Below are 137,945 nucleotides of genomic sequence, written 5' to 3'. Positions count from 1 at the left end.
TAAGGTCACTCCTTGTCTTCTTGACATCTGCAAGATTTGGTGAAGAGAAGTAAATCCCACTTCGCTTTTTGAATGTGAACTCACTTCCCATTTGCAACTTCTGAAGGAAATGGGAAAGTTGGCCACTGACTGACTCATTAACAGAGTAGACTGATAGTCATTGTGGTCTGCAGAGGTGTTTTGGGGCGCTTATGTTTAACATAGTCAAGTGGAGACAAACCTGGGAAAAGAGCCTTTCTCCTGGTAAATTGCAGTAGACTAGGAACAAACCAGTTTGAGTTTTCTCCCAGATTTGCCTTCAGAAACAAATGGCTCAGTTTCCTTTTCCTGCTATTTCCATTTTGCTTGTAAGAAACTAAGTATATACCCAGGACCCTAGGGTGGCTCTGGATACTCAGCCTGGATAGAAAGCTGGAAAAAGAAGGAAGTTTTTAAGATCTCAGAGCACTTTAATTTGGGACTTTGAGGGTATTTCCAAGTTCCAAATTATCCTTCCTCCTCCTGTTTCATTTCAGTGATGGATATATTGGAATTGCTTGCTGGAGTAAGATTCCTTCTAAAATAGAAGGAAGCAGGTCTGAAGCAGGTCAAGGGGGGATAAACAATGCAAAGGAGGGCCGAAACACCCCAGCCTTCAGATAAACTTGTTTGATGTGCCAAAAATAGCAGCTTCTAAGAACTTGGGGAAGGGGGGCAGGTTTGGGTGGACATAACATGTGACTGGAGAGCTAATCAATGTGGAAGGGAGAAATCTATTTAAAAAGGGATGACCTCAAGCAGGTAGAGAACAATATATGAAACAAAGGGATGCTGGAGACCTAAGACAGTAATCCCATTGGGTTTATCCAGCATGCATTAGGAGTTGTTTGAGGTAACAGATGGTGCTTTGTTTTCTCCTGGTTTGTAGCTGTGCAGGGATGCGATGTGAAATAACCTGCTGAGACTTCCCTCTTCTTGCAGGAGAGATGGTTTTGAGGGATCTGGCAAGGTAACTGTTAGGATTCCAAGCTAAGAATCCTTCATTCTGCTGTGAAGCAGTAGTCTTAACACTCAGATGGCTTTCTGTGTGTTATGACATGAGTTAAAACCCAAAGGAAAAAGCAAAAATACTGTCTTCAAACTGAAATGGAAGAAGCAGCTGAAGGCAAAAGCGGCACAAGCAGGAAAGGATAGAAAGCTACTTTTTGAATCTGCAAAATTTGAATTAATGCAATTGTTTTTCCCAGAAAGGGAGACTGGATAATGCTGCAGTGAAGATGCATCTTGACTTATTGTTATATAACCCAGTGCATTGTAGAGCAACGCAGACTTAACTAAGTCACTGCAGAGAATCTGTTGGCTTCCCTGGCAGAAAAGCCACATAGATATTTTAGCACTTCCTTTTTCTTGCTGATGTATCCAGGAGCGAGGACTTGAAATAATACTGGTAAGGAGGTGCTTGGAGAGTTCTTGTGCACCTAAAAGCTTTTTTAATCCTACCTGGCTTACAAGTAATGTGCTTGAGGCTTCTCGTGCCGCCTAGTTCCTCTTGGTTTCATGGTCTGTGTTTCTTGTGGCTGTGCTCAGCGTTGCATGTGGTGCCAGCGGTGTTATCCTCAAATCTGGAGCCGGCTACGCAGCCGGGGACAGTGCTTTGAGCAGAATGTGGCTCTGTCAGCTCGAGTATCAACAACTTGCTGCTTCTGGTGGGACTTTTGATGCAGGGAAAACAAGGCAATTGGGTGTAAATTAGTTGATATATTGACAGAGATTAATCCTAATATTTACCTTTTTTTCTTTGTCTGGAACAATTTGCAACCTGTACCCCTCGCCTCAGGGTATCAGACTGCTGCTTCACTCTTCGGTTACTTCTCCCTGAGTGTTGTAAACTTAAACTCTGTCCTGCCTATAGCACTTGCTCTTTCCTGGCAGAGCAGAAGGTTAATGACTGCTCTTATTTGCAGGCTGTGGCAGATTTCACCTGAGCCTGTGAGTGTGTCTCTGGTTACTGGATGAAAAGTTGTTTCTTCATAGGTTAGTGCAACCCCAGGAGAGACTGCTAAACAACTTCTGCTTACTCATGGACAAAATGGCTGTGGAAAATTGGGAAAAGTTGAGTTTCTGGCCTGGGTGAATCAGCACAAAAACTCCATGGCTTGGACTTGTCCTCTTGCTAATAGTGCAGATCACTCAGCCTTCCCTAGGGGTGTCCAAGGATAGTTGTTTGTGTTTTCCTTCTAAATGTCATGGGTGCAAGGCAATTTGGTGTGGGAGGTGGTGTAGGTGTCTTGCATGTTAAACTCTCCTGGAACCTGCCTCTCTGGAGGGATAGGGCTGGCTTAATCTTAGTCTTAATCAAGTAAACCCTCCTCTTGTATTGAAGCAGAGGTACCAGAAGATAGAGTTTGAGAGCTGGAGAGTTTGGAGATGTTAAGACTTGGCAAAGCAGCCAGGTTTTGTGATTTCTGATGTCACTTTAATATCAATGTTAAGGATAATGCCATCCTTGTCACCTTGGAGCCTACTGAAGGAGAAAGGGATAGGAGCCAATAAAATGTTCTAGATGTAGGTGTCTGTGTTCATAAGGGGCTTTCCAAAGGAAAGTGATCCTCCTGGTATACTTGCATAACCTGTCTTAAGATGTGCATGCATGAATAGCATGTTCAGATAACACTAGGTGTAGTTTTATATTAGTTAAGGAATCTACCAGGAAAGTGCTGTCGACAAAAGCAAGGGCTTGCTCTGTGTGCACAGCCGAAGAACTAACCAAGAAGAAAGTCTAAATATGTTCAACTGCTTTAGTTGATAAAATACCTCTTTGCTTTCTGTCTCTTTCTTTGACTTTGCTTACAAATTGCTTCCATCTGTGCATGGTTTTTGTGTCCTCCATGCAGTGTGTTGGGGCTTGTAGTCAAATTAGTGTGTGCAGGTGCCTCTGCTCAGCTAGGTGTGACTGCTGGCTCAGTGTCAGTGACTGCAAGGGCAGGAGGGCAAAGAACAGGGCTCTCATCTGGGGAATAACAGCTGAGCTGGGGACTGCTGCAAAGAGCAATTTCTCTTGATTCATGACATCTGGTCGTGTGTCTTTCATGTGCTTAAGCCTAAGTGGCCTAAAGGAAAGGCAATAGGCATTCCTTATTGCACTGCCCTGCTCCCTTTGCAGTGGAAATCTCCCCAGTGTGCAGTTTAACCTTCTTTTTTTCCCTTTGCAGCTGCGGCAAGCCCCCTTCTGTGGCAGAAGGACTGTGTGAAGGGCCCTGAGGTGTGGTGCCAGAGCCTGCGGACGGCGTCGCAATGCGGAGCTGTGAAGCACTGCCAGCAGACTGTTTGGAGCAAGCCTACTGTAGTAAGCATCAGCTACCCAGGCTCCTTCCCTCCCTGCACCTTGGGGAGCTGCTTTCCATATGCTAATGCCTATTTCCAAGGCTCTTATCGGAGTGGAGTGCTGCCTCTGAGTAAAGCTTGGTGCTGTGTCTTAATTTAGATGCTAAAACTTGCTTTCTACTTTACCTTGTGCAACTTGTCTGCTGACTCTTCCTGTGACTTACTTCACAATCTGAGCTTTACGTGGAATGGAGCTGGTGATTTTCCAGATTCAGTCCTCAAATATTTGTAATTCAGAACCTTTTGATTCTTACACGGAGCCACCCCACACTGATAGACCTATTACAATAAATATATAAGTATCTTCAGTCTTTCCTATGAGTTGATATTTCACAAGATACACTCTGTACTAAATCATGAAGAGTAGTGGCATAATCACTGGATTTAACATGGCTTTTCAGGTCAAATTGTACTAAATGTAAGTTCAATACTGGATGTAGGTGTGGCTTGCTGTATGGTTTCACAGATTCTAGTGAAGTGTATTTGAATAGATGGAATCAACTTTGCATATCTGACTATGGAAAAGTAAGGGTGGGAACTTGTTAGCTAGGCAGAGCTGTATTAAAATACATGAGGCTGAAAAGTTGCTATGCTTAAAGTGCAGGTCAACTTGGATAATGATTTCTGGTGCTTTTAAGGGGGAAGTTGTGGTCAGTCCTCTTGGACTGCAAGTTTGGGTTCTTTGCTGCAAGTTCCACTTTGTGCAAAATACTTAGATTCATAAAACCTCTTTATTACTCCTGTCCCAGGATTTTGGAAAGCTGGTTGCTCAAAGATCAAGGGTAAAACAGGTTCAGAGAAGGTCCTTGGGGCAGAGTGCTTCAGGCTGCATGTGACAAGCTGCTGAACTTGCTCATAGCACAGAATTAAGGGGTAAAAATCAAGTGGTAGCATGCCCGATTTCTCATTTTCAGTTATTTACTGAAGAAACTGGAGGTGGATATGTTTGAAACAGCTTCCCCCCTGCAGCTTCAGCCAGCTATTTCTTTCGTTTTTTTCTTGGGTGATCCTCACCCTCTCCCTTCTTATTTAGATGCTACCTTGCGATGTGCTTAATTTTGCCCAAGAGTAACCCTCTGCTCCTCTCCCTAGAACAGCATCCCCTGTGACTTGTGTAAGGAGCTTGTGACAGTGGCCGGCAAGGTTTTGAAGGACAACGGCACAGAGGTAAGCAGAGCTCCCTTTCTCTGTCCCAACGTGGCTGCCTTGCCTCAAGATCTCAAGAGGGGGTAGAAGAGTAATCTCTATCATGCTAATCCTGTGTGTTTTGGCTGCTTTCAACATTCACTGTTTAGATTAGGTAAAGCTTTTTTAGTCTGGTCTGGACTAGTAAATTCTAGAGTTTTTAGTTTGTAGCACATGGGTGATTGTTTCCTTCAATTGTTTGTGTGCCAATGGAACATTAATCCTAAAAGGTAGAGTACTTCAATCTCTAGAAGCGAGTGGTTATATAACAAAGTGAACTTTTATTTGCATGACTTTTCCCCATGTTCTGTTGTGAGCACAGGGCACTTGTTGTAACCTAATCTGTCCCTCTAGTCCATAATTTCACTTCTTGTGTTTAAATGGTATATGGTAGTGGAGCTGTGTTGGCCAGGCCTTGCTGGAAGTATTTTTTGTTTTGTCTTTGTCAATGTCTCACTGAAGATCGGCACCTAGAGAACCTCATTCTGCTTTTGCTTGCCCGTGGTCTTGACCTACCCAAGTCCTGGGCTTTCTCATACCTTTTGAGAACAGAAAGAGCTCTTCTGGTGTCCTTATGGTTTGATCCCCTTTCTGCTGCAGGATGAGATCCGCTCTTACTTGGAGAAGACATGTGAGTTCCTTCCTGACCAAGGCCTTGTCTCTGAATGCAAAGAAATTGTGGATTCCTACCTGCCAGTCATCATGGATATGATCAAAGAAGAGCTAGTAAGTAGATATTACAGATTCCTGGAAACTGGGCCCCTCTGGATCCCTGAGTTGCCCTGTTGAAGCAATTAAATTTGTCAGGTCCTATAAGCTGCTAGATAAAGACTTGCCTTTATTTAAGCTGGGGCTCTGTCTGTTCCCTTTTTGTTTACAGGCAAGAACAGTTGTTTAAGGTTAACATTAAGTTAATCATAAGTTAACAGGCTTCAGATAAGCCTGTTGAATCACCAAAGAATGCTTCAGATATCTGCAAACTGCTACAGAAAATATTTGGAAATTCTCTTCGTGGAGAAGAACCCTGAGAATTCTGAGGAAAACAGTTTAAACATGAAGAATTTTCTGTGTAATTGGCTTTGTGTCATGTTTTTAAAGCTGAATCACTGTAAATGTCATAAGAATGTTATCAATCTAGAGCTTTTTGCCTCTCTCACCTTGTTCAGGACAAACCTGAAGTCGTATGCAGTGCCCTTTCGTTGTGCCAATCCCTTCAGAAGCACCTTGCAGCGGTGAAGCTTCAGAAGCAGCTCCAGTCCAACAAGATACCAGAGCTGGACTTCTCTGAACTGGCATCTCCCTTCATGGCTAACGTGCCTCTTCTCCTGTACCCTCAGGACAAACCCAAGCAGGAGTCCAAGGCGAAGGTGCTGTAGTGTCAGTGTGTGAGACTTAATGTTTTCCAGAGCTTTAGTATTTCTTTGTGTAAGAGCTTATTGAGGATTATAGGTAATGGGTTACCTTGCTAGACTTGGATTAAGCCACATGTTTCACATGAGTGCCTGTTCTGTGGTGAATATTTTGCTGCTCCTTATAGACTGTTACCTTTTTCCTAGCCTCTGTTCTTAAAGATAATCTCAATAAGATGAAAGCTGCATCCACTATAGGCTGTAGACAAAGACCACAGCTCTTTAGATTAAGACAAGTCTTGTGCTGGGCCTTTCCCACCCCCAACTGTGGTAGTTAAGCAGGTTGTACTGGAAATAACTTCTTTCAAGTGCAACTTTGGCATCGCTTCTCAGAGGAGTCGTCTGCATCCTAATGAACGCTTTGGTTTTGTCCTTCAGAGGAAGCACTGATCTCTGAATCCAGAGATGACAAACTGGATGGGAAAAGAACCAGAAAGCTGCAGGGGGGAAAAAAATGAGACAAGCTGCAAGCATAGGCTGAGTCTTGATGATAAGTTTGAGTCAGGAAGAGGCAGTTGAGTGGGCAGAGTACTGTTGTGGGTAGAGAACGCTGTTGTGCAGAGTTCCTCCTCTGCAAGCAGCAGAGGGATCTGTCCTAAGGGTAGAAACTTCCCTCTGTAGTAAAAATCAAGGAGTTTTGAGGTGATCTGGGGTTTGAGCTGAGCAGGTACCTCATCCCCATCTAGTGGCTGGTGTGCATACGAGCACGTACCAGTGCCTTGGCTTTTCATATTACTTCAGGTTTTAAGGCCTTCTGGGAGGGTTTATCAGAGTGCTTTTATATATAAGCTAAACTAGCTCTTAAATGTAGTCAGAAATGATGCCTACAAATGGGCTGTGTGGTGACTTGCCAATTTGTCCCCTTTCCTCCTTGCCCCAGGGCACTGGCGATGTCTGCAAGGACTGCATTCAGCTCGTCACCGACGTCCAGGAGGCCGTGAGGACAAACTCCTCTTTTGTGAAGTCCTTAGTGGCTCACGCCAAGGATGAGTGCGACCGCTTGGGACCTGGAATGTCTGATATGGTAAGGGCCTTTCCTAAAGAAGAGGGGTGCCCGGGGCCTTTCCTAAAGAGGGGTGCCCATGTAGCAACATTAAGCAGCTTGTGCCAATGCAATTTCTATTAGTAAAACAAAGGAGGACATATAGCATATAGAATGCATTGCACAGTATAATGGCCAGTCAAAAGTGTCAAGGGTAGGTGAGAAAGGTCAGAAAGTGTGGAGAGAAGAAAGCTTGAATTTCTGCTCATCCTTAAGGGCATCTGCAATAAAAAGGCCCTGCCTAGATAATGTGGTAATATCGTTTGGGGCAGTGCCCTGGGGAAGAGAAGGGCTCACGAGATGAGCAGCATTGCATGTGCAGTGCTCGAGTGACATGAAATACCATGTCATATTTGGGGCAAGCCCTAGACAGTTGTTTAGCAGGACGGGTAAATTAATACCTTGAAAAGTGCAAGGAGGATTTTAACTGTACACCTGAAGTGACTTTATTTACAGCGGTTATTTTCTTCCCCCTTCCTGCAGTGCAAGAGTTACATCTCTGAATATTCAGACTTGGCCATCCAGATGATGATGCACATGGTAAGTTCAGCAGAATGTAGTATTTGCTGTTAGTGCACTTCTGCTTTGCGTAGCTAACTTATAAAGAAATAAACAATTTTGCAATAAAACTCCAGAGAATGCTCTTGATCCAAGTCTTTACTATTAACTGTATGAACTTGGCACTTATTGAATAGTAGATTTGGCCTAAGGATGTGTGCTTGAGCACTTTTCTTTCACAGCTATTTAATAGTGCAAAAAACTAGTCCTTTGAGACAGTACAAGTATGTTTTTCTATATTAATTGTCTATCTTGTGCTCAAGTCCCTTTTATCCTCAAAATACTAGCTCAGCATGTTAGGGATGGTCCTTGTCGTAGCTGGCAAACACAGTCCAGTCACGTATCAGAATGTGGCAGTTGGAAGTCATCCTAAACCTCACTTCTGTCTGCTGTTTTTTGGGGCTTTTGATAGGAGCAGTGGAGAGTGATTACCACCAGTTTTGGTCTTGTGCAACAGTAGATTTTTGCCTCTGGCCATTTTTGTAGTGTCTTTTTTTCCTGATGTTTCAAAACTGTTTTAAAAAAGAGCAAACCCTTCCTTGAAGGCTATGGTCCTGAGTTTTCCCAAGTAACGTAGTAAGTTATTGGTGAATTTACATGTGGAGTGCATGGCTGACTAGAGCACTCAGACTGTATATAGAGGTTTTGAATTCCTTCCTGTAGGACTTGGTTGCTCAAATTAGAGCTCGAGGTAACTGCACAGCATCAACCAGCATGATTTAAATGTGGGGAGTCACTCCAGCACTGCCAAAGTTTTCAGTGCTGGGTCTCTGGGGTGGGGACTGCATATTCCCCCTTCATGGAAAGAGTGTATGTACTTCAAATGCTTTTTTCTTAACTTATTTCTAATTTCTCCTATCTTTCTGTCTCCAATCTCCTCTGTCAACAGAAGGATCAGGTAGGTGAGCAATTCCCTGTGGTGACACCTTGCTTTTCTGTTCAAGGGCTTGTAGTTTACTCGCTGTTAGTTGTGTACATGGTGTGATTGTACTCAGTTTTGACAGATACAAGGGATACTTAAGGGATTAAAATAGGGAAAGAACAAGAGACTTCCTTTAGTGAATCGGTGCTGTTTCCAACTCCAGGCACCAACTTGTGATGCTAAGACTTAACCTTGATTATGACTTGGCCAGTGGAGCTGAAATATAATTATTTTTGTGCAAGAAAAGTGGAAAATGTAGCCAGTGGTTCCTCTCACCTTCTGGCTTGAAGTTTGGGGTCAAAAGGACTTTAGTGAAGCTCTTCCTGGCTCTTCTCTTGGGTGACTTTAAAGCTAGGTTGATACAGGTGTTCAGAGTACATGAATTTTTTTTTAAAAAAAAGGATGTAGGAGGCCTTTAGACTCCTGCTTCCTAGAGCTATTCAGGTTTTTGATGAGCACAGTTCTGGGGGACCTTGTGTCTGTCATCTCTCTGTGGGGACGTGTGTATGTGGTGTTGCTGTAGCATTAATATCTGGAAATGCTTTTGGTAATGCATGAAGCAAAGGGCTTGACTTAAAGGTACTGCCTGGAGTAGTGTGAAGCAGTTGCTGTGTTTGAGATCCTGCTTTTGCCTGCGCATGAGGTTATGGCATGATGCATAAACACCAACCTCTGCTTGGTGCCTTGGTGACAGTGAGGTGTGACCTTCTGTCTGTAGAACTGAAATATCACCGAGTTTGACAGCCTTTCTAGGGAGAAACTCCCAAGTTTTATGCATTTCTCTGTAGAGCTTTTCTCACTGTATATGCAGGCATAATGTGGCCTCTTGTGGTATAGCTTGCCTTGTATATTCAGTACTTTCTGTACTTGATAATGTTCTTTTCAAAAACCCTTGAGAAGAACTCAAAGCCCCCCTGAGAGACTTCATTTTGCTGTTTCTTACCTATAAGAAGAACACTCAATGCTGCTTCTGTAGAGCCTTGCAGGGAGGGAATTCCTGCAGGGCTGGGTTTTAACGTGGTTAACATTTCTTATAGACTGTGATGAGTAATTATGCAGGAATGTGTTGCTGATTGTTTAAAGGAACCTTATTACATACTTCAAAGAAGGTAGTTTGTGGATGGGAAGTCTCTTCCAGGCTTTTTTTCCCCCTTGGGTGACCTCTGAAGTCAGGATAACTAGCATCTTCTATAGGGTGACTTGAGGCCTGGGGGGAGTAGCCTCATGGATGGGGTCAGATGTGATAGTGGTGGCCTCTCTGGTGCTGGTAGTTTTTAAGTCAACTCCTTTGTGAGGGACTCCCATACTGTGCTAGCTCATGGTAAGGGGGTTTTTATGGAACCTAACCTCTTCCTAAAGCTGCTTAATGCAACTGGAAGCTGCACCTGGTGGCTGTCCTACCTGTAACCATATCAAATGCTTCCTCAGTACCTCAAATAGAAGTAGTCTTGAAACATAGGTTATGATGGAGCCTCTTAAAGCGATGGTCTCTATTCTTTGCCCTCCTGTAGGCTCCATAAAAAGGGCAAGGAGTCCCCTAGACACTTTTAACTGATGATGCATTTCTTTCCAGCAACCGAAGGACATTTGTGCCATGGTTGGGTTCTGTCCTTCCCTGAAATCTGTTCCTCTTCAGAAGCTAGTGCCAGCTCAAGTGGTTCATGAAGTAAAAATGGAAACTGTGGAGGTAAGGTAGCTGCCTTAGTACTGTTCTCACAGCTCTGTGATCCTCACTGCTTTGCTGTAATAAAGTAGATGAAGCAGAAAAATAGACTTGAGACTCTCTGTAATCCAACCACATAAAAGCTTGGTGTCTTCCTGTTCCTGTGGCTCTTCTGTGAGGTGGAAAAGCTGACTGATTTGTTAGAATAGCAGAGCTATAAGGTATTGCTTCAAGTTACCTTTGAAATAAAACTCTTGGGTTGCTATACTTCAGTGCAATAAACTCTAAATTGGTGGAAAAACCCTTTCTGAACATGGGTTTTGCCTGATGTTTTTAAAGTTATCCTTCAACCCTTTAAAATGAGACAGCAATGCTCATACAGATGAGTGCAGTTAGTCTGAACTCTGGAGCAGGATTTGGACAAAACACCTTAGTTTTTCCCACAGCCTTTGGCTTGAAGTGTGCCAAGTTTTTTCAAAGCCCCCTTTTTGAGGACAGCTTTAACTTCTGATTAACTGACTCCGAATGGAATCTCCAAGTTCCTCTCTCTCGGCTTCTTGTGCTGGCAAAAGGGAGCTCTTGACTCTAAATTGCTCTCAACTAAAAAGAAAAACAAACATGCAAAAAACAAAGCACTTCCCACTTACCAACCGTGCCTAAAGCGAAGGTATCGTTACTTTTTCATGTCTATGGGATTCAGTCCCCTTTCTTAAATGACCAAGGTATCTTAAGGGTACAAAATCCTGCTTGTTCACCAAGGTGCATTGTTACTGAGACCTTTGAGGCTTTTGGCTTTTATGATCTTTTGAATTCAGCTCAGATTTACTAGATAAGCGAGATGTCATGCTTCATTTGAAGTTAAATGCCATTAGAGCCTTAGTCATCTGTGCCAAATGTGGTGAAGTGTTGACCTACAGTTTTATAAATATTATCTTTCTTCTGTGACACTGCAGAAAACAGCAGTTCAAGAGAAGACATTTTCTGTGTGTGAAATATGTGAGACTGTGGTGAAGGAAGTGACTGGCCTGCTGGAGAGCAACAAGACAGAGGTAAAGCTGAGAACAGGGACTCTTTCAAAGCTTTCCCTAGAATGGTGCTGTTGTAGGGGTGGAAGCGGGTTCATTTATTGCTTGTTTTCGTGCAAATGAAACGCGTGCTGTCCTTGGGCACAACAAATAACTAAGCAAATGTACGTAAGCCTGGGGTTTCTGCTGCTTCATTTGCCCTGTTATGCTTCAGGAGGAGATTGTACACGAGATGGAGGTGATCTGCTACCTGTTCCCCATGAGTGTCAAGGACCAGTGCAAAGACTTCATAGATGTCTATGGCCAGGCGGTGATTGACATGCTTCTGGAAGCAACTAATCCTGAGACTGTGTGCGTTATGCTGAAGTGCTGTGCAAGCAACAAGCCTCCTCAGCCAGGTTGGTAATGAGGAAATCAGCATGTTGCAAAATGAGCTAGCTTACCTCTGATTGTATCTCCTTTTAAGGACTCACACCCGTTTAGCTTGATCTTGCCTCCTTTCTTTCATCTCGGGGGGACTCCACGAGTGTCAATTTTATTTTTTTCTCTTCAGTTTTAGTGAAACCCGCGGGTGGCTTCTGTGATGTCTGCAAGATGGTGGTGGCTTATGCAGACAAAGAACTGGAGAAGAATGCCACGACAGCTGAGATAGAGGCTTTGCTGGAGAAAGTCTGTCACTTCCTACCAGAGTCTGTCAGTGACCAGGTAAAGCACCTGTGAGCAAGGCAGGCTAAAAATCAGTGTTAACTCTGGGTCATCAGGAGCTGTCCCTGTGCCATTGGATTTAGGTAGATTCTGCAATGACACTTAAGCCTACCTCACTTTCCCTAGGGAATCTTGGAGCTGAGGGAATCTCTCCTGTTGGAGACTGGCAGGAGTTTGGACCTCTGGGGGTCTCGCATTTGCCTCTTGTTTAGGGCTTGGCACTCCTGAATAGATGGACTTCCAAGGACTTGGCTCAGCTGCCTGAATGTACTGCTTTGCAGTCAGTGATGGTTTTGCCTGGAAATCCTCTGAGAACAGTGTGGGAACTGCTAAAGGGTTTTTTTTCTTAATGCTGATCTTGTTCGGGGGATTAACCAAGTAATTGGAAGCAGGCTGGCATAATTCCAGGGAGATAGCAAAAGGCAATACCTGCTAGGCCATTATCATCAAAAATTACACGGAAGTCTTAGGTGGCTGCTGAGTACCAGCAAGAGGCAACTCCTTAAGTTTAGTAGGCATAAAATATACAGCTATTAAGTGGCTATGAAGCAGCTATCCCTGCTGACTGCTGTGAGGTGGTTTATAGTTGTGGCTCGTTTATTAATCAGTGCCATTAGTCTCTGCTGAGAAAGCTGACAACTTTCTGCACTTGGTTGCTCCTCTCTGCTGGAGGGCTGGTGGTTATTGCTGGGTGGAGATGCTGCTGCTTGGCCTGAAGCAACAGCAATGGTGCTAAAACTGAAGAGGCATTAGCGTTTTGCTGTTTTCTTCAGGATATTTGTCTGCAATTTGTGTGCTTTTAGTTGAGATGTGGTGGTGGTGGATGGCAGAGCATCCAGGACAAGACTTCAGTTGAAACCTGTCCTGCTGGTTCCTCTGCCCCTCTTGAATGTCACATCAGACATTCAGAGCTAAGTGCTCTTGGCCTGGTTAGCGCAGTGCCGAGTCCTCAACCTGCAGAGCTCAAGCCTCCTTCAGGTGTTTTAAGAATAGTGCGTGTGCCTGGTGGCACGAGGCTGTGTCCTGCCTCGGTCTGGTCAGCCTCAGCAGAGGGGTGTCTCAACCTGTGCTTTGTTGCAGTGCGTTCAGTTCGTGGAGCAATACGAGCCCGTGGTGGTGCAACTCCTGGCACAGATGATGGATCCCACTTTCGTCTGCACTGTGAGTATCACGCGGGGTCACCCTAGGCTCTGATTCTGCCTCTTCCATTGCCCAGCATGCAGGTTCTGCCAGAATAAAAATCAGCTGGGGGCAGTCAGGTGTGCAAGGCCTTGGGATGTGGGGAATGGGCAGCTTCATGCATGCATGCTTCATGCATGCAAGGATATGGAGGACAAGAGCTGTTAAGGTTAGCAGCTATTGAAGTTCAGTGGCAAGGTAGAGCATGCCCTGAACTCGATGAGAAGTTAAAATGACACCCATGGAAATAGGTCCCTTCCAGAAACTGTCCATTTTTCAAAACATAATATGCAAAAGCATGAAAAGGGAGCTTTTTATCCCATCTTAACTGTTTGAAATCTGCTTGTTTGGTTGCAATGATTGGGCAGCTGAGCTCCTGAGAATACTGTGGCATTGCCCTTATATTCCCAGGCTTGGGAAGTGACTGCCAGGTGTAAGTTGGGAATTGAGGGGTGCAACTGAAGATACTGACTTTGCTGTTCCCTTTGCAGAAACTTGGAGTCTGTGCAACAGCTAAACAGCCTCTGCTGGGGGATGATGCTTGTGTCTGGGGTCCGGGTTACTGGTGTAAGAACATGGAGACTGCTGCTCAGTGCAATGTAAGTAAAGGAGGATTCCCTTTAAATTCCTTTGGTGCCACCTCTGATTCTCTTAAAACTTCCATTCCTCTTAAAATGGATACATTCCCCTCCAAAAGTGTGGATACGAGCTAGAGGTAATCCTCAAGTTTGACTTCAGCTTTCTTGGAGCAAGAAAGCTGCTTTCTTCCTGTGGCTCCTGCTCCTGTTCCCTGCCCTCTGTCAGCATTTCAGAGTCTTTAACAAATGAGCAAAATGAGCTGGGTGTTCTTGTTCAGCAGCAACTGATGGAATATGCCAGGGCTCTTAAAAATGGGCTCCAGGTATTGCTGTTGGCTGATGCTTTCTTTGCCAAAGTGCAGCCCTTAGTGGTTAAGGGTCATCAGTGTTCTGTCCCTGTCCGGGAACAGAGAAATTATTCACTATAGCTTTCTCTTGAGATGTTTGTTTAACGAAAAAAAGACTTGATCACAAAAATCTTGGCTCAGAATGAGGTGTTGAATAAGTGTACTCTTTGCAAACACAGGCTTTTTTCCCCCTCAGTCATGCTCTGCTCTCTCCCTTTAGGCTGTCGATCACTGCAAACGTCACGTGTGGAACTAAAAGAAGCATTTCCAGTTCTGAAAGTCGCTGTGACGCCTGCAAACACGGGCTGAGGCTGCTGGAGAGCTGCCCTGCAAGTGCCCCTCCGGCCTCACTAACAATTTGACCTTCAAGTTCCTTTATTGTAACTTTTCTGTAGCAGTGCTGCTGTTGAAGGATCAGATCTTCGTTGTTCATCTAAAGATATTTCTGGTTGTACAGTTTAACTCATTATGCTCCTAAAAAATAGTCAGTGTTGTAGATTTTAATTGGTAGACTGAAGTGTTTTTAGGTGCAGAGAAGGTGAAATGAGATGAGGGTATTATCTTTTAATGAAAAAGAAAAGAACAAGACAGTGATAAACTTTCAAGTGTCTTTCTGTGGCTGGAAGATTACAAGCTTTCCATTTTTAACATCTGCCTGGAATATTCATTTTCTGTTAATTGTAAGGGAACCCCAAGAGGTAGTGTGAATCCCTGCCTCCCTCTGGCTGGAATTCTCAAAGCTTCACAAATGAAGGAGGGGACTGTGTGTGTGCCCAGCAACTTTGCCATCCAAACTGGCACTCTTCCTTGTGAACAGCTCCGAGGGCATCTCTTTCCAGAGTTTCCAAGCAGTAACGGGAATGCACCTAAATTGCTGTCAGCAGCCTCAGCTTGCTCATGCGCTGGTGTTACTGGCACACTGGACAAGCCAACCTTGGTGCTTGTGCAGTAGAAAGCAACCCACCCAAATGGCCCTAATTGCTGGTACCTGAGGCACAGATTCTCTAACACCTTGGAGTTGTGGCCCTCCCCACTCGCTGTACAGACCTGTCTGTTGAAGCAGTGGAGAAATGCCCAGGAAATCCAAGGTTTTGCAGGAGTCTGGCAAGAGGCTGTCTCGGGGGACTTGTGCCCGAGGACATTATCATGCCTGTGTGCTGCTGAGTGTGGAACAAGCCCCTGAGGTTGGGGAGGGCAGCAGGCATCGTGTTTTCTGTGGCTCCCCACAGTGGTTTAGTCCCCGGTGCACCAGGAAGCGTGTGATTCTGGACAAGTTAACCCCCAAAATGCACGTCCTGAAGCAACTCTGGAAAGACCTCGGGAAAGGACCCTGAGCGGAGGTGGAGCTTTGACAATTCCAGCCCCATTGGGAAAGGTGCCAGCAACTGCTTTTGTGGTGTCTTGGGGGAGGCTGGGAGCTCTAGGAATAGTGCTTTAGGAACAAGCAAACTAATCTTCATGGAGTTTAACTGAAAACCACTCAGCTGCAGCTTTTTTGTTATTTGTACATACTAATTGCCTGGGCAGCATTGCCAGATATCAAAACTGATTTGTCGTTTCTGATTGTATTTGTACAGGACTCTAAAGGGCTCATTGCTTTGGGGAAAAAAAAAGTCCCCTAAGACTTGGGAGCTGAAGCTTTCTGTCTGGGCAGGTTTGTGCAGTATTCTGCAGTTGTGCAGAATATTCCAGTGCATATTATATTTTGGATAGGCAATGGGCTCTTTAGCCTGTACTAGGGCAACACTGCTGTGTCACATCATGTCATATACTCTTCAGTCCCCTCAGTGGACTGGCTTTCCTCAATGTGGGTTTGTGGGATGAATTGACCCTTGCTCTTGCAGGTTGGTGAAGCTTAGATTTTTTTTTTTTTCTTGGGTTTTAGCATTGAGCATCCTTGAGCAGCCTTTAGGGCAGGAGGAGCTAGGGAAGCCTTATGTCGATGCTGGGGAATCTCCTTATCAAGTTTTCTCACTTCCTGTGGAATGTTGCACCTGACCTGCTTGAGTAATGTGTGCTGGGGGGAGTATGTGGTTGCTTTATAACAGAACATTGTCTTGATTTTTTTTTGCACAAAGGCTTCTTTAATGAACAATAAATTTCTGTAAACCAGTGAGTGCTTCATGTCCTTGGTGTGTGCTGGCTGCTGGAGGAGCCGCTTGGCTGCTCTGTGCCGCAGAGCCAGAAGAGGGCACGTTTCGCTGCTGCCGCTTTCCGCAGGGAGCGGAACAGTGGGGCTCCCTATCCACTCCAGCTGCTCCCACGGCTCCCACGCCGGAGGTTCCGCGGGGAAGGGAGCGGGGCTGGATGTGAGCGATGGCTGAGGTGATGCAAGCGCTGCGTGTCGCAAGGGCCCCGTGCCTGCCCCAGGGCGTTCCCGCTGAGAGGCCTCGCTGCTGACTTTGCGTTTTTGCGGAACTTGGCTTTGCGGTGGCTCTGGGATACCCTTCTTTGCGCTTCCAAGCAAGGGCCCAGGCCCTCCCTGAATGTGACAGCAGAGCGTGTGCTCTAAACCAAACTGCTCTGCACTGCCCTTGCTCCCAAAAATGAAGGAGATGGGGTGCGTGGTGGTGCCTGGATGTTGGCTTCATGCAGGGAACTCACTTGGGCCTGCTGGGCTGGGGGAGCCTCCTGAGGCGGAGGCGGCTCTTTGGGCTGCCCTGGCAGCACCTGTTGGGCTCCCTCCCTGTGCTCGCTCGGTGCGACTCGTAATCAGGGCTTCAGGAGAGGGGTGTGGTGAGCGCTGCGCGTGGGCGTCCGCTCCCACTGCTCCTCCCGGCTGCTCTGCAATTCCTCAGTCTGGGAGAAGCGCCGGAGCGGAGCCAGCTGCTGAGGACTAGCGGAGGAACAGCATGGAGAGCAAATGGAGGGGCTTGGTCTTGATCCTTGCTCTCTGCTTGGGGGCTGACCAAGGTAAGGTCAGGCGTGGGGGTAGGAGAGTGCAAGAAACTGCTCCAAACCCTCCAAGACATTAGAAATTCTTCTTAGATGGATCCATTGCCTCTTGAAAGGTCAGAAATGCTTAAATGGAGTAGCATTGCTTTCTTGCCCCCTCAGGATTTTGAAAGTTGGGCCAGAGGAAAGTTAGGCAAGGCTTGTGCGTTAGAGGTTGTCCAGCTGGAAGGGAGCGTTGCAGTTTCTGCCCTTAAAGGTAATCCTGAGGGTAAATGCTGTTTTGCTTCCTTCTGTCACTGGAGAGCAAGTGTTTGGGCCAGCAATGACTTTCTGTAGGGGATGGGAGAGGGAAGCGGGAATAAACTTATGGGGCATCTCAGTACTGCGGTGTAAGAGGGTTGATGTGTCTGCTTCCCCCCTGTACAGGGACCTAGCCGTATACAGGGGAGCAGGGAGAAATCCTGCTCATCCCTGTGCAAGAGAGGAAGCTAAAGCTGCCCTGTCGGCTCCTTTAGAGGGGGACGAACAGGCCTTGTGCCTGGGTTCCTCAGCACTGGGGAGGGAGAGTTTAACAGCAAATCCTGTCTGACGACTGCTTGTGCCTCACCGCCCCTCCGTATCTCTTCCCATCAGTGCAGCGAAGCTAAACCCGGGCTTATCCTCATCCCCTCCATGGGAAGTGGCTTGAGAGGAGCCTGGTTCAGGCCCCAGGAAATAATGGGGTGGTTCTCCCTGGGGAGAATCCATGCAACCTCACAGTCGAGGGGGAAATAAGGAGAAAGAAGCTCTCTCAAACACCCTTTAAATGGTAAAAGGCCCTTTGCATCCCATGGCCCTAGTGCTGCTGGTTTGGTGGTAGAAGAGTCGTGAGCGAGGGCGTGTTCCCTGGAGAGGAAGAGGGAGGTAGAAGGGCCCAGCCAGCAACAGGAAGATCAGGAACGTTGGCCCATGCTTGGCACGTCCGTCCCGCGGGCCAGCTGGCCCCTCAAGCGCAGGGGTGTCCCTGTTCCCGTGTCTCTGCAGGGCAGCGTGTAGGATGTGTCTGGGCAGGCTTTGACCCAGGATGTGTTCTCCTGCATCAGGTCTAGGCAGTAGCACACCCAGCTGTAGCTGAATCTCTTAAAAGGCACCGGGAAAACGCACTTCACAGCATAAAAAAGCATAGGTAAAGCAAGAATGGGTGCTGGCCACCAGATGCGGTCATTGAGCAACCCAGCGAGGAGCAAAGCTTGCAGTGAGCAGTTGGTGATAGAGATGCCTAGGAGAGAACTGCGCCCTGCAGGAAACCTTCATTTGCCCGCGCAGGTTTTGGGGCATCTCAGCACAAACCGCTCATGTGACAGCTGCGTTTTTTTAAAAAACTTGCTGCAGTTTTTTCTCGGCGCGGAGCTGCTTTGGCCACCTCGAAACCGAGCGGATGGGGCAACGCGGGCTTGCACAAGGCAGGCGGCAGGGCGGGAGCCGCCCGCCCGGCCGGGCGCTCCTGCTGCTCCCTTTGCTCTCCTCGCCACGAGCAAAGCGAGATGCCAAGCGCTGAGCCCCAGTGCCGCCGAGCAGGGTTGAGCCGGGTGAAACGCCCTTCCCTGCCTCCGGGTTTTCCCTCCCTGGATGCTGCCGCTCGCTATTCCAGTTCGTCCTGATGCCGGTGCCACGGCCCCAGTCCCATGGCGAGCGGGGCTGACGGCAGGGCGTGTGGGACGCTGCGCCGTGGGACGCCGTCGTGACTCACGGCCCTGCTGCGGGCACCGAGCCGGCCCCGCTCGCTGGAGCGGGGCCACAGATGCCGGGGCGCATGGGCCGCCACACTCAGCACGATCTGGCACCGCACGTAGGAAGAGCATCATTAAGAGCGGTGGCGAGGCCGGGTCAAGGCATGGGGTGGGTGCGCATCAGCCTTGCTAGGAATGAAACCCCATCCGGCTACTGGAAAGATGATCCCCAAACAGGACAACGATGGTGGCAATGGGACGAGGCCAGGGCCACCGTGCGGCACCCGCTGCGGCGGGAGAAGGGCGTTGCTCAAGCGCCGGGTGACTCAGAGGGTTGGTGTACGCTGCCGAGTCTTGTGCCCACAGCCCGCGCGTGTCGCAAGCCGCCCGGCTCCGGTGGCGCAGGGATTTCTACTGGGAAGGGGCGACTTTTATTATTATTATTATTTTCTTCCTGTTTTTTAAAATTAAAAATAAATCAACCTAGCAGGGTAGATGCGGGCTCTGTGTGACCCTGGTGTGCTCTGCCCGCAGCGTCCGGAAGGCCGGCATGTGGCGAGAGGCCGCAGGATTGGTGCCGGGATGCGCACACAGCGACGAGGTGCGGAGTGCTGGAGCAGTGCTGGCCGGGGGACCCAGCTCTGGTGGTAAACAGCGGGGTGCCCGCGGGGCAGGGGGGTGACATGTCCCCAGCATCATGTGCTGCTGAGGGGATGGCGGGGGTGTACTCGTGCCCCACATGTCCCGCTCTCCCCGCAGAAGGGTGTCCCGTGCCACCTGTGCCAGGTGGTGGTCTCCGTGGTGGGGAAAATCCTGCAGGACAACTGCACTGAGGTGGGTGCTGGCCCTGGGGCTGCACGTGGTGGTCGTGGTGGCACCTGGCCTCGAGCCCACCCTCTCGCCTCGCCTCCTAGGACAAGCTCCGGGCCTTCCTGGAGAAGGGCTGCCAGCGCCTGCCCTTCCAGGACTGGTCCACGCGCTGCAAGAAGATGGTGGACACAGGCATCCTGGTGCTCACGCAGCTGGGCAAGCAAGTGCTGGTGAGCGCCGGGGCAGGTGGTGGGGCCCACATGGGTGCCACGGCGCGGGCTGGCGTCCTCATGGTGCCGCTCGCCCGCCTGCAGTCGAACCCCAAGGTGGTGTGCGGGACCATCAAACTGTGCCAGCCGCGGCAGCACTCCGACGGCGCCCTCATATTTGAGGCGGCGGCGGCGCCGCGGGCGCCCTCTGAGGACTTCGTGTGGCCAACGACCCCGTTCATGGCGAGCGCGGAGGAGCCGGGACAGCTGTGCGGGGCCTGTGCCCGGCTGGTGGCTGCCCTGCAGGCCGAGCTGGATGTAGGCACCGGGGACCTCGCTGCCCACCTGCGCGGCCACTGTGACAGCCTCGGGCCCCTGCTGGCCCCCGAGGTAAGGAGTTGCGGTGGGATGTGACCTGCGCTTCTGTGGGCGACGCGGGTGCTGAGCGTTGTCTCCTCCTGGCAGTGCCGGCGCTACGTGGAGGTGTACGGAGAGGTAGCTATACACCTGCTGCAGCATGTGGTAAGCGGCAGCGCCGCACCTCGCTCCCCTTCTTTCAATATAGCTCTATGAAAAGAGCCCCGAGTGGGTGGTAATGATCCCTCCCGGCAGCAGAGGGAGGTTAGCGAGGCCGGGGCCGCGCTGTGGGCGCTGTTGCGAGCTGGCGGAGCCTCCTAGCCCTGCCTCTCCCTCCCCGCAGGATCCACGGGCGCTGTGTGCGCTGGCGGGTGCCTGCGCCCCACCGCCAACGCTGCCGCCGCTCGCCGAGGCCGTGCTGCGCGTGCTGGGCGCCCGCCAGCGCCACGCGGTAAGCGGGGGGTGGCCCGGTGCCTTCCTGAGCCATCGGGAAGCCCAGGCTGTTCTTGGGCAGACTGTGGCACTGCGTGGTTCCATGTTTGCCCATGGCTTGAACATGGCAGGGGTCAGAGGGCAGCACGCCACTCTGCGAGGTGTGCCAGTTTGCCGTGAAGACAGCCGAGAGCCTCCTGGAGAACAACGTGACTGAGGTGGGTCAGCACGGCCACCAACGGCACCGTGGCCATGCTTGGGTTGTTGGGTGCGTGGCTCATGGGCTGCTTGCTAAAGCCATGGCGTGATGCTGGGGACCCCAGGGTGGCCAGTGGCAAGGCGCTGTCCCCACTTCTACAGGAGCAACTGGTCAACGACATCGAGAAGGTGTGCTACCTGCTGCCCCACAGCGTCATCGGCCAGTGCAAGGACTTCGTGGACTCCTACGGCAAAGCCGTGGTCATCATGCTGCTGGAGGCCACCGACCCGCAGGCCATCTGCACCCTGCTGCGCTGCTGTCCCAAGGCCCCCACAGGTACGGAGGGTCGGGGGATGGCTGAGGCGCTGGAGCGGCTCTCGGCGGGCGCCTTCTGCAACGTGTGCCAGATCGTCATCACCTACTTCGACAACGAGCTGCTCAAGAACGAGACGCTGGCCGAGCTGAGCGACATGCTGGACAAGGGCTGCGAGCTGCTTCCCCCACCGCTCACAGGCAAGGTACGCATGTCCCCAGCCCCAGACCAGCTGTGTCCCTACATGGCACCGCGGCGCTGCTCACGGTGTCCCTGCAGTGCGAGGCGCTCGTCATGCAGTACGAGCCAGAGGCCGTGCGGCTCCTGGTCCAGATGATGGACCCCAACTTCGTCTGCACCGTGAGTGTCCCCGCTTTCCACCTGCCCCCGTCACTTCTAGCCAAGGTTCCGTTTCTGATTCCTCTTGTCTCTCCACCATGACATAGAAACTGCGAGCCTGCGACTCGCCCGAGGAGGAGGAGGATGAGGAGGAAGAGAATGGGGACTCCACCCCCTGCGCCCAGGGCCCTGAATACTGGTGCCAGAGCATTGTCACTGCCGCTGCCTGCAATGTAAGCACCCGGGGGGCCACCGGCCCGTGCATGTAGGTACCCACCCCTGGTCCCCGCTGCTCACACCATCTCTGCCCACACCTCCGCAGGCCCTCGAGCATTGCGAGCAGCACGTGTGGGGCTAGGAGCTGCCCCCAGGAGGCCACCAAGGGCAAGCACAGCGGACCTGCCGTGCCCGCAGCGCTCGCCTTAGCATGACTTTTGCAGCACGCTCACTTTTTTGGGGGGAGAGGGGAGAAAAATGGATGGAGGAGATAAGCTGAGTAAGAGTTAAAAACATATATATGTATATGTGTGTGTGTGTGTGTGTGTGTGTGTGTGTGTGTCTGTATGTATATAAATATATATATTAAAAAAAAGAGGCCATGGTGCCTTCATTCCACTGTCATGTTAGGTGCATTATTGGAGACACAGGCATATATATGCTTAAATAGATAGAGATATATAGGTTTTTTGTTTGATTTTTTTTGAGGGGGCTAATAAAAATAAAAGGAGATTTTTCTTTCTTTTTGCTGTTTAAGAGCCGGACCGGCGCCGACTGCTTAACCTGGCGTAGGGCACACAGGGCATGCACGGTCCCCCCCACCCCAAGGATGACAGAGAGCTTAACCAAAGTCATAGATAGTGTATTTGGGATTCCCGTAACAGCCCGGTCCCGGGGGTCGCCGCGGGGTTTGGGCGGAAGCGAGCCGGCCCCGGGGGCAAGGGATGAGGGGGACAGGGAGATACACACGAACACTTGACGTGGGAAAGCCCAGGTACTGCCAGTCTCTTGCCGCCGTTGCCTTCTTGTCTTGACGTCACGCTATGTTTTGGTAAAGCCAGCAAAATGGAAGAAAAAAAAATGTCCTTTTTTTTGTTTTTTTTTTGGGGGGAGGCTCTCCTTTCGGGAAGGGTGACGACACACAGAAAGGCCAAGCGGAGCCCCCGGGCCCCGGCATGCATCTTGGGGTGGGGGGACCTTGGTGCCACCGGGCTGCTTTGGGCACAGTCGGCCTCTGAACACTTGCCCCTCCTTTGCTTTTTTTTTTTTTCCTTTTTCTTTTTTTTTTTTGGAAAAAAAATCTTTTCTTTTTTCTTCTTTTATAAGAAAAATAAAAAAAATTTAATGGTTCCATGATTTAAACGACACGCGAGTAAATGACACGCAACCCGGTCCTGAGAGCCCTTTCCTAGAGCCGAGCTAACGCCCAGTGGCCGGAGCCGGCAAGATCTCCTGCCCGGTGCCGGGCGGACCTCCGCTCCCGCTGCTGTGCGGGCACCGCCGGTCATAGCTCCGTGATCTCCAGCGGGCTCTCCACGATCACCTCGCGCATCTTGTGCAGCGGGGTGGACTTGGCCGACTCGGTGCGGGCGTTGTGGTCGCTGTAGCCACCACAGTCGGCGGCCAGGGTCTCCAGGGAGCGGCCCAGGCCTTTCTGGTCGTCCTCGGGCAGGCTGTTGAGGTCGGCGGGGAGCAGCGTGCCCGTGCTGCCGTGCACCACGTGAATGCCGTCGGGTCCCTTGAGCTCCACGGGTTGCTTGTGGCGGAAGCGCAGGCTGCCCTGCCCAGAGCTTGGCTCCTCTTCCTCATCCAGCTCCTTCTGGATCAGCTGCAAGAGGATGAGCAAGGATCACCACCGGTGGCAGAGCCGGGAGCCTCCTCTTTGGAAGCAGTCACAAAGTGGCCTAGTTGGCTCAAGAACTGTGAGCATCTCCAGCTGAGTGGAGGACGCACGGGTCCAACCCTGCGCTGAGACGTTTCTGACCATGGATCCCCCACGGGGCCAATGGTGGGAACACCAAGGGTGAGGGAGATGTTCAGAGAGGCCAGGAGGATGCGCTCGGTTGGAGCCTGCAACAGCCAGGAGGAGGCACGGCATCCCAGAGGGCACGGCACACACGTCCCCACGCCCCACACACCCCGTCTACCTCCGTGACCGAGGAGCGGTCCCCCAGACTGGCGGTGGCCTTATGCACCATCCGCTGGGCAAAGAGCTTTTTCAAGCGCATGTAATCATCCAGGACCACCTTCAACAGCGAGCCCTGGGCGAACCGGAAGAGAGGACTGTTACCACAGGAGCACCTTCCGTCCGCCACAGAAGAACCTGGCCCCTTCCTGGCACTTCTTGGAGGAAAGAAGTCACTCTCCGCTGCCCTAGAAGCCCGTGGGAGCTCTGGGCAGCACCCCCGCTGCGACCCCGCTCACCTTGATGGGCCCCTCGCGCATTATCTGCCCCAGCTTGGCGATGTTGTCGTACTCCTGGATGGCGGCCCGGAGGTAGCGGTCGTCCTCGGGCTTGGCCGCGGACGGCTCTCTGCCGAAGGTGCCCTGCGAGACGAGAGGGCACCTGAACACAGCACGGGAGCAGGAGCCTTAGCATGACAGCAGCACCGGGGTCTCTGTCACCTTCCCACCAATCCTTGCCCTAGGTAACCTCAGTTCTCATCGCCACCCCTTGCAGGAGGAGCTCGATCACCCCTCAGCAAGTCCAGAGACTGGCATGTCTGCAATGCTGAACCCAAGCACCATGACAGAGGACAATTCCCACCACCCTGGACTCCACCAGCTGACTGGGAGCTGCGTGGGTTGCTGAGGAGCAGGCCAGTGCCACGTCTCACGTGGGTTCTGGCCGGGCTGTTCCACAGGTCGGTGATTTCACTCAGGTTCTCAGGCAGGTCATCCTCGTGCTCTGCCTGCGCCGCCAGCTCCATGTTCCTGCAGAAGGGGTCCAGCCACACCGGGTTTGCCCTGCCCAGGAGGAAACACAGGCATTAACGCAAGGCAAGGGCCGAAAAAAGCCAGCGGCCCCTGCACATGAGCCCCTGATGTGACCTGACCCTGGGAAGGGGTAGAACTCACCCGTCAAAGGAGTATTTGTTGGTGTTTGGCATATCCATGATGTCCATGAAGCCCCGATTCCCTGCAGAGAGGCAGAGGTAGGGGCTGTGCTTCTGCATGGCTAGGGGCACAGCTGCATGCCCACCCATCACTGAGGCTTCTCCCCAGCACCAGTACCCACGCTCTGGCATGCAGGACCTCCCCAGAGGTGAGCGCATGCTCCAGCTACACCTTGCTCTGCTTTTCAGCGGAAGAACCCCAGTGTGGCTCACCTGTCGAGCCTGCCACTATTGCTTTTAATTTTCTTTTGTGCCTGAAAAATAAAGACACATCAGAGGAGAGAGGCAGAGAGACTTGCACCAGTCGTGCACACCAATGCCTGTTCAGACAGCAGCACAGCAAGGAGAGGTCATACTGTTATGGCAACTCACACTGTTCGGTAGTACCAGTTCATGAGGATGAAGAGCATGGCAGCCAGGAAGAGGAGAACGGCCAGCACGATAATTGCCATCTGGAAGAGACAGAGGGATCGGCAACATCTGGGACTCAACCAGCACCCAACTCCGGGCACATGCATGACATTAGCTGGAAAAAAATCTTCTCCACGTCATGGGGAGGCCTGTTACCTGCAGAGCCGAAAGGTCGTCCGGAGCCCGAGCAGTGATGGCGGGCTGCACATCCAGCACGTTATAGTTCCTGAAGAGGTTCCTCAGCTGCTCCTTGTTCTCATCGATCATCTGGATTACTCTGGGAAGAGGAGGGATACAGCAGCTGACGGGAGACCCCCCCTCACCTTGCTCAGGCATGTCAAGCTTGATGACATTCCCTGGGTACTATACAGGCCTGAGCAGTGGCAAGCCGGATGAAGGGCCGGGCAACGCACCGTTCCACGTCCAGAATCCGATTGGTTTCCCTGTTCACCACGTGGATCAGCAGTTCTGTCTGCGCGAAGTTTACCCGACCTTTCTTGTCAACATGGAACTGAGGAGAGACAACGAGGCCTGCAGCACAGGCTCAGGGCATCTCCTGAGCATGACCCAAGGCAGGCTTGCAGAACAAGAGACCCTCAGGGCTGCGCCCCTTCCATTAAAGACCTCCAGCCGAGGTATCTTCCATCAGGCTACCATGTTTTTGATAAGCTCTTCTGCAACCCGGTTCCCACCCCTCTTCTGGAAGTGGTGACGGTGTAAACTTTCTGCCTGGGTTTCTGTGTCAGGGTATCCCCTTAGGACAGAGTCCCACTGAAGCGGTGGGTGAAGGTGGTTACCTGCACATCATCCGTGTTGACGATGGCACCTGTGATGTTGGAGAGCAGGCTGATAAACTCCTCCTCAAACTGCCTGACCTTGTCGGGAATCTCATTGATGATAATCTTGACCCGCTGATCGTCTCGCAGGATATAAATCCCCACGATGGCCGTGTCATTGTGGCCCACAAGGTCAGAAGCCATGATGTCCACCACAAAGTACCCGGGATTGTAGGCTGTGAACAGATCAAAGGTCCGCAGGATTCCATCAAGGGTGCCTGGGGGAAGGAGGAGAACAAGCCAGGATTACATAGAGAAGGGTCTTGGCTATCTTTGTGACTGGGCCAGGCAAAGGGGTGGGGGGGCACTGCAAGGGCCTGGACCACAAGCCTAGCACCATGAGCCTTTTGCTGCTTCTCCTGGTGCTTTGATAGGGGGACCATGCTCTCTTACTCCCAGTAAAGGGCCCTAAAGCAAAACCTAAAGAGGAAAGGATGTGGTGGACCGCTCTATGTGTCCTTTGGAGTATGGCCTATGGAAAAACAGGTCCTGGTGGATGACCTACTGCAGCCCCTTCAAATTTCCTCATGCAAAGCCAGAGCCTGTCTTGTGGGCAAGTGGAAGAGATGCAAGTAAGGGTAGTTGGCCATGCTGCCTGGTGGCCTTGGCCATGAGGACACCTCTGGCCATGGCTCCTCTGGCACATGTACCGATGCTGAAGATATTGGCCACCTCCTCAGAGTCATTGGAGTGCTGCTTGATGTAGCGGATCCCCAGGATATTGTACAACACCAGGCTGTTATTTCCCACATCGGCGTCCACAGCTACGACTCTGATGAGCTCTGAACCCACTTTGGCATCTGTGGCAACCCCTTTGAGGGAGAGAAGGAAACGAGAGCTGGAGCCACGCAGGGAGACTGCTGGAGGAATCACTCTTCCTCAAAGCCACCACTAACACATTGACCATGGGCTTGGCTCTTCTCATCTGACCATTTCCATACCCCTTTCTCCAAGAGCCTCCTTGGAGAAAAGGAGACTTCTCCCCGGAGCATCACCTGCTCTGGGTGCTCAACACCAGAGCACGTGCCCTGGGTGCACTCTGGCACCCCTTACCCGCTGTGTACTCCGACTTGGTGAACTGTGGCGCCTGGTCGTTGATGTCCTCCAGGAAGATCCGCACCTCCTGAAGTGTCAGGTCTGTGCTGAGGTCCCAGGCCTGGGCCCTGCCTGCCCGGTGGCTCCTGGGTGGTGTCCAGTTCCTCTGGCTGGACGCTTTGACGATGAGAGAGTAGTACGGCTCCTTCTCCCGATCCAGGTCTCGCAGCACTTGCAACTTCCCCTCCCGGCTCAGTTGGAAATTGCTCTCCTGGTTCCCGGCTAGGATGCAGAAATGGGAGCCAGGTTAGTTGTTGTCTTTTGGATGAGGAGTTCTGATATCATGACAGAAATCCAGCTCACAGCTGACACGAGCAACACAAAACGTTGGTGAGGGATGTGCAGGAGGAGGCTGAAGGCTGGCAGGGGCAGGATCGACAGGCAGAAGGAGAGATGCACAAGGGACAGTGGCTGAGGGCAGCAATCTTGGTCCTCCTCAAAGTCACTAAGCTCCCTCCTTTGCAAAGCGGAGCCATGCACTCCATCTTACCTGCTATGAAGTAGTAGACGATGGCATTGGAGCCCTCATCTGCATCCACCGCTCCTGTGACGTTCCCCACCACCGTGCCAGGCCGTGAGTGCTCAGGGACAGAGAGTGCCTGGTACTGGGGGCTGTCCCTCTGCCAGGAAGCCCCAGGATAAGGAGAGGGAGGGTTACCACAGGTGAGCAAACCACGGCACGTGCAAACCACCCTCCAGTGCCTCTTCCCTCCTGGTGCTGCTCTTGCTCCCTTAGACACCCCCAGCCCTCGTGGTGGCCCAGGGCCTTACAGGCGGCCGGAGGAAGAGAGGCTCGTTGTCATCGATGTCATCGAGCGCAACCTGGAGGGGCTGCATGGTCTCATAAGCTGGTTGGCCCTGGTCGCAGGCCACGATGATCAGCTGCAGAGAGAGGCGAAACAGCTGCCTTGCGCAAGGCCACATGAGCAGATGGGGTGGGGAAACAGTGCTGAGAAAGGGACTGGGCTGGTGGCAGGACACAGCAGTGTTTTGGGGACTTTAGCAGGGAATTGGTAGAGGGGCTACCAACTCCTCCAGAAAACAGTTGACCTGAGGCACTTTGGTTCTTGTTAAATTGCTAGGGTGAAGTTTTCCCTAGGGTGGGCTCACTCCCACCCTGCTTACGTTGTACACTGCCTGCTTCTCCCGGTCCAGCCTCATTGCCGTCTGGATGAGCCCGCTGACGGAGTCGATGCTGAAATACTCCCAGTCTTTGTTTCCCGCACCCGTTTTCAGGAGGTTGTATAGGACTGCACCATTTAGGCCCTCATCTTTGTCTGTGGCATAGACCTCGTACACGTTGGACCGCAACGGGATTTCCTGTTGGCACACAAGCAGTCCAGGATGAGGGATGGCGTGGCACCCAGGCTGGATGCTCCAAACCCCATCGCACCAGGCTGCCCTACATGGCACCCCTGGGTGCACAGGTCAGCATCATGATACACCGCTTGCATGCCCCCACCAGCAGCTCCACGCCAGGCTCTGTGGTCTCACTGCTCACTTGCCTTCTGGTGGTCATGGTTGCCCCTCAGATCCAAGGTGGGAGCTACACAGCCCACACCCATGGTCCCAAATGGGAAATGGGGAGTTACAATTTCCTTTGGTTGGGCAAGTGCATCGTGTGCGTGTTTTGGATTGGCCTGAGCTAAGCATGGCTTCCCAGAAAGGAGAAACTGTCTTAAATGTCAGCATTTCAGTCCTCATTTATAAATAAACTAACTCAGCACCCAGCGACCAACTGTTTCCTTATTTTTGTGTGCTGCTGGCGTTTCTGTTCCCCAAAGCTGCCCTGTGAATCCGTATTCACTGTTGGGGCTCAGGCGCACACAGAGAAGGATTTTGTCAACCTCCCTGGCCCCAGACAGCAACCCCATCTCTGGGCTTACCTCCTTAATGTGCAGGATGGTGCCATTGGGTGGGCGGACAAACACGGGACGGTTGTCATTAATGTCAATGACTTCAATGTGGAGCATGGTGGTTCCCCAGAGAGGGGGTCTCCCTTTGTCCGTGGCCACCACGGTGAGATTGAACCTCTCGTAGGATTGCAAACGCCGCCGAGACATGATGAGCCCAGAGTCTTTGTTGATCTTGAAGGCCTCTGAGGACAAAATAAACACACCTCTGGTTCAGGACACTTGACAGGTAGATAACGAGACCTGGACAAAAGTCAAGGCCTGGTTGTGGCGTGAAGGTAGGCAAGGTCGTGACATGTCATGCCATGAGGAACTGGAAACTGCAGAATGATACTGAAAGCAGCTGCTCCAGGGCCTACATCTAACCACAGAAGAACACAGGAACTGTGACCTGGCCCAAACACCTCCTCCAATTCCTCTTCCTAACCCTTCCCACTGCCATGGAGGACCACCCCCCCACCGCTGCCTTCACTGCCAGTGCCTACCTACTCCTGGGCCTTCGATGCTGTAGGTCACCACCCCGTTGTCTCCCTCGTCCAGGTCTGTTGCACTCATGGTGATCACAGACGTCCCTGCCGGCTCGTTCTCATAGACACTGGTGCTGAATTGGCTCTTGCTGAACTGGGGCCTGAAGTCATTGATGTCCAGGACTGTGATCAGCACCTTAAACGTTCAAGACACAGCTTGGTGGGCTACTTGAGATGGCTGTGCAGGCAACTGTAGCCCTGCTGTGACCCGGACAGCACAGCATGCCTCTGCTGTAGGTCCGCAGTGCCCTTCCTGCTATTTGTTTCCCTCTGCTGATCGAATTCCTGTCTCCGACAATGGGAACAGCAGTGGCCCAGGGTGGAGGCCCATTCACTCTGCAGCTGGCCGGAGCACAATAGCATCCCCCTGGCCCTCTGTCCCGCTCCCTGGAGGGCTCAGTCTCTGCTGTGCAAAGCCAGCCACCTGAACCAAGCCGGGAGGTGCTGGAGGGGCTCGGCACTGGAGCAGGTCAGGCAGTGCCCATATGGCCCCTTTCCTCCAGGCCACTTCTCTGCAGCATTCACCCAATGGCCTCTGCTTTTTGGGGCCATCTGGTTTTCCTCCTGGCTAATTCCCCTCTATACCAAATCTGCTGGGGAGAAAAGCAAGAGCTTTGACATCTTCTTGCAGCCAGGGTTGGATACTACTGCACGAGAGGCAGTGAGAAGAGGAGACCCCACCTGCACAGAGTTCTCTCGACGGTTGCTAGAGATGTCCCCGGGGTTGTCCCTGGCCACAGCAGTCAGTGTGTAGTGATCCTTCTTCTCCCGGTCCAGGGCAGATAGGATGTAGATATCACCCTGTAGCACACAGAAACCTTCAGGTGGTTCTTGCCTGGCAGATCTGCTACTTGAGAGGGGACAGCCTGCGAGGCATGGGGGCAAGGCTTTCTCACCCCCTTGCTCGGGCGAAGAGCCTCATCCTGATCCCCAGCACCCACAATAAGGCTGTGTGCAGCCTAACAGCACTGGTTTGTACTAAATTTGGAGCCAGTCCTATGCCTCACTCAACCGTGGCTGCTGGGGACCACCCCAGTCTCCCCTCTCCGTTTTCCCCTCTTTTACAGCCTCTATTGGTTTCTTACCGTGTTAGGATTTATCCCAAACTTGCCCTCTCCATCCCCCAGACTGTACTGGATGAGAGCAAAATGCCCGGAATCTGCATCTGTGGCCTTGACCCTCAGGATGACCGTACCCAAGGGGACGTCCTCAAAGACAGCTTTCTGCAAGCAAGAGGAGACAAGACAGGTTGCTTCACCACTTGCTGTTTTAGTGGGGGAAAGGAGCTAATTCACCTTCAATGAAAGCATGAGCATCATCGGGCTGACCATCTATTTCAGACGGTTTAAGCACATACAGAGGGAAGAGGCACCCAGCACCTCTAAGAGCATCCAGTTCTTGGCCTATTCTGTCCTGTCAGGTGCTGCCCAACTCTGTGTGGTAAGCCCAGCTTACCTGGTAGGACGGCTGGCTGAAAATGGGATTGTTGTCATTGATGTCCACTATCTGCAGGTACACGGGGATCTCAGCAGATCTGCGGGGAGAGCCATTGTCTGAAGCTCGGATAGTGAAGTTCAGCCACTGCACTTCCTCATAGTCCACTGTCCTGTTGGCTATGACCTTCCCTAGAGGATGGCAGATACCTGATATCAGAAACCTGCTCCAGATCCCCTCTGCAGTTATCACTGCACAAGACATGGCTTGATTGCTGCGATGGCCTTGTTGGACGGAGGCAATAAAAAGAATCTCTTCGGCCAGGACACAGGAGAGAGATGAGGTAAAAAAATTCCCTAGCCATTGATACAGCTTGGCCCTCTTAAGCCTCTTCACATTGGGCTGTGTCAAGAGGCCACAGTCAAACTGTCCCCTTTCCCCTGTTTGATGGGTCTTGGGGGACTTGTACCTTTCCCAGCTCACCAACCTGCTGACTGGTCTTCAAGGCAGGCATAGCCTTCTGGGGAGAGATCCAACAGCTCATAGGTGATCTGCCCGTTGGCTCCTTTGTCTGGGTCCACCGCTGAGATGGAGATTAGCGTAGTGCCCTGTGTGGCTCCCTCCAGGATCTTCTCAGTGAAATAGGTGGCCCCAAATGGGCGGAAGCGGGGTGTGTTGTCATTGACATCCAAGACATTGATGGTCAGCTTGGCTGTGCAAGGTGGACACCAGAGGAAGAGGACAAGGGAGAATGAGAGGGGAGGGAAGGAAGAGAGGGAGAAGAGTGTTGTAAAGATGAAAACAAGAAGCTCCTGTTGATCAGGAGCTGGTTCTTCATGAAATGTTGCAAGATTCAGCAAAGTCCTTGGGTCCTGAGCTGCTGGCATGAGAGTTTCACTTACTCCAGACCCACCCCTGTCCTGCATGTGCTCTGGAGCACGAGACCACGCTTACCATTGGGCACGCTGACTGAGTGGTCAAGGACCTCGCTGGCGTTGTCATGCACAGAGATGGTGACCTCGTAGGTGGCCACTAGCTCCCGGTTGAGGGGGGTTTTGATCTTCACAGCTCCTGGGAATCCCAAAAGGATTTGGGTTACCAGCGGTACCTGCACATCCTGCCAGGGATCCAAGGCAGACAGGCCTGCACCAGCCGGGGACTGCGCTTGCTCTCCCATCTCTCCCCAGTGCTCAACGGGAGACACCACTGGCAGCTAAGGGCTGTGTGTTGGATTTCTTTGCCTCCTGTCTCCTGCCTTCCTGCCTGCACCTCTTTGCCCAGTTGTTCGGGTCTCGCACTGCCTCGGCCAGGGAGATCGGACTTGGGAGCTATTCCTGGTAATCTCTTTAGTGATGCCGTCCACGGGAGCTCAGGTCCTTGAGGTCTTTCTTTTAGGAGTCATGCCCATGCAGACAGGGGAGTTTCTCTTGCCCAAATCAGCACTATCCTTGCAAAACATGTGGGCTCTGGAGCAGGTGCATCCGCAGAGCAGCCTGGGACACGGGAGGACGGCTCATTCTCCTCTCCCTGAGACCCCATGGTCCCACTTACCCTGGCAGGCCGCCCCGGCAAGGTGCGCCGGAGGGGCCCGCACTCGGTCAGCGAAGGCTGCAGAGCCGCCGCACACCCGGCAGGCGCCCAGGGAGGGCAGCCGGGAGCGGAGGCAATGGGATGGGCATGAGTGAGATGGTGGAGACACCACAGACGGAGCGCGACAAGAGACATGGGCAGCACGTGCATGGACACAGAGACAAACCTGGCAGTCCGGAAAGGAAAGTGTTAGTAAAGTCAGGTAGCCAGCAGCACTGCTAGGCACAGGAGAGAGAAAACAAAGCAGCACAAGCAAGAGGCACCGGAGGAGCGGAGCATGGAGCATTGCCTCCCCTCTGCGTGTCTTGGACACCTACCTCTAGGCAGAGCAGTGGAGGAGCAGAAGAGGGGAGAAAGAGCCGCGCTGCCTGTGCCGCCTCTCCTGCCCTCCTACCTGTCCTGAAATCCACTGTGAACGCTCCTTGCTGGTCGGGCACCGGTGCATCCGTGTCATCGCGGGCCACAATCTCCAGGAGGTAGTACTCCAGGCGGGCGTTGAGGTCTCTGTCAATGGCAGTCACCTCAGCCACCACTGTGCCTGGGGCGGCCGACTCGGGCACGCTGACTGTCTGGACAGGGTTGATGAACTCGGGCCGGCAGTCATTGATGTCGTCGATGAAGAGGAGGACGGTGGCCGTACCCGAGAGCGCCGGCGTGCCTTGGTCCACGGCCACCACCGTGAGCCGGTAGGCGTCCCGCTCTTCCCTGTCGATCGTGTGGTTGGCCACATGGATCACCCCTGAGGCAGCGTCGATCACAAACCTGTCCTGCCCCCCGCCCTCGATACGGTAGTCCAGCTGCTTGTTGAGGCCACTGTCTGCATCTGTTGCCATCACCCTGAGGATGGAAAAACCTAGAGAAGGGGACACAGAACTCTATATGGGGCTGCCCAGTATGCATGGTGGGACCCCTCCTGACCCTCTCCTGACCTGGAGGGCTGTTCTCCCGCAGCCGTGCAGTCATGGACTTTGGGTGGAACACGGGGCGGTTGTCGTTTTCATCCAGGATGGTCACCTGGAGGCTTGCTGTGCTGTTCAGCCCTCCCACGTCACTGGCCACCAGAGTAAAGTCCAGATGAGGGCTTGGGAAGGCCTCATGGTCTATCACCCTGCCAGGCTTTACCAAAACTGCACCTGGATGAGATGGAGACACCAGGTGACAGACCCCGCCATGTGCCCTGTAGTGCTGACACGGCTGCCCTACAGCTCTGGGTTGGGCTCACGTCACCTGTCCTGTTGTTGATAACGAACAAGTCTGGAGATGCCTCCAGGAGCTGGTAGGTCACCACGGCGTTGCTTCCCTCATCACTGTCCAGAGCCAGGATGGGCCCGTTGAGCACCGTGATGGGGGTCCCTGGACAGGATGACAAGGGTGAGCAAGGGGAGGTCACCCCTGTGCAGCCCCCCGCACCCCACTCCCGCCTTGGTGACACATGAGGGACAGCAATGGATGGATGGAGGAGGCAAACAGAGTGAGGCCTCATGGGCATGAGGCAGCACAGGTGGCTGCTGCAGCCTTGGCGGACTGACTCGCGAGGCCCAGGTGGAGGAGGCGTAGCGTCCAGCTAAAAGCAAACAGACACATCTGTCAGACAGGCTGCCCCCGGTTCTGCGGCATGCTCCTGGGTTCCCTCAGACACGCGCACGTGTGCACGAAGACCGTGCTGAGAAACCTCTGCGTGTCTGGGGTCCAACGTGGTCTTTTGGAGATACCCCAAGTCTGTTTGTAGCTACCAGCCTCTGACGCTGGAAACCAACCTATTGGTGGGCTTCAAGCAGGCAGCAACTCAAGAGGCACGAGGGGAAAGAAAGGAGGCCTATTCCTAGCTCTGTGGCTAAGGCACCCTGGCAGCTGGCAGGACCTCTCCTTGGTTGCAGCCCTTCCAAATGACCTGCCATGCTTCATCGCTCAACGGTAAAGTTGGCTCAGCCCTCCTCTAGCAGGGCTTGTATGACACCTACTCTCCCCTGACCCCAAGAGGCCAGAGCCACGTAAGGGAGCAAGGAGAGACCTACCTGGGGGTGAATTCTCCATCACCTTGGCCTGGTAGGAGCTCTGAGTGAAGAGGGGGTGGTTATCATTCTCATCTGCTATTGAAATGACCAGCAGGTCAAAATCCTGAAGGTGTGTGAAGAAAAACAAGGACAAGAGGGCAATGACTGCGATGTCCTCTCCTCAGCTAACATCCTACCTCTATCACATCAAACTCCTGGAGCCCCTTACACACAGCGTTCCACTCCCAAGAGGTCCCTGGAGGAGCTGTGTGGCTCCTAACCTTATGACTGGAATTCCCATCCTGGTCCACACCCCAAAGGGTGACACAGGGCCAAAGGATAGTACAATATCCGTGTAGCCACCTAACTCTCTGCTCAACTCCAACCTGCCTTCCACAATGCCATAGCTACTGCCTTCAGCTCTGTCTGTGCCCCTGGCACCATGCAGAGCACCAGAAGCGCCAGGGCAGCTAGCAGAGACCCCGCTCGGAATTTTCCCTGGAGGGAGCTGCAGACTGCTCCTGCTAGCAGGATCTCTAGCTGCCAGTCTCCAAGTCATGGGAGCTGCCTGGCACCCGTGGTATGGCCACCTTGCTGCCTGCCCACTGCTCCCTGCTTGGCTCCAGGTCTCGCAGCTAGAAGGTGGTCCAACAAAACACACCATCTGTTTGTGGCCTTGGCAGGAGCCTCTTCTCCCACCCGCTCTGCCTCCATCTTCCTGCTCCACCGGGAAGCCCCAGCACGTCCGTAATTACCCGCCTGGCATTGCGCATGTTCTCGGGGTTGTCCTTCACTGTGATGGTGAGCCTGTATTCGGCCACCCGCTCCCTGTCCAAGGGGCGGTTCACATAGATGATGCCAGTCTGTCAAGAGAAAAGGAGGAGATGCATTAAATGGAAGGGAGGTGTGCTTCCTCCTAGCTGTCTTGCTGGTGCCCTGCCTTCCTCCTTGTTCCTTGTGCCCCATTTCCACCCAGACTAGGCAAAGCCACACTAGGCCAGCACCTGGGGGCTTCTTGTATGCAAGGCAGCATGCAAAACATGTGCACATGCGGGTGAAGATGGGTGCTGTGCCTGGGCACTGTGACCACCATCCACCTCCGCGCTTGCCCAGCCTCTGGTGTGCGGGAGAGCCCTAACCCCCAGCTGACATACGGTGCTGTTGATGTAAAAGGCCTTCTCCGCGTTGCCGGAGGTGATGTCGAAGGTCAGGAGAGCGTTGGGCCCCTGGTCTGCATCCCGGGCGAGGATGTGGGTGACGAAGCTGGAGACGGGGGCATTCTCGCTGAGGGTGAGGTTCATGGGGAGGTTGAGGAGCACGGGGTCATTATCGTTGATGTCCAGCACACGCACGCCCACCATCATCTGGAGAGGAGAGAGGCAATCTGGCACCTGGCATGAAACGTTGAGGCCCAGCCCTCCCGTGTTTTTCGCATGTAAGAGCTCAAGGAGGGGAGGATAAGGGAGAGGAGGCACCAAGGCGTGGGGAGGAGACGGAGAACAGGTCCCAGCGGTGTCCCTGCCCCGGGGGGAGCTCACCGTGGAGCTGAGCGGCGGCATCCCCCTGTCGCGGGCGGCAATGGTGAGGTTGTAGAAGGGGATGTTCTCGCGGTCCAGCTCGGCATCCTTCCGCACCCGCAGCTCCCCTTCCACGGGCGAGATCACAAACTCCCCTGGCGGAGCGCAGAGAACAGGCGGAGAGGGCTGTCACCAGGCCCACTCCATGGGGTGCCTGCCTAGAGCAAGAGACCACGGCCACTGCCATGGTCCTGAGCTTGTGGCCTTGGGCCACTTCAAAGCCTTACTGGACCCAAGAGCTGATCTTCCAATGAGTACCAGCGGGCATAGGGTTGTTTGGTTGACCAGCCCAAGAGATGTTGGGACAACAGCCTTGCCAGCACCTCCTGGGCCCTGGGAATTGCCCGGGCTGCATGGCAAGCCAAGGGGCCGCATCCAGGCTGTTGGGGCTCTGCAGCCCGGGGCAGCTGGTAGACAGGACAGGGCTCCAGCAGCCAGAAACCCTTGGCTGGAGTCACCGGAGCCGAGACAGCCCCCGTCTGCTGAAGGACAGCTGTGCCCCGTCCTGGCAGATGCAGCACGCAAGGGATGCCCAGCGCTGCCTCTCCATCTGCTCCAGAGCACCGTGGGTTGCAGGCTTGGCCCGGAGCTGCAGAGACGTGCGGTCCCTCGCTGCACCCGGCCACGCACTTGCCTTTCTTGGTTTCTCTTTCTGCCTTTTTTTTTTTTCCTTTATTTTATTGCCTTTGTTTTTAAACAGATTCCCCCCGCCCAGGGCTGTGGTTCCTTGTGCAAGCCCCTCTTGCCGGCCACTCACGGGTTAAAGTTTCCTGTTGCTCAAAACAGGATTTCCTGGTGTTGAAAGCCTGAACTGGCAGGAGCACTGGGCTGGGAGGACGGCTCTTCTGCAACGCTTCCGCCAGCACCCCTCAGCCGCTGCCACCCACCCCCTTCCCTGCCCAATGGCAGCCTGTGCTGCGGCACACGGGAGGTAACCCGTGGTGGCTCTGCCCTGCTGCCACTCTCACCGTGCCAGGGCAGTGTGTGGGTGCACGGTGCTGCGCCCAGCTGCTGGGGCACGTGGGATTGGGGAGAAGCATCTCGGGTACCCATGGGCGCCCTCAACGAGAGGCTGGGGCAGCGTCACCACGGAGTGGTGATGCACGGTGGTTCATATGGCCAAGAGAAGGTGGTTTCCACCACCTCAGTCCTCAAAGCAAGCAGTAGAAACAGCAGACCACAGGGCATGGGTCATCTGAGAGCTCTTCTGCTCCCTGCATCACTGTGCGGACAAGAAGGGCGCGCAACCCTGGGGAGATGCAGCCTCCGCCGGCGGCGCAGCTCAGCTCACCGAGAGGGTCCCCAGCGACGATGCTGTACTCCACCTGCCCGCTGGGCCCCGAGTCCCCATCGTGGGCCAGGAAGGTCCACACGCGGGGACCTGGCTGCCCTTCCGTGATGTCGAAGGGTCCCTCATAGGGCCGCGGGAAGGTGGGTTGGTTGTCGTTGATGTCGTTGAGGTTCACCAACACCTGCAGGCAAGGCGCAGGGATATGTTTTATCCAGAGGCCTCTCGCACTGGTACCTCTTTTGTCTGCCCACAAGAACTTATCTTCTTTTGGAGGACTAGAAAACACTTAGCTTAGTATCTATGTGAAACTTAACAGCCCACAAGAAGAAGCCATAGAAGATCTAACAGGTCCTTTCTATTTGCAAGCTCTGAAACCATGCTTGACGTGGGCAACATCTGTTATGTGACATTGATTTTTGGTGTAGTCCCCCAGAACAATCCATGCATTCAAATCCCATAAAATATTGGCTTTGGGGTAGCTACTACCCTGCTCTCCACGCTTTGAACAGAGCTCTTAGTTCAGGACATTGCAGGGTGTCGGAGATGGAAGTGCTGCAGAGAAAAGAAGCCAATACTGGCGGAAAACTAGATGTGTGCATGGGAGCTGGTCAATGCTGACCAGTGCCTCTGTGTTTTGCAACCTGGAGTAGGGCGGCAGCCTCTGGGCAGCTGGGAAAAGCAGCCACTGACCCCAGGGAAGGAGATGTGAAACTGCTCTCTGGAGGGGAACTCTGAGACCCTGAAGATGTCAACATGCTGCAACCACTCCGGCTCCCTACCGTGGTGGTGGATGTCAGGCGTCGCGAGATGATGGGACACTGGTCAGTGGCAGTGATGATCAAGGTGTAGCGCCCGTGGCTGATCTCGTAGTCCAGCTCCTTCATAGTGCGGATCCGCCCCTACAAGAGAAGGCCGGTGCGGAGAGAGTCAGGGGGACACGTGGCGGGGTTGAGTGGGATGTTAGTGCCCAGTGTCCTTACTGACCGTGGCATTGTCAATGTGGAAGGTGTCCAAGATGTTGCCTTCAGTGATGGTGTAGGCGATGGTGCCGTTGGGCCCTTCGTCCTGGTCACGGGCCTGCACGGTGATGAGGGTGGCGTTGAGCGTCGCGGGGCCCTCGTCCAGTGTAACCTCGTAGAGAGACTTCTCGAAGGTGGGAGTGTTGTCGTTCTCGTCCAGGACCGTGACATGCACTGTGGTGGTGGCCTGCAGAATATGGAGGAAACGGAGCATGCGGGGAACGTGCCAAGGCGGTGCCAGGAGTTGTTGGGAAGAAAGCGGGCTGTGGTTCCAGGCACACTCCCAACACAAGGCACCTCCAGGTAGCACCTGGGTGCAGCCACTGGCTTATGGAGATGGCTGATGCTCCCAAGCAAAGCACATCTCCATGGCAAGGATCCCTCTTTCTGCCCTGTTTTTATCCTTGCAGACAACCAGCGTCATCGAGAACCAGTGAGAACCCAGGGATTTATCCACTTGATGACCCATGTTCTCAGGTGAGGAGGCCTCACCACGACCGATATTCATGACCAAGCAACACGTCGGCCGTCACGGGTGCATGCGCCGGGCGAGGGAGCACCCTCCCGCCCGCGGCGGCTGCAATCCAGCTGCTGCTCCAGATGTGCCGGCCCCCGCGCCAGCTCCTTCCCCCCTCTCACCTCCTGGGGGTGCTCGCAGGTCTCGCCGGCAGCTCCGGCTCTGGGAAATTTCCTGCGCGCTCCGGGCAGCTCAGTGTGCGCGGGAGGCTCGGCGGAGGCGCAGCGGCCGGCGAGGCCGAGCCCCGGCCATGGAGGCTCCCCCGCGGCTGTTGCTGGCCGCGCTCTGCCTGCTCGCAGCCCACGGTAAGTGGCAGGGCCTCGGCGGGGACACGGCCTGGGGTTTCGGGTGGGGATGAGGGGGGACAGGACCAAGGCGCTGGCGGTGACAGTGTTTGCGGAGCTTTCCGCCCTCTTTGCAAACTCTCCTCTCTTGCAAGTGTTTTTCCTGCTCCTGATGGCTGCCGGAGGGGGGGCTGTGCTGACGGGAGACCCGGGTGTGCCGGGTGGGAGAAAGAGGCTGTTTGGGAGTGTATTCCCCTGGCCCGTTGCCCCCGGCGGGTGCGAAGCATTTGGTGCATCCAGCCCCACTTCCCCAAAGTGATCCCGACTAAAACAACAACAAAACCTCCCCTGAGCTGTGCCGCTTAAACCGTGACCCGCTGCTCTCATTCCTGCCAAATTCCAGGTGGCTTTTTTTTGCTCCTGCAGGTGCTTTAATCTCCTTGGGACAGTTCCTAAACCCAGAGCCACTTGCACCCTGAATCTTTCTGAAAGTCCCTTCGGGCAGAGCAAAGCGGGAGCAGCAGGGGCAAGAACTCCCCCTCCCTGGGGTGGGGGGATGCTCCCAGCAGGAAAGGGGCTGCATAGATCCGTGCCAAATTTACCAGGGGAGCGAGTGGGTGTTCAGGGAGGGTCTAGGATCCCCTTCTGGCTTCCGATCTGGATGGGAGAGGTGCTGTTTTTTTCCGATTGCCTGGTCAAATTGGGAAGAAACTTGGGGCCTGGTGAAGGATGCTGGCGGGGATGCGGGGTGCCACAGGGCCGAGCATCGCAGCGCTGAGCCGCCGTGCTGCCTCCCCCGAGGGATTTTCTCCCCTCATTGATGGCCGCTCGCAAGGTGCGGGCAGCGCGGCTTCCTCCTGTAGAGCCCCCGCTTCCCCTCGCCGCCTCCCGCGGGACCCTGTCCGGGGGCACATTCCTTGCAGTCGCCGTCCCCATGGCTCCGGCCAGCACGGGTTGTGGGTTGGGGAGCACGGGTGGCCGCCGACGGGATGCCCTCCCCCTGCACTGCCACCTTTGATCGACACCGCCTCGATATAGCAAGTGAAAAACCTCAGATCCGGGCCAGGCGGGTGCTGCGGGAACAACAGGATGTTACCAAAATATGAGAACATCTTGTCCTAATAACACCAGCTCCTCCACGGCGCCCCAGCCTGGGAGCCTCCTTTTTGTTCAGTGGCTTTGGAAAAACCGCCTGGGGGTTGCTCCTTTGGTTGCGCACGGAGGGATGCCCTGCAACCCTCCTATATTGGGGTCTTGGGCGTCCGGAGCGCTCTCTGCACCCAGAGCGTTTCCGCAAGCACGGCTAGCCCGGCCCAGGGCGGCTTCATGACAGACACAGAGCTCCCCCTTCGCCTCCGGGACGGCGGAAAAACAAGCGCATCATGCACGGGCAGGGTGGGAGCTCGCTCCTCCTCTCGCCTTTATGAGTTCTCGTCTTTCTGCCAGCATCCTTGGGGTGGGATGAGGAACTGCAGCAGCGGCCACGCCGGGGACGGCACTGGGAGCAATGGGCATGGGGAGCCTGCGCGTGTGTGCCCGGCACGCCATGCCCGCGCACGCGGCGGCGGGGTCTGCACGCCGTGCCCGTGCATCGCACCCCGGGCGTCGCGGCAGCCCCTGCATTGTCGCTCGCCCTCTCCCTGCAGGCAGGGCATCTGCGCTGCTGGTCACGGCGCCCTACGCGCTCTGCGTGTGCCCCGAGGGCCAGAACGTCACGCTGACCTGCCGCGTCTCGGGGCCGCTGGCCGACCACCACGACCTGCTCTACAAGACCTGGTACTTCAGCGGCGACGGCGACCGCAGCTGCTCCGAGAAGCGGCACATCCGCAACGCCACCGAGCGCGAGCTGCGCCACGAGGCCGCCGGGCACCACGGGCCAGCGGCCAACGGCACCGCCGCACTCCACGGCGTGGCCTTCCTCCCCGACCGCCACGGCGCCTTCCACGTCGTGGTCACCAACCTGACGCTGGGGGACAGCGGGAACTACTGCTGCTACGCGGTGGAGGCGCACCGCGAGCACGGCAAGCCGCACGCGCGGCAGGTGGCCCACGGCGTCGTGGAGCTGCAGATACGGCAGGGTGAGCGAGCGGGAGCGCGTGGCGCAGCGGGGCTTGCAGGGAATGGCTCCAAGGGCCACCTCGTCACTGCCCCGGGGAGGGCAAGGGAGCTGCAGGGCAGGACCTGGGGTCCCTGCGGCATCTCGTGGACCCTCCTCTCCTCTCCCCAGGCCAAGGAGCGCTGCAGAACTGCACCTTTCACGCTGCCGCCAGCCAAGGTAAGGAAGGGCCAGGCCTCCTGCACACTTCCGCAGGGCCCGGGGCATCCTGCAGCAGAGCATGGCTCTGCAGACCCCTCTGCAGCCCTGCCGTCTCCTTCCCTTGCAGATACAACGGCCGCCGCGCTGGCAACGGGGGCCTGTATCGTGGGCATCCTCTGCCTGCCCCTCATCCTCCTCCTCATCTACAAGCAGAGACAGGCGATCACCAACAGGCGTACGTATCCCCACCGCAAACCTTGCCAGGGGGTCTTTTTCCCCCCAAAAAAGCACTGTTTGCATTTGTTTTCCCTCGCTTCAAAAAGACCCCTGCCCTCACGGAGCCTCTCCACTCTCTTTGCAGGTGCCCACGAGCTCGTGCGGATGGAGAGGTGAGGAGATGCCGTGCTCTGTGCTTTGGCCCCCCTTTAAAAAAGTATCCCCTAAAACGGGGAAGGGGTGAGCTGGGAGCTCACCCCGGCCCCTCTGCTCTCCCACAGCAGTGCTCAGGGCATCGAGAACCCCGTCTTCGAGGCCGTGCCTGCTGCCGAGACGTGGCCCCGGGGGTCGCTGCCCTACGCGCCCGCCCGGCAGCCCTCCGAGTCGGGCCGGCGCCTGCTCTCCGAGCCCAGCACGCCGCTGTCGCCCCCGGGCCCCGGCGACTGCTTCTTCCCCACGCTGGGTGAGTGCCGAGGGCCGGAGGAAGAGAAGGGAGCCAAAAAGTGGCAACTGCTTTTTGCAGCCTCTTTGCTGTGCCGCAAGCCCTCAGCTGCTCCTTCTGCTCTTTTCCAGACCCCGTTCCCGACTCCCCAAGCAGCCCAAAGGCTTAGGAACTCTGGACACCGCCAGCCTGCCCTGTCCATGGAACCTCTCACTCTTGGATTTCAACTTTTCCTACCTGTTTTTACAGAGGCACCAGCACCTATGGACATGTGCATGCAAGCGTGCCACCTCATCCTGACTTTTTTTCCATTACGGACCTATATCACAACATTCCTGACCTGTGCCTCCATCCCACAGGGTGCCCGAGGAGGAACTGCAGTCAATGGAAAGATGGGCCAAATTCGGGAGGATTTGGGGCTGGCCCGGAGCTGTCGCACACCAGCGCTCGCGTGCTACGCGCTGATGCGAGCGCTTCCAGGGAACTTTAACTTATTATGCTGGGCTGGGCCCGTGCAACACCAGCCCGTCCCTACGGCAGGAGAACAGCCGCACGTGGGGTGCCTTGGACACGCGCAAGCTGGGAATGCTGCCCAGATCCATGCACGCGCCGAGCTGCTCTGCGCGCCGCCACCTCTCCAGAAATGCGGCGCTCCGCGGCGGAATAAAGGTGCAACGGGGGCCAAGTCCCTCCTCGCCCTGACGGCACCTGGGCTGGGGGGAGCCGCAGCCGGGCCACCGGGTCCCTCGGGGAGGAGGCCGCTTCCGCTCTGCCGTTTCCTCTTTCATTTTGCTGGTTTCTCCCCTGCGCTCGCTCACGCTTTTCTTTTTTTATTGCGTTTTTTTTTGTTGTTGTTGTTGCTTTGTTTTGTTTTTGCATGCTGCCCCACCTGAGCCACAGGTGTCCACAAGGAAGGGGCCTGGCAGGACACCCCCTCCCCATGCGTTTCCCTTTTAGCAAGGTGGCCCTTGTCCCCATCCCTCTGCCCCCTTTTCCCTCGGTAACAGCCAAAGTGTCATTTCCCATCTCCCTGACACCCGGAGAGCGTGAGATCTTCCCCCACTTTGGCCACTCACGGACAGCGAGGGGTTGCCCTCGTCCTCCACGGTGACCAGCAGGCGGTAGGAGCTCTGGCGCTCGCGGTCGGGCGGCGACGGGCGCGTGGCGATCTCGCCCGTGACGCGGTCCATGCGGAACGTCAGGTCCTCGTTGCCTTGCGTGATGTAGTAGGAGAGGACGCTGTTGAGGCCGATGTCCCGGTCGGTGGCGCGCACCTGGGCCACCGCGGTGCCCCCGCCAACGTTCTGCAGAGGAAGCAGCGCCCAAGAGGGATGCTCGGGGGGAGATGCTCGCGCCCATGCGTGCGCGTAGCTCACCATCGTCGTAGCCCCCAGTTAGCCAGGCGCGGGTTATAGCACCTTGCAGACATCCTGGGGTGACTCCCGGCTCAGCGGCTCACCTCGCTGACGCTGACGTTGTAGCCCCAAGGGCTCTCCACCACGGGCGGGTTGTCGTTGACGTCCAGCACGCTCACGCGCAGGCTGTGCTCCTTGCGGCGGGGCAGCCTGCCCCCATCCGCGGCTTGGATCTACGGAAGCGGGGACCGGGGGTGGCACGGGGAGGGAGGTCCCCCACGCCGCACGGGGACGGCTGGCTTACCCGTAGGGTGTAGTGGTCGAGCAGCTCGCGGTCCAGTGGCCGGGCCACCAGCACCTCGCCGTAGGTGCCGTTGGTGGTGCGGATCTCGAAGGCGCCGCCGATGTTCCCTGACGTCAGCGAGAAGGTCACCTGGCCAGGGGGGAAGCCAAAAGGAGGGGTGCGCTGAGCCCGCAGCCCGTCTCATGGGCATGGCCCGTGACGAGGTCTCATCCACGACCATGGCCACGCTGAGGTCCATCACTGTGAGCTTCCCATGGTGGCTGCCAAGGACGTCCCCACCATCCCGTCTCCCGCAGCAGGAGAGGCCACAGCTGTTTTTCCCATTGCCAGGCTCCCTTTGGCACGGGTCCCAGCCAGGCCTCGCCCTTTTTCCTTGCTTTTTTTCCCATTCCAAGGCCACAGGGAAGAGGCGGCATGCCAAAGGGGAGCAAGGAGCAAAGGTGCTGCAGCCATCCCGGGCGTCCCACCTGCCCGTTGCTGCCCGTGTCGGGGTCCCGGGCCAGGACCACGGCGATGCGCTTGCCCACAGCGCAGTCCTCGGCCACGCTCACCGACGAGTCGGAGGTGATGTCGAACTGGGGGCTGTTGTCGTTCTCGTCCAGCACCGTGATGGTCACCTGTGGGCAGGGGCCAGGGGGTGGTGCCACGGCGAGAGTCTCCCTCTGGGTTGCACTTAGCCAAACTGCGGCAAATTCAACCCAAAACAAGGCAAAGGGACATCTCTACAGGGGTCCCTCGAGGGCCAAGCTGAAATCCTGCAATGCAGGAGTGCGCAGGTGAAGAGCCACCCTGCATGCATCAGCCATGACTCCACCGGCCAGGAGCTCCTCCAGGCCACGGTCTGGGCTCGAGGCTCCTTGGCTGCAATCAGCCTGAGGAAATGCGCTCATTGCGCACCCTAATTAAGGGGCTGCAACACTGCGCACAAGCGAGCAGGGAGGAAGAGCCTCTCTGTGCTGGCTCTAGGTGCGGCCGGGCGCGATATCCCACAGGAAGCCGGCGGTGCGAGCCCGGGCCGCGCACTTATTGTCGCCGCCGAAAGGAAGAAACGGAGCTGGGAGAGCCCATGCAGAGGCCGGAAAGGATGCTGCCCCCACGGGGCAGTGCTCGGCCCCATGGCGCGAGCCGGGCACGCTTACCTTCTGCCGGAGCGGAGAAAACGGGGAGCCAGAGAGAAAGACAAGCAAGCGAGAGTTAGCGGGCGGACAACAGCAGGGTGCCCAGGATAAAGGCTCTCAGCATAAACTGAGAGCTTTTAAACTCACCACCGTGGAGTCAACTTTTGGCCCCCCATCGTCGGCCACCACCGTCAAGGTGTAGAAGTCCCCCTTCTCGCGGTCCACCTGGCCTTTGACCGTGATGACACCCTGCCGAGTGGCAAGAGCTGTGCTGAGCACTGGCACCGCATCCCTCATGGGCAAGCGTGCCGGGTGTGGGTGACCCCCCCACGGTGCCTACTCACGGTGACCCCGTTGATTTTGAACAAGGAGAGCGCCTGGGCGTTGGTGTTGGGGTCAAACTTGTAGGTGATCTGGTTGAGGTTGTCGATGGAGCGGGCCTGCACCCTGAGCACCTCAGAGCCCAGTGGGATGTTCTCCACGATGACAGCCTCATAGCTGGCGTTGGAGAACTGCACGGCCTCATCCAGCTCATTCAGCAGGCTCACGTACACGCTGCAGAAGCCCTGGTTGTGTGGAGGCGCCTGGTCCGTGGCGGAGACGTTCATCAGGTAGCTCGTCTTGGTCTCGTAGTCTAGGTACTCAACGGTGGTGATGAGGCCTGTGCTCTCATCGATCTCAAACTTCCCTTCCGCACCCGACAGGATTTTGTAGCTCACCAGCCCACCATTCCCTGGGAAACGACCACGAAACAGCCACTTAACCAGGGCTCCCCTACCCCATGGAGGCATGGGGCTGCTGGAGGAGACGCTGGAGGAGACCCTTGCCACTCGCCCCTGGCTCCCTACCTGTGTCGCGGTCCGTGGCTCGCACCACGGCGACCGATGTGCCTATCCCGGCCGTCTCTCGCAGCCCCAGGCGGTTGTACTGCCGCTGCGTGAACACAGGCACCTCGTCGTTGACGTCCTCCACGTAGACGATCACCTGCAAGCCCCCCACCCCGGGGAGAGCACCAGTGAGCTGGGCACCGCTTTGCCCAAGAAGGGCTCAGCGAGAGAGTCGAGTCCGCTCCATCCTTTCCTGACCAGCACAGAGATAAGGTTGGATTCTAACCTTGCTTGGAGCACCCCCTACTCAAGCCCTTGCATGACTGCACTTTGGCTTGTGAGGACATGGGGAACCTTCTTGGTGGCTGCTGCCCTTCCCCTTAGCAGCCTCGTGAGCAAACGGCCCCGTTAACCTGTGTTGACACCAAGCATTGGGCACATCCGCGGTGGCCGTACCCGCACGGAGCTCCTCATGGCTCCCTGCTCCGTGTTGTACGCCTCCACCTCCAGCACGTGCGAGGAGTTCTGCTCCCGGTCCAGGGGCCGCAAGCCACGCATCAGCAGCCCGCTGCTGGGGTTGATCCGAAAGTGGTTGTGCTCGTTTCCTGCTGGGGGGAGATGGAAGGAGCTGCTCCATGCAGGCTCCTGCTGCAGAAACATCTCCCCTCATCCCCAGCGCAGACCACGCACAGGGTCACCATGCTCACCCTTGACGATGCGGTACCACACTTGGCCGTTCGCGCCTTCATCCGCATCTGTGGCTTTCACCTTGGCAAGGGGGAAGGAGAGGATGGTGAAGAAAAGAGATTGGAGACCGTGACAGATCCCCAGACCCAGGGATGGGCCTCCTCTTCTTCACTGCACGGCAGCGGGGAGCAAAGTAAAACCCTCTCGATTACCTCGACCGGCGCCCAGCACGACGCACTGGCCACATCGTGCTGCAGCCCATCCCATGGGATGCATTTTGAGTGCATTCAGCCCTGAGCTGCCACTTCATTGGCAAAGCCACCCCCAAACCCTGCTGCCGGAGTGATTTGCAGCGTCCAGCACCGTCGCGCGCCTGGCGCTGGGCCGATGCGTGCGCAGGTGTGCGAGCGCTCCTGCCCGCCGTGCTGTGCCCGTCCCCCGGCGCAGCTCGGTGGCCACAGCTCGCCACCGTGCAGAGCTGCGGTTTACAGGTGTCTGCTGAAAAATGGCTTCAATAACGGAGCAGCAGGCGCAGGCAAGCGCGCACGGCAAAGCCCCCCGGGCTTGCAGCCAAGCTCGCGCTGTAGCGCGCTCCCCTCCGGCCCTACATGAATGCGGCATTCAGCAGCGCTCACTGAGCCTTTCAGACCCGCTCCAAGGGGGCCCACAAGCGAAACAAGAGCCCCAGCTCTTCTCTCCCTCCCTTGCCCCTGCTCACAGCTCCTTTGCATGCACGCACACATTCCCCCTGTAAAACCGGGGGCTGTGCTCTCCCAGCACTGTGTCTTGCTGTCACGGGGCAGCCCAATGGGCACAGGAGGGGACCCCAGAGAAGGAGCACGCCACGTGCCTGCACGATGCTGCTGGCAGCCGCGATGTCCTCGGGCACGCTGGCTTCATAGCTGCTCTGCAGGAAGATGGGACGGTTGTCATTGACGTCCAAGACGGTGACGTACACAGTGGCGGTGCCCGTCCGCCTGTTCCCAGCGGGGCCGTTGTCTGTGTGGGACAGAGAGCAGAGGGGGCTTGTACTCCATCTCCTGGGGGTACAAAGGGTGCCAGGCACACCTCCACCAACCTCGCACCTCCCCTGGGTTAAAAGTCTCCCCTCCACAGTCTGATACAGGCACTTGTTTCTCCTCCCCAGGCAAAACCCCACATCTTCTGCAAACAAGCGCATCATTATAGGGCTCTTGGGATGGTGGCCAAGAGGCATTGACGTGCCAACCCTTTGCCCATGCCAGGTGGCTCCAGATTAATTGGCAGCCACTGAGCCAAGGCCTGGTCTGGCATTAGGGAAACGATGCTGCAGCAACAGGAGGCTCCCCTGGGGCGGGGCAGGTCCCAGATTTATTGTCTCTAACAGTGGTGGTGGAAGCTAGCCATGATAACGGGTTGTGACATGTCTGGGGAAACCCTCACCGATGGCCTCCAGGACCAGCATGTACGACGCCGTGGTCTCCCTGTCGAGGCTCACGACTGTCCTGACCACCCCGTCTCGAAAGCCGACGCTGAACTTGCCATCCTGGTTCCCACCTGCAGAGCAGGACAAGGACAATGGCCACCCATGCCAGCCCCTGGTGCCTCTGTGGCAAAGCAAGCGGGCTGTTGAGCTCAAGGGCCACCAGCACACCCCGCTCTGGAGGCCCAGTGCCACCCATGTGCTTTGCAAGCCAAAGCACGGCCAGGGGCATCCCCTGCCCGCGTGCGGCAGCTGCATGACGCCGGCTGGCCGAGGGCTGCGAGTTTCATAAGACATTGAAGGAAAACCCATGCAAATCAGCCTGGGAGCTCTCAGGCTAGCTCACATGAGTTGCACCCCTGCTGCTTTGCTGTAAGATGCTGGCATGAAGCATTGCTCCCCGCGGGGCCTTCGCACCCGTGATGAAGTAGCTGAGCTCAGCGTTGAGGCCGACATCGGCGTCCGTACAGTTGAGCCGCACCACCTTGAAGTCCCGGGCCACGTCTTCGGGCAGCGACACGTTGTACACGGCCGGGAAGAAGGTTGGGTTCTCATCGTTCATGTCCAGAACTGAAACAGGGAGCAGAGCTCAGTGTCCCCCGGGGTCACCTGTCCTTCCAGAAGCACCACAGGTCTCTCAGCAGTCCTGCTACTCTGAGCGTCCCCATGGGTCCTCTGTTTGCCATGAGCTGCTACCCACCATGTCGTGGGACCAGCCTGCAGGACCTGTCCCCAAGGCTGCGAATTGCCTGGGTTGCCTCCATTGCCACCATCACCGCTGCCTCCACAGCTCCCTCCCAGCCGCCCTGCCCGGAGCGGGCATGCCCACCTCTGACGGTCAGCGTGCTGGTGGCGCTCTTTGCGGGCACACCGGCGTCGCTGGCCACCACACGCAGGTAGTACTCGGAGATCCTCTCCCTGTCCAGCACCGTGGTGGAGCTGATGAGGCCGCTGCTGCCGTTGATGATGAAGTCCATGCGGGGCATGCCCACCTGCATGCGGTAGGTCACCTGCCCGTTTGGGCCCTCGTCCAGGTCGATGGCCACTACCTGGTGGAGAGAAGAGCGAAGTGGCCTCCAGGCACCCCTATGGCCAATAGGCATGGGTTGAAGCAGGCTGGGAGAAATGGTCCTCATGCACATCCAGGGATGCACTGGGCGAGCCACGCTCACCTGGAAAACAGAGGAGCCTGCAGGAAGGCCCTCGGCGATCTCAGCAACGAAGGGCAGGTTCTGGAAAGCGGGATCGTTGTCATTGAGGTCGAGCAGATTGACGAAGACCGTGGCGCTGCTGGTGGCCCGTAAGGGTGGCCTCCCACCTGCAGAGCCCGGGAACATGGCAGGTTGGGGCGTTAATGTCCTGGCCTCTTCCCATCCCCAGGGAAGAAATCGAGATGAATCCATAAAAGCCACTAGCAGGGGTGGAAGGTGCCAAGAGGAGAGGGAAGGAGCCCAGGGCAAGCGGAGCGGGTGCTTACAGTCTGTGACGGACACGACGATCTTGCGCATGAGCTCTGCTTCCTGGGTGTTGGGGTTCTCGCGGTCCAGCACGACACCCGTGGTGCGGATCTTGCCCGTGGTGCTGTTGATGCTGTAGAACTTGTTGGGCGGCCGGATGCTGTAGAGCACAGTGCCGTTCTCCGCCAGGTCCGGGTCTATGGCCACCACCTGGGTGCACATGGCACAGAGGTCAGTGGCACGGAGGCCACCGCCAGCAGACACGACAAGCTGAGCTATGGACAGAAAAGCTGGAAGGCCCTGAGCAAGGCCTGAGGCTCCCATGGAGCACAACCCTGTTGATTCTCTGGTGTCTAGGAATGGGGTTGGGCTCAAATGACAGATTTTCCCATTGCAGACCAGGAAGGAGTCCCCTTTCCTCCATCCAGCTGCCTAGTCTCATGCAAACTGTACAAATTTTGCATTCCCCTGAAAGAAGCCAGGAAACCCAGAAAGTGCCGTCATGGAAAGCGATGCAACTTGTGCTGCCGCTTAGAAAAATTTGAAAATAATTCATTTTAGAAATTCTTCTCATAGCAGACGTTTGTCGGCTTATTTTTCTCTCTACAATATTTTTAATTGCAGGCGACATTTACATAAAAAATACAAAAGAATTTGTGACATTTGCAGCTTCTACAGCTCCTGCTGTTTGTCCTGCTGCGGAATTGCTATTGCGCTGATTGCCTGCACCATCCCGGCAGGTTCCTCCAAGCACTGGCCAGCCCTCTGAGAGCAAGCCCGGCATCAACCCTTGCCTTTCATGGTGTCTCTGTGCACCTACCGTGGTGACATCCGAGTTGGGGGGGGTCATTTCCACCAGGTTAATGAAGTAGGGCTCATCCTTCCATGCGGGATAGTTGTCATTGATGTCCAGCAGCGTGATGTTCACCTGCAGGAAAGACAACCAGCAAAGCCACCGCCGTGGACATCAGCTCAGCTGCCCATGAGGTGGCAATCAGACCCAGCAGAGCTGGAGCGAAAGCTGCCGTGGGCATGGGAAGCATCTACTGCTCCATGCCCAACATCTCCCCAGGGGGACAAGGGGCTTGCACCTGGGTCATGTTATTGGCACTGATTTTCTGTGCCAAGTCTCACCATCACCAAAGGGCTCTTTGAAGAGGTAGTATGGCATGTGGGACCTTCCCTGGGCACTGATGTCCCCACTTATCCCTGCATTAGCTGCACGGGGGCTTGCTTTGCTCCTGGGATGCCGTGCTGCTCTTTGCGGTTCTTCCGAGGAACGAAATGCTGGTGCCACCCCGTGGCAGAAGAGGCGAATGTGGAGACTGTGGTCCCAAGGGATGCGTCCAGTGCTGGTTCTCAAGGCCACCCTCAGCCCCTGAGACCTGGACCCTTCGCCCCAGCTCCAAAGCACACAGAGGGAATGCCTCTGAGTCCTGGGTATACTTTGCTCTCCTCCAGAGCCCCCAAGGGAACCCGGCATCCTCCAGGCTGCACCACTTTGCCCAGCCAGAGCTGAGATGTGTCTCCGGGAGATTCAATAGGAAGCTTCTTGTTTCCTATTAGGATATATACAGCTCCCCAGGGCCCTCGCCGCTGGCAGCAATTATGTCAGCGAACTCCTGAGCACAAATGCTGAATTTCTGTGTGTCGCTCTGTTGCCTGGGGCATCTATTCTGCAATCACACCAAGGATCCCCAGGGAAAGAGAACCCAGACGCTGTGCCATCTTCAAGCTGGCAGGGTGCCATGAGCAGGAAGCGATTGATCTTCGGCTTCCCACTTGCTCTCATATCCAAAGACTCTTGCAAACCCTTTGCAAAGCTCTTTCAAACGACAGGTGGAGCGTAAGATCTGTACAAGATGGGTACCTCTCTCTCCAGGCTTGCGAGGGCTAAGGCAAAACCCTATTACCAGAAGGTTTAAATGTGCTGTACAATGGCCTCCGCCTCCACCGGTGCTTTCTGCAGAGCCCAGGAATCAAAAGCCGGTGGGAAGCCCTTGATCCGGGCAGTATTTGAATAGCAGTCATCAGGAATAGCCAAGCACCCCTGCGGGTCACCAAGGAGGCGCTTTCAAGAGGCACTTACGAAAGGAGCCCGGTGGCAGGAGGAAGAGGTGCCTGCTCCCAGCGCTCCCACGTGCTGCTGCGTGGGCGCACGAGGCGGGCGCACAGGGCCCTGCTTCATCAAGCGGCTCCAGGGTGCACGAGAGCTGACCTGGCTTCAGGGTTAAGCCCCTTTTTCATGCCTGGACCGTCCTTCTGCAAGGGCTTTGAGCAGGGATGGGGACAGCAGATGCCACCACATGCTCTTCACTCGTGCTCATGACCCAGCTAAATGCTGCACCAAGCACAGCTCAGACCTCCAACGAAGGCTGTCTGGTTGATAACAAGGCTCACACTACCCGGTGGCCCCAAATTACCCCAAAATCACAGCCCCCGCTGCAAGGAAAGCCTAGGTCCAGCTGGAACAGAGCAGAGGCTGCACTCACCATAGCAATGCCCGTCTTCTGGTAATGGCCCACACCTCCATCCACCGCCCGCACGATGAGGATATATTCCGATTTGGCCTCTCGGTCCAGTAAAGAAGTTGTAGTGATTTCCCCTGCGGTCCCAGGAAAATGAGAGGGAAGAGAAATGTCAAGGGGCGCCTCCCCATCCAAAGCATGCGTGCAACAGGAGACGCTCCAAAATGGTGAGCAGATCCTTCACGAATGGGCATTAAGGGTTGTGCTTCCCATCACCTCCCGCATCGGCTGCGCTCAGCTAATGGAGCTGCTCCATCTTCCTCCCCCTCTGCTCCCTCCCCTCCACATCCCACCACTGAAAGGCGAATGGCTTTCATCCCACCACTGAATGGCTTGCTACGGAGACACTTGGATGGGAGGTGGAGAGCTCATCCACCAAGGGATCGGAGGGGCAAAATTAATCTGAGTAAGAGAAATTTGCTCAGGTCAAAGGCCTTCCTAAAATATATTTGCTTCCATACTTTTGTGGCACCGATTAATTCACAGGCTGGAAGAACTAATCACAGGAGCAAAATTCTAAGTGTGCACATGTCGCAATGATGGATCTGTCCTGTCCTCAAAAATGCATCCCATTAAGTACACCTCTGTAGGGCAGGTCCAGCCCTGCAATGTGCACACATGGCATTGAGTATCTCAGGTGCCCCAGGACACATCACTGCCACCTTCCTTCCTTCCTCCTGTCCCAGGGCATCAGCACAGGGCTTCACCTGGGGAGCCCTTTGCTTCCAGGGCAAGCCCAGGGGAGCAGAGAGGAGGTGGATGTGTGATGGAAAGGGGAGAGCCTACCGGAGCGAGCGTTGATGCGAAAGTGAGAGGACCCTTCCAGTGAGTAGATGATGGACTCCTGTCCGTATTCCCTGGAGCGGTCCATGTCGGTGGCATTCAGGAACAGCACCGTCGCTCCTGGTTGGGGCAAGAGGCGTGTGGCGCAGGCAGCAGTGCTTGCTCCTTCTCCTGCCGCTCTCAGCCTTGTTGAGGCTATGACCTCTGCCAGGTCTTTGGGCTTTCCTCCTCATTTCCCCCAAACCATGAGCACCGCAACCCAGAGCAGGAGCCGGGACGCATATCCCTTACCTGCCATGATGTCCTCCGCGACGGTAACAACGTAGGAGGGCTTGCTGAATGTCGGCGGGTTGTCATTTTCATCCTGCAGCAAAGACAAGGTCGGGACCCCACGTTGGGTGAAGACAGAGCCACTGAAGAGCTGCTGGGGACACCCCTAGCTACAGGACGGGCTTCTTTTTCACCCATTTGTGTTTATCTGGAGGGATTTCATGGCTGTTTGCAGGGACAGCACTTTCCAAGAGCAGGCTGGCTTGCTTAGCAGCGTGCTCCCCACAAGCTTGTCTCGGGCAGAGCCCATGGATGTCCTGGGAAAACCAGCCAGAAGCAACTGCATGAAGCATTCCTTGAAACAGAGTTAGGGACCAACTTCAAGATCCCCCATTATTTAAATGCTGCTTAAATAATGTTAAGCACCAGCCTTAAATGAACCAAACTCGGAGGGAAGGCTGGAGCTGCCAGAACGCTAAACGCCGTGTTTTGGGGGCTGCTCCGCAGACATCTTCTACCTGCAGAGCGTTGATGGAGAGGCAGGCTCAGCTGCCGCCGCCTCCGAGCTCGGCATCTGAGGCAATTTCATGTGCCAGCGGTGCCCGTCGCACTGTAATTAAATCGCCGGCCTCCGCGGTCTTTGCCTTTAATCAGCTCTCGCAGCGCCCGGCTTCCCACAGTGGCTCCCTCCTGCTGCCCGCGAGCGCTCCGTCTTCACGGAGCGCCGATGGCAGCGGCGCCCAGGCATCGCCAGCCTGGTCCGCACAGGATGCTACATTAGCGGGTATGGGTGGTGCCCATCCTTCCTTAAAGGCAGGTGAGCTCCAGAACACTCCACCACGGCCCGTCCAAGCACGCGGCAGCGACTTGCTAGTGATATTTCCCAGGATGCTGGTATCACGCTCGCTATTAATTCCAGCCCAGAGGCTCCCTCCACAAAAGTTTCCTGTCCCCTAATGGGAAACCCATGGGGTGAGTTTGGCTTTATTAAAAGCCAGCAGCCAAAGCATTGGACAAAAATGTCCACCCTCCAATGCTTGCTCCCGTGCTGCCTCTCCACATCTTCTTTCCTCAAGTGCCACTGTGAAATACTTCCTCTTCCTCATTTTCTTCCTCTCTCTCTCTCTCTCTCTGTTTCTTTATTTTTTTTTCCAGTTGAGAGAAAAATCCCTTTGGTTGAGAGTGGAGAAATGTGACAGCTACTTAAACCCCCCGAGTGCACAAAAGAAATCAGAAAGAGGTGACCTTTTCAGGAGGGCTCTTTAGACGCATGTGGTTATAGAATCTGAAGAGCGGATGGGACCTGCTCAGGCACTGCTACCCCCAGCACGGGCACAGACGGGCGCTGTACTCACAAAGACCTCGATGGTGACGGGAACGGTGCTGTTGAGCTGTGGGTCGCCCGCATCCTTGGCCATCACGGTGAGGTGGATGACGCCGTTGGAGATCTGCTCGTAGTCGAGGGGGTGATTGACGCTGATCACTGCAAGAGCGCAAGCTCTTTCTCACAACCTGCTGCTGCGATTGCACGCGCCGAGGTGCCCTTACGGCACTGTGCCCCCGGGAGCCGGCATCGCTTACCTCCGTACCCCTCCGACACGGTGATGTCGAAGTAGTCCGGGAAGGCAGACGCATGCACGATGCTGTACGTGATCTGGTTGTTTGGAGGGGAGTCTTCGTCGGATGCCTGAGGCAAGAGCAGATGGGAGGGAAGAGCTGAGAAATGCCATGCGGGAGAACCAAGGGAAGGGAGGTGCACGCTGCTCCAAGCAAGGAGGAAAAGTGGACGGTTCCTTTGCTTTCCTTGTAGCTGCCTCAGATGAGGTTTCCCTCCCCACTGCACACTGCCCATGTGGAGCCCCAGTGCAAACCAGCCTCTCCTCCCACCCTACACCCAGAACAGGCTCTACCTGGGCCACCCAGAGCATCACCCCTGGGAACCTGTCTGCTTCATTAAGCAGAGTGCAGTGATATCGTGCCCTGGAAGAAGCATCAGACCTGGAAACACCTCACGGGCATGGCTGGAGACAGAGGAAATGGAGGAGAAGGAGATGAAGGAAGAGGAGATGGAGGAGGAGGAGAAGAAGGAGGAGGAGAAGGAGCAGGTGGAAGATGAAGAGATAGAAGAGGAAGAGATGGAGAAGGAGGAGGTGGAGGAGGAAGAAATGGTGGAGAAAGCGATGGGGGAGAAAAAGAGGGAGAAGAGATGGAGGGGGAGGGCATGGAGAGGGAAGATATGGAGGGGAGGACACAGAGGAGCAGGAGATGACACCCATCTCCTTAAAGAGCCCTGGTGGAGGAGCTGATCTAGTTGCTCACCCGGAGCCGGAGCACCTGGGCGACAGAGGGCTCATTCTCCCGCAGCGCCCCCAGGTAGGCCTCCTTCTGGAAGGTGGGCACGTTGTCGTTGACGTCGAGGACGTTGATCCGCACGCGGCCCGCCGTCTCCTCCCCACCACCGTCGCGGGCAATGACGGTCAGGGTGTAGCGCTGCGTGGCCTCAAAGTCCAGCCGCGCAGTCAGCAGGATCACGCCAGTGTCCTTGTCCAGTGAGAAGCTGAGAGGCCACAAAGGAGACCCACCCCGAGGCCCCAAATTGGTCAGATCATGACATACGGCTTCGGTAGAAACCTCAGGTCAGAAGTGCTGGGAAACCTGCTTTGGGCCTCACTAAGCTTCAACGGAGGCTTGAAACCAGTCTTTAAGATACCAGCTCTTGGTTTGGGCCTGCTTTTTGTCTTTGGCCACGCACCGAAGCCAGCAGCTCTCATTCTTCCCTTGGGTAGACAGCAGAGCTACCAGCCTGAAGCTCATCCCTGCCCAGCTTGGTGGACAAAGTGGACATGGCCACGTCCTCAAGCCCGGCTGGGTGCAACTGTCCATGCTTGCAACTCCTTGGGAAGCTCAGAAGGAGATTTTTAGAGGACCGAAGTTACCTTTGCTCCATACTTACCGGTCAGGATCATCGCTGAAGAAATAACTGACTTCTCCATATGTGCCCACATCGTTGTCGGTAGCCTAGAAAAGCGAAGCCAAAAAAACACCCAACTAAGTGAAAATGGTTATGGAAACCTTACAGCACGCACGCGACCAAAACCTTGGCAATTGGCGCAAGCACTGCGCACCCTTCCTCTTGGCATCTTCTGCATTTCACCTACAAATCCGTCACAGATGGTGGCTTCTCATTGCCCCATCCGCCCGGATCGGCACCTCTCTGCTGCCCCATACTCCAGCTCTCATCGGGAGCCAGGCTTAGATGCTGCTCACAGCCCGGCCCCAGCCTTCCTCTGCATCCCGGGTGCAATGAGCAAGCCAAGATTTATGTGTGCTTTAAAGTCTTGCCTCTAATGAATATATAAAATATGCATGAGTGGCAGCAGGCAAAAGGACCAGGAATTTTTATTTTTTCAGATGAGGGAAGTGGAACAAAAGCCCCCAAACGCCCTTACAATTTGTTCTTTCCCCTAGAACATTTCCTAAATGGGGTCCTGCGAGGATTAACGGCAGCCGGACAGAGCAGGCACCATCGCGAGGAGGATATTGGGAGCAGCCGGTTGCAGCACCAGCTGCTTTGCAGAGCTGCTGCCCCTCTCCGAGCGTGGCCCATCGGCACGCGAGCGCGCGCACATCGCCGCCGGGCAGGCACCGCGATGGGGAAGGGAAGCAGCTGGCCCGAAGATACCGGGGGCTCCGCAGCAAGAAGCAATCACACGGCTTTACGGCTGTGCATCTCCTGCCCGGAATATTAAAATGGGATTTGCCCACTGGAGCCTGCAAAGGTCAGCGCAAAAACATGGGGCCGCGGCTGTACTTCGATGAGCTGTCACCGCGCGGCCCCTTCCTGTGGCGCGTGGCCACGTTCCCTCACGCACCGCATCCCCCCCGTGCAATTTTGCGTTGTCCTCTCCCCCCGGCACCTGCAAGCACCACCGTGGGCCCTTGTGAGCATTTGTGAGGTTTTCCTGGCTATGAACGGCCTCCCTGCCCGCGCGCCCCGGCTTGCGAGCCGGAGCGAGCGGGAGTCGGCGTGCAGGGATCCGCGGAAAAGGGCATGTCGCGCAATTTGTTCAGGAAACAAGAGCAACGTCTGACACGCTGTAAGGATTGATGGAGCAGAAATCTACATGGGAGAATTCATTTTTAAAGAGCTCCGCAGAGCGCCGGCGATGGCTCTGACATTCATCACGTGCCGAGCCCCGCTGAATGACTCCGTAAACTGCCCGAGATTAACTCTGCTCGCGGCAGCTCCGGGGATGCTCCAGAGGATGAGCAGGGAAGTGCTTAAAGAGACATGAGCGCGAAGTGCGCGGGAGCGAGCGCACGCAAGGAAGTTTCGCTTCTTCCCGGCTTTCTATCCTGGTTTTCCAGGAGGAGGAGGCAGATGCCATAGCCCAGCGAAGCTGCCGGGATGCAGCTCCCGATGGGAGATTTCTTCCCCACCAGCAGGAGGGAAAGCAGCAATCAACCCCCCTGTGAGCTACGGAGCTTTTCCCACGTCCTCTCCCAGCCCTGGGATAAGATAGCAGCCTCCTGGCCAGCCTCTCATGGCTTGAGTTGATTTTTTCAGGCTGTGATTTTTTTTTTTGACTGTTTTTTTTTTTCACCACCTCTGCACTCCAGAGCTGTGTATTTATCCTGACAGCTCCATCAGGACGCCGAGAGGCTGCGAAAGCTGCAATAAGCGTCTCTCTCCTTAGCGCACGGGCTGTCACAGCTCCCATTCCTCCCCATTCCGGTCGTGCGGATTGATATTTAGATTAAAGAGATAAACGCAGCCAAAGAGCACTGGGCCCTGACAGAGGACGGGGATGCAGGGTCCGTCAGTCATGCTGCTACCTGCTAATTCCCTCCTCCCTTTCCCTTTATTTTCAGGCATGGTTTGATAAGGATGTTTAAAAGGAACAAGAAGAGTGAGCATATTTCGAGAAAAAAAATAAAGGGAAAGACGTGCAGGGAGGAAGAGCTGCTCACGTTCAACTTTCCGGGCAATCTGCAATCTCCCCTTCGATTATTTGACTATTTACCATTCCACGTGCTTGCCGTTCTCCCCGCTCCCTCCAGATAAAGGATTCAATTTTCTCTTAAGCAGTGGGGAAATTGGAAGCGATTTTGTTCCGCGCCAGCGCTGCTGGGCTCGGGGGCTCTCCGGGGCAGCGGGATCGATGGAGATGCCAATGGGGGCCGGGGCGGGAAGGGGGGAGATGCCTGTGGAAAGCCCTCCGCATCCCAACGAGACATCCATCAAGAGCCTCGGCACAGGGACATAGCGAGGGGAGACCAAAGGGAGGTCGGACTAGCGGGTTGTCTGGTCGGGTTGTTTAACTGCTGGCACTTTCTGCCCTGGCTACCAGCACATATTGGGATACCTTTTATTTCCCCCACTCCCTGAAACAACTGCCACAGGCTGCCACAACAGCCTTTTAATAATGTAACAGAAAAGGGCAGGGAGGGAATTTCACAGTTCCTGAGCAGGCTGGCAGCCAGCGCCAGGAGCATGAGCTCTGTGCCCTGAATTAACTGGGGTCCTTGACATCCCTAGGCAGCCAGTGGCTTTGGCTGGGTTTTCCACAGCTCCAGGGAAGTTCTCCAGATGTTCCCACACAGGCACGCGATGACCTGCACCCCTATGATAAATGCACTGCACGGGCAGAATCAAACACTTCCATAGATGGATGGACAGCAAGAGGTGGAGGGAATGCCAAGCAGAGAGCGGGGAGCAGGCAGCGCAACCCCCTGCATGGGAAGTAATCGGGATTTGCCCCAGGAAGGCTCAAGGAGTCAAGGACCAGCAGCAGGGAGCGGAGAGCCTCCAGGAGCAAGCCATGGATGCGCGAGAGCAACCCCAGGCAGTGGAATGCCCCTACTCACATGGACCCTGAGGACGGTGGTCCCCACGGTGGCGTTCTCAAAGAGGCTGACGTTGTAGAGGGCCTTGCTGAAGACGGGCCGGTTGTCGTTCTCGTTGATGAGGCTGATCTTCACTCGCGCAAAGCCCACGTGCTCGGGGATGCTCTCGTTCGCAAAGAGCTGGGAACACAGGGGAAGCGAGCGGCACGGCTGGAGCCGCCGTGAAGCGCTCGCCCACGCCGATTTTAACGGGAGAGGCACCAACTCCCCCGTGAAACCCCTGGGAATGGTCTCAGTTGCTTTGAAGACCATGGAGCTTGTGCTGTTCCTCCCACCCCGCATCCGGACATACCGAAAACTCGTAGCGAGGAATGGTCTCGAAGTCCAGCGGCACCGCCACGCGCACGCGGATGTCCGCCTTGCCCTGGATGGATGTGGGCGAGATGATGAAGTGGTCCGAGTTGTTGCCCACCAGGTAGACCTCAAAAACACTGTTGGGGCCCTGGGAAGAGGAGAGAGGGACAGTGACAAGCAAGCAAGCGCCCGTGGAGCGGCAGGTTTGTGGGAGTCACGAGACGAAGCGGAGACATCAAAGAGAACCCAGGCTCTTTCGGGGAGGGATAATCCACCCCCAGCCGGGCTGGGAGATCGGCACACAGATACCTGCCATCCCTAATTACCAACCTGCCGAGTGCCTCCGTCCTGCCGCGCAAGCTCGTGGGAAGGGCACTACGTCTGCCTGCCAGGAGGGCCGCTAAGGCTGCTTGGATTATTTATTTTGCTATTTATACGTATTTTTTTGTTTCGGCCCCCCTGCTGCTCTGCCTCCCCCCCCGCGGATGGCCGGGAGCCGAGCTGAATATTCATGCTGTTATCAGCTGCCCAGCAGAAGGGGCTGGCGCGGCCCCTCGCAGCCCTCTGCTCCGCGGCAAGCAGAAACCAGCCCTGGCCACCGAGAGGGGCATCTCCTCGCCCTGCTCCCTTTCCCTTTGGTCCCGAATGCTGAGCAGCGCTGACTGCCCCTGTTCTGCCACGTTTGCACCGAAACGTGCAAGAGTGCATGAGCGGTGGAGGAGGAAGGAAACAATAAAAAAAGAGGTTTTCAAAAGCAACGAGTGCCTCTTTGCAGGGTTTGGAGGCCTTTGGCGTGCCTGGGGACAAATAATGCTTAATCCTGCCTTTGAAAGCACACGGGTTATTCTTGCCACCCACTCCGCGGCCTTGAGCTCAGGCGCCCTGCGATTTGCCCAGCTCTCTCCTGCGGGCTCCCCGCACCCCGAGAGCCTCCCTTGCCCGAGACCTTCACGTCTGCTGCAGCGGCGTGCTGAACCGATGCGGCTGAATTACACCCATGCTCCAAAACCCAGACTTCTGCCCAGTGTAAATATGTTTTTAAGTGCTCTGCTGAATCACTTCATCTGGCTCCTTCCAAAAGCAATCAGTCAACCTGCTACAAAACCCACCAGACAAGAAAAAGACCCAAATCCCACCATTTTAAAATGCCTCAAGGTCCAGCAGCTGGATAGCGATCTCTGGAGGGCAGCATCTGGGCCAAGCAGGACCTTAATAAGCCTGAAGAAACCCCAAACAGCAGCAGTTTGGCTTGAAAAAGAAACCAGCCTGCAAAGGAGCTGTCTGGGGAGCCAGGAGGAAAAAGAAGCTCTTGGCCAGCCTCATCTAGGTTCTTTACGCAAAGCTTGAGGCCTTGGCAAGGTCCTCCAGCACCTGGCCTTCGGCCTCAGGCAACACTCTTCCGCATCCCTCTTAGTGCAAAGGTTGCAGGGCTGCAGCGAGTTTCTGAATGGGAATCACTTCAGTAAAATGAGCGTCTAACCAGAAATGATGACAGGCCCTTCATTTCTTTCGCATAAACAGAAGTGCTACAATGTCCTTCAAGCTCCGATCTGCTGACATCTCTGAGGAAGCACGGCAACGTCGCGTTCAGAAACCACCCTCAGTATCTGTCATATCCATATCTTCCTTATTAGTAACTGACATTTTCCAGAAAAACAGCCTTTTTATCTGCTTAGTAGCTCATTGCTCCTCTCCCGGCTGAACTCATCACTCTCTGATGGTGACATCAAGTCACACGGAGATGACGAGTCCTCATCATAAGAAAAAGCATTGTAAGGATGCAGCTAAGGATGCATCACAAGGATGCCCCACATCCTTCCCTGAACTCCCACCATGGTCCAAAGAGGATTAAGCAAATAGCAATGGAAGACTGTAATCCTAAACTTGTTTTCACCAGAAAGTTGGTATCAGGCTCAAACTGCATCTCAGTGCAGATCCACGACGTGTTACCTTACAGGGGATGCCCAGCTGGGATATGGCACGGGGGGGCACAGCAAACCCAGCACAGAGTGACTACGTAGACTGCAGCTATGGCCACTGCAGGTGGCATCTCACCTCATCCTTGTCCTGCACCTGGATGAAGAGCGGTAGGGCGAAGCCCACCTGGGCCAGCTCAGGGATGGCCACGCTGTACTCGGAGCTGTTGAACTCAGGCGCGTTGTCGTTGAGATCGATGACGAGGATATTGAAGGTGGTGGTGACGGTGGCGTTGGAGGGTGTGCGGTCATCATTCAGCTCTGTGCCCTGTGAAGAGAGAAAGCACGTTTTGGGTGCAGGGAGCTCCACCACTCACATAGCTCTGCTCGCTGCCCTGCCAATCGATGACCCTTCCTCCTATGGCACCGATTTTCCCCCAGCCAGATCCATACTTCTAAATGCGCTTCCAAGCAGCTGCCTGGCTCGCTATTGATTTTAATCAACGGAGGAGCTCTCACCTTCACCGTGAGGACGAAGCCCGCGCTGTAGAAGGGGTTCTCCCGGTCCAGCGGCCCATTGAGGGTCAGGGCTCCGCTGATGTAGTCCAGTGCGAAGATGCTGTTGGTGTTACCTGGCAAAAATAAGAGCAAAAATAAGGCAAGAGGGAAGTGGGAACCCTCCATCTCCATCAGCCACGGCCCAACACTGGAAAGGGCCATTTTAAGAAAGCAGACCCCAAAGCTTTAACGCTAATAGCTGTCTCTCAGCCAGTCGCCTTCCTTCAGTCTCGGCTTCCCACGTTCTCGCTCTAATTTACGGTCGAGACTTTTCCCAGTCCTGCCTTTGAAGGGCACGCTGTAAGATATATTGGAAGGTGCTGCTAGGCATCCAAATGCTCCAGGGTGCTGTGCTGCCACTGTAAATTCTCCGTAGCCGGGTGGTCTTGATACACTCTCCTTCGTACAAAACCTAACAACATATATTTTTAATTCCCCCAGCTTCGCTCTTCTGCTAACAGGGATGTGCTAAGTGACAGATGAACCTTCTGGTTGGAAACAGGTCAACAGGCATGGTCCAAATATTTGATGCAAAGGACTAAATGCGGCGCCTAGCTCCTATCCTGAGAAATTGCCGCATGCCTAGTGTTTGAGCACTGTCATTTTTGAAGGATAGAGAAATGAATTAGGGACCCAGAGGCACTCCCAGGCTGCACATCAGAGCTAGTTCTCCAGCTCAGCCTCCCAAAAGCTCTTCGTATGGAAGATATACATTGGGTGCCCTCCGCGGCACCTTTCTGCTCACAAAGAATTGCCAGACTTTGCAAATTAGCCTCCGGATGGAAAGAGGTGTTTCCCGGCACGTCACTCAGAGTTGTCCCTGATCTCTTCCGCATGCCAGTGCTGCACTCCCACTACACAGCAATGCAAATTCCCAGAAGATGCTTCCTTGGGAAAAAAATCCCCCTAACTGCCTTCACATTTCTTCACCTTCGAAGCAAGGGAATAGAAAGGGTGGTGGTGGGGAAATAGTTAGTTTTGCTTTTTGCTTCCTTGATGGCCCCTCGCTCTCTCTGCCCTCCAACTCCGTACAATTCCTTCTGGCACATCCCTGGTGCCTCCATCAGCCTCCTGAACCAGCCAAAAATCCCCAGTCCAGGTTAAGTGCAGCCGCCGGTGCGGACAGTGACAGCGGCCGATGGCTTTCAAGCCATTTGCCAGCTCATCGAGGGGTGGGTGGTAACGGGGGCATCGCTTTTGGAGAAACGCTGCTACGACAAGGGGTTTTATGGACGAGGACCATAATGCTTAATCGCCCTCACCCAACTCTCTCCATTTAGAAAGACCATTAAAAATGCTGGCTCAAAGCCAAAAGAGAGAGAGAGAGAAGGGGGGAAAAAAAAAAGAAAAAAAGGAGACATCAATGTCTCTTCCTTCCTCCCTACTCCTTTGGCCTCCGAGCATCGTTTAAAGCCAGAGGAGGAAGAGGTGTAGCTAGTCCCCACGTCTAGCTTGGAGACCCATCGTCCAGGGCAGCCCACTCCCTCCATGCCAGATATTTTTCCAGCACTCCCCAGCCCCCGATGGAGGGCTATTTGTCCTGGAGCGCTGCAAAACCTGGGGCTCGCCGAGCCGCTGAGCTGGGTGCGAATGACTTTCACGAGATGCGAAAGGGGAAGCCATCGCACACCTTGCGCGAGGATAATTTATTAATCAAAATGTGCTCCGTCAGGGCTCTTCGGCACCGAAATAGATGCCGTTGGATGTGGTTCACAGCACCGGCAACAGACACAGTTATCATTGGATAAATAGTCCATCAACTGCTGTGACCACCTCACTGCTCTTCACCTTGAGTTTCTGCCCCTGGGCACCGTGCCGAGAAGGGTTCTGGGGCAGATTTGAAGAAAAAAAAGAAAGAAAAAATGCATGAAACACTGGTTCAGTTCCCTTTTTTTAGAACCAAACATCCAGCACTGGAAAATTAACGGAGAGATTTATCACTGGCTGTACAAAACTGCTACTGGAGGCAGTGAGAGCAATGCTTAGGCATCGGTGAGAAAAGCGAAACCTGCGGAGTTTAAGGGTTCCTGATCCGGGTGTCATTCATCATGTTAAAGGATGCTGAACCTCGCACCGCAACATCTCCCCTGGGCGCTCTCAGCACTGCGAACAGACGGCAAATAACCCATGCCAGCAGGACGACAAGCCTTAACGCTCTTGTTGAAACGAGGACGTTCCTTCCTTCCCCTTCCCGCCGTCCTGCCTTTGTGCTGCCTCTTCCCCTTGCTTTGGCAGGGATCACCATCACCGTTCCGCTCGGAGGCGAGAGGGATGCTCTTCCAAGGTGCGCCCTCTGCTCCCACATCCAGTTTAAGGGATGCAGGGAATTCAGGTCAAGTGCACGGATTGCCATCACCTTCCCATCACCTGTTGCAGCCGGTGAGTCTCCCGGAAAAATCAATCTCTGTTAGCGCGCAGAGTTCCCCTAAATGAAAAGCCTTATCTCGAGCAGGTCACGTTATAGCACAAGTCACCGGCTTTGCCTGGGAAATGAAAGATGATGAGGCAGAGTCCCCGGCCTAGAGGCTATCTCCATAAATCTGCCAAAAAGGCCCCATGGATTACTTTGCCTCGGGATTAATTATCTGTCCTTCAAAGGGAGCCCTGACCTCAGAGGCTGAACATGTCCAACCTGTCAAACAGCCCAGGAACTCCAGAGTGAGGGGATGATTTCACACACTGGAGCAAGGGCAAGACACTGGCTGGTGGCCAGCCATGCTCTCCTTTGGGACAACCATTCCCCAGGACCTCCATCCCCAGCATCATTGCTGGAGGCTCCTGACTCGTCTGGGCTCAGTCATCGATACTTTTCTCTGCTGCTCTTAATCGAGTTGACCCAATTCCTGGCTTTCCTAGCTGTGTTCGGTCCCAGGAAGCCAAACAACAGGACTATGAACAAGAGAAGCTTTACAGAAGAACCCAAAGGGACTGCGGCTCAGTTGTAGCTCTCTGGTGGCTTTGGGCATTACAGAATTGGACTTTGCATTTCCAGTTGAGTTTTCTTCTTAAATGCCATTTTGTTCCATGGTCTTCCTTGCAAAGTGCCTGGAAAACAGCATGTGTTTTCATCGCGTCGTACACTCCTTTGACCGGGAGGAAGGGAGAGAGACAATTTAATGGATTTTTCCATATAAGGGATGGAAATAAATCCGGGTGCTGGGCCCCGGCAGGCAGGCTTTTCTGCCACAACAGGACGACTCAACTAGGTCTAGCCAAAGACGTGACACATTCCATCAGGGCTTCTATATGACTTCAGACTTAACGGCTTGGTAAACTGGCTGCATAAAGTCAGATCTCAAGTCTTATTTTTACATGGTTATGGTTAATCTTTTAGTTTTATTGTTTTCCTGTCATAGCAGAACCTTGCGCATGGAGATAGCTATATAAATAAGTGCGTCGGCAGTATATCCCGAGGTGCGCACCGGCGCACAGCTAGCAGAGGGCTGGAGATGGGAAGGACAATGGCAATTTCAAATTAATCTTTGTCTCCTACCTCCAAATCATGCTAATGTTCAGGATGCTAATACCCAAGGAATGATAAACATCCCGGCTGCTTTCCAACATCCTCACCAACTCTTATCCCAGGCAGGCGCTAAAACCCGAGGGGGAGATTGCTCCCCACTTGGGGAATGGGACTAATGCTGCCATCCTCTTCCCCTGAAACACAAGTCCAAGGGCCAGGTGGAATTATTATTTCTACTTGCCATTTTTCACCTTCGTTTGCGGTCACTTTCTAATTTAATTTGCATCCTGGTTCCCACATGCTAGGCAGTTTTTCCAAAAGCGCCGTAAAATCTGACCAGCTCAGGCACAAAAGCTGCCCACTGACCTTTACCATCGTGAGGGAGGAGAGCAGCAAATTCATCAGCCTTTGCCTGGCTGCCAGAAAAGGCACTTGCTTTGGGCGAAATGGATTTTGGAGAAGACGAGACAAAACCAGCCGGCCAGCCAGCTGTTTGTCCGTCCATCCGTCTGTCCACAGGCTCATTCCCTCCCGGCGCCGCTGCCTTGCCGTCCGGTTTGCAAAACACTCTGCAATTCTCCTGTCCTCGGCTCGGCAAAATCAAATGCAAAGCAGTTTAATCCCTCGTGGCTTTGATGTGTTCTGCACGATCCTCTAATGCGATAGCTGCCCCCCACCGGGCCAGCCGCGGGGCGGGGATTAAGCTATTGGCACACGCGAGCAAACGCACGCGTGTTCGCACGTACCCGACTGCCTGTCGGTCCCCGCGTCGCCGCCACCGAAAGGCTCTTTTGGGGGGTGCTTGGGAAGCGGCATCGTGGCCATCTTGCAGGAAATGCAGATGTTCCTTCGAAAGGAAGCCTTGGCGCACGCTCCGGGTGAAAACACAGGATCCAGGGCCTCGCTCGCTTGGAGCTATGCATCAGCCTTGACCTTCTGACTGAGCCCCATTTGATCGTGATCTGATCCATGCGTTCAGCAAGTCAGCGCTCTACAGACCCTTTCTGCAGGTTTTAGCCCTCAAATACAGACTACACGAAACCCGGAGCTCGTTCTATATCCGGGGGGGAGCTACATAGGCAAAATCCTGGTGCTTTTGCTGCCACAGAGCCCTCAGTTGCTTCCAACAGAGCTTGCTGCAGGAGAAATGGACATCCAAGAAGGCCAAGGAAACAGAAAAAAATCAAGCACGCAATGCCAAATACTCCATATCTCAGCACGGCCACACAAGCAAGGAGAGAGGAAGGGCAGCCTTTTGGCAACGAGGGCAGGACACCCACTCTGTGTGACTCGCTGAGAGTAGGACTGGCTCCAAACCCAAGCACCAAACTAGCAGAGGCAATTGAAGATCAATACCTTCATCTTGGAGAAGAACCCCCTTTCCTCTCCTCTGGCCTGAGTTGTGCTCCTATGAGTTCTCCATTAATTCATGCCAGGGGACATTAGAATAAATCACAAGGAGATTTAGAGGAATAAATCATCTCTGCACCTTCAGAGGCAGGCTGACCTGGATGCCTGCAGCCAGCATCAAGGGATGTGGATCAAAGTTGGAATCAAGCCATCTGGACCCCAGAGGTTGATGAGGAAGCACCAGGGAGGACCTGTGCCACTCACCTGAGACGATGGTGTAGCCGATGCCCCTGGGGCGCCCCTTGTCCTGGTCTACAGCTGTGATCATCCTCACCGTGGTGCCCTGTGGAGGGAAGAAAGTGGAGACGTGGATTGCAGGGGATGTGGGAGCAACGGGCCGGGCCGGAGCTCAACAAAGAATGGCACTTGGGCATCGGTTCCTCCTTGCTAGCCCCAGCAATGGCCAATGCACCACATTTGCCTGCCCACTGGACCACCAAAAGGTCCTCCGCTCCCCTTGCCTCCTTCAACCAGGCACCCGGGGCCACCAGGGATGCACGTGCTGACCAAGCCTCTTATCGCCCCGTGGAAAGCTTAATAACGCCAAGAGCTCCCCAAAACACCAAGAGACATAGGAGCGGCCAAGAGTTGTCTTCAGGTCTTTTAATAAAAACATTAAGCGCTTCTATCAGCGCTGTATTTCCCCTGCTGCACTGCAGTGAGCCCGGGCGAACACAAACACACACACACACAAAATTAATGTAGTGTGGAAAAATTTACAACTCAGCTGTTCTTGTTTTCACTGGTTGATTAACAGTGGGAAAAGCAGCAATCTTTTTTTTTTTTTTTTTTTTGCCCTCCAAGAAAATGTCAGCAGAGGCATTTGCATCGCTAACGCGGGAGCAGACGGGACAGCGGCATGGCGCCGGCCTGGCCCTCCATCAGCTGGAGACCAAGCGCCGGTGCCTCTGCTGGCTCCACTTGGACATCCTCAAAGGTTCTGGGATTTATAATCAGGTCGGGGCGCAGCCGCGACCCAAAAATGGGGCTTTCAGGGCCGGGCAGAGTTGCCGCAACCCCCAGGCATCTCCGGGGCCATTTCAATAGACTCCTTAAGTAAATCCAGGCTATTAACGGAGAACATCAGCCATAAATCCCAGGTCGCTGCCCTTTGAACGGCGCTCGGCTGGCAAAGCTCAGTGGCCGTCCGAGAGCCGCTAAATCACTGACGGCAGCGCTTTTTCGTGCTTGAATGCGTGAGACAAGGGGGGGAATGAGAACAACGGAGCCAGAGATGAAGGGGAGAGGAACAGGGCAAAAAAAAAAGGAGCAGGAAGGGAATTAAACTATGAGGAATGGAAGGCAGCCCTTTGAACATCCGCCAAGTATTTGGGGTTAAATTGTGAGATCTCCTTTCCCCCTCAGGCGGCTTCCAGAGAAGAGGTTGGACAAGCAGAGGAGAGGTCTAAGGGTTTCTCCATGTAGTTGGTGGCAATTTTTGGTTTTACGGTCAGGAGTAACAACTGACACAGAGTGCCTCAGAGCATGAGCATCATCACAGTCAACAGGAGCCATTCCCATTCAGAGTGATTCGGAGTTTAATGGGAACAAGACATGATGTTCCCTATGTTCATTACCCTCAAGGAAGCTGTGCTGGTCATCAAGTACATGTGACAATCACAAAGTGCCCACCATCCCAGCAGAGCTAGTGACCTGAGGCCAGAACCCAAAACCAGACTGAACTCTTGATTGATGCAGTCCCAGGACAGAAGAAGTTGGCCTCTCATCAACCACATCTCAACAGCCTCCATGTCCTTCTCTAAAACCCCTCTAAACCACGCCACTGTGTCTTTTCCTATGTAGTTCTTGGCATGGCAAGAGGATCAGGAGCTGTCCCTGGGCTCTCATAGTTGCAGCCCTAACCTGGAGGGGATGCTCCCACCACCTCCGGCGAAAGCCAGGTCTCACAAGTTGACTTGCCATGTCAATGGTTTGGCCTGTTACTCTCCCCACTAGCTGTGAGCGGATGCAAGGATCCCAAAGTCCTGGGCATCTCCTGCAGCAAGGAACAGCTCGGCTGGCCACCACGGACAACAGTGACTATAGGGTAAAGATTGGGGTGGGGAGTCTATATCAAGCACCATCACAGAGTGACACTCTTCCTCTAGGTAAAGAGGGAGCAGATTTAGAAAAGCAATAATCTGGAACAGTCTATGCTTAAAAAAAAAAAAGGCAAGGAAAATAAAGAATGTCACATTATCCAAACAAAGTTTGAGGGTTTCTTGAAGAGGGGCAGGGGTAAATCAATCCTTTTTTAATAAAACCCTGAGCTTTTAATAAAGTGCTCACACTGATGGGCTGGAAATATTGTAAGAGAGAATTAACTCGGAGCTACTGAGACTCTAGGGCAAAAATAGCACTGATTCTACATTATTTCTTTAGCCCAAGAGGTTTGGCGAGGGGAGGGGGGATGGTGCTGAAGAATTAAAAGGGTTTTAATGATCATTTCAGGGCATCTGTACCAGACTGCAAGGCAACCCTCCTGCTCCTCTTGGAGCCGGAGACAAGCAGGTTTTCCCCGCTCCTGCATGGTTCCCATGGGATAAACTCATCCCGTCTCCCAGCAGGCAGCTCTTCCAACCCCAGGGGAGGCCCAGCCTCTCCCTGCCACATCCACCTGCCTTTGCCCCGTAACGAATCTCTTTCTCCTCGATGCCCAAAGCGCTTCTGAATTGATTCTAGTCCAGGGAAAAGAAGAGCTACGTCGGCACCCCATCCACCGTCGTCTTCTCCTTCTTCTTCTTCCATTATAGGATTAGGGACTTGAAAGGCAAAGCGCAGCCCGGCATTCGGGCAGGAGGAGCCGGTGGAGGAGGAGGGCGAGCTGCCACGGCAAAAAAATCCTATTTCGCACTTCTTAATTCCAGTCAATTCCAGTCAAAGGGCTGATAGAGATCTGTTTGCAGTAATTTGCTGCAGTTTATCCACTCTTTTCACCTTCTATCGGCTCTTCACCGACGGGCTGGCTTGACATGCTGTTGCTCGAGTGAGGAAATTAAAATTTGATGCAATAATCCCCAATAAGAAGGATTTTATTAGGTAATGTATACACTTCAGATTGGGTATTCTCGCCCGATACACAGATAGAGCGACACAGACATGCTGTGCGCCACAGATAAAAAGAGAGGGCGAGGGAGAGAGCGGTACCCGGAGGCAGCATCACGGGCATCACCCGCAAGCCACAGCCCTGCATGCCACCAGCATCCCCTTTGGAGCACTTGGAGCTCAAAAAAAAAACACAAAAAGGAAAAAAACCTCCCAACAACAATAACAAAAAACCCCTTGACTTTCAGAAAGACTCAGAAATGATTGGATCAATTTGGCAGGACCTGGGGGAAAAACGCTGTGAGCGCTGAAATGGCCGATCAGTCTGGCGTCATCAAAACTGCCTCATTTCGGGAGCGTTTACATCTCTCTCCAACTTTCTCTGCTTGAAAAGGCGCACGCGCCAGTGTTTTGTAGGGAGAAGGGAGATGAGGGTTTGCTGAAAACAACATAAATGCCTTCTTAAATTTGGAGAAAAAATACCGTGGAAAAAGATTGTAGTTTGATTTTGGGTTGTTTAGTGCTTCTTAGGCAAAATATCGTGGAGTCAATTTGAACGCCTTTTGATTTAGAAGGAGGAAGAGCTTGTACCTCTGCTGGTTCCATTTGGACCTAGCCTTTCCTAGGAATTTTTCCCCTGGCTCCAATGCACATCCGCACGTTTGGAAACGGGGCTCCTCTTTGAGTACAACAGTTGTGGCCGAGCAAACCCAGCCTCGGGACACGAGACACCCAAGGAACACAAGCCCTTACCGGTGGCGAGTTCTCATAGATGTTGGTGCTGTAGGGCAGGTTGATGAAGATGGGGTCCATGTCTTGCACGTCGGTGATGGTGATTGCCAGGTTGGCCAGCGTGGACAGCGGCTTGTTTTTGTCTTGGTCCTTGGGGAAAACAAACAAACAAAACAAAAACAACAAAGAGCGTGAAGGAAGGATTTCTATCAGAAAAGCAGAGTTATTGGGCCGCTGTAATCTTTCATTTTTCATTTGGAACTTGGTGTGCATGAAAATGCATCAAAACACAAATCGCCTCCATATGGAGACATATCCTTGGGCACTGAGCAGTCCAAGGTTGGGTGCCCACAGATGCAGGTACCTGCATCTCCTTGTAGCCCTTGGCGAGATGGAGACCTGCATTTCTCTAGGCTGGGCACAGAGGACATAAGGCTCCCAGAGAAGGAAATAAATCTGTCTACCCCCTCAACAAGCACCACGGTAAAAGGAGACTATTAGAAGTTACCGCACACTCCTGCGAAACGGTGCCGAACAGCGGCGAGGACTGATTGCCAGGAGATTAATGATAATTTAAGCGGTATTCAACAACACAGCTTGTACATTATCCTCTTAACCCGCGGGCCTCTGCATTTACAGCCAGGATGGATGCTTATTTCTGCTGCCGTTATCATCAGCGTGCTCGAGTCTCCCGCTCCTTCCGATAGCCGGCCGGGCTCACCGTGGCGTTGACCTGGAGCTGATAGGCCTGTGTCACTTCGTAGTCCAGCTCCCGGATCACCGACACGATGCCACGGCCGCTGTCGATGGCAAAGAAGCGGGAAGGAGGCTGGAAGGAGTAGAGCACGCTGCCGCCGGCGCCCTGGTCCGGGTCCGTGGCGTTCACGATGAAAATTGGAGTGCCCACAGGTGTATTCTGCAAATCAAAGAAGTAAATTACATTTAGATCTGTATCCATTCACATCAGCCTATTTCCCCATCATGAGCACATCAGCAATTTCCTTTACCACCAATGCAGGGAGAGCCAAGAACTTCTGCTCTATGTTTTTAGGATGTTTATAAGTTATATGGTTGTGTTCTTTATTACAGCATTGCAGAGCTATAATAGCTTTTACACACTTAAAATAATAGTCATACAGCTGTGGTCAAGATGGCACTCTAACGCAAACCCTTATTTTCCCAGACACTCGCAACTTGCCCCCAAAATTACTCTTTGCAGAAAGTTGCTTTCTACCCGCAAGCACTTTTATCTTCAATGCTGATTCACTCGCCTTTTCTGTATTTCTAAATATATGAGTTTCCCTAAAAATGCATTAAATGCAACATTAAAAGTAGAACTTTACAGAAAATTCAAAAGTTACAGTTTCCACAGCAACTGTAAACCGGCCCGACTAACGCGGGCATTAGCAGTTAAATTGTCGTAAATCTGTAACTAATCTACATGCATAAAATATGCAGCTGAGAGCACAAAATCAGCAATGGCAAATGCAGTTTGGCACTTCTTATTGTTTAACTTCACAGCGGGGAGAACAATTATCCATTTTGGGTGGAACAGCTGCATGTTCCTATGCAAATCTTAAATGCATATTCTTGTCTTCGCGAAGGCAGAGGCAGAAGCGCAAGAGCACGAGCAAAAAGTCTTTGCCGGGGAGCCGAGCCGCTCCTCTGGACAAGCGCATCCGTTTGTTATACGCCTTATGATATGCTTTAATAATATGCTTACTTGTGAGGAACTTGGCCGGACACGAGGGAAGTCGGGATGCTCCTATTTGCAAGCACTGTCCCACGCAAGCGGCACACGCTTGCGGCACGCTCGCACATCCCCTCTGCGCGCTCCGGATGTGCCATGGCAATACTGGGACCTTCTGACATGCAAACGTGCCTCAGATTGGGGCAAAAAGACATCTCCCTTGCTTCTGTGTCCCTTTGAGGTGTGAGGGTGCAGGTGCCATCCAGATTTTCCATTTGCCATTTGTTTTTTTCCCCACTCTTCCCCCTTCCTCAAGGAAAGCCTTGCAAGGCATGGCTGGAGAGTATTTTTTTAAAGCCCCTTGTCCCCAGGAATAATAACATTCATAAGGCTCAAGCTAGACTTGATGAATATTTCCTCCTCTTTTTAAGTGCCCTGAGCCACCCCTTTTAACATGCAAATCCCCACGATTCTGGTGGGGCTGGCAGGGACGAGCAGAGTTCAATTTCCCGGGCATTGTATTTCCTACAAAAGCCAAAAAGCAGCCTTTGAAGAGAGATCATTTCCCAGCCCGGCAGCCGTGTCCTTCCAGCAGGGACATGGAGGTCATGGCTTTGGGTCCCACCAACACCCACGCTCCCCTTGGGAGGGAAGAAGATGCTGTTGAAAGCAGGATGGGACCTCAAAGGCTGGAGGGCCATAGGAGTGTGGTGGGGTGCGTTGCAAACGCAGGGAAGTTTTCTACCCGAGTCTGACTTTATCTTTTTAATTTGCAAAGCTTTCGACTTTCTCTGGCAGCCAGCGACGGAGCCCAACTCCCCGCAGAAAAAAAGAGCGGGTGACAAAATTGTGCCGTATCATTAAATCTTTGTTACGATGCCAGCAGATGTGAGATAAAAATAAACATGCAGACAGATGCCTCCCACGGAGGAGGAGGAGAAGGAGGGGGCATGGGAGCAGGACCCAATGCCAACCACCTCCAGCTCCCAGCCTTCACCTGATGTCCCCAGGAATATCCTCATGTCCCCCAAATATCCATCCCCTGCTCAACGCGGTGCATGCAGCCTGACTGTACAAGCCCAGCGTAGCAGCCATGGGGAGACCGCACCATATCAATGAGCCACCAGCAGCCAAAGTCAAAATAAGGGTCAAAATAACAAACAAATGACCCCCAAAATCACTCTCTATGCCCTAAGCAGTCCAAACCCTAAAGGATGTCTCCACACCAGAAAATGGCAAAGGAGAGACCAAGACTCTGAATGCTTTTAGGTGACCAGGACCAAGCTGTTCTTCCACCAGAGAAGCTCTGGAGGAGAGGAGGAGATGCTGGCAGAGGTCCTCACGCTGTGCAGAGCACTCCTACGTGAACAGCTCAGACAAAAAAGTCTGGGGTTGCCAATACTGAAGGAAGGTGCCACTGGAGAAAAAGGCTTTTCTAAAATATTTTTTCCATCCTCACCCGACACAGCAATGGCCTTTAATATCCTATTATGAAGCCTGCTACAAAATGCATTAGCAATAGAACTCCCCTGTGGGCAAAGGGCTGCAGCCGTGCCAGGATAGAGCTGGTTGGAGTGACCCATCCCAGAGGCTGGCGAGGGCATGCGATGCTCTCAGGAAGGATAGCAAATAATTAAAAAAAAAAAAAAAAAAAAAAAAAAAAAAAAGCACGGGAAAACACCCTCAGCCATTTCGCTCAAAACCATCAGCCCAAGACGAGGGGATAGTCTGAGCAGAGGCACCTCGGGCATGCAGATGGCCTCCCAAGACGCCCCAAGGCAGCAAATGCGTCCCGGTGCGCAGTGGTCTCCAGAATCACTCCGGGTTGATTCGAGGTGGGTCTCTACAGACTCCTGAGCCTGTGAGGGACCTCCGTGCGCCTTCTCTGGGCAAAGTCACCCGGCGGGAGCGATTAGGATGCGAGCGCACACGCGCTGCGCCCGTGCAAACAGCGCGCGAGCCGCAGGCAATCTGGCCCAACAGCTGTCTGAAGGTCGAGGGAACGAGCGACGCGGCGCCGGGAGCCACGGGTCAGCGTATTACCCTTAAATCACTCGCTGCCGCCGTTGCCATCCGCTCCGTTCCCGCTCCCGCAACTCCATCCCAACGGCTGCGCTGGGATGGCGCACACCAGCTCTGCGGGCACACATGGTTGTTCCCAGACTCCCGCTCCCTTCATCACCCTTTTATTAATTGCATTAGGGCTAGAAGCAGCCAAGCAATTTCCCATTTCAAAATCCGATTTTAATAAACGATCCCTTTCTTCCTTTCTTTTAGTTCCCCCTCCCCGCCACCTTTCCTTGAGCTCTGGTTTGTACGTGCTGCTGGCTGCTCTCGCGGCCACGCAACCTCCCTCATTACGGGGTGACCCTGGCGCGTGGCCACCGCAGAGCTATAATTCAACGCAGGGGCTTTGGAGAGCTCTATCAACACAGCTGGGACGGCGGCGGGCCTGCAGCCCGCGCCTGCTCCTTTTTTTCCTTCTTTTTCCCCTTAGGAATATAGTTAAAAGATTGATCTTGCTGAAGTGACATCAGATGGTCAACGGTGAAAGAGCGGCCCCCTATCCAAGGTGATGGCCTGTCCAGTAAAGAGGCCTGGAAGTCCGGAAAAGCTGCGTATTAAAAATGCAAACAAAGAAAAGTCTAGCAAATGAGTCCCATTAGGCAAAACATTAACGCAACGAATCACGAACGAAGCCCTAACGATGGGGCACCGGCAGCACTGCTTCTCCCTGGTATTAATTGGGTGACACTTTGTTTTAATGGTACATTAATTAACGCCGCATACCGACGGAAGTCCACGATGCCCGCATTAATACAAATGAACCCATTACCGCCGTCGTTATTACAAGAAATGACAAATAATTCCGTTAACAGTGGGGCCCTGCAAATAACAGCCACGAATCATTAGGTATGGCGCTCGCTTGTACGGTGGGAAGATGGGAAAAACAGAATCAACCAATGGTTGATGTGGGAAGGGACCTCTAGAGATCATCTAGTCCAACCAGGGTCACCTAGAACATGGGGCACAGGGAGGCATTCAGGCAGGTTTGGAAGATCTGCAGAGAAGGAGACTCCACAACCTCTCTGGGCAGCCTGTTCCAGAGCTTTGTCATCCTCACACTAAAGTGCTTCCTCATATGGAGATGAAACCTCCTGTGTTTCAATTTGTACCCATTTCCCTTTGTCCTATCACTGTCTGCCACCAAGAAGAGTTTGGCCCCATCCTCTTAGAACCTCCCCTCAGATATTTATGCATGTTGATATGATCCTCTTTCAATCTTCTCTTCTCCAGGCTAAACAGGCCCAGCTCGCTCAGTCTTTCCTCATACAATAGATGCTCTAGTCCCTTAACCATCCTTGTCGCTCTACGCTGGACCCTCTCTAGACGTTCCCTGTCTGTCTTGTACTGGGGAGCCCAAAACTGCCCACAATGTTCCATGTGTGGCTTCACCAGAGACAGTGTCCAAAGCCTTGCTGAAGTCAAGGTAGACAACACCCCCTGCTTCCCCTTGATGAATCTGTGCTGACTACTCCCATACACCTTCTTCTTCACATGCCTAGTGATGGTCTCTAGGATGAGCTACTCCATCACCTTTCCAGGGATGGAGGTGAGGCTGACTGGCCTGTAGTCTCCTGGGTCCTCCTCTTGCTTTTTTTGCAGACTGGTGTGACTTTGGCTTTCTTCTCTTCCTCCAGCACCTCTCCTGGTCTCCATGACCTCTTGGAGATGATAGCGAGTGGCTGAGCAATAACATCTGCCAATTCCCCCAGGACCTGCAGGTGTATCCCACCAGGTCTGACAATGTTCCTATATTCCTCCTAGGGGTTCTGTCCCTTTTTCCACATTATGTATGCTTTCTTCTTCTGTAAGTTTTCCCAAGAGCTCCTTGCCCATCCGTGCTGGTCTCCTGTTCTCCTTGCTTGACTTCTTTCTCATAGGGATGCACCAATCCTGAACTTGGAGGAGGCTGTGCTTGAATATTGGCCAGCTCTCCTGGACCCCCTTTCCTTCTAGGGGTTCCTCCAGGAAGGCCCCTGAAGAGGTCAAAGTTGGCTCTCTTGAAATCCAAGGTGGTGATCGTACTTCTTGCCCAGCTTCCTCCTCGCGGGATCTTGACCTCCAGCATCTCAGAATATCAGAACGGCGGCAATTCAACCTTGGAGCCTAGTTAGGGCACCTCCCACTGAGATAGGATGCCAGCAAAAGGCCTGCAAAACACCGCCTTGGAAAGAGGGTTGCGGGAAGAGATTCTAAGCTAAAGAGCAAGAAAAGTGGGAAATGGAAGCGGAGAAGCGAAGGGGAACCTGGAATTTGGTCCTTTCCTGGGAATAGCAGACAGCCGCCTCCGATCCTCTCCCATTTCATTACATCTTCTTTCAGATACCTGGGAAGCTCCCAGTCCTGGCTACATCGAAGGAAGCCATGCAGCTCAAACCTATAGCATTGCTTAATAATAATAATAACAATAATAAAGTAGTAATAATAATGAGGTCCCGCAAAGCTTAATAGCTGCTCGGGACTGTTTCCCTGAGCATCTCTCCATTCTGGAGCATCGAACTGCAGCCTCGAGGCCGAGGACCAGCCAGGCTCATTTGCCATGGCTGGAAAAATCCCACGTCACGGCAGGCGGCCGAGCGCTCCCGCTCCCTGCACGGCACTGATTGCAAAAGCTCTGCCTGCCGCTGATTAGCGCTGATGGACCTGCTCTTACTGCAGCCCCTCCAGGCCAGACCCTCTATTATTACAGGTCTGGCTTGTTTTTTGTTGTTTTTTTCTTAAATAATAAATAAAAGGTTTGTTTTTTGGGCTGCTTTTGCAGCTCAGCTAGCGCTGTTATTTTTCGCTCGGGCTCCTTGCCGCCCTGTCTGGGTGCACTGATGGGTTTCGGCGCTTGCCAGGTTCCAGCAGAACCAGGCTCGGCGGGTAGCTTTAACTTCTAGCCCCCGCCTAAAAACAGCCGGGCGAACAGAACATAAGCCTGACCTAATGTAACTTTGATTAAAAAGCGCTGCCCATGTCAAGCCTCCATGGGGGAATGAGCCAGAGCCGCGGCTCTGCCCCAAGGGATGCTCAGCCCAAAGTTTCCCTTCTACCAAACTTCTTCCCAAACCTCATCCCTCTCTCTCGATGTTTTTTTTTCTCTTTTCCTCTCTTTTTTTTTCCCCGCCACCCCTCCCCACTGCGGTTTGTCAATATGGAGTTTAGATCCGCGGCGCAGAAAGAAATCAGAGCGGGTAATTGCCGGGCGAAAATGACAGCGCAGCGATTTGGGCAGGCGAAAAGGGGACCCGCCAGGAATGCCAAGAGGCGGCCGGCAGCGGCGAATCGATACCTCCCCCGAGGGGGGATTATTGGGGCCAGAAAAGGGGCTCGAAAGATCCATAAGTGCCTGATGACTGACTATTTCCAAACAACTCCGCACTGAATGAGAAGCGTCTCTGGAGCCGGGTACCCAGACTGCTGCATCCCTGGCCCCTTCCAGACGTGCACATCTGGGGAGGGAAAGAGAGCCCCGCAAACGCGTTTGCTCACAGAGCAGGGGGCCTGGCGAGCATCACGCTCCTCTCCTCCTCCGTGCCATCCGTCAGGCTCGGGGAAGGATTTGCAGCGTGGGTTTTGTTTTGTTTATTACTTCTAATGACTTTCTCATTATCCTTTCGCTGTGAAACATAAGCGATGGTTATGGGAGAAATCATATTATTTGGATGACTTTATTAAATTAGAGAGCAAATCTGTGCGTATTTCTGGCTCAGGATAAATGCTTGAACTTTGAGAGGCCAGCATTCATTTTCAGACAAAGCCAGTTTTTTGGGGGAAGCTCTGGAAGCAGTGGCTCTATTCACCCTCGGCTGCCAGGGAGATGTATGGGGGCATGTCTCAATTTAAACCCTTTCAGCACTTTAACCAAATCACCAAACCAAGACCCTGCTTATCCTCGCATTTATGAGAGACTTGGGACATAACGGAAAAATAAAGTTAATTTATTTTAAAAGCTCCTAAAAACCACACGTTGTCCTTCTCGTGTTTTTCCTCTTGCCACTCTCACGTTCTTGGTAGCACCGCACACCATGAGGGAACCAGAGCCAGGACACGGCAGAAGACAGAAGGGATGGAGAAGAGCAGCTCCGGCCGACCCTCTTCCAGACATGCAGAAAGGGAGACGGGGAAGCGCCAGTGCTCCCCAGGAGGCAAAGCCCTCGAGTTCAGTCCATCATGCAAACTCAAACTTCCATCGCTGCTTAAAAAGGTTTTTGACAGGTCTTCATTTGCAACCTGCAGACACACGCAGCTTTCATGCTCCACGGGCTCCACCGCAGCGCAGGCTCCAACCCAGCTCGCTGCTCCCCAGCTGCCTCCTGCATAACCTGGGCACAGCGTTTTTCCCTCTTCTCCATTTCGCGTTACCGCCAGGTTCTCCTTCCTAGCCCATGGAGCTCCCAGATTTCGCGGCGGCTCATCCCGAGCAGCCCGGCTCCTGCAAAGACCAGTCCTGCCACCGAGCCCGAGGAATCCTCTGGAAAGGAAACCTGCAGGAGAGAGATAAGCAGCATCTCTCCGCGCTCATCAGCATGCAGGGAAAAGACCCAAACAAATATTAATGAGGCACGCTCCAGCACACCTCTCCGGCGATCAATAACGCGCGGCGAGGGGCGCGCGGGGACCGCGTGGTCCAGGAGTGGGGGGTCTCCTGCAGACCCCCTCCCGCGCGCGAGCCCGGGCGAGACGGCTTTCAGCTCAATTACCCTTCGCATTGCCATTCCGCAGCGCTCCGGCGAGGCTCTTGAGACCCCGAGGAGAGCGCGCTGCTCCTGCCGCAGCCGGCCTCAAGAGCACACGTGCAGAACGGGCGGCCAACAGCAGCCTGGCCTGGGAAAACCGAGCGCCTCCAGCCAGCTCCAGGCCACCGTGCTTGGACCTATCCGATGGGTGAAAATCCAGCCAGCAAACCCTCTCGCATTGCGTATTGCAAACCAAAGCGTGGGCCGAAGCAAGCTGCAAAACGCGGCCACTTATTCACACCCAAGCAGTCCAAGAAAACCCGATTTTCAGTCTACCTGATACAGAGCGCAACGTTTTTCCTGGATCAAGTTCCTCCCGTTTGTAATGCAAATGGGCTTGAAACCGATACAAACGGTTCGGCTGGCACATAAATACTTTAAAAATAAAACAGGCCATATCAGTTTATATCATCAAAGCGCGTGGCCGGCGGGAGGAAGTTTCCGTGCGCCCTAGCGCGCCTCGATTGCGGCTGCACCGCTGGAAAAAAAACAGCCCCAGAGCAGCTGATGCTCCCAATAGCCAGCTGTGTTGTTATGCGGGTAAGAAGTACAGACCCTGAGCGGATGTGGTGTTGGTGCTTTGCCCCAGGCCCCGTCCTCCACCCCGGCACGGCGCGGTGGGGACTGCGGCATCCTTGCGCTGCCGGGGGAAATGACTGTTATCTCCAGGCCACTTTCCGCATTATTTCCGCGCCATTTGGGGTTTTCCGCCCCAGTAGCTTCTGCTGCGTCTCTCATTTCGCTCCTCGGGCAGGTGTTTTTTTTTCCCCCCTCTTTTTTTGACGGAGCCGGGCGCACGCTTCGCCCGCGGGGAGCGGCGAGCGGCAGCTGGTGCCCGGCACGCTTCCAAACGCCGGCTCTGCCTCGAGGAGCATCCCGGGGACCGGGACGAGTGCCCGAGGCGCCCGTGAGCATCCCGGTGCTTAACGGCCTGTTTACGTTTTGCGTGCGGGGGGAAAGTGGATGTTGGTATGAATATTTACAAACCCGCTCCGGAGCCAGCCGGAGTCGGCGTGCCAGCGCACACGGCATCCCAGCGATATCCAGGGGCGCGCGCCGGAGCAAACCCGGTTTAGTGGCTTTGCATTATTCAGCTCCTTCCCCGCGGATGCGCCTGCCGGATCCGGAGTGCCAGGGCTAGGCAAGAAGGAAAACTGCGTGCAGGGACCATGGCAGGAGGAGAAAATGGGAGAGGGAAAGAGCCCGTGGTGATTACGGGCCGCTCCGCCATGTAGCGGGCAACATCTTTCCTATCGCTTCTGTTATCATCGCCTTCAATTTAAAGGCTCTTTATTTAAAGGGGGAAAAAAAAAAGAGATAGAAAGGAGAGGTGTCGGGGCGCGTGCGAGAACATCGCCAATGCGGCTGCAGCGGCGCGCGGCTGCTTCGTATGCACGGCGGCGGCCCCGCAGCCAGCGTCGCAGAGTTATACGAGCCCCCGAAGACTCCTGGGCAGGATGGCGGCGAAACGGGTGTAATTACCCACATTATCACCATTAAGGCAAAACAGTAATTTTAATTACAGCTAGGGCTTCAGAGGGGGGATGATTTCTCTGCTCCTCCCAGACCTCACTCGACAGCTATCGTGGTGCGGATCCGGGCAGCGCGATGGAGAAGCAGACACGGTCCCCTCCTTTCCCTGTCCCCCTCCAACACCGCGTCGCACCATTAAAAAGAAAATCAGCCGTAAAAGCATCGCTCCAGCTACACCAACATATTAAGCAGGAGACAAGCACGTGCCAACAGGTTCATAACTGCTCCTCATCCCCCTTAAATGCCTTTACCGCCTTTCCTTGGCCAAGCTGCCCTCTCCGCCATCCTCACGCTTGCAGAGCATCCGCGACCCGTGGCCCTGGCCCAAATAACTCGCACCCATGAGCCAAGCGGAGCGAGTAAAAGGCCGGCACGGACACTTCGGAGCAGCGTTGTTTCTAAAGGTCAGCTCACGCCGCGTCCCGTTTATTTATGCCCGCTCCTCTCCGACTTTCCATGCGTGCCCCATGTTAGCGGCGAGCTCCAAATAGCCTTTCTGTTGCTGCTCCATTAGCCAGCGCGGCTGCAAATCGATACACCCATTTATCTCAAAATTAAAAAGAGAAAAACCCTCATTAGCTGCCAATTCCGCGCCGGTCTATGCAAACACGCGCTCCTGGCTCGCTCCCGATCCGCTAAGGTTCCCAGGAGCGGACGCCTACCTCGGGGATGCGCACGCTGTAGGGCTGGTTGTGAAACCGCGGGGCGTTGTCGTTCACGTCTCCCACCTGGATGTTGACTGTCCCCTTGATCACCTGCGGCCACAAGGAGAAGTGAGGACAGCGAGCGCCAGCTCTGCTCTGGAGTCCTGAGCTCGCGGCCCGACATTGGCTCGGAGAGAGCTACTGTGGGGTGGCCCCACATCTGCCCCCCAGCACCCACGTGTTGTTCTCCTGGGATCCCCAGCAAGAGGTCCCGCTTACCCCTTGGCTGTCGCTGACAGAAAACTCAACGGTGAACTCCGACTTGGTCTGCAAGAGAAGAGGAGGAGACACATGAGCAAAGGGGCACCCAAATCCATGCACCACCCTCCTCAGCTGAAGGCGACAGCCACGATGACTACTGGGAAATGCAGGCGTTTGGATAAGTGACTTAAGACTCGCACCATCGTATCCCGGGGGAATAGGGGTTTAAAGGGGCAGCTGGGAAGTTTCCTGGCACCCTGCTCCTTGGCGACTCATTTAGGTTTATTATTTGCTCTACTACTCCCCCCGCTCGGGTTATTCTGCTTTCTTTCCACCCACGGCAGAGGATGCTGCCCACGGGAAGGGCCAGGACCTCTCTGTCCAAGGGCTGCCGCAGCCAGACCACGCCGGTGACGCTCTCCACCGCAAAGAACCTGCTGGCCTCCTCCCCGACCACGCCGAACACCAGCGGGTCGTTGTCCAGGTCCCGGGCCAGAAGCTGCGTCACCGACGAGCCTGCAAGGAGGAGAGAAGGGAAACGTCAGCCCACGGATCGAGGTGCATGTGCCAGCTCATCCGCCAGCACCCGCTTCAGCTCTGCATCCTGAGTAGAGGTACCACCACACCGCTGAGATCCACCAGCGATGCCGCTCCAGTGATCAACCCCACCAGAGGTGCCACCTCGGGGCTCAGGTCCAGAGGTGCCACTTCAATGCTCAGACCCATCAGAGGTGCCACCCCACCGCTGAACCTCACCAGAGGTGCCACTCCCATGCTCAACCCCATTGCGTTGCAAGAGGTTCCTGTGCTACACATAAGCTAAGGACAGCAGGGAAGAGGCATCGCATCTGCCATGCTCAAGTAGGGAAGAGACTCGGAGAGCAGGATGGGCAGAGGAGAGGTCCAAGAGCAGAGGTGGCTTCGGGCATCCTCGGCCCTTCAATGCAAGTACGTGGGCACGAGTTACAGCAGGTCATGGCAGGCAGCAAGGCGTCTCCTCTCCCCCAACCCCAGGAGACCCATCTGCAAAAGACGGGGGTCAGCTGAAATACTAATATTTCATCTGTCTTGGAGTACCAGGGAAGTCACACCAGGCTAAAGGCACTAATATTGTGGCAATACTGGAAAGGCAAGCAGAATGACCCGGGCAATTATACACCGGTTAGCCTGACATCAATCACGAGAAAAATAATGGAAAAGCTGATACAAGATTCCATTAATAAAGAATTAAATGATAGGAATATAATTAATGCCAGTCAACATGATTTTATGGAAAATAGGCCTTGTCAAACAAACCTGATTTCATTCTTTGATGAGATTACAGTTTTGGCAGATAAAGGTAACGGCAAAGAAGTAATAGACTTTTGTAGGGCATTTGACTTAGCACTGCCTGACTTTCTGATTAAAAATTTAGCACGGTACAATATCAATAAAGCGCACTTGAATTAAGACGTGGCAGACGGATGGATCGAAGGAGTCCCCAGGATTGACCAGGGGACCAAGGCATGGAGGAGGTTTGGCTCCAGTGGAATAACGTGTCTGCAGCCAAAGCAGTCCAAGCCACCACCAGCTTGGGATGCCACCTAAGGCACCTGGGAAGTTTCCAACAAAACCCCAGTCTGAGCAATTTTGATCCAGCAACCCGGCTGAAGCAACAGGGACAGATTATCCCTTTGCAGTGCAAACTTATAGGCTCCATTTGTTTCCCCTCGGGAATCAGACAGGGCAGTTAAGTGTCCTGATTCCACCGGATAATCACCATTTATCTTGTCTCCCTTTGCTTCCTTTCTCTCAATCACAGCTCCTTCTCTCTCCTTCGCGCGCATACGTGGATTTTCTTCTTTCTCCGAGTCCTGAACTTTGACTGACCTCAGGCTTTTTATTTTTTCTTTCCCCTTCTCACTATCTTCCTGCTAGGAATTTCTGCTTTGTGTTTTAGGAGCCTTAAACTCCAGCTCCTGTCTCAGTGCCTTGCTCTCAGCTGCAAACCTGGATGTTCCTAGTGCAGAAACGACGCAAACCTACACACACTCACAAAGGACAAAAAGGCCCTTCCGTGACGTTTTCCCAAAGATTTTCTTTTGAAGAAAAGCCGAAATGCCAATGTTTCTGTGCCGCTGAGCAATGCGGCAGCACGCCACCTCCACGCGACACACGGAGGGACAGCGGGGACAGCAAGCGTCTTGCGAGGACAACGCCGCGAGCGGAGACCACCGTGTGCCGGAGACGCTCCCGCGCTTTGGGAGGAGGGCACAGCAGCGATTACAGCTCGGAGAATGCCTGGAACTGCCAGGGATTCGCTCTGAGGAAAAGGTGGTATTCCCATGAAAGAGGGGACTAAACGCAACCACATCCTCAAAGGATGAAGCAAAGAGAGAAACCCCGTAAAAGAAGGGCTCCAAGTCTGCTCAGATATTCCCGGTTTGCAAAGAGCTCCCGTGCTAAAAAACACCTCTGAAAAATAATTTCCTTTCCATGCTGCTTGGGAGCCTCATAATTACTAACAATGATCACAGACCCATTCATTTTGCCCTAAAATTAATACATCACATTTGGAACAGTATCACCTTAATTTATCACAAGATTTATGAAACCGGGACCTTTTTTTTTTTTTTTCTAATGAGATTTATGCAAATTCTGTTCCACCATAAGAAAGTTCCACTGTTGAACAGTCGATGCCAAATGGTCCCGTTCACTTTTACCAATACCCGTCCTTTTTGGGGGCAACTTGTGGCAGGTCCGGAGGGCAGGAGCCCCTCACATCCTATCCTTGGCAAATGAGCCCGAAGCCACTCGCTCCTCCAGGAACACCTGGCTAATGCAGTCTTGATTAACACTTCTGACATAAAGTTTAAACCCTAAATCCACGGACTATCCTTATCTAATTAATTTATGAAATAAGGGAGAAACAGCTTAAAAAGAATAAGGGATATTTCCTTTGTTCCTTCCTATCTTTTTTCACATTTCCCCACCTTCCTCCAAAGAGAAAAGATTCGGGTTTCTAACTAATTTAACAGTCATAAGGCCGGAGGAAGCTCTAACACAGGTACCAGGGGGAATAAAAGTGCCATTTGATTCTCCTCTGCGTGAATGTTGTCACTCATTCAGGGCAGGAAAATAAGTTGTCAGTGATGGTGAGAGCTTCACCAGAGACCCTGGCCCAGCTCCCACCAGCTCCAGTCCCTTGGACAAGCTGCAGCCCAACACAGGAGAAGCATTTGCACCATGTGAAGTGAAAGCTTGAGTTTAGCAAACTGGATCTCAGCCCTGGGAGACAGTTTTTGGGAAAAACTCCTTTCCGATCCATCCGGGGGATGATTGCTCCTTGCAGAAAACTGCAAAATAATGTAGGTTTTGAGACCCCATCACTGGGGGGCTTTCTCTAGTGCCCAAACTTCCAGCAACAGCAGCAGGGACCGCTCGCATGGGGCTCACCTCTCCTCCCTACACATAAGATGCAAGAGCAGGAAGAAGATAGGAAGGGAGAGCAGCTCTCCAGCTTGCTAAATACCAGGGCAAGCAGAAGAGATGCAGGCCCCAAAAGTCCAGTTAATGAAGTGCCTTGCTGCCTGGTGCAAGTAAATGATTTATAAGTAAGACAACACACGTGTATCCTGCCCCAACAAGGTAACGTAGCCTTGTGTTAATTAGAGGAGAGAGGCTGTCTCCAATTAATCTGAGGTCAGACACGAAAGCTTGTTAGATGGCAATACCTATAGTGCCGGGACTGTTCTGGCTTGGAGCAAGATCGTAAGGATGAGGCCAGGAGAGTCATGCAGGAGCATCACTGACATGTCCCTCTGCTCCGAGCCGGGCACTTCCGAGCAGGGAAACAACTGCCACCTCCAAAACTCCCCAGACATTTCCTGCACCAAAACCCAAGGGGCTCATCAGGACTGCAGTCTCCAGGCAGCGCTTGCTTGCTGTAATACAACAAGCAAGTGCATCAACAAGCGGGGAAGGAGAAAGATCCCAGAGAAATGCTGTTGACCAACCAACCAGGGTTCCTGTCTGCGGACTTTGGATCCATAAGCAGATTGGCCTTAGGCTGTCACCATAACTCTCTGGGGCTTCAAAACATGTGCTGGGTGACTGACTGCCCCCCGTTATAATGAAGATGCAATGGGCACCCTGCCTGATTTATCCCTCCGGAGTTGCGGTAGCCCTGCTCCATCTCCAAAGTATGACTGCAGTAAGAACAGGCTGGAAGTCGGCAGGATACGGATGCCCAAGAAGGCTGAGTTTGGTTCAGCTTCATCCCCAGCATCCCCAGACTTGGCAGGTGGTGCCTGGGTATCTGGGGCGCAAGCTTATCTGTGTCCCTGCCACCGCGCTGCAGTAAATTGCTTCTTGATAAATGAGGCTATTTAGGAGCAAGTGATGCCGGCATTACGGTTATTAATGATGGTGACGTGGAGAGATGTTTAAGAGCGGCCGCGCGGTCTATTGTCCCCTCACGTGTGAGTAATGGGCCGGTTCACTTACAGGACTTCAGCCCCAGCTCGGGTGGCTGAACCACAGCAGCAACGCGAGGCGGAGGGGAACGGATGGCCCGACGACGCCAACGAGCTGATGAAGCCAAGCTCCTGTGGATGGAGCTGGGCAGAGCTCCAGGCTCCGGGTGACACAAGGATTGCAGCTCTCCGCCTCTTCCAACTGCCTCCGCGAGCTCCTAGCAGCCACGACGCAACGCACGCCGCTTCACTCCTCCACACCGCAGCCCCATCGAGCACGCCGACCCAAATAAAATGGAAAAGCCCCAAATAAAATGGAAAAGCCCAGCCAGAAGAGCCAATGCCAGAAGATGAAGTGGCCCAGCTGTATTTGCAACACACTGCACGGTTGCTGGTGGGAGAGCAAGGCAGAGCGCGCACAAGCGCGCAGCTGCAAACTTGCTTCCGAGTTAATATGCCCACGAGTGGTTTTCCTCTGCCAAGGAAGCACACTCTTTTGCAGGCAAACATCTGGAGATCCCTACTACAGCTGGACAATTATCTCCGGTGACTAAAGCGTTCAATTAATTTAGTTTTTCTCGCTCTGCAAATAGACTTCAGCTTGTAGGGATTTATTTGTTGTTTGAATCTATTCCGTAAACGGCTGATTAAAAGTGTATTTCAGGGAGGCTTCCTGGCTAAACGCTCCTGTGGCTGCCGGCGAGGGGCTCGTTGCAGCACGGAGGTGGTGGCTGCAGGCACGCGGGACCGCCGCTGCATCCCGATGAAGCGCTGCCGCGAGCATCCGCAAAGGGCCCGCCGCAGCTCCGTGCAAACACCTGCGCGGAAGCACGGCCTCGCGCCAAGCCGGAGCACGCAGCCTCTCCAGACTGCCCTAAAAATGCAAAACTGCTCGCTTAGAGGCTGTTACAACAAGAAGAGAACAGAGGAAAACAGCAGAATTAACCAACTTTGTTCAAAGCACTGTTGAGGATATGTCTTAGTAGCTTCGAGAACACCTTGCAGACACCACCATGATTCCTTCATCAGACAAAACGTTGTTTCCCCTATCTGCAGGGAATCCCTGCTGCAGCAATCTTGTCTCAGAGCAAGAGAAAATTGGTGTGGGAAGCAGCAACGCTCGGGATACCCTCATGGCATGGGTATCTCTACACAACTTGTGTTTGGGTTGGGGCAAATGGAGACCCGATGCCAAGCAGAAGACCTCGCACCCCTGCTCCCATATCCCATGTTCAACACTGTCATACACAAAAACGTCCAGATCAGCCCGCGTGTCAGAACTGTTAGTCACATGTGGGGGAAAAAAAAAAAAAATCAGAAATAAAATCTAAAAACTCCAACTGCAGACAAAGCCCTGCGTTAAATCCCAGCTGCTGGGTTTCTTGAAAGCAAAAAGAAAGCAATCACAGAGGTTTCATAGACTGTTCTAAAAGTGGAAACCTATGAAGAGAAAAAGTCATCCAGTAAGTCACAGTTTCAGGCTTTTTCCTTTCAATTGCTCAAGACTAGAGACTTTCAGAGCTTCGCTTTCCCCTGACGCCCTGAACGCACCTCCCTCCCAGCCTCTGCCTCGATGGGCTGCCCTGCAGACGGAAGCGTTTTCCAATCACTGGCAAGAAATACATTTCTTTTTCTTCTTCCCATTAAGGCAAAAAAAGCACTCTCCTTTTCCCCGCTTTACTTGTGCATGCGCACACATGGCTTCTTTTCTCCTCGTCCTTGGGAGCAGGTGGAGAGCAACCCTCATGTCCCTTCGAATCTCCCCAAGTTTTCCTCAAATTTGGGCTGAGATTATATGTCATTATTAAGGAGAGCTAATAAGCCCTAGGGCCAACAGCGAATGAGAATGGAATAAGGGAGGGATTTTCCAGGGACCCAAACTGCAGGAGATTCATAACTTTCTTAATACCTGTACCAATAAAGAGAGATACACGGAGTCTATTTTAGAATCAGGCTGGCTCTTTCCATTACAGGAAGAAAAAATAAAATAAAAGGGGGAAAAAAAAAAGACACTGCTGTGCACTTTCAGAAGAACTATTCACAAAGACGGTCACCAAAAAAATGTTTAAATAACATAATTTCTCCATTGGCAACAGAATTGTCCTCCTGAAGCTGGTGGGAGCAGGCTCGACTTCTTGCACGTGACGCAGCTCAGCTTGTCCCTGGTTCTGGGACGCCCACGTGAGCTCCGGGTGCTCTCGCTCCTTGCACAAGCGTGCCTTGCACCCTCCTTCAAGCACTCACCGCGGCCAACCCTTCCTTGCCAAGGACCAAGCCTCCATGTCCACAGGATGTTTGATGCATGAGGCTACATCTCCCTACGCGCTAATGCCATCAAGGAGTTCACAGATGCGTGTGCCTGCTTATATTTCACTGTCAGCACTAAGTGCCTGGCACGGTGATGCCAACAGCCCACAGCCACGTAGGAAGCGTTTGGGAGCACCAGCCCCATCACTTCCAGCACACCAAGGACCCTTGATGTTGGGACATGAAATCCGCTCAGAGTCTACCCGCTCCTGCACTCCTCTCCTTGCCAAAGCCACTTGCAGATGCGGGAAGAGCTGGTGAGGAGCAAGTCAAGGAGCCCAGCTGTTGGCAGGAGCAGCAAGCCTTCAAGCAAGCAGAGGCAAAGCACTTACTGGCACCAGCCATGGGCTGAGTGGCAATTTCACAGACCAACAGTTTGAACAAATCAAATACACCAGCCCAAGATGGGATTAGTTGGGGAATTGGATGGGGACTGGCAGCAAAAACCACTTGAGCATCACGGGCTCGACCCTCAAGTGCACTAGCTGCAAGGGCACCTCGCACGCAGGTCAGCTCCCACTGAGGCTCACCGGGTGCTCCAAGAAGATGCTCCTGGCGGTACAACATCCAGAAAACAAAACAACAGAAGGACATCACTTAGGAAAACCACCCCAGACAAGGCAACGAACAACTCTTGGTCCCTTCCGACGCAATGATGGCGCGGGTTTGGGCCATCACTTCCCAACGCGAACGAAACCAACGATTCACTTGCTCAGACTAAGAGCAATAATGCCAAATTACGGATCTGCTTTGTGCTTCCATCGTTCAGCAGCATTCCTGGAATATCCCTGGAACGTCCCTGGAGCGCGGGCAGCCAGCCAGCTGCAAGGGGGGCAAGCAGGGAAAAGCAGAGACGAGACGGATCCGCAGCCGCTGATGCTGGGCGCATGACCCCCTCCTCCTGCTGGTTATGGTGAGGTAAATTAGCTGTGACACTCATTAGCTGCAGCTCCTAATTAGTGAAAATTAATATTGGTTTTGATAGGAGCGCTGGCTGCAGCTCTCCCAGGCAAAGGCGTTATTGACCTTGTTATCCTGTTTAATAGCTAGTTGCACCATGGAAAACGCTTCTGGCAGAGCCCACGGGCTGCTCTCCACACCGTGGTGTCTGTCCCAGCCTCTGCTGACATCTCAGGTGGCTTCCCGGCTCCTCCTGCGTCCCACGGGTGCGAGCCCTGTGCTCTCAGCTACACTTGGGCTCGCTAAGCGCACGCTTGTCATGCATCCCTCCAGCTTCAATGCAACAGCAAGGAAAGTTTTCCCAGAAAAAAAGGAGCTGCATCCCTCCACCTCAGCCCCATCCTCAGCAATGGGCAATCTGAAGCCGGCTAACTAGCAAAATAACAGATAACTGCTCAGCAAAAGGAAAACATTTGCTGCAGTCACATTTATACAAAAAAAAGAAGAAGCCACTGTATTATTCACACATTAATAACAATAAAAGTGTCAGACTGTCAGATAAGAAGTTAATCTCATTCAGAGCACAATTAAAGATGCTATTACCCAGCCACCTGGGGCCACTTCTGCTTTTACAACACAGTGGGTTTAATAGATACAAGGGGGAGAAGACAACTGGAGGAGTTGCTAGCCTGGTCGATCCCCTTGCAACCATCATGCACAACCATAACCACTACAACCAACCAGCTCAAGCACACATTTATTTTCTTATTTGCTCCAAAGTGGTTGCACATAGATCCGTGCTATTTGTGCTCAAAGCAAAGACCTGTGCTGTGTGCTCACCCTTGCAAGCCCCTTGGGGGGGGTTTCCTTTTCCTCAAGGTAATTGCAAGAATCAGTACTTTTTTCCAATAAGAAAAAAGCAAACACTAGATTTCTGCACCACAAAAGCATGACAAAACCCAGAGGCGTTGGGATGGGCAAGGGACAATCTTGGATAAACTGCCCAGAGCCCAGCGCTTGCCACAGCACCAACTGGATGCACCCAGAGCAGTAGGAGCAACCCATGCTTAATTTTTATCTCACCACCTCATTGCATTAAGCTCTCTATTAGTACTCTTTTATACAGAAAAGTCAAGTCAACATTTATACAGAAATATCTACATCAGCGTTTGTGAGAGAGCATTAGGCATCCCAACATCATCTCTCTCCTCCAACCCCATGTTCACTCAAAAAAAGGTTTTTTCCACCTTCAGGTAGTAAACAAAAGAAATACGGGTCCCAATTGCCCTCCTAATTGCTCACGGAAAGACAACCTCCCCGCTGCAACAAGAGAGACTCAATAGAGCAAAAATCTGACAAACCAGTGCAGATGAATGGAATAAAATTGAGTTACTAACCATTAAATGTCAAGTGTTTGAAATCTTTCCCCCTCGCGCAAAAGGCAATATTAATAAATCTTCAAGAGAGGGAACACAAAGCTTATTCACTCTTTTGACCACGGCCGCAAATTGAACAGATGTTTTCATTGAGTTGGCCAACGTCGCCGCCGCGATCTCTTTCCCCTGAGTGGCTACGGCTAATTCAAAAGCCTTCAGCGGACGTGAGCAGCTCGACAGCAGGAACCGATTTATTAACTCCCGCTGCCAATCAAGCACGTTAATGCATTCGATGCAAAGAGGAGCATCAGCGCACGGCGGCGGTGACCCGGGTCGGAAGCACTGGAGAGGGAGGCCAAACGTGCCAAGGTCGAGGTGACCACCCTGCAGCTCCGTGTCCCTGGCCACGCCATCAGTGCAGCCTGATTACCCACTCCAGGAAGGTTTAATTGGGCACACTTGTAACCCCCTTGGCTTCCTCATGGAAATAAGGGAGTTTTGCAAAGAGAAACAGCGGGATATTGGTACGTCAAGTTTACCTACTTGGTGCTTCTGAGTGGGTAAAATTGATTTATGAATATCCAACCTTTTCCCCTTAAACAGCAGAATGGCACAATACCTACCAACAGCCAGAGCCAAACCAAGATGCTCACTCTATCAGGTTATTTTTGCAATAGATACTTCCCAACAGTGGTTTTGCTTTTATTGCAATCTCGGTATATGGCATATATATGCCACATATATATGCCTATATATATATTTTTTTTTCCTGGAATAGTTCTCCCCTGTCCACTATTTTTAATTTCTACACTTTTGAAGTCACCTCAGACAAGGTCACCTCGCACCGCATTACCATAAACACATATTTCTGCTCTTTCTTTTAAGAGGGCTTAGGCAGAGCCTGGTAGCTCACACTCAAACACGCACGGTGGTGGGATCAAGCCTTTGTACGGCTTGATGGGGAAATCGCCAAAACCGAAGTTACTCTGGCACATTAATTAGTGCACGTTGCAAATACAACTTCTCGCTCTCTTCCCCTTCTTCAATATGAGTATTAATGCTACTGCTTATTAGCAAAGTAGATATGAAAGTTTAAGTGATTGATGAAGTGATTATTTTAATGACGCAGAGATTTTTTGTTTGTTTGGAGGAGAAGGGGCAGCCCCCTCCCCCCATTTCCCAATATTTTGAATAAATAAATTTATGGCCTGACGTGGCATCATTCACCGATGATGCTTTATTGCCTAAAGCTACCTGAATCTCCACAAATCTCTTCATCACTCGCCAGTTCTCTGCCCCAAAACCCCGTCGTAGGTAGGAGACGGTCCTTCGAGGCGATATTGCTTTTAGTGAGCGCTGAAGATGAAGTCCCCTATAGCCTCACTACCTAAACGAGAGGATTCGCACTCGCTCGCAGCCAGGCCCGTAATGAAGCTCACAAAACACGCCTCGTCTTCAGAAATATCTCAATCTGCCTCACAGTCAGAGGCTCGCTTATTCATCCTGAATTATCCTCCGTGAAAGGCCCGATCAATGCAGCTAACTGCACGTGCGTGCGCGTCCCGCGGGGCTCGCGCCACCGCGGCCCTTGCCCGGGCACGTTTACAGGGAAGACAGGACCAGCTTTAATCAGCCCAAATTGACCCAGGCTGCCCCGCAACAAGTTAATCAGGCAGGAAGTATCCAAAGCATAAACAGATAAACAAAACTCTTTTTTCCTTGCTGCATGGCACTAAGCACGTGCCACCGTGGAGGAGACCAGGCCCCACAAGTGCCAGCAGATGCCCGGGGCTGTGGGATCAAACGAGGGTTTAACTGAGACAGCCCTTGCTCAATCACATCAAGAGAGATAACGGTATCTCTAGCAGCAGCTTGAGCATCCCAGGGCCCTGGGGATCCTACCCGGGTGCCAAAGCATCCGGCTGCTCCGGCTCCCCAAGCCTGTCCCACAGCGCCCAGCCCGCCGTGCTCGTGCTTCCCCCCTCTCCCTCCATCCCTGCGCCTGCGCCTTTCATTACTACTGGGTGAAATAACCGACTAGAGGGTCAGTCCACCTGAAAATTGCTCTCCCTGGGCCTAACTGAAACAGATGGGCATCGATGATGTTTTCAGAGAGCTTAATCAGCCCAGAGCGGCGGTAGCGCCAGCAGCTCCTGCGGTCCTATCCAGCCTAATGAATTCCAAGCTCTCCGTCTTAATAGCTCCTGACAAGACTAATTTACTCATGTAAGTATTAGAGGGGGAACGATCTCTTAATTGTTGCTTAAGGTTTCTTTAGGCGGCAAGCTCGGCAGGTGCTAGGTGAGGCAGCAGTCCGGCTTCTGGAGGGAGCCAAGGGAGGGATTTGCTCCGCATGGGGCTGGCCAAATGCAGTACGGGTCCCAGGGCTACAAAAACTGGGTAAACCCCATCTCTTAGGGCTCCTCTCAAGAAAAATCAGCACCTCCCACTCCCACCCCACGCTGCATTTTGTGCGCCGCACTGATGCTCCGGGTCAAGGGGAACGGATGCAGTCCCCAAGCCGTGGGGCCACCCACAAGCTCCGCCAGCATGAAGGCACGCAGACGGTTTTACCAAACCCGTTGTAATCACTGTATCCATCAAGGCCCAGGTTGCTCTGCAGTGCATCTACCCAAGGCGACAGGGATGGTACAGCAGGTCTCCAAAAGGAGCCACGCTTTTCTTCTTTTCTTCTCATAGAGGTGACACACACAGTTCTGCTACTTAAACCCCCCTTGAAACACCTCCTCCCTTCTCCTGTCCCAAGCGATGCCTTAAGTTAATTAAGCCTAACACAGAGAACATCTATCACTAACACAAAGAACAGAAAATGCTGTTTGTCAACAATTTCAAGGCTGACGTTTCCCTTTGGGGCATCTGGAACCAAACTCCCAGGGTAGCAATATTCTTAAAAAGAAGGGATTTCATTTCCACACAATATAATACAAAGTCAAGAATAAAAACAAAAGTAATTCCAAGAACAGCTTTATTCTCACAATAGCTCACCAGAAAGCAGACTGTCAAAAATCTTCCCCCACTTTCCACCAAAATGGAAATTCAGTTGAATTCCCAGAAGATTTTTCAAGCTGGAGTATTTCACGAGCTGTGCGCTTGGTCAGGAAGCGTTTCCATTACGCTATTTCCAGCCAGCTCTCACCTCTACATTCGCACAGCTGCTTTCTGCCCTGGGACTTCTTTGTGGCAAATTTATCGCTAATTATATTTGCAGAGGACACCAACAACCGAGAGGCAGAGAGCATGCAGAGAGTGAAATAAAGAAGCCAGGTGTGAAATGACCTGGATGGGGCAGGCTCACAAAAGGAGGTTATGAAAAATTACGTGGATGTAAAAGATTCCTCCTCCCTTTCTTGAGGATGCTGCTCTGGGTTTGACCAGCTCTGGTTTTATTTCAGACAAGGTCTTCCAGCAAGATATGGACCATCTTCTGGTGCCCATTTCTTTGGGTGTTGCCCCAACGAGACATGGTAGGAAGCAGATCCAACCAAGAGGACTCCCCAGAAGCCTCTTTGCCATCACTTAAAAACCCAATTTCAATGAACGGGCACAAGATGAGCCTCTTCCAGACTCCTCCATCCACTGAGAGCCCCGGTGACAATTTTGGTGCAGCAAGAACACCTCTTTCCGAGAAGCTGCTGATCAAGTTGCATGGTTGAAAGAGGCAGCACGCAGAGGTGAGGGAAGCCAGGGAGAAGAGGTCTCCACAGGATGGCAGCTAAGGGCCAGCGGACCCCCGTTCCTGCTCGCAGGGGCTCGCAATCAATTCCTTCAGCATTAAAAGCCAGTCACGAGCCCTGATTGAAGAGCACAAGTTTAATGGACTGAGAGCCTGGAAGGAGGCCGAGAACAACCTGGTCGATTTCTGCATTTACTAAAAACTGATCACGAGCTAAATAAAGCAATAAAAATAAGCTACACCTGTCAGTCAAAAGAAAACCAAGATTTATTTTTTCCAGGGGCTCCAATTTATCCCCATACATGTTCCTCAAGACCCTGTCCCAAACCACAACGCTCTAGCAATCCACTCAGCTGGCTCCATGCTCCAGGACCCATAAAAGGAGAAGGGGAGCAGAGGAGGACGTGGCAACACAACGAGAGATGCTCTTGCCAAACTGAAATCCACCTGAGCAACCATCTCAGCTCCATCAGTTTCCCTTTCCCACCACCTCGTCTCAGTTGGTGGCATCGGCCCTTTAAAGGCTCAAACGAGGTGACAAACCTCAGGACACCCACTCTTCTTTCATGTGAGCTTCTGAACCTGAAGACTTGGCCATGAACCTCTGTGCTGGTACAATACCACACCTTGACACCACACGGATCCCCAGCCAAAACAGAGGATACATCAAAGGGGTGGCTTACAGGGCATTGAACATGACCTGCCCTAAATGTGCCTTGCAAACACATCAGGACCATCTTCCTTCCTCCTCCAAGCCCTCTCAGAGCTCTTCTACTCATGACCTGAACCTGGAGAGCCCATTCTCTCCCAGGTGCTTCTGAAGACCTCACCAGCTCCAAAGACCTCAGCATCTATTTACCAACAGGCATGTTCCTCAGCACGAAGGCCAAACACCTCAGGCTTGCAATACCCTTGCAAGCAAGAAACACGCTGAGCTTCTCAAGGATGCTGTCCCCAAGCGTGGACAAGCCACCAAGCAAGGCAGACAAGGGTCCTCATCGCACTCAACCTGCACCCCAAGCTATCCAGAAAGGAGGCACGTGAACCTCTGTCCTGCTTGCAGTCTGAATCCACATGCCAAAAGACATAGCAATAAGCTGACCCCTTCGTTGAGAAGGCTGCAGTGGGGAATTACGCATGCACACATTTTTTAATCTTCTCCAACACCCGTTTGGCAGCACCAGCTGCTCACGTGGACACGCAGCACTTACCCACGGGGGTGTCCTCGTTGATCAGCAGGTAGGTGTCAAAGAAGTAGTTTATGAAGTACGGCAGCCGATTGCCCCGACCTGCAAGGGGCACAAGAGCAACGCTTTATTCCAGCTTACACACAGCCCTCCCCGGCACCGGGTTGGTGCAACCCAATGGCCTCAGCCCATCCCTTCTGTCACCAGCAGTGGGTGACAACTGGGATTTGCTGGCGTGCAGGTCCTGATGGTTTAGTGACGCTCACGAGACCATCACGCGCTTGGCTCAAGCCCAGACCTGCTCAGGGCAGGGGGGTCAGTGTAATGGGAAAGCCTGGGGAGCGCAGGGGAGCGATGCATGACCGTGCTGCAGGTGGAGAGCGGTGGTGGAAACGAGACACCTCGACTCTGCGGGTGATAAGCTTACAGAGCAGCGGGGGCAGGCGTGGGGATGGATTACACTCCTGCAGGTTACAGAAACGGAGCAGGGAAGAGCCTTTTCAAAGCCCGGATTAATGCAGGCAGGGTCCTGCAGCCCCATGCAGAACAGCATCAGGAGCAGTGCCCTTGCAGGCTTACTGCACGCTTGCTCCTGCTCTGATGGCATCACTCCTGGAGGGGAGTCATTCCTGCAGACTGCTGCACTTCACAAACAATTTTATTAACATTAGGAGTGCCCTAAAAATAGCCTGCACCTTCCCAAAGCAGCTGCGCCAGGTGCCGGGGCGCATTCAGCGCCATGTCCCCGCACACAGGATCTAGTGTCAAGCCAGGACAAGCGGAGCTGGGGCAGGATGCAAGCAGCAGGGCCCCGGGGCAGGACTTGGCTTTGCTGCTGCGAAGCCCAGGGTAAGGAGCAGGGCCCATCTGCGACAGGGGCTGCGTCCGCTCCGGTGGCCTGTCAGCGTGAGGAAGGAATGCGTGGGATGGAGAGAGCGCGTCCGAATTGCACAAAAAAATCTAGGTCAAGAGATACACAGGATGATGAATGGAGGCCATCCAAGAAATCATTGGAAGCAAGCTGGAAAGTGGAAGCCAGCAGGTTTCTCAGCTGCCCCGTGCTTGCACTTGGCACAGCTCGCGGAGGCATCAAAATCCGGCTTCTCCCTCCCCTTTCTCCCTCCGGGAAAGCTCCCGCCAGCTGGAAAGCAAACCTGTGAGAGCAGGGAGAGCACGGACGGTGCCGCCAAGGCCGGCGCTGCCTCAAGCCAAGGCCACCCAGGATCGACCCACGGAGGCGCAGGGCCCCATGAGGTGACACCCCATCGCACGTCCATCCAGGAGACCAGCACTGCCAGCCAGTGATGGCAAGGGGACATCTCGCCACCCTCTGTCCTAACACTCCACTGTGTCCAGGCACCCCATCCTGAGGCTTGGAGGGAAGGTCACTAAACAGGCCAAACTTTACTTACCCAGAGAGACCAAATCCCAGAGCAAGAGAGTGAGCAGGAAGGCAGCAGCGTGGAGCTTCATGGTTCCTGTCAAAGAAGGAATTCAGCGTCAAGTCCAGCACTTCATGAATGTCATCTCTTGCAGGTTTAGCACTTAATACAGCACGAGGCCTCTCATGATAAAGAAGGAAAAAAAAAACAAACACGCAACAGGCAGGGAGCCCTTTAGCATGGCCACATCCTTGCGTGGTCTTCAGATTATCAAATGTAAAGATGCCACGGAAGCAACCCAAGAACCTCAAAAAACCCCCACAAAAGTCCTGCTCTACCTGGAATCCACACATATAATACCTTAAGCATTCCACCCAGCAGGTGAGTATAGATTATACAGATATCACACAGCACGTAGACCCAATAGGAAGACAAAAAAGCAGCATTTTCTGCAGCAATCGTTGCATTAGCTTTACTTTGCAGGAGCAAAGTCCCCAAGTCTCGTCTCTGCAGGGACAGGCGGGCGCTTCGGAGTAACGGCTACTCATATTTTATCTTTACTGATGGATTTGTCAGAGAAGATAGTTCATAACAACTCTGTCACCTTCTCAGCGGAGAAGGCCCTAAATTCTAATTTCTCAAGCTATTTTATCATCAAAGTTCCTCTAGGAGAAAAAAAGGTGCGCACGTAAGCAAGAGTAAATGTCTCTGCGTGCATATTTAGGAAGTTCATCAGAAGTCTGGGAGGACATTTGGGGTCAGCACTGGTTAGCTTCACACACGCTATGTCAACCTGCCCGTTTTCCATGGAAAACTTGGCACAACCCTGCATAGACCCAAGTGCTTCCTGCCACCATTGGCAAGGATACGGTAAAATGAGGCACCACAAGCCCGTATTCCCGCTGCTCTGCGAGAAGGCCATCAAGGAAAAGGGGAGCTTCCTTTTCCAAGCAACAGAACAGTGGCAAAAACATTTGGCAGGATATAGAAATAGAGCCAGTTGACAGCATCCCTTTTGAGCTCCACGATAAGTCTAAATATTGTGCATTCCGAGGCAGGCACTTCATTATGTAAGTAATTGCCCAAAATGTCGTTTTGATTTTGTCTGTTTTCATTAATACTGCAGCTCTTCACTGGTTCTCAGGGACGGCTCACTTAAATACCACAGATTTCGGAATGGGATTGGAAAAAAAATAAATCTCCTGGGAAAACTTAAAAATTGTGACTAAGAGTATTAAATTGTACCTTGTGCCTGAAAGAGGCACTTCATAGGAGGCTTTCATGCAGCCTCCAGCATAGTAATGTCTTTGGGCAAGCCATCCCCGGGCGCTTTCTCCCCCTGCACACACACACACACACACGTATATACCCAGGCGTCTCGTCCCCAAACACCGCCACAAGATTTGTGCCTCAGATTTATAGTGTCAGTCCCTGTTTGCTCTGCACTGTTCCAGGAGCATAAAGAAGAAATGAAAGTGTAAATCACGGCGCCTCCCCAACGGCTTTCGCGCAAGGCGCCGCTTGCCACGGGAAGGGGACGAAGTGAAATAAGAAATAAAATACCTGCCTCCTCAGCCCACCACCATCCCCAGAGCTCATGTTGGGCCAGCACATGGAGATGCCATCACCCCTCTGCTCCTTCACAAAGCCCCCAAGAAACAAGATGGGAACCCATGGGGCACGTGGCTGTCATCACCCAAAAGGTGCCTTCTGCTGGCACCCCATGGCACCCAGGTCGCAGGGCGCTCAACCCAACCAGACCAACGTCGTCATCTTCTACACCGTGGTCATCCTCCACGATGCACCCAACTCTTCTGCCACCGCTCCCAAGCAGGAAGCACTGCTACAAATTCCCCTTTTCTGGTGGCTCCGAGCTAAATCTTCAGAACAAGTTAGACTTTGAAAACAGGTGGGGGGTGGAAAAAAGTAGAAGTTAATTCTCCACCACCACCCCATATTGGCATGAGCGATACACAAATCATAATTCCTAAAAATAACAAATTGCAGAACAGGGTAATCAGAAGTAAATTGATATTGATAAATAAGCTTTTCTTCCGCGCGGTAGGTGGTTTATTTTAATCTAATGAGTTTTATATTTTCTGAGCTTTCAGATTCCATGATGAAGAGTCGTCCGCGCTAGAATTACGAAGCACTTTGAAATATTGTAATTTTATGGCTCATTTTGTCAGGACTCTCGAAAATGAGATTTGTTCCCAGTGAAAAAAAATTTATACTTTCTCCCCTTTCCATTCCCCGCGGCGAAGGGAAAAATTCCCTCGTTAAATAAATATAGACCGGTGCATTTGTATGCGTTTTGGGCTGGAAGGACGGAGAACGTGGAGCGTCACCACCGGGCTCGGGAACGGTGCAAAAACGGGAAAACAGAGGCATTCAGCAGAGCTGAAGCTATTTGATTGCCAAGTGGACCACCCCACGCGCTTAAGCACATGAACCCCACAGCCAAGGGCCCATTACCTTGTCCAGCCCCTTCCCACGTGCCCTCATAAGGTCCAACAGCAATGCAACCACGGAGCAGAGCATGAACTTCAACGTTTGGAGGCTCTTGGGCCTCGAAACCCCCAAATTAACCCTCATCCTACTGCAACATGATTGAAAGCCACACTGCAGCGAGGAGGACACGGGAGGGTGGGAGTAGGGAGAAGCCCTGGGGCACAATTTGAGCTTTTTACCCCTAAAAAAGCGTACACGAGCAAGTAGGCCAGCCCCACATCCCCGGGCTTGCTGAGCCGGACCATCTGGGCAGAGCACCCACTAAGAAACCTAACACATTAAATCCTTTTTAAGATGTTCCCCCCGCCAGCTGCCTCTGTTATGGGGGGACATGGAGCATCTTGGAGCACCTGCATGCTGCCCTTCACATATGGGGTATACAAGGAACACAGCGAGCAAAGAGCCGAGCTTCGCAGCACCTGCCTCCTCCCAGCCTCATCTCTCCTACTTAATGCAAAGAAAAAAAAAATAGAGCATCAATTTTTACAGTTTCCCATTAAATGCGGTGTTTTACAACTTGGTCTTAAAACAAAACGCTGCGCTTTGACGACACAATCTTGACTTTGCGCGACATCCGCTTTGCATTCGGGAACCAGAGGCAGCTCCGCACTGGAGAGCGGGTGGAAAAGACGGGAATTTCAGTGTGGAGGGATTTCCCTCAACATTAACCCCCCACACACTTTCAGAATATCCCCATCAACCCCGACAAACCCCTATTTCTCACCAGGCTCTCTCACCCCCCCCAAGGAACAAGCCTGCCCCTCTGTTACCCGCAGCATTCCCGCATTCCGATGCCATCCCAAGCGCTCCAGGTAATGCTGGAGAGCAGAGGCAGCCCAAAGGACACGCTGCGAGCATGACCCAGCCGGCACCAACATGGGAGTTATCCCTGACCCTGCCCTTCCCAGATTTTCACCCCAAACATCCCCGCTATTAATCCAGCAAAGCGGCCCCTTCCTCTCCATTCTTGCATTAAACCACCTCAACTCTCTCTCCCCCCACTTCTTCCCCAAAAAAGCAGCATTCCCTTTGCATTCAATATCCTTACTCTCTCCTTTTTCTTTCATTTTTTTAATATTTATTTTAACAGGTATTTACTCCTAACAAGACCCAGGTATTTATAACGCACACCTATACTCCTAATTGCAGCTCGGCAGGGACTCTCCTCTACGTTACCGGAGCATCCACAAGTCTCGCAGCTCGGAACAAAGAGGCTGATCCCGCACGGAGCAGACTAAAAACCAGGGGAAAAAGCAAAACGTGCCGCAAAGAGCCCACGATTTAGATGCACCTAAGCGAGTGCTGGACCCTGTGCGGTAGGAGGAGAGCGAAGGCAGCGGAGCTGGCCATTTTTAATAGGGAGCAGCCTGCGCTCCTCCACTTGGAGCATTCCCTTCAAATAAAAGCTCCTGGGATGACTCCGGCCGGTTCGGCAGCAATAGGATGTGCGTGGGGGTCAGTATTCCAGAGCGACAGGAAAAATGTATTTAAATAAGAGGATTTCTGCCCTCCTCCCCCCCTCACTCCCGCCTTTATTTTTTATTTATTTATTTTGTGCGCACCCCTGTGTTGGAGAATAATGCAAAAAAAGAGCAAGCAAAGAAAAGAGAGGGTGGGGGGGAAAAGAAAAAAGGACAAAACCAAGAGTTTCCCGCGAGATGAAGGAGGATGATCTGGGGGAAGTTGCCGATTTTTCAGAGCCACGCGGCTATTTCGGGGGTCGCTCCCTCCGCGCTGCCGGCGGCTCCTGCGGCCCCGCTCGCCCAAGAAACTTTGCGGCCCCCTCCCCCGCCTCAGTGGAATGGGATAAAAAAGAAGAAAAATGTGTTTTTCAATAAATAAAGCCCCGGCACGGCCAAGCGGCGGGTGCCCGCGCCCCCGCCGCGCCGAGCGGCTCCCACGTCCCTCCCCGCGTCCCCCGTGGGGACCCCCCGTGGGTACCTGGCGGCTCCCGGCGCCGTCCCCGCCGTCAGCGCCCGGCGCCCGGCCCCATGGCACGGAAAGTGAGACGGAGCCAGCGCCGTGGCGGGCGCGGGAGGAGGAGGAGGAGGAACAGGAGGAGGAAGGGGAGGGGGAGCCGCGCGGCTCCGCCAGGTGATGAATATTTCATCCCCCCCCCAAACCCGGCAGCTCCCAAACCCCGGGACCCCCCCACCCCAGGCGAGGGGCTGGGGGACAAGGGTGGCCCCACGGGGGGCACACACCGCGCAGGAGGGTAGGGGCTAGGGCAGCGCGCGCAGGAGCGCGCCCGGGGACTCGCGCAGCAATTACGGCACGCTCTCTCCTCGCGCTCCCTCGGGCCCGCTCGCTGCGGGCGAGGAGCGAGCTCTGGTCCGGGCGCAGGCTCCCACCGGCCCTTCACACCCCGCTGATGCCTCCCGCTCCGATGCCACAGGAACCTGGGAGGATTCCGCTTCCCCACTGCCAAATACCCCTCTTGGACACGGAGCGAGCACAGCCACAGCGGCCGCCCTCCCGCACGCTCACCTCCACACTGGGGTCCGTGCTGGTCTGGTGGGGCAGGAGGTGGTAATGAAGCCTCCCAAGCAGCTTCTGCTAATTAATTAGCCCAACGTGCAGTGCTGGTTGATCTGAATTGGATAAGGGTCTGCCCTAGGCCCCTGGAGAAGTGGGGGAAGCACCTGCTTGCTCCTGCAGGAAGCCTCTCCCTGGTGTAATGATGCTTCATGGAGCTTTCCCCACTTTTCCCAGTGCAGATGGCATTTCTAGGGGGAAAAAATTCCTGCAAGAACACCTGGGTGTAATGAGCCCTGTGCTTTGGGATGGCCCTGGGCATCCTGCCCCAAAACCAAGGGACTCCTTGGAAAGGGGGGCAACGCAAGGCAAGCTGGCATGCCAGGCTGCTCAGAGAGACGTGCCAGGCCCGGGCGCCGGCGACTCCTCTCACTTTGCACAGCTGAGGTCTCACTTAATGACACCCGTGATAAATCCAGGTCAGGGTTTCTATTTAAATAAAGGTGCGACTTCCTTATGCCTCATCGTGGCCCTCCTCGCGCAGCTCCTGCCCTTGGCTACGCGCAGGGCGCTCCGCGTTTCCCACGCGAGGAGCTCCACGAGCTGTGGGGATTCTCCGCTGTCTGATATCAGGCTGGGCCCGTGCCGCTGTGGGATGTGTCTGCCGAGGTCTGCGGGAATGGATACCGCATGTCCTACATCTCCCTGTCAAGCTTGCTTAAAATCAGCGAGTCCAGGAGTCGTTCCGGGGGCATGAACGCTCACCGTGGACATCTTCATTTCTTTAGGCTCAAAACCCCTGCAGTTGCGGTGTGCATGTGAGAAGGGAAGAGGATGAGGCCCTGGCAGGAGATTTTGGGTGGAAAACGAGATGAGGGAGAGACAGGGAAAAGACCACTGCCACTGTGTTTGAAAAGCTCAGCCACCAGCAGGGAAGAGAAAGGGGGATAAAATGAATATATTGCAAATAGAGGAGCGCGCTCGCTTGTCATTCAAACCAGCGGCCATAGCAAGCAGAGCGCACGGGAGCGAGCCGGAGTGCGACAACCTTCCCGCGCCACCCGCCTGCCTCCCTCCACGGGCTCGTTACCAGGAACCTTTTTCCGAGGCAGCTTCCGTGACATTCCCGCCGCGGCCGCTCGCTCGGCCTCACACGCTCAACCCCTAAATTGCACCGCCGGGCGTCTCCCATCGCCTTCCCCATCTGCAATAGGACGGGGTTTTGTCCCCAAGTCCTTTTTCCTTTTGGGGCTGGTGACTTCTCGTTGTCCAAGCCCGTGCCACGGGCTGGCTTGGCCCTCAGTTCCCCCTCGCCGCAGGAAAAGGTGCCATCTACAGGCACCGCGTCCGTACGGCAGCTCTCGTGCCAGCCCGACCGCGCTGCATTCGCCCTCCCGGCCCTTCCTGCAGCTTGGCGGGATGCTCTTCTCCCGCAGCTCTTCCCACTTGCTGCTGGAGCCAGGGACTTCACACATCCTAGAGCAAATTGCATCCTGGAGCAAATCCCTGGGAAAAATGCACCCCACAGCTCCATACATCCCGGAGCAAAATGCATCCTGCAGCTCCATGCACCACAGAGCATAACACTTCCCGTGGCTCCATGCATCCCACACCAAAATGCATCCGACAGCAAAATGCATCCTGCAGCAAAACGCATCTCAGGGCTTCATGCACCACGGTACAAACTGCATCCTGGAACAAAATGCTTTCTGGAGCTCCATGCATCGTGGATCAAAATGCATCCTGCAGCTCCAGGCCACCTGTGGCTCCATGCATCCTGCAGCAAAATGCAGGCTGGAGCAAAACGCATCCCAGAACAAAGCACATCCTGCAGCTCCATACATCACGGAGCAAAACGCATCCTGGAGCAAAATGCACCCCATGGCTCCATGCACCCTGGAACAAAATGCACCCCTCAGCTCCGTGCGCCCTGCAGCCGAGGGGATGCCCACCTCTTCCTGCACTCACACCAGCCTCGGAGCTGCTCCCTTTCCCAAACATCCCAAGCCTCCTGCTTCCTATTAAACGCATCCGTCACCAGCGCGGCGGGCTGCAGCTCGCAGGTACGCAGCCTGCCCCGCCACGGGCTGATAAATTAGGAGGAAAACTTCCCTCGCTCCGCTCGCTCTCGCGGCGCCGTCCGTCAGCGTGCGAGCCTGGCGCAGCAGGAGCGCCAGCCCTTCGCCATCTGCTCCGAGCCTAATTACCGATGCAGAGAGACACCGGGCTCCACAATTGCACCAGTAAATGCTGTAAATGATTTAAATGCACGCGTATGTTCCCTGCAGAATTCAGCATGCATCTGCGACCCCACCTCCTCGCACGAGGCACGCAAATCAAGGGGAAAAATACCCAAAGCTGATGAACAGAACGTCCCGAGGATGGTGATTTTTATCCCTCCCCTCTTTTTTTTTTTTTTTTCCCCTCTCCGTGCTGGAATGCAAACAGGGCTTTTTTGGAATTACCTCAGCTGCACTTTGTTCGGGTGCATTTTAAAAAACAGTCCATCACTGTCGTGTAAATATAGTACATATCACCCCACAAAAACGCTGGCGGTGCCGTTCCCGAGCAGTGTTTTACCCAGAGCAGCTCAGCCCATCTGTGCTTAGACCCTTATTGCAGGGGGCAAGAGCAGCGTGTGACCAATGTGTTATCCCTGCCGGCTCCCACTGCAAGGAGGCCTCCCCTGCACCTTATTTTTATAATATATGTTTTCCTTCTCCTCCAGCAACATCTCTGGAGTGAGACTGCACTGAGGCAGGGGGAAGCATCACTGAAAGGCAAAACGGGAGGTTCAAACTCCATGCGGATACCCAGGTCAGGATCCCATGAGCCCTCTGAGAGGGCAAAGAGCCTCAGCAGGGTCTATAAGTGTTTCCCTTTCAAAACTCTTTATTAGCAGTGGTATCGGACGATGGGCCTGAGTCTCAAGAGGAAACCAGCCCCTTCCCTCCGTACATCATGGAGCAGTCCATAAAACCAGCACGGAGCACAAGGCTTCTCCCTTTAAAGGCCTTCAGCTCCGCCTGGACTCAAGTATTGCAAACCCTTTTCCCTTTAAATCCATTTGAAGCCAAAGACCTAAGGACTGCAAACCCACTGGCACAAGAAGAAATGTCCTGTCACACTCAGCCCCAGGTGTTTCCATCTCGGAAAGAGCGTCCCATTTGCTGGCAAGATGCCGTTGCATCCGCAGAAGGGCAGCATCCAAGTGTCGAGCGAGATATAGTAATTCTCGCCGTCTGCGGATACGGGATGGGGAGGAAAGAACGGGCAGAACTGAGGACTTCCCTGAGTGAAGATGGTCTGAGGGACCTTCTGAACGCAAGGACACCTGGCCCCTGCTATATGAGGTGGACAACGAGGACGGAGCAGGCGGAGCCCAGCGCCAGCCCCAGCATGAGATAGAAGGTCATGACCACGCCGGCCGCCTCGGCCAGCTCTTTGGGCACGATCTTGGGGCCGTAGACCATGGCGAGCGTGCCCAGATAGCCATTGCTGAGCCCCAGCAGCGCCGTGAAGGCCACCGGGTACACGTCCCAGTTGAAGAGCACGGTCTGGAGACGAGTCCGCGGCTGGAAGTTGCTCAGGATGAACAAGGGCAGCGCGAGGGTCCTCAGGAGGACGAGCGCGGGCAGCAGCCGGCTCTTCGGCCCCGGCGCCTGGATCCAGGCGGTGATCTGCCTCCCGCACCAGTCCGCAAAGTTGTACACCAGGAAGCTCGTCAGCGGCACGAAGTACTTGCCAGTCCACGGGCTGCCCGAGGACCTGTCGACAGACTCGATGTTGGAGGAGAGTGAGGGGAAAACGATGATGGAGATGAAGAAGACGTAGAAGACGCAGAAGCCGAGCACAGCGGTCTTCCTCAGGATGGGCCGCAGCGGAGGGATATCCAGAGCACCGGTCCTTTTGGCTAAAAACGAGTTGCCCGCAGCTCCTTGGGAGCCTTCCCCTACAGAGTTGCTGGGCAGCCCTGCTGCTGGATACGGGGTCTCCCTGCGCCTTTGCATGTAGTACCTGGAAGAGGAGGAAGAGGAGGGAAATCATTAGTCAACAGCTAAAAACTCCGATTCAAAGAGGAAGTTGCAGAGTTTTGGGGGCAGAAAACACGGTTATCGGTGCTCAGTGCACTGGTGGAGCATCTGCAGGTGGGGGGAAGGCAGCCCATGCCGTTACCTGGAGTACTCCAGCCTGGGAAGCAGCAGGTAGACCATGATGCAGACCACGATGAAGATGTCCGCCGTGAGGAAGTAGGCCAGGGCGCTGTCGGTGACGTCGGCCGCCGCTGCCAGGTCGATGACGGAGGCGACGGCGCTGAGCGTGCCGCCCATGGCCTGGCCTGCGGAGGGGACAGTGCAGCGTTGGCACCACAGAGATGGCCACAAGCCACCTCCAGCAAGACAGGGACGCTGCAGCGGGACCACCCAGACCTGGAGCATCCTCTTGCTGAGCATCTCCTGGCCTCCCCAGCTTCACCTACTGCCTCTGCTCTGCCCACGGAGGTGCCAAGTCCTGCAGAGGAGAAGGGCTGAACCTGCCCCAACCCGCACCCGTCTCTCCACCACCTTCTCTTCATCCCCAGACGGGATCTCAAGCCACTGGCAACAAGGCTCATCCCCTTCTGCCAAGCAAGCAGGGATGTAGTAACGTCCCCCATGGGTTAAACTCATTAAAACAGTCCTGTCTTGGCCTGGGGAAAATGTTTCTCTGTCTCTGTCTTGACTTTTTTTTTTCACCCCCCTCGTTTCCCTCTGGGTTTCTCAGCCGTTCTCCAGCACATTTATAATGTTATCACCACCAGGCAAAGCTCCGGGGAGCTCATCACTCACGGCTCCCAACATGTCCCTCGTCACTCATGGAGATGAATGCAAATGCCGAGCGGAAAAGGGGAGAAAACACAAACTTTGAGATTTGCCACGGTGCCGGCATGGGCACTACAAGGCATTGTGTCCTTCTCGCCTTCCCTGTGGAAAAAATACAGGGATCCCACCCATGCCATCGGTCCCAGGGGCCTGAGGGACATCAGCCCCAGGATAGGGGCTCCTTTTCGCTGTGCAGAGGCCCCTTAGCACTTCTTTAAGTGGAACTCAGCAGCTCACTGGGCACTTAGAGAAACAGTTCATGTGACCGACCATGTTTTAGGCAGCAACTTCCCTTTATTTTAGCCCACGAGCTTTTTTTTTTTTTTTTTTAAGGCAAAATTAAGTTTCTAAAATAGACACCATATGACGAAATATCCAAGTGAGGAAAAATAGAAAACCCAAGAGAGCAAAGAAAACCCCCCAACATGATCCCAGCAAGTCACAGCACAAAGCGGAGCCCAACAAGGACCATGCAGGCGAGATTGCCACCTCCTGGAAGCAAACCTACCAGAGATCAAGGCCTGGGAATTCTTCATGGGGAAGCGGCTCGTCAGGCCGAAGATGCTGCTGGAGAAGACGGTGGAGGCGCCGCTGACTACCACGACGCAGACGATGGTGACGGCGAAGAAGCCCGTGGTCCAGGCTGACGTGTCCACCTTCACCAGCACCGTGATCACCAGGAAGACAGCCAGCATCACAAAGAGGGAGGACAGGATGCGGACGCTGGCAGGCACCCTAGGGAAAGGCATCAGGGTTTTCCTGACTCTTCTCCCCACTCTTTTTGGATACTCTGGAGTCAGGCCATTGGGTAAAAGATGCTGGGGACCTACCTGTTGAGAAGCAAGAAGTTTCCCACCAGGCAGAGCACCGAGGGCAACGTGGAAGCGATGGAGATGTAACTCTCAAAGAAGTCCTGCAAAGAAAGAGATGAATAAATGGACAAATAAGGAAGAAAAACGCACCCAGGACACATCCCCCAGCCCATCTGCACGGACGGCTTTTTTCCCCTGAAAAATCCCCACCAGCAGCTAGAAGCAGCCTTGCAGCAGAGATGGCTAGACAACCATCGGGCTCAAAAAAAAAAAAAAAAAAAAAAGGAATAAAAAGGAAAAAAGCAATTTGGGTCCATGGCAGCAGCTCGAGGTGCTAGAGCGTTACCTGGGTTGCAGGGCATGAAATTAGCCGCTGCGAGCGTGCCGGCCAAGCGCCGCGAATTTGCAGGCCACCACCTTGCAGTGAGGTGCTACGAACCCTCCCAGGGTGACTTTTCTCCTCCCACTTATAGGAAAAATAAATAAATAAATAAAAAGGAAATGAAAAAAGAAAAAAAAAAAAAGAAAGGAATTTTAATGGGCTTCTGCAAGAGCGCGCAGGCCGCGGGCGCCTGTGCAGCGGTGGCGCCCAGCGGCGCGCTCCACGCGCTCCAGCGCTGGCACGCCACCAAGGCGGTAAACAACCTCGGCGAAAGGAAGGCCGGGAAGCAAAACACAGATCGAGTCGGAAGAGGGCAGCATGGCCTGGGGAAGAGATGCCCTGGCAGCGCGAAAGGAAGGGGGACGGGTTCAGGCCACCAGCGGAGCCGTGAAAACTCCCTTGTCCCCCTAGACCGTGGGCCGGGTGTTTAGATACCGTAAAGCATCCTAGTGGGTCGGGATCATTCAGAGCTCGGTGCTCTTAATTGCCACCGTGCTTACAAGAACAGGGGGGACGAGGCGGGCAGCGTCACACTCACGCGGAGGTCAGCTCCATGAGCCGCCGGCTCAGGCTGCTCGGAGCAGTTCTGCAGCTTGAATGCCCAGTACTGCTTGGCCGTGATGAAGAAGTTCCAGGGGAGCAGGGAACCGATGCCCAGGATGAAGAAGATGATATAGGCCCCATTGAGGTGGTCGCCGGGCTTCGGGAGGCGCTGGGAATCCAGCGACGGCTCCTCGAGCAGCGGCTCCTCTTCCAGGAGGGAACTGGGGGTTGGTGGCTGCATGGAGGCGCCTGGCGCCCACGTCCCCCTACTTCCACTGCCGGACGAAAGCGGAGAGAGACGTTACGGGGTGGTCAGTGGTGGCTGCAGGGTGCCCATGGGCCGCATCCTGGCCTTCGCCCCTTTGCATCCCACGGGACGCCTGGGCCCCTTCCAGCGCGCCTAAGCATTAACCCAGCCGCTTGGGCTCGGTCCAGCGGCCGGGCTGCCCCTCGCCGCGGTCTCGGGCCCTGTGCTGGGCCCGGTCTTACCGTCGGGGGCCGCGAAACACCCCCGGAACGGCCGCGGGCTCCGCTACCGCCGAGCGGCTCCCGACGGCGCTGCGGGAAGGGGCGGCCACAAGCAGAGCGCGGCGGGGAGGAAAAGGCGAATCCCGTCCGGAAAGCAGGGATTGGGCAGGAAAAGGACGATTTAAGGCATCTCTTCCGCCCCCGCCGGCACGCGCCGCTCCGCCCCGTCGGGGGCGGCCCACGGGCGGTGCCGGCCGGGGACGCGGCCCGCCCCGCCGGGGGGGCGGCCCCGGGGACGCGCCGTGTCCCGGGAATGCGGCGCGTCCCGGGAATGCGGCGCGTCCCGGGAATGCGGCGCGACGGGGAGGCTCGGGAGCAGCGCCGAGGCTCCCTGCCGAGGTTTCTCCTCGGGATTTTTCATCCGCATGGACGTGCCCGAGTGTTAGAACACGCTGGGGAGACGGCCCGGCCAGTAACCCGCGCGCTCCGAGGGTTGCGCCTGGTATTTCCGACCCGCCGCGGCCCATCATGTCAAAAAACGCACTGTGCAGGAAAAAGCCTGCGATGGCATCGGAGCAAGAGAGCGTGACGGGCGCCCCGGATAAACAACACGGGCGCGCGGTTAAGCGGAGCTCCCGCGGCGCCCACGGGGACGTTATCCATTATCCATGCTTGAGAGGCATCCCGCAACATGCAGCTACAGGCCGGCTTGGGGGACAGCCACATGCTCCAAGGGCTGCGGTCAGGAGGAGCTCCTGCTAGACCCCCAAGCATCGTGACGAGCCTGTGGAAGCTGCACAAAATCCCTGCCGGCACTAAACCCAGCAGGAACGGGCAGAGCAATTAAGACAAGAGGAGGCAGGAGATTTTGTTTCTTTTTTTTTATTAGACTAGGAAATATAATTTATTGCATAAAAATTAATTTGTTACAAGAGGAAGGCTAAACTTTATTTACAGTCCTTTAGTTTATAGAGTAAACGGGCGCGTCGCTAGAGGATGCCCGCGGGCCCGTCCCTGCGCACATAAATATGGAAAGAGGCCACAGAGCAAGAGGACGGACACTGCCAGCGGCACCCCGAGGTGGCCTTGCTGAACCTTCTTACCCCTTCCCATCCATCGCCCAACTTCTCCGCTGCTCTAGAGGACGATTACGGGGGAAAAAAAGGGAGTATACGGGCGTAGGACTGAATTCTTTGGTTTTAAGGTCTCTCCGTAAACGCGCATCCATCCTGCAAGGCTCCACGCGCATCAAAGCATCCCTGTGCAAAACATGGACCCAAGTGACTCACTCGCCACGGCGTCGCAGGAAGGCCCTGGTTGAACCCAGGTTTTACGCAGCCTGATCATGCACTTCCACTCCGAAAACGTTGTCATTCACATCTCTCATCTGCCGCTCCGACCGTAACGATGCTCTTGCTCTCACACACACAAAAAGATTTATAAACCTGTCTTTTTCTCTTTTTTTTCCTTTTTTTTTTTTTTCCTAAAAAGGTCTCATCCAAAGATCTGGATAATAAATTATTAGCGTTTCCTAAGAAACTGTTTTTTTTGTTTTGTTTTGTTTTGTTTTTTCCTTTTTCTTTCTTTCTTTCTTTCTTGCGTGCCTTATTAAGCTGTCCGAAGCTCCTGGCGGGAGTAAGTGGCTTCTCTAGCTTGCACCACTCTCTTCCCCCCATGCGGATGCTGTCGAAGGAGGGGAACCAAAGGAAAGGGGGACCTGCACCAATGAAAGGAGAAGGAAAGCCCCCGGCTCGAGAAGCCCTGACCCCTCCCCGCACCGCTGGGAGGAAGAGGAGGAGGAGGAGGAATGCTGTGTAACACTTCAATTGCTTGTAAACGCTGAGGCTCTAAGGCTGACAGTGATATGGGAAGGACGGACCGGGAGTCTTCCCTCCCCGGCAGTTCGGGAAGGGGCCGGCGCCGGCTTCGTCCTCCCACTCGTCCCTCCGCGCCGTCCTTCTGGACCGAGGAGCATCATTAGCAGTCGCCCTCTGTGGCCATGACTACCAGCATCTCGCTCTTGCCCATCTCTTCTAAGGCACTGGCCAAGGTGTTGAGGTCACCATCATCTTGGTGCTTGGCTTCCCATAAGTCCAGGATCACCCCGGTGGGGCTGGCTTTGGTAGCAAAGTAGTTGAGATACCTGCAGAGAAGGGAGAGAGAGAAGATCCCGGTTGGCATGAATTTCCATGAGTCATGACCCAAATGCCAGGGGTAGGCAGAGATGGACGCCATGGAAGCGCTCCATCAAGCCTAGGCCTCAGGGAAAAGCGCTGTTGTCTGCCAGGATGGTGTCGGAGCAGACACAGAGGCTCGCTGTCCTTTGCAGGAACGCACCGATCCATGGAAAGCTTCTGGGCGAGAAGTCTCCAGTCGTTTCCCCTGGAGTTGGGAGCATCCAGGCTGTTGCAGATCTTCTGCCGGATGGAGAGGGGGATTTTGAAGGCGTAGGGTCCCACCTGGGTGGTCACAGCACTGCTGTGGTGCGAATGCAGGCCATCGAAGGTGTTGGCATTCTGCGAGGGGAAAGACGAGGTGAGATGTCATCAGCTTGGAGGAGTGCTGAGGAGAGGCTGTTTCTTCACTCCCCCAAGCATTCTTGGCCAACAACCAACATCCATGCTAGACGTGGTCTCCTGGGCATGAGGATACCTACACGGACCATGCTCCTGGAGCAAAGCACAGCCGCGTGGCCGTACCTTCCTCCTTGGCTCACCTCTCCGAGTGTGACGTGGAGCTGGAAAATCTGCCCTTCCCCTTCCACCTGCCGCACGCAGATCTTGCAGGTGAGCTCGCAGGAGGCCTGGCTGTACCTCTCCAGGGTGAAGGTGCAGTGCAGGGCTCGCTGGCTGCCGCTCCAGATGTGGTAGAAGGGGATTTCCTGCGCACCAAACCCTCACCTCAGCCAAGCCTTGCAAACGCAGCGGGGGCTCTCCAGAGAAATCCCAACTCCTCCCAGCCACACCGTGTTAGTAATAGGCTTGGAGCCCTCCTTTCCTGGCTGCTCCAGCCCTCGGCTCCTCACCTGGTACTTGGCCAGCAGCTTGCTCCGCCACAGCGAGTGGGGGATGTCATGGATGGAGAGGCGCAGGTTGTGGTAGCTGTGCTTGAACGGCAGGGGCTTGGGCTCCTCCAGCAGGTAGCCGCCCAGCGTCTTCTCCAGCTCCAGCACCTCCTGCAGGGCAGAGGGAACTGTGAGATGCAGGACCTGGGTCACTGTGGGAGATGCGCAGGCTGGTTTGCTCCTTTCTCCTGTTGCATTGGACTGCGCTGTCCCCCCAAGCCAGGTCTATTCCTGCCTCATCCAGCACCAGTGACAACAAGTGCTACAAGCCCTGTGAAGGCCCCCATCTACCCAAGGAAACACAGAATCATTATGGTTGGAAAAGACCTTCAAGATCACGGAGATCATCAAAGAGAACCCAGAGCCCTGCTGTATCCAATTCTAACACCACGGTAGCTTGCGTTCTCCTTGTCAGGTCACGCCTTGAGCTTTTGTGACTTGATAGTCACCAGAAAGCCACGCTCTCTGCTGCGACATTACCTTCAGTGCATCTGGCGTGTCCTCCAAGCAGTAGACTTTGAGGCTGTACTCCAGGGAGGTGCAGACGGTGGGGGCAAAGATAGCCAGCTGGAGCCTCTTGATGGCTGAGCGGGAGTAGGGCTCTCCCACGAAGGCATAGGTGCCAAGCTGGTCTAGCAAGACGTGGCAAGACTTCGCTTCCAGCTGGCAGTAACAGGGAGTGTTGAGGGTCTCCTCATCCAGGGTCACAACTTCCTACAGGTAGAGACATCCAGGTAAGACTCCGTGCTGGCCCTTTGCCCAGGGTGATCCCAGAGGTTATGCATCCAAATGTGCTCCCCCCAGGGCATCTTTTATGGAGCTCCATCCCCCAGCAGCCCCACGGCCAGCACCTGCAGGAGGAGCCTGCATCCCTGCTGCACATCCCGCGATGGCCGTGCATTCCCGCTCCGAGCTAGGATGCCGCCTTACCTCCCAGGTGCCCTGGTGGGACTGCGTCTTCAGCTGGAAGAGCCAGTCCGAGGAGCTGACGTCGGCACAGTGGGGAATGGTGAGCACGACGGGGCAGCACAGGAGCAGGCCCGTGGGCCCACAGGTCACCGCAGGGCTCAGAGCCGTGGTCTGACGGCCTTCAGTGGGCAAGCTGGGGAGAGAGGGCAGCCGTTGGCCACAGGGATGGCAGCAGGTGCCAAGGAGCATGGGCAAGCACAGGGAAGGACTGGGGAAGGGGGTCCCAGATGAGGCCCACCACCAGCGAGGCAGGCCAGCTGGGTGGGATGGCAAGGGGCCGAGCTGTGGCTTGACGCTGCCGCCGAGGGGCCCGGCACATGGCGCGCAGGACTCACAGGGCACTCTCCGCCTTGCTGAGGACCAGGTACATCTCGTAGAATTTGCCCTGAGGAATGGCCCCGTGTGGCACCAGCAGGCTCACCCCTAGCACAGCACACAGACAAGCCGTTAGCCACACGATGAATCCAGCCTCCTGCTCCACATTGCTCCGTCCAGCTTTGGATGTGCAGGATGGAGCCAAGGGCCTGTCACCCAGCCACCAGATCTCCCCACCTCCCCTACCAACCAACCACCAGATCTCCCCACTGCCCCTACCAAGCAGCCATCAGGTCTACCCTCATCCCATACCAACCAGCCATCAGGTCTACCTTCATCCCATCCCAAACAACCATCAGTCTACCCTCCTCCCTTACCACCCAGCCACCAGTTCTGCCCTCCTCCCTTACTAAGGGACCACCAGGTCTACCCCTTCTTTGGGCCAGGCCTTACCTGTGCCTGGGATACTGAGCCTCCCTCCCAGATAGCCAAAGGTGCCACTGGCACTGTTGCCGTGCTCCCGGGGCAGGCTGAGGAACTGTTGGGAGCCCAAGGTCTTGCTCCGCACGTTGCCAAAGTTGTCTCTGGCGCTCTCGCCCAGGTACACGCCCGTGGCCGGGACCCCTCCGAGCAGGTCTGTGGCTTCGTGGAGCCCCGTCGAGGAGGAGGCCGTGGAGGAGTTGTACACTTTGATCTTGAGGCTGGGCAGTGGGTCGAGCAGGGGCGAGTTGGTCATGGGGATCTTGTCGGAGGAGTCCTGCAGGGCGTACATGGGGCCGCGGTACATCCCCGCACTGGCCGTCAGGTCTGGCTGCATCGAGGGGTGCAGCAGCTGCGGGTTGTCTGCAGGGACAGCAGGGGGACAGACGTTGGGCGATGGCATTAGCAAAGAGGAGGGGAGATAAAATCACTCCGCTTAACTACGAGGCAAACCTGGGCAGACTTCATCAAAAAAAAATTCCCCTTCTGCTTGTTCCATCTTGTACCCTATCCATCTGGATGATCACACCACCCTTGGGGGACATATGTAGACTCTCTTCTTACCATGCCTGGAGGTCTTGAAGTTGACCGGGTGAAAGCCGCTGGTCAGAGCAGCTGACGAGTCCGTGATGTCCGTGTCGAAATCCCGGCACCTCCTCCGGTACACCACCACACCGACAGCCATGAGGATCACCACAAAGACAAAAACGGCCACCACCAGCCCGGCGTACAGGGCCACATCACCTGTGGCCTCCAGCACTGGGAGAAGAGAGAAAGACAGAGAGAGCATTAGAAGCGCCAGCGCAGCCCCATTCGTGCACGCCAGCGCGCTCACCAACTGCACACACCAGCCTGAGGGAAGCACTTGTGCTGGGTCTGCTGGAAACACCACAGTGGGATGTTAGAGGATGCAGAGCAGAGCTAGACAGAGAGGAGAGTGAAGCCCCCAAGCGCTGGAGAACACCTGGCCACACGAGCGCAAGCAGCACGAACATTAAGCTTTTGCAGCAAGAATCTGCAGACCACTCTAGCTCACGTGCGTGAGCTACACATCCACCCACAGAGATCATCCAGGCTATATCCACCTCCACGAGGCAGACCCAGGGTGCCCTGCACGCTGCCAAGGGGCAAAGCGTCACGTCTACAGCGAGTGGCAGTGTCTGAACGTGCTCACTCGCACCGCTCGGCCCGTCCCTTCCTCTTGTTCCCCCTTCACGCTCTCCAGCATCTCTCTGTTTCTATGGTTTCATGCTCGAGTGCAACCCTGGCCTCAGCCTCGCGATCATGACCAAGTTCAGACTATTTCGCTTCCAGCGTGGATTTACTCTAAGGGAGAACTCGCGCCAGCTTTGCCAAGCAGCTCACAAGCTATTCCAAGCCAGCGCCTTCTCTCTGCTTGCTGAGCAGGGGACTCACCCTCTACATCAGCCTGTTTGGAGGCCAAAAATGCCAGAAACGGTTTGGGAGAACCAGGCCCTGATGCCTCCAGGGATGTCTAACTTGGGGAAGATGAGGGTAACTCAGCAGGGCGTTCTGGGGGAGCAACGGGCAGATGTCCACAAGTGGGAGCAGGTTTCCCAGCTGGCATTCAAGGGCATCCAGCAGCCCTGGAGGGACTCGTGGCCTCTCGAGCACAAGGCACAGTTTAACACACAGAAAAGCTCAGGGGCAGGTTTCGGCTGCCCGCTCTCCTTCCCCAGGACCCAAGGGAGGATGAACCCTACCAGGGATGAAATGAGATGAAACAAAACCAAAGCAATGCATCCCAACGAAAGAGAATGGCCATGAAATGAGGACTTACGGTGGCTTTTGGGTTCGCTTAGAACTCTTTTATCTGTTAGGGAAAACAAAGTTAGAAAACAAGCGGTGAAAATGGTGATGGTGGGATGGAAACGAAGCGAAACGAAACGAAAACGAGCCCGAGCGGGGCGCCGGCGGGACGCGGTGCTGCACGACAGCGGAGCGCGCCTTCGCCCCGAGCGCGGCACTCACTGTGCGCGCAGAGCCCGTCCGTGCAGTTCTTGGAGTCGAGCAGTCCGCCGGCGCAGTCCTTGCCGCCGTTGCGCGGCACCGGCGCGGCGCACTCGCGGCTGCGCCAGTGGGTGCACTCCGTGCTGCACGCCGACCACTTGCTCCACTCCGTCCACGCGCCGTCCACTGCGGGAGAATCATGGAATCACAGAATGCTTAAGGTTGGAAGGGACCTCTAGAGGTCATCTAGTCCAACCCCCCTGCACACGCAGGGTCACCTAGAGTACGTGGCACAGGACTGCATCGAAGGCAGTTTTGAAGATCTCCAGAGAAGGAGACTCCACAACGTCTCTGGGCAGCCTGTGCCAATGCTCTGGCACCCTTAGCGTCAAGAAAGTTTTCCTTAAGTTCCTGTGGAACTTCTGGTGTTTCAGTTTGTGGCCATTTCCTCTAGTTCTGTCGGTGGCCACCCGTGAAAAGAGGCCAGCACCATCCTCCTCGCTGCCTCCCCTGAGGCGTGTGAGAGAGCGCGCCTGGCTTCATGCCCACTCCTCAGCACCACCAGCCCCATGGCGCCAAGAGTCCATCCTACCTGGGCACAGCGTGGTGCAGGTGATCTTCTGGAAGGGCTGCCCATCGCAGAAGGAGCCGCCGTTGAGCGGGGCCGGGTTGGTGCAGGTGCGCGTGCGCTTCTGCCAGCCCCGGCCGCAGCGGTTGTTGCAAGGAGACCACTCAGACCAGGTGGACCAGCCGCCGTTCACTAAAGGGGAGGATGGAGAGGGTCAACACACAGAGCGACGCCTCACGCCAGAGCCACGCGGACAAGGGAGCCCGTTCCAGCAGGGAAGGTTGCGGATGGGGCTAAGTCTACGATCCCTCTGTCCTCACTTCTTCGCTGACACCCTGGAATGATCCAACCCCATCACAAGGACATCATGAGGCTCCTCCACGTGCCACGCACCCCGTGCGCAAGACGGTCAATCTCAAGCCTGCTTAGGGCTTTTTTTTTTTTTTCTCCACTCTACAGATGTTTTTTGGTTCTCAAAAGCTTCTGGCAGCACCAAGGCTGGATGTAGACCGTACCATAGACGATGACTGCGGCCGTGGTGCTCCGGCGCTTGGCCACGATATTCTTGGCCATGCAGGTGTAGTTAGCGGTGTCCAAGAGCCGGGCCTGCTTAATGATGAGGTTGTGGTCGATGGTGATGAGGAAGTTGGTGTCCTGGCTCGGATCAATGACATCCTCATTCCTCAGCCACTCCACCTGCCAACAAAGAGGAGGACATGAGGACATGGGGCAAGGTGCAGGGGGCCAAGGCTAAATGACAGAGCGATCTCCGGGTTTCTGGGCCGTGGTGGGAAGGACGCTCACCTCCGCCTGCGGCACCCCCTCGGGCGGACGGCACTGCAGCAGGACCTCTTGCTCCAGCGGCACCTCCTTGCCCAGCGGCTCCTGGTCAAAGTTCTTCCTCAGGTCTGCGGAGGAGAAAACCAGTGGTCACTCCGCAAAACCTTGGTAGGATGGAGCGAGCCTCTCCACAGGAGCAGGGCTATTCCCCAGGAATAACACAGTTTTCCCATGCCTCCCGGAATCACTAGATGGTGCTGCAAGCCTCCGTGAGGGCTTCCAGCCCTGCTCGGCCGCACGGGAAGCCGATTGCTCGCGGCAGGACCGAGGAGGATGCTTACACGCTATGCGGACGTACGCCCGGCGGCTCTTGGTGGTGCCCGCGGCGCTCCAGGCCACGCACTGGCACCAGTAATCCTCCAAGCCGAAGAGCTCCTCCACCTGCTGCCGGGACACCTCGATGTGCACCTCCCGCACCAGCGTCCCTGCGAGGGACAGAGCGTGAGACGCTTCACGCCGGGGGCATCCCAAGCCCGAGCAGTGCCGGGACAAGGGACGGGGAAGGGACACGCGTCCGCTTCCTCCCCGCAACCACCCTATTTCCAACGCGCCTCCCGAGAACGGCCGGGGCGGCGCTCACCGGTGAGCTCGTCCAGGCTCTCGGTGGTGACGTGGTCGTTCTGGTTGACCCACTCGCCGTTGCACTTGAAGTAGATCTGCGTGGCGGGGTTGGCGCGGCAGGCGAGCGCCACGGGCTTGTTCTTCACGATGTAGGCGTCCCGCGGCTCCAGCGAGAAGCGCGGCAGCGGTTCCGCCGGCGCCGACGGGAAGGAGTCGGGGAGCACGTCGCGGTATTCCAGCCCTGCAGCGGGACGGGAGACGTGGCATGAGCCTCATCCCTCCGCATCCGTTCATCCCTCCCTTGCTCGGATCGCGGCATCTCGGGAGGGGTCAGGAAATACGGAGCCAAGCGTGCCAAGGAAGCACGAGGAGCGCTTGGATCCTTCCCATTGCACAGGGACGTGGAGCAGCTTCCAGGCCGGTACCCGTGAGCATCGCCAAGTGGGATGCAGGCAAGGCCAAACAGTAACAGTGCTGCCCGTTTTAATCCCGAGGGATTATCCGCAGCATCTGCTCCCCGCGAGCTCCCTGCAGATGTTCACAGCCAGCGCATCCCACTCACGCGGTGGTGACAACCTGTGGCCCTGGCCAGCACGAGGACGCCCTGTTCCCGCGTTATCCAAGGAAAGCGGCCCCTTTCCAAGGCGTCCAGTCCGCGGGGCGACTGCACCGGGCCGAGCGCGGCGGGAAAGCGTCAAAATCCTCTCCCCGCTGCCGTTATCCCAGCAAACACATGCGGGATTAGGGCAGCATTAGCGGCCGAGCCGCTCGCATCCCTCCCCGCCGGGTCGTGTCGCGGCGGCGCCGCGTGAGGATTAAGCGCGCGGGCAGCAGCGCCGTCCCCGCGGGCGGCTGGTGCAAACGCGGCTCTCGCTCGCGCGCCGCAGAGCCCACTGCCTCCCAAGCATCACTCTGAGCGGATGCGATAACTACAGGGACTTTATTTATTTGCTTTGGCTCAGAAAAGGGGGAAAAACCGAGTGTGCTACGTTTCGGTTGCAAGGAGAGGAGTCATTTCTGCAAGGGGGAAGAAAAGCAGGGAACAGACGGGGACTTGTTGCCCCACAAAGTGCAAGAAATCACTAGTTATCACTCACCGTGTTGGTACAACACCTGCACGTCCATCAAAGGACCAACTACACAACAAAAAAAAAAGGCACCAGAAAAAAAGGCTCATCCTGCCCTAAACTGCCCTGGAGTTCAGCGGAGGGGGGAGGAACCATCACGAGACCTGCTGGGTAAGACCCAGTTTTTACTCAACTATCTTTAAAGCTGCCCTTAATCTTCCAGATTTGTTGCTCCGATCAGAGAGGAGAAAAAAAAAAAAAAACACAACGTGCAAAGGCTGAAAACATTTTTTCCGCTGTCCTTTCTCTGCCCTTTTCTTCCCTTCTCGTTTTACAGCGACAACGGGGGACACGCGGGGAGAAGGCGAGGGGGAGGGGGAAGAGGGATGGAAAGAGGTTTAAGGCATAAAAAAAAGGAAAGGAGAAATAATCCCTGCTGCCTTTGAATACCAAATATTAAGATTTTTTTCTCCCTGCCCCCTGCGCTTCGGCGTTTTATCCTCGCCCACGAAAGGAGAAAAGCATCGGGAAGGCATCGGCTTAGAGGGAACGGTTTCCTCGCCCCCCTTCCCTTCCTTGGGATTTAATCCTCGTGCTGTGGAGCTGCAGGTGGGGAGCCGTGACACGAGCGGGTCAGTGCTCAGCCCAGCACTATGTATCTATATAGAAATACAAATAGAAGAACTGACCAGGGCTGGCATCCAGCCCTGGGCGCTGGTTTTCCAGGCGGGTTTTCCCTCTGCTCGGGCGCCAGCGCGAGGTGGGACAGCCGCGCACCCAGAGCACCTTCCTGTCCCACCATTGAGAACTTCCACCTTTTGAGAGCTCTTTTCTTCCCCGATCCGCCGGCGGCACCGCGCCGAGCGAGCCCTTCCACCTTTTCTTCTGCCCCGTTTCTCCTTCCTCCCTTTGTTCCCGGACACAAAACCCACCGGTGTCCACGGAAAACCCAGGAGCAGGTTTTGCCAGGCAAACGGTACCACCAAGCGCACCTGCCTGGGATCAGCACCCGCATCCTGAGCTTATGGGGACAGATGCCAGGACAGAGGGACATGCAGGAGTCCTTAGCTCTCTGCGGACCAGGATGCTGCTCCCTGGTCTCTACATTGACTTTAGGGAGCCAATATAACCCTGGAGGGACCGGGGAACCTCCTCTCCTTCGGCATTGCCATACGTTGCATCACTGCCAGGGCCTCCCGGGGGAGATTCCGGCTGCTCCGTCCTCCCTGCTCCAGGCGGAGGGGAGCATCCAAGCGAGGCAGCCGAGGAGGGCAGGCAACACGACGGAGACTTCCTCCCAGAGCCGGCCGGGATATTCCCACCGTGTCTCCAAGCGGACTCCGTCTCCAGGAGGAAAATGCCCGGTGGCCCGTGGAGAAAAGACGTCATGTGGGAAAAGCAGCCGTCGACAAAAGCGGCGTGCGAGCGCGCGGGGCCGCGGCGAGACAATAGTGAATAGAGCGCGGATTATGTATCCTGAGCTCGCGGCCCCATGGGAACGGCGTTAGAAAAGCCTTTTTTTATTATTATATTTTGCTCGCCGGCCAAAACAAACAAGTACATAAAGGGCCGAACGCGGAGGAGCCAGGCAGGAAGCGGGGAACATCTGGGAAACATCTGGCCTCAGCTCTCCCGCGCGCCCGGGTACCTGCTCCCGGCTGCGTGCACGAGACGCCACGTCCATGCACTAAGCATCGCTTATTCCAGTCAAGCCCCCCCAAAAAATGGGGGCTTTTACGTTTATAAACATAAGAAGGTTATTTGCCTCTTTCGGTGCGCAAGGAAATCACATCCAAGGGAAGCAGTAAAGGCCCAAATGGCACTGGGATTAGGGAGAAGGACACTCTTGTGCACGGGGTGTCCCATCTCCTGGGAAGAAAAACGATCTCTCAAACATAGTTATCCTTTCCACGAGGGGATGGACCACTTTTCTTCCCTACGCTGGTCCAGCAGCCGCAGGAAGCCATAAAAAACGATCGCGCTGCAGCTCGTTCCCCTTCTCTTTCTCCAACTTTTTCATCTCCTGGCGGCGGTCATTTCTTTTTAATGCTCGCCCCGAGGAAAGCCATCAAATATTAACGCGGGACAGTTCGGAGAAATCGCGCCGGAAACTAGAGGCTCCACATGATCCCGAGTGGAAGCGCAATCCCGCTCATCCATCTCCGCGCCGGTGCCTCTTAGCGCATGGTCAGTCGAGGAGGAGGAGGATGAATGAGCCTCTTCTCTCCTTATCAGCAGCCCGGGGCTCTGGCGGGGCGGCTGCTGATAAGGGCAGCGGTGCCGGCGCCAGGCGGGATCCTTATCTGCCGCTGGGCAGGAATGCGGCCCCCGGGACCCCCAGCACGGGATGCGCGCGGGCGAAGGCGAGGGAGGTCAGCCGGCTCTCCGGAGCCATCCGTCCAGCCCGGCCGGGCAGCCTTCGCTCCCTGCCTTGCAACCAGTTCTGGGGTATTTCAAAATAACAAAGGAAAATAAATGGACGGAAAAAGGGGAAAACGGGGGGTGATGAAGTGGCCGAGGGCAGCCCTATGCCACGTGCGGCACCGTGGGTGCCCAGGCAATGCCAAGGCAGGTATTGACTTGCCTAATTAGCGAGCAGCCTAATTTAAAACCAAGGCACTCGCCTTCTTTATTTGCTGGCGGCGGCAGCGCCATCGCCTCCGGTGGGACGGGAAGGTCCCGGGGAACAAACCGCCCCGGGGTTTTTAGTGTCATCCCACAACAAGTGCCCCCTGGTTCCTCTCTGGGGAAGGGAAAGGTTGGGGGGGATAAATTAAATTAAAAAAAAAGCAAGGGGGAGCACAAGCCTGCGGCTCCCACAGGCGTTACAGCGGGCCTGCAGAAGTAGCATCCCGTTTCCCTTGTCACCTCCATGCCACCAGGATACAAAAAATAAGGGAAAAAGGAGGGGAGAAAGGCTGCCAATAAACTCTCCTTAAGAAAACGTCATCATCCAGGCTGATTAAAAGAGCCCGAGTGTGGCTGCTTCTCATTATAGGCCCAGGTAGAGCTTGGGGCCAGCCCTGTAAGTTGTATTTCACTTTTTCCAGCTCCGAGACTCCTGACCGACACCATCCCAGGCTTTGCTTTAAGAAGCCTCAACAAGCAAACACGAAGGAGAAAAAAAAAAATTAAAAAACCCCACGCTATTAGCTGAAAAAAGAGGAAGAAAACCTATTACTGCAACCCTGCACGTCCCCAGGGCTTTAGGAGTGAGAACTCTCCCGTAATTCAGCGAACTGAGTCAAGGCCTTCCTAAATAAGCATTCGTGAAGTTTAATTACTCCAAAAATAATAATAATAATGATGCCTAATGCCTCTTTGGGCATGCAGGAGCAGTTTCCCCCAGCTCTCCAGCTAACGCTCTGCATTTCTCGCTCCTCCACGTGGGCAAAATTCCTGCTGTTCCTGCCCAAACGCACGGAGTGGAGCGTCTCCATGGCCAGGCTTGCCCGAAACACCAAGGGGCTTCTCCACGGCCACATCCCGGGGCCTCCTTTTAGTTCTTTGCTCCCAAATTATGGGAATTTGCCCCGTCCTGGGAAGAAGAGGGACCCTGAGCTCAGCAGCACAGCCCGAGTGACTGGCGCAGCCAGCAATGATCTCAGCCGGGAAGCATCGCAAGGGGCAGTCCCATTCCCAGCAGCTTGAAAAATAGAGGATTTCTCCTTTTTTTTTTTCTCCCCCCCTCCTTTTCCTTCCCTTTTAACCCAAGCAGATGCCACCTCCCCACATCCCTGCTGTACCCTGAGCCAACGGCCTCGCTGGCGAGTGCAGACGTGACCCGTCCCGGCGGCGGCGCGCGGGGCCGGTCCCGACACGCCGGCGCGGCCCGCGCGCGTTCGGGGCCGACTACAAAGCGAGTCGCCCCGGTTTGCATAACCAGTCCGGCCCGGCGTCGCCTTTCAAAGCCCGGCTTAGTCACCGCGCCGAACCCAGCCCTCGCCGCTGCCCAAATCTGGAAAAGCGAGATCCAAAAGCCAGCGCAACTTCTTTTTTTATTACTACTACTATTATTATTTTTATTCCTTGTGTTATTGTATAAATGTTAGGGCCCTAATGCTACACCTCAAGCTTGCACAGACGCCCGCCTACCTGCTTTTAAAGCTGCTCTTTACGGGTTGCAACCCCGGAGCTGAAGGCCAGGGATAACACGCGCGGCAGCGGCGGCTCCTTCCATGCAAAACCGGGAGCCCCAGGTTATCCCCGCATGGTATTTTTAACATTCACAACCCACGCAGACGCCTCTACCAGCATTTCTTGCTTTGCCACTACAGAAACAGCAGCACAAAACCTCCCCTCTCGAGCAGGGATCTATTTCGTGCGGACACACCAATAAAAATAACTAAAAATGGAGGAATTGCAAAAAAAAAAGGGGAGCGGACGCTTGGCCTCAGGTCAATGACTATTTTTAATTGCAGGGCAGTTGCGTTTCAGCTCGCCCCCGCGCCACCCGGCCCAAGGAGGGGGTGGCGGGCGCTCCGGAATAGCTCCGATCCCGCACGAAAAAACACAGCAGCGCCAGCCAGCAGCTGGCAAAAACACCCGGCCCGCTGGCTCCTCCGGGTATTTTCACCACGGGGATGGGTATTTTCGCCTCAGGGTCCTTCAGGGGACGCGTCCTCCCAAAAGCTGCCACTTGGACACTGCCACAGAGGGAGGTGACAGGAAGGCCCGGATCCGAGTCCTTTTTGGCTTCTTGCCTTCTCTCGAGCCCGGCTTCTTGCTGGGTTGGCAGCGGTGAGGAAAAACAAGTCGGAGAAAAAGAAAGAAAAATAGAAACCAAGCTGGATTCCTCCCCCAAGTGCCACTTCCAAGGGAGTCTGCCTTCTTAAAAGTGGTATTTTTCCATTTCTCTGCTTTTCTCCACCCTCCCCCCTCCCAAAAAAAAGTTACTTCTTCCTGCCATCATCACGTGGAGAAACCTGCACCTAAAAAAAGACGCTGTAACTAAGACGCCAAAGGACGAGGGCAGGGAGGGGAAGGGGTGGGAGCAGCAGAAGCAACAGGTCTCACGGGTGTCCCCAGGGCCACCTCCTTGAGCGGGGCCAGAAACTCCAGTCCAAGGAAGCACTGGGAGCAGGACGGGGAGCCCTGGGAGAAGCGGGGGCCTCGGGAAAGGGGGTCCCCCCCTTTTTTTGCATGCAACCTGCACCTCGCAACGTGCATCGTTTCCCAGTGCTCCCCGCAGCCGGCACGGGAGGGACAGGCACCCTCGGGAGCTCGTGTGACGAGTTGTTTTCTTATCGAGCAGCTCGGGAGGGAAGGAGCTCGCGTTGGAGCCCCCATTCCCGCAGCAAAAGAGGGGGAAATGCATCAAATACAAGGATGAGCACATATTCCAAACATTCCAAAGAGGAGTCCAGCTCCAAGCATCGCTCCTCTCCCTATTGCAAAATAACACAGCAAATAACAGAGAGCACCTCTGTTATTAAATATAATGATTTCTCGCTCTGCGACGTCCCTCCCTCCTTAATGCCAGGCGGGGACGTCTCTCTCCCGAGCCATCACCCTCGCTCCGCTCACACAAATAAGGTTTTCCTGCTCTTTTTCCACCACCACCCCCCCCAGCTGGCGAGCGGCGCTGCCACGGCGTCCGCTCCGCTGGGAAGTGAATGAGGCCATTGCCGTTCCCGGTTTGCGGAGCACACTGGAGCTTTGTACTGCGAAGGCGGAAAGAAGGAAAGAAAGAAAATATATATATTAATCCAACTAGAAAACAACCTCCCTTCCCAAAATTCCTCCTCGCCTTAATTGCACTTCAGAAGCGAGGGCTTGGCTCATTTTCCTAGGGAAGCGGCTTGTCAGGAGATGCCTTGAACTGCCAGCGCAACAAAATCCCCGGCTCGGCGCGGCTCCGCGGCGCCTTCGCGGCCCTGTCACATGTCCCCGGGCCACGGGCAAGCGGCTCCGGAGAGCTCGAGTCCGGAGCGACAGCCCCTTCCAAACTCCGGAGCCGGCAAACTTTGCGGGTCTTGGCTAGGGCGGAGGATGCGTTATTTACCCGGGTGTAAAGAGCCCCAAACGAAGGCGGTGTTAACGAGTCGCAGAGCAAAACACGGCGGTTTGACGGCAGCAGCCCGAACGCGACAGCGGGATGGATGCTCCTCCACGGGCATCGCCGCGGCCGAGCGCCCGCGCAGGAAACTTCGGAAAAACCCTCGGAAAACACCGCTTGGCTCCTCAACCCAGCGGTAGGTCGGGTTGTGAAAACGCCCCCGGCCCAACGCCGGGCTGAAAAAAATAAACGGGGCGTTTGGGGAGAGCGGAGATCCCGGAACGACCCCCGACGGGGCAGGGGCGGCGGCGCGGGACGGCCCCTACCTGCGGCGCGGAGCGGCGCGACGAGGGCGAGGAGCGGCGGGAGGAAGGCGAGCAGCGGCGGCAGGAGGGCGAGCGGCGGCGGCAGGAGGGCGAGCGGCGGCGGCAGGAGGGCGAGCGGCGGCGGCGGCAGGAGGGCTGCGGCGCGGCGCGGCATGGCGGGGCCCGCGGAGCCGGCGAGCGCGGATCCTGCGCGCCCGCCTCGCCGCTCTGCCCGGCGCCGCGCGGGGAGGAGCGCAGCGCCGCGGCGCCGCCCCCGGCGCCTGTCGCGAGTTGCGCCCGGCCTCAGCCCGCTCCTCCCACCGGCCCCGCCGCGCGCTTTGGCGGCGGAGGGGGCTCGTTTGCCCTGGCCTCCCCCGCCGCATCCATCCATCCATCCATCCATGCTCCCCCGGGCTGCGGGGTGTTAAACGTGCAGTGGCGACAACCCCCCCAGAGCGCAACAACCCGGGCTGGCAACAGCCCGAAAGCGCAACCGGCCGCTCTGCAATGGGGACCAAGCGGCGCAAGGGGGAGCTCGGGACCGAGCGGAGCAGCGCGGACCCCCCCCGGACCCTTCCCCCCAACCCCCGGCATCGACATTCACCGCCCCCCACCTGCCATCCCCGAAAAACGGCGCCGTTTGGGCACTTTGTCCCCTTCTGGCCACTTTGTCCCCTCTCCTATTAACGATGCTGCTGCCGGAGGGATGGGGAACGGGCTGTTAATGTGTTCCCCGCCCGCCGCCACCCTGGAGCCGGGATGGGGAGCCGAGTTGCAACGCGAAGCCGCGGAAGCCAAATCAGACAGAGCAGAAATAAGGAAAGCGAAAGGAAAACGAAAGGAACGGCCCAAAAAAGAAACCCGGGCCAAGCATCACAAGCAGAGGGGGAGGAGGGCTCCCTGCTCCTGCAGCCACCTATTCGAGGCTATATATAGGTACATACATCCATATATATATATATATATATATACACATCTATATCTCCTGTCACAAACAATCGGCAAAATTCACTTGTTTGCCAACTTTGAGGAGTCAGGCTGTGTTTTTCCACTGAACGAGCACCTCTAACTCGGGCTGCCTTTAAAACTCAGCAAGGCCAAGGAAAGGCAGCAAAAACTGCTCCCTTCCATGCAGGTTAAGACAAAACCAGCCCCAACCAGCACCTCTTAAATGGTTAAAATAGCCTGGGAACGGGTAACTACTTTTAATTGCGGGCAGCTGCTCTGCTCCTCTGAGACAGGGCAGTGGGGGTGAAGAAGCCCTCACTGTAATTACAGGCTGCTCTTCATTATCCTCAGCCCTGGTGGGACCAGGCGGCGGTTTTGGCATCCTGCTGTGGGTCCTGTGTTCGGAGCAGAACGCCGGGGTCCTCCCGTGGAACACGGTGCCACCGTGATCCGACCTGGAAATCGGCGGGGCTGCGTGGGTTAAGCTCAGCGGTGTTTAACTCGCTGTCTGGAATTCAAAACATGAATTAAAGCCATGCAAATTGAGGGTTAGCCTACCGCAATTTTGCAATTCGGGGAACGTAGTGCGTGACAAAGTGCCATTAAGCGCAGGGGCTGCTTTTCTCTCCAGGTATTTACGCGATTCCCCCTGCTTTTCCTCCCCACGCTTTTCCAGTGTGTGCGGCGAGCTGCCCGGGCCTCAGCCCTCCAGGGCTGTCTTGGAGGGGAAGAGCCGCTTGCTCTCCGGGTACATCCCTGGGTGCCGGGCTAGGGAAAGCACTCCGCTTCCTACCGCATTTCTTCCCTGCGAGATGAGCAGGGGTCGAGTGTTGTCACTTGGATACACCCGGAGCCTCTGGAGGGGCTGCGGAGGCTCCCTGGCCGCCAGCGTCACCTCCGTAATTTATCGTCCGCGAGGTGCAATAACTATCCATAATTCACCAGCAATAATGTCCTACAAGCTCAAGCCTGCAATTTAGCATCCTGGGCCAGCCTCGCGGCACGGCCGGGGTCTCTTTCTCTACTGTTTGCTTGTCACTTTGCCACCGATCTAATGGCCATCGATAATAGTTGAGTAAGAATTGATGGAGAGATGGATTTAATTAACCCCAGTGTCAGCCGCCGCTGTCTGTTTGCGTTAATGGAGCGGCCCCCGGGAGAGGAAAAACGTAACGTTTTGCCCAAAAGGTGCTCCCTGCTCCAGGCTTGTCCCAGGCCTTGGAAAGATGCTGCTTTGGTGAGAAATTTGCCTTCCTGTTTTGCTCATCCCAGCCCCAGACACAAAATGCCTTTGCCAAGGACATCTCTGCAGCCCTGCCAGGGACGCTGAGGGTCGGGGCAGGGGAGGGACAGAAAAAAAAAAAGAAAAAAAGAAAAAAGCCAAAAAAACAGGATTTAATTTTGAAGATCCAGCTAGCCTTATAGCTTTTCAACCTCAGGAGCAGGTGAGCCGATAATAAAATAAACTGCCCAGGGAGGAAATGAATATTGGGTTTTGTTCCAAGCGGATGAGTTCAGCCAGAGTCTGGAAAAGGGGGGGGATGGCAGGACTTGCTCTGTGACAAACGTACTTTGACAGCCGGGATGACAGAGTTACGAGCGAGGAGGAGGCCTCGCCGGGTGTCATTCCTCTTGTTTTCCCGGCTGTAGCCCGGCCCAGGTGACCATGTGTCACCGCCCGGCACAGAGGAACATCCTCCGCCGAGTGACAGGGACATCCCCGGCGCGACAGGGGCATCCGCCAGCCGGACGGGTCTCAGAGCTTGGGTGATGCGGGATTCATAAAGCCCCTTTCCGAGCGGGATGCAGGGCTCAGGAAACGGCCTGCGCAGTCACCGTCTCCAGAAATTTATATATATCCCTGTAGCATTTGTCCGTGACCGTCTCCTGCAGACCTTTCCCACCCAGCCTGATGTTTATGCCCAGGCTGGCCTTGGGAGAGAGGAATCCATCCGTCAGGGCATTTGGGGTAATTAACGGGAATAAAGAGGGATAATTAACGAGAATGAAAAGAAACAAGCCCAGGCAGCTTCTGCTGTCCTGCTCGCTCCCGTCTGCTCCCACCGACCTGCTCCGTGCTATTACTCATCGCCCCAACGTCTGCCCAGATGGAGGAATCCGGAGCGGCGATGCGGATGCGCCGCTGGATATTGCCATGGCCACGGACCCGCTCTCCGGCCCCGTCCTTGAAATCCAGCTGAAGAAAAATACGGAAAAAAAAAATAAACAATTTTAATAATGTCACCAAAAGCAGATAGGGGTATAAAATCCCATTAAGAGCTGGAGTGGCCCTCGCCACGGGAAGTGCTCCGGCTCTTTTCCCTCTCCACCGCTCGCTCCCTCTTCAACCCCCTGAAAGGTAACCTTTAAAAACCCCGCGGCAGCGCGATACTTAAACCTCTGGCATTTACCTTTGCTTCACTCTGGCTTTTATTCCCTTCGAGGGGAGCAGGGCTTTTATGCTCCAAGAGCACAAGTTGTTTTTTCCCCTGTCCGTGGTTGTTTTTTTTCCCGCCCGCGCAGGCAGGGATTTTTGTGGCCAGCATCGCTCTGTGGGATGGGAAACTTTCTTTGTGCTGGAGATGACTTTCTGCTCCTGGGACTGGCACCAAGACATCTTTTTTTCTCCCCTCAAAAGCCCTGGTTACGTTCCCTGCGCCCAATTTTCTGCTTGCGGTGCTGCCGGAGCGGCCCTTCCCGCGACATTTTGCTTCCTAAAATGGGATGCGACAGCTTCGAGTTAATAAGTCCAGGAGGAATACGGATAAGATATACGGTGTCACGACGTGTTGTTAAAATAACAGGTGAGCTGGGCCATTTGGAGAGCTTAATGGGCCCCAGTTTTAAAAATATCCGTGCTCCACTTCATGTGACGGATAACAAATCTATGGAAGATATGGATTTTCCTGCACGGGCCCTGCGCCGGACTCCAATTGCAGCACTTTCCCCAGGGGATGTTTTTTTCCTTAGGCTGGGCAAAAATAAACGCGGGTCCTCAGCCCTGGGCAGGCTTAAAGGCTGTGGGAAGGAGAGCGGGCGCGAGCGGGCGCTGCCAGCACCGGCGAACCAAACCCGGGGCTCCCGCTGAATTATGACTCACAATTTATAAACCATTACGTGCAATGGATTTCGACTCTATTTATTGCAATGCGACTGCTAGCAGTTCAGGAATCAATTTAGCAGACGCAGAGGGAAAGGCGGGAATTATTAATACGTTTTCTATAAGCGCCGTAGCTCATCCTTGCCCCGTAAATAACCGCGAGCTCTCTGCTTGCTCATGGCTCCTTTATGGACACCGGATCAAGGGGAAGGTCCTGGATTCTCCTTGGTGCTCCCCAAAGGAAATCCTGAGCGGAGCGCGCAGGCCTGGCGACCCGATGGGGCGCACAAGGTCTTGAGGACGGTGCTGAGCGCGCACGCGTGCCTCCTCCGTGAACGTAGACGGGTTTCGAGCTAAGGGCATGGAAGAAACGCTTGAGCGCCCAACTCCAGCGACAACAGCGCCCGATCCTCTGCAGGCACAGCACGAAGCTCTGCGCGGGAAGGGACCGCGTATTCCAAGCTCATCCCGGGGCTACGCAGAGCAGCGACTCACAGGCCCGTTACTGCGGGAAATTAGGGCATCTGTCACAAAAGGTTTGACAACATCGGCTCTTCCACTTTGGAGATCGGCAACCATATGGCACGCTCCAAACGGAGAGGGTTTCTCTCCAAATTAAGGAACTGAATGAAAAAGGAGGAGATTAAAAGAGCTGAAGTGGAAGCGTTTCTTACAGGATGACCTTTTCAAGGTTTCTCCTGTAACAGAGGGAAGAAAAGCGACTTCTCTTTTTGAAAGAAAAACTGAGTTTCTCAGATGTTCCCATGATTCCCGATCCCGGGGCTTTGAAAAAGCAAAGAGACACCAAGAAGATACCAGGAATGAAGCCCACCTGACGCATTCATGTTAAGAAATCAGCTTTTTCCTCAACTCTTCTGCACCTTCCTTTGGTCTCCTCTTACGCAAACCACCCAAACAAGGAGCACTTCCCAGGCCTCAACGGAGGTGCAAATGGAGGCGAGCAAGTTCACAGGTGACTATTTTAATGGAGACTCAATAGAGCAGATTAAATCTAATGGTACTCGCTGCTCCTGGGCTCTGTTTTCCCTCAGAGTGATGCCTTGCATTAGGCTTAGCTGATCCGGAAAGACACGGATAGCCAGGAAAGAGTCGCATCAGTTACATCACTTAAAAAAGTACATAGAGAGACCCTGAGTGCGAGCAGTTATCAAATCTGGTCTCCTCACTCTCACTCCTCTTCCTGTCTCAGAGCAGGAGACAAAGGGAGCGGGAAGCACTATTTATTATATCATTTTGCTTTTTCTAAACACAATCAACCTTTTTCTTGGCATTTCATCAAAGATAAATAGCCTGATCTTGCTTCCATTACTGGGGAAGGGAAAAAAATCCCTTTGGCTTCTCCCGCTGCAATGTGAAATCTCCCAGACTATCAGCACCGCGTGATGGTTTTAAGAGATTTCTCCCCATCTTCTTCCCTGTCCTTTTTCCTGAAGGCGCCTGGTTTAAAGGTACTAGAGTGACAAAGATGATGAAGGGACTGGAGCATCTATCGTATGAGGAAAGACTGAGCGAGCTGGGCCTGTTTAGCCTGGAGAAGAGAAGATTGAGAGGAGATTTGATCAAAATGTTCAAGTTCCTGAGGGGTGAATGTAGGGAGGATGGGGCCAGGCTCTTCTCAGTGGTGGCCGGTGACAGGACAAGGGGTAATGAGTGCAAATTGAAACACAGGAAGCTCCATCTCCATGTGAGGAAGAATTTCTTTCCTGTGAGAGTGACAGAGCCCTGGCACAGGCTGCGCAGAGAGGCTGTGGAGTCTCCTTCTCTGAAGATCTTCCAAACCTGCCTGGATGCCACCCACTCTGGGTGTCCCTGCTGGAGCAGGGGGTTGGACTAGATGATCTCTAGAGGTCCCTTCCAATCTCAACCATTCTGAGATTCCGTGAAAACAGTATTTATCCGGGAATCAGCCTCCCTCCCCATTTGCTGGTGCAGCGGTTCCTTGGGTGGGACATCCACATCCTGTAGGACATGGATTTGGGACGAGAAGGGAAACGAAGAGGTAGGGGAGGAAGGAGGAGGTGAGATTCCCTCTTTCCCTTTGCTTATAAAGAATTTTCAGGATGGATTCAATTGCCAGGGTATGGACTAGCCACTTTCAATTACAACTACGGGTGAATAAAAGTGCCGAAACCCCTGCTTTTAATTAAAAGACATTCTCAGTTCCCACCTAAGACACAAGAGCAACAACAGAGGTTATTAGAAGCAATATCAGTCTAATCCGATCTGATCTGATCTGCGTAGTTACCAGGCCTAGCTAACTATTGGTATTGATTTTATTACTAATATCACTGTCGCAATAAGAAATCAACCATGGCACATAGTTTTGGCTCGTTCCTCACGCTGTTCATTTGGTTGGCTTCAGCTCAGCCCAATAATATTTTTCCCCTTGAAATCCATTTCCACGTTTCTCTCTCAGGTCTTATCTCCTTCTCCTTCTTCACCTCCTGCTGCCCTCTCATCCTCCCCACCTCACATCTTCCCTCTCCTTCTGTTGTCTCTCCTCTCTCTTGGGCTGCCCCCTGCCCTCCACAAAACAACTTCAAGAGAGATCAAAGCCCACGCATGAATTTTCCTAGTCTGAATTCAGCCAAGGAAGCTTCCAGCAGATATGAGTCAGCAAGGCAAGACAGAGCCGCTGGTCACTGAGAGAAACTGCCAGGAATTTGAGGAGGATGAATCACCCTCCAAGATGGGCTAGAACCTCTCAGCCTTTCTCCTCTTCATCATTCAGCCTTTCTCCTCTTCATCATTCAGCATCATTTTTTTCAGGACCTGAGTGAGGTGTATAACACAGGAATGTTCTTGCACCTCTCCACAAAAACTAAGTTGGATCCGAACACATTTGGTGCTAGACACAACCCCTTATTTGGGCCACGTGCAATGGGCAGAGTGGGTGCCAGTTGCCACGTGTTGCAGCACGTAGAGACTGACTTTGCTCCCAGAGAGTTCTGTTTAACTCGGAGTTAATGGAGGTTTACTTGCAAAGCTGATGGTTATCTCTGACACCTCTTCCTTGCTCGCTCAAGAAAATAAAAGCTCGTGCTACTCCCAGGCTCTGGAAAAGCCCATGTAATGGACACACTCTTTGCAAAGCACATCTCAGCCAACAGTGAGTCAGGTGTATCAACCCGAGGGTCCTGGGACAACAACCCAACTCCTCATTGCTCTTGGGTCAGCAGCCCTACTCCTGATTGCTCTGCCATCAGCCCCTTCACACACAAGCAACAAATCACAGTGTCATCACCTCAGCATTGGAAGCACCCTGAGGACTCAAACCAGTTTATTTTGTTGTTTTGTTTCCCGACATCTCAGACTTGCTTGGGTCCTGCCACCGGCCATCGCTAGCGTTGCTCCTTCTCACACAAGAGGCAAACAGCAAGAAAAAGTCACACGTACAACGTATAAACACAGAAAAGCAGCAATTCAGCCGTGAACACGAAGCTTAAGGATACCGCTTCTCACTCCCCAAAATATTAACTTAATATTTGTGCACGCTCAGCTCCTTCTTGTGTACAGCTGACAAGAGCCTTGCCAAGGCATCGCCAGAGGCACCAACACTTCCATTCTCACTCAGCAGCTCCTGCACACAGAGGGGTCCTTTCAAATGGATGAATGCTTTCATTTTCGTCTTCAAGCGCAAGGACTTCCTCCACGGGGTGATGTTTTGCTAGAGGAAATGATTTGAAAGCAGAGATACACTTGTGATTTGATATAGCTCTTCAGGAATTCCTTGTAAAGTCAAAGGAGAGACAAGTTCTCACTTTGCAGGGTTACCCAAGTCTCATTTGAATTCCTCAGAGCTTTGTGGGATTTTTTTTTTTTTTTTTGAAGACAGGGAGTGAGCCAATAAAAAGCAGATACTCTTTCACAAGGCATTTGGTCATTTCTGCTCTGAGGTGGAACAGCAGCAGAAGAGTCTTCCTTGGGGTACCTTGGCCCCAGACCAGCGCGACGCAAACCCACCAGCTCCCTTCTATCGGTGACATCCTTATTTTTGGCCATGGATGCTTCCCTTGATGAGCCTTGAAGGAGGACAGTGTTGTTTCTCTCCTCAGCCATGTCCCGCTTTCACTCCAGTGGTGCACTGAATCGCAGAGCTTTGTATTTTCCTGTCAATATCCCAGTCGGATTCTACCTCCATATATTTAATTTGAGACGAGTGCTGCAGGACCTCTTTTGTTAGTTGGATACCTCGTGCACATGGCTATTATTTCTTTCATAAAAATCAATAAGGGCTTAGGAACAACAACCACCAATAATAACAGAACATCTCTCTCCGTGTCTTTGTGCCGCAACATGCCAAACCACTCAGAAAAGCAGTAGACAACAGTCCAAGCAGAAGAGGAGGAAATTAGTTGCTTCCAAGCCAGATCTGGTCTACCAGCCCTTGGAAAGTCTTCTAGCCATGAAGGAGAGTTGCGTGGAATTGTGGAGAATTCTCTCAATTCCTTTGCCTGATGATGTATATATAGATAGAAAAAAAAAAAACAAGAGAAGCTTAAGAGCACCACTTTGAAAGCCATAGGCAAATTCCCGCTCTTGAAGTGTTTTTTGGACCTGGACAAGATGCAAGGACACGTGCCCTTGAGGTTTTCTTCCCTGCTTTGAAGCAGGAAGGATTTTTCCCATTGTTCACCTAGAGGAAACAGCAAAAGCAGTAGGAGCTGAAACAACCCAAGATCTCCTAAACCTACGTTCACATCAGACTGAGCTCTTCTTCCCAAAAATAAACCTCTCCCAGGGGACCCCTCACCCAGACTACAACCTGTGCTGCACATTTCTCAGGTTGCATCTGGGTTAAAGAAAATATCTAACATTCTAATATTGCTCCTTTAAAGGTTAATATATTCCCAGCTGTAGCTCCGAGCTGAGGTTTCAGCCCAGGAACAATCATGCTGTGGCAGAGAAAGTATCGAGTAGACGACCTAGGTCTCTTCCATCTCTAATTTTTATGCATGTGTGACTCCTGTTTCATTTCTTTCCTTTTCCGGTTCACCCGTCCAAGGCGATATAAGACTCAGGCTAAACACAGCTGAGGTCTTATCTGTACCACAGCTATTACACACGTAACATCAGCACGTGCCGGAGGACCCATGATCTTCCACTGTTTTTTCTTTGCACATTGAGGAGCTACTACAAGAAGACGCATTCAGCAAACAGCTCTTCAAACCATTTAAGGTTTCCTACAGTATCCCAAGCCAGAAAGCTTTGGCAGGTGCTTGAAAATATAGAAAAATCAAGCATCAAAAGGGTGAAAAACCCCCAAACCCCTGTGGTTCTGCCCCGGAGAGTCTGACATCTCACTCTGCAAGGGGGCAATGCAATCGCTCACAAAACCCACTGATTAAGGGATTACCATTAATTATCACCGTGGCCCTGCCTGGGCCGCCTGTGATACGGTATCTTCCCATCGCCAGGAAGGAACGGACGGATCCCAAAGCCTAGGGAAAAGACGCAGGTGTAAGAAGGAGAGGAGAAGATGGCTCACAGAAGCGGCATGGGAGGAGATGGAGGGAAGGAGAAGGTGGTATCCACCACCTCCTTGCTTACTCCGGGGGTCATAGCTCTGCTTTCCATCAGGTAGCGAGACGGTCACCTCTACTTCTCTGGCACGGCAGAAATTGCTATTTTTGAGGTCACATATTTGCTAATTTGCAACCTCTCCCAGCCTTTGGGAGAGCTAGGGACCGAGAACGTCACAGTGACTGATGACACTGCATCGTCCCTGTCCCCTGGTGCCCAGCTAGCGATGCTTAGGATCACCTTGACTTCCGGAGATGAGTGTCCTTGGGTCAGTGGAATGTCCTGTTGTCAAGAGCCACGAGCTCTTGAAGACCTTCCAAACGGGAACATGTGGAGATCCCAGGCCTCATCAGCATGACCTCTATATGCCACAAAAAATACCGCAAACATCCCAAGCTGCTCACCAGGTATCACACAAATATCCCAAATATCAGGCATCTTAGGCATAATTTGCAAGTGTGTCCCCAAACCTAAAAGCCCTGCATCTCAGTGCACCTCCATATGCGCAGTGTTGGTGGGGAAGGTCCTACAAGGGCCACATGGGATTTGCTGGGGGCAACGTAGGGGTAAGCCCTGGGATAATCCGCCACACCGAGACAGGTCCTTTTTCCCGGAGGGGCCGCAGCCGCAAATTAGGTAGTCACTTTGCATTATTTCCACCGAGTTAACTCCCAACGCCGCCGCCGCGACGCCTCCGTCCCGGAGCGGGGACGGTGGCACCGAGCTGTCCCCGGCAGATGCGGCCCTCCACCCAAATCAAAGCGGCCTCTGGGGGCAGGGGCGAATTTTTAATGGCACAAAGTGGGGGAAATTCATTACCCTGATAAGGACCCAGAGCTGCTGCTTCGAGCTTCAGACGGGGACAGTCCCTAGAGAAATTTCACCGTGTTTGAGCTAATCTTCTTATAAACATTCTTTTTTTTTATTTTATTTTATCCAACATGTGTCAAACAGGCCTGCTAAGCCTATTGCATCTGCAGGGAGGTTGGAGTTTTCTGGGGTTTTTTTTTTTTCTGTTCTTCCCTCCCTTCCTCCCCCACCACCTTTTTCTTTTTTTTGGCTCTTCTGGACATTTCTCCATCACTGAGGCCAGAGCCATTTTTGAGCAAGAGGAAAATCAGGAAACTCAGGCGGTATCTGCTCGAACCCTGCCCTCTAGCTAAGTGCAATCACACCCCAGAATCAGCATCGTGGTGTTTTCAGAGCCAGATTGTTTAAAAAAAAAAAAATCCGTTTTTTGGAGAAAACATCCCCACTCAACGGGCGATTGGAAATAAGGAAGGGGTAAGGGACCTTCATGCACGGACATGCACATGCACGTACGCTCTGGAGACTTAGCTACAGGAAAATCGATGCGAGCTTATCAGCCCGCAGCAGAGTCACGACAATTAAACCTTTCCCCCGCCACCGTCATATATTGAATTCGGGTTGTGATGTTTGTCTCACCTATGCACTGGGAGAGCCGAGAAGCATCTGAGCCAGCCTCTTATAAAGAAAAGAGTTGTCACTAAAGCATGGGTCAGCCCAAATTATTTCCACGGATAACCACTGCTTCTCGTACCCTTAAAAAAACACGGGGGAATGTCTGTCTCGGTGTCCTGGCTGGGGACCAGAAAAAAGGGCAGGTAGTAGTATGTACACAGCAATAGGAAAGCTCTAAGAAAGCTATTCCTGGGTTATTTTTAGCAGAGTCAGAAGAAAAGTGACTGGAAATAATCCATGAAAGCGAGCTTTCACCTTGATTTTCAGGCTCTGGAGATTTCGATAGCCTTGATAGCAATCACAACTTTACCAAAGGCAGAGAAAACGCTGAGTGATACCGAGAGCATAAATCGAGCCCTTCCTCTCTTCCCGCTTCATGTTAAACACCCAGCAAATGGTGGACTCTCTTTTGGTCCTTTAACCATTCTCGCAGGTATTTTAATCTCTCTGTATTAATGTTGGCAGCAACTGTCATTTCCTTGTCTTCTGACCCCACCAGGTTCTTCCCAAGTGTCCCAGATGCCAAAGGTCCCAGCACAGACCACTGGTGGCCGCACTCAACCCCCAATGACATGAAGGAGAAGTGAATTTGGGCAATGCTGTAGAGTGATGTTGGGCTAACGCATCAACTGCAAACCTATTCTAATCGCTAGCCCATATTGCACCACGGTCCGTGTTTGGCAAGTGTTGGAGGCCCTTCTCAAACCAACCTCCTCCAAGAAGGAGCATGGAGGCAGATGACAAGCAGTCATTCCCATCACTGGGCCTTTACAGGTTGTTATCTATAACTGCTAACAAAAGCAAAAGACGAGGTTGATTTTGTGGCCATTCTGCACATGGGGCAAGATCTTGGTAAAGGAGCCATCAAAGGTGCTGCATTCAGTTACTGACCTGTCAAACTCTGCGGGTTTTCTAGCATTTTTTTTTCCCTCAACTCTCTGCTGTTTTACCCAATGGGACACAGAGTTGCACATTAAGATGAGCCACGGCCAGCCCATTAACCGTTCCTCGAAGCCTCCTGGTGGAAAATAGTTTATTAGCTGCTGGAGAATGGCTTCCCTTTCTAATGAACCTTTCCACAGCCTTGAAGAAAAGCCGTGTCTTGCTTTCCTTTTCTAACAAATGGTTTCCTTAGAGTTTAATTACCTTCTCCCTGCTCTTCTTTTGTGGCTGAGTGTCACTCTAACTGTAGGACAAGCACCGCTTGCTCCTTGACGCGGGAGGCTGGGTTTGCTAGAGCTTCACTTTGTGTTTTATATAGCCAGCAAGTGCTGTTCTAGGGTGGCTGGAGACCCTGGGTGACGGGTTTGGGAACAAGGCACCTCATTGCTGATATTTTCCAGGCAAATTCACTGGTCAAGCTGAGAATGAACCCCCAAAACTCCTAATTCGAAAGTCAATGAATTCATTTTGAGTTGATGGAAACACTTCATTTTACCCAAATGCGCACTTTGCTTTGGCTCCCAGCTTCAGTTAATAGTTTTTAAACGGTGTTTTTTAACTGTAGGAATGGCAATGCTGGTGCTTTTCTGCACCAGCTGGTGCTTTTCTCCACCAGCATCTCATTTCCAAGCTCCTATGCGAAACCTTCTGGGAACCTCCCAACAAAACTCGTCAATGACCAAGTTATTTTAAAAGAGCAGACTAATCCCTGCATTTGCCTCCAAAACAAATTTTTAAAAAATCAGCAGCTTCACAATTGCATCTATCAGTCAAAAAATAAAAAATATTGGCTAGGGTAAAAGAAACCCACAAATCTGCTCCCTTGGACACTGAAGTCTTGAAACTGGCTCATTTAAGAGACCATTTATTGGGTACCTACACAGGATGGGGCAAGCTAGTGGCCCTCCTATCCATGCCAAGCTCTCCTATATCCCGAGTGATGGTCACCCACTATCCTGCGTATTCAGCTTCCTGGCTCCACTGCAAAGCAATAATCCATCCGCAATGCGTTGTTTTTAGGAACAGTAACAGATGTTTCAGACCGCGCGTTATCGTGCCGTACTGCTGCCAGAAGAAAGCGAGGAGCATCATTACAGGCAGCACGAAGGCATGGCGTGAATTTTGCCTGGCCACTCATCGCCAGCAGAACTGGAGCACGGCCAGCACAAGTGGCTAATACCCTCTTCTCACTCAAGTGAAATATCCCAGGGGATCATTAGAGACTGCACGTGACCAGTGGCAATGATGAATCAGGAGAACTTAGTACTTCTCCAAGCCAACTCATGCTCATGCCTGCATCATGCATTAGACAGCAGCCACCAACAACGCTCATGTCCAACCTGCTCCCATGGCAGCTTGGGAAGCTCTTGGGACACCCATAGAAGTGCAAAACACTTATTTCAAAAGTGGGGTAAACACAAACAAAAAACAAACAAACAAAAAAACCTCCTAAGTAGCACATGTATGAGATGCATCCATTTATTTCTCCCATCTGTGCTGTATCCCTTCCCCTTGCCACACTCGCTAATTATCCAGGATGCATTTGCTTAAACACGGTGTTTTCCCGGCCTTCACAATCCATCTTCCCATCCTAATGGATCCTGTGGTAAAGTCGTTACGGAGACTTGATGAAATCACAGCTATTTCCATGACA

General features: G+C 54.0%; 6 protein-coding genes across 6 annotated transcripts in view; 3 read left to right on the top strand and 3 right to left on the bottom strand.

The window, feature by feature from the left end:
* LOC104576253 (prosaposin) overlaps positions 1-14,505 on the top strand; it is a 17,898-nt gene extending 3,393 nt beyond the window's left edge. The window contains exons 2-14 of the mRNA XM_088525469.1: positions 3,192-3,325; positions 4,456-4,530; positions 5,149-5,274; positions 5,715-5,909; positions 6,838-6,981; positions 7,483-7,539; positions 10,053-10,166; positions 11,096-11,191; positions 11,382-11,565; positions 11,721-11,872; positions 12,953-13,033; positions 13,543-13,650; positions 14,197-14,505. Coding sequence (XP_088381595.1) covers positions 3,192-3,325; positions 4,456-4,530; positions 5,149-5,274; positions 5,715-5,909; positions 6,838-6,981; positions 7,483-7,539; positions 10,053-10,166; positions 11,096-11,191; positions 11,382-11,565; positions 11,721-11,872; positions 12,953-13,033; positions 13,543-13,650; positions 14,197-14,232 — 1,502 coding nt within the window. The 3' untranslated portion in view covers positions 14,233-14,505. The remainder of the gene's footprint in view (positions 1-3,191; positions 3,326-4,455; positions 4,531-5,148; positions 5,275-5,714; positions 5,910-6,837; positions 6,982-7,482; positions 7,540-10,052; positions 10,167-11,095; positions 11,192-11,381; positions 11,566-11,720; positions 11,873-12,952; positions 13,034-13,542; positions 13,651-14,196) is intronic.
* Positions 14,506-16,828: 2,323 nt separating this feature from the next.
* LOC104576252 (prosaposin) lies at positions 16,829-21,597 on the top strand. Its single transcript, XM_088524945.1, has 12 exons — positions 16,829-16,889; positions 19,115-19,224; positions 19,340-19,414; positions 19,495-19,620; positions 19,705-19,989; positions 20,065-20,121; positions 20,300-20,407; positions 20,520-20,606; positions 20,749-21,105; positions 21,180-21,260; positions 21,347-21,472; positions 21,562-21,597. Exons 1-12 carry the CDS (start codon positions 16,829-16,831, stop codon positions 21,595-21,597), a joined length of 1,509 nt encoding a protein of 502 aa, XP_088381071.1.
* A 1,132-nt stretch (positions 21,598-22,729) lies between these two features.
* On the bottom strand, positions 22,730-95,443 carry CDH23 (cadherin related 23). Its single transcript, XM_088524936.1, has 68 exons — positions 95,398-95,443; positions 94,727-94,804; positions 81,158-81,300; positions 80,803-80,850; positions 80,542-80,634; positions 70,593-70,787; positions 69,893-70,021; positions 66,299-66,377; positions 61,183-61,295; positions 60,803-60,991; positions 58,746-58,895; positions 58,415-58,573; positions 55,500-55,564; positions 54,866-55,103; positions 54,128-54,233; positions 53,902-54,029; positions 52,568-52,640; positions 52,280-52,396; positions 51,458-51,570; positions 49,786-49,893; positions 48,986-49,175; positions 48,681-48,826; positions 48,338-48,557; positions 47,926-48,078; positions 47,469-47,582; positions 46,897-47,045; positions 46,067-46,127; positions 45,816-45,964; positions 45,381-45,516; positions 44,877-45,265; positions 44,680-44,781; positions 44,554-44,556; positions 43,882-44,031; positions 43,415-43,543; positions 43,215-43,343; positions 42,832-43,059; positions 38,005-38,226; positions 37,800-37,919; positions 37,021-37,201; positions 35,691-35,824; positions 35,307-35,516; positions 34,908-35,015; positions 34,174-34,276; positions 33,386-33,511; positions 33,088-33,291; positions 32,553-33,011; positions 31,523-31,639; positions 31,056-31,280; positions 30,590-30,759; positions 30,220-30,357; positions 29,816-29,935; positions 29,093-29,270; positions 28,581-28,792; positions 27,820-28,014; positions 27,466-27,576; positions 27,185-27,314; positions 26,653-26,916; positions 26,250-26,411; positions 25,561-25,817; positions 25,177-25,274; positions 24,920-25,040; positions 24,725-24,804; positions 24,566-24,606; positions 24,315-24,375; positions 24,074-24,203; positions 23,661-23,783; positions 23,384-23,497; positions 22,730-23,064 (listed from the first exon to the last, which is right to left on the bottom strand). The coding sequence occupies exons 1-68, from the start codon at positions 95,441-95,443 to the stop codon at positions 22,741-22,743; spliced, it is 10,056 nt and encodes a 3,351-aa protein (XP_088381062.1). The 3' UTR covers positions 22,730-22,740.
* VSIR (V-set immunoregulatory receptor) lies at positions 38,807-41,954 on the top strand. The gene is made up of 7 exons (XM_088524615.1): positions 38,807-38,861; positions 40,487-40,918; positions 41,068-41,115; positions 41,225-41,332; positions 41,459-41,486; positions 41,595-41,776; positions 41,887-41,954. The coding sequence occupies exons 1-7, from the start codon at positions 38,807-38,809 to the stop codon at positions 41,922-41,924; spliced, it is 891 nt and encodes a 296-aa protein (XP_088380741.1). The 3' UTR covers positions 41,925-41,954.
* Positions 95,444-104,393: 8,950 nt separating the features above from the next.
* Positions 104,394-109,254, bottom strand: SLC29A3 (solute carrier family 29 member 3). Its single transcript, XM_088524923.1, has 6 exons — positions 109,241-109,254; positions 107,665-107,944; positions 106,763-106,845; positions 106,441-106,667; positions 105,247-105,409; positions 104,394-105,087 (listed from the first exon to the last, which is right to left on the bottom strand). Exons 1-6 carry the CDS (start codon positions 109,252-109,254, stop codon positions 104,415-104,417), a joined length of 1,440 nt encoding a protein of 479 aa, XP_088381049.1. The 3' UTR covers positions 104,394-104,414.
* An 848-nt stretch (positions 109,255-110,102) lies between these two features.
* UNC5B (unc-5 netrin receptor B) lies at positions 110,103-120,627 on the bottom strand. The gene is made up of 18 exons (XM_088524910.1): positions 120,597-120,627; positions 118,003-118,041; positions 116,925-117,176; positions 116,626-116,769; positions 116,309-116,412; positions 116,020-116,200; positions 115,529-115,696; positions 114,958-115,122; positions 114,767-114,799; positions 113,530-113,724; positions 112,939-113,328; positions 112,506-112,593; positions 112,132-112,303; positions 111,682-111,915; positions 111,163-111,312; positions 110,854-111,018; positions 110,475-110,653; positions 110,103-110,280 (listed from the first exon to the last, which is right to left on the bottom strand). Exons 1-18 carry the CDS (start codon positions 120,625-120,627, stop codon positions 110,115-110,117), a joined length of 2,856 nt encoding a protein of 951 aa, XP_088381036.1. The 3' UTR covers positions 110,103-110,114.
* Positions 120,628-137,945: the final 17,318 nt, after the last annotated feature.

The sequence above is a fragment of the Tinamus guttatus genome, unplaced genomic scaffold, assembly GCF_059628265.1.
Source record: "Tinamus guttatus ecotype Peru unplaced genomic scaffold, ASM5962826v1 Tinamus_guttatus_pri_ptg000023l, whole genome shotgun sequence".
In the NCBI taxonomy this organism is placed as follows: Eukaryota; Metazoa; Chordata; class Aves; order Tinamiformes; family Tinamidae; genus Tinamus; species Tinamus guttatus.
Note: the sequence above shows the minus strand (reverse complement) of the source record. Positions and strands in the feature narration are given on the sequence as shown.

Bases quoted from the DNA above. Each gene is read 5' to 3' on its own strand.
- VSIR (XM_088524615.1), top strand. From the start codon at position 38,807: ATGGAGGCTCCCCCGCGGCTGTTGCTGGCCGCGCTCTGCCTGCTCGCA. The intron at 41,116-41,224 runs GTAAGGAAGGGC...CTTCCCTTGCAG, and splicing joins TCACGCTGCCGCCAGCCAAG to ATACAACGGCCGCCGCGCTG. The intron at 41,333-41,458 runs GTACGTATCCCC...CTCTCTTTGCAG, and splicing joins ACAGGCGATCACCAACAGGC to GTGCCCACGAGCTCGTGCGG.
- SLC29A3 (XM_088524923.1), bottom strand. The intron at 106,846-107,664 runs GTGAGTGTGACG...CTTTCTTTGCAG, and splicing joins CTCATGGAGCTGACCTCCGC to GACTTCTTTGAGAGTTACAT. The intron at 106,668-106,762 runs GTAGGTCCCCAG...GCCTTTCCCTAG, and splicing joins AACTTCTTGCTTCTCAACAG to GGTGCCTGCCAGCGTCCGCA.
- LOC104576252 (XM_088524945.1), top strand. From the start codon at position 16,829: ATGGAGAGCAAATGGAGGGGCTTGGTCTTGATCCTTGCTCTCTGCTTG. The intron at 21,261-21,346 runs GTGAGTGTCCCC...ACCATGACATAG, and splicing joins ACCCCAACTTCGTCTGCACC to AAACTGCGAGCCTGCGACTC. The intron at 21,473-21,561 runs GTAAGCACCCGG...ACACCTCCGCAG, and splicing joins TCACTGCCGCTGCCTGCAAT to GCCCTCGAGCATTGCGAGCA.
- CDH23 (XM_088524936.1), bottom strand. From the start codon at position 95,443: ATGGCGCTGAATGCGCCCCGGCACCTGGCGCAGCTGCTTTGGGAAG. The intron at 80,635-80,802 runs GTAAGCGGGACC...TTGTGGCCGCAG, and splicing joins CTGTCAGCGACAGCCAAGGG to GTGATCAAGGGGACAGTCAA. The intron at 34,277-34,907 runs GTAATTACGGAC...ACACACCTTCAG, and splicing joins ACATGCGCAATGCCAGGCGG to GATTTTGACCTGCTGGTCAT.
- UNC5B (XM_088524910.1), bottom strand. From the start codon at position 120,627: ATGGCGCTGCCGCCGCCAGCAAATAAAGAAG. The intron at 116,201-116,308 runs GTGAGCGTCCTT...CTTTGTTGGCAG, and splicing joins AGGGGGTGCCGCAGGCGGAG to GTGGAGTGGCTGAGGAATGA. The intron at 113,725-114,766 runs GTAAGTCCTCAT...CTCTTCTCCCAG, and splicing joins AAGCGAACCCAAAAGCCACC to TGCTGGAGGCCACAGGTGAT.